The sequence below is a fragment of the Lagenorhynchus albirostris genome, chromosome 3 (assembly GCF_949774975.1).
Source record: "Lagenorhynchus albirostris chromosome 3, mLagAlb1.1, whole genome shotgun sequence".
NCBI classification, from domain to species: domain Eukaryota; kingdom Metazoa; phylum Chordata; class Mammalia; order Artiodactyla; family Delphinidae; genus Lagenorhynchus; species Lagenorhynchus albirostris.
The window spans coordinates 22,019,002-22,163,180 of record NC_083097.1 but is presented as its reverse complement, the minus strand read 5'-3'; the positions used below and the strand labels follow the sequence as shown (position 1 = coordinate 22,163,180).

The 144,179-nt window shown below is 33.1% G+C and overlaps 1 protein-coding gene across 2 annotated transcripts; it reads left to right on the top strand.

Annotated features, from left to right (window-relative positions):
* The first annotated feature begins 58,309 nt into the window (after window positions 1-58,309).
* On the top strand, window positions 58,310-137,060 carry CDH9 (cadherin 9). Of its 2 annotated transcripts, XM_060146005.1 has the most exons (11): window positions 58,310-58,537; window positions 100,346-100,640; window positions 105,527-105,646; window positions 106,495-106,662; window positions 108,807-108,994; window positions 109,921-110,174; window positions 127,001-127,137; window positions 127,636-127,757; window positions 132,059-132,176; window positions 132,259-132,510; window positions 136,573-137,060. In XM_060146005.1, exons 1-11 carry the CDS (start codon window positions 58,310-58,312, stop codon window positions 137,058-137,060), a joined length of 2,370 nt encoding a protein of 789 aa, XP_060001988.1. The 2 variants fall into 2 exon arrangements, with proteins under 2 accessions (XP_060001988.1, XP_060001990.1); XM_060146007.1 differs by lacking the exon at window positions 105,527-105,646 and having other exon boundaries at window positions 58,469-58,537.
* Window positions 137,061-144,179: the final 7,119 nt, after the last annotated feature.

Genomic DNA, 144,179 nt, shown 5'->3' with positions numbered 1-144,179 from the left:
CTTTGGTAATGTTTTCCTCCTAAATTCCTTGGGTAGACAGCAATTACATATTCCAAAAAATAGGTCTTTGTGAACTCAAAACCCTTTGTGAAACCATTTTATAAAATGTATTTTAACAATGAAATAAAAAATCACCTTTCTTTTCCTTTAGTACTTAAATGGTTACCAGATCATTCAATACCATTGTTTAAAAAATCTTGGGAAAGTTTGGGATTTCAATAAAAGTAGAAGTTCATACTCAAAGCTAAACTCGTGTTTAAATTCCACTTTGAAAATTTACTTGATCTAGAATAAGAGAAACATTTCCTAGGTTCTCTAATTCACTTTCAATTTACAGCATTATAAAGTTAAATTTCAACTATTTTTCAATTGAATTTTAATAGTCTTTACAAAGTTAGATGTATAATGCAATTGCTGACAGGCTCTTAGCATCCTGATGTTCATTATTCATTTCTGCTACAAGGAAACTCAAAGTAAAAACATTTTTTCTTTTTGATAGCTCACACTGTTCAATGCCTACTTATTTTAAAACAATGGAAAGGAATAGTCATACATAAATTGATCTGATTTAATGGTCAGTCAGATAGAATTTTGGAAAGAAATTAAGTTAATACAATATAGAAAAAAAGGCTTCCCTGTTTGCTTGGGGGCAAGAGAACCCACAGCTAGGCAGATGTGCAGATATTTCCCTTTGGTATTTTGCTATTTCAGGAACTAAGCAGAACTAATACAACCTCATCATTTCATGTCTGCTAATTTTCATTGTATTTTCGTTCTTTATCTGTATCCTAGAAGCTGTTTCTACAGAATTCTACATAGACTGTGACCTTTCAGTAAGATATTGAAAAGTAAGATACTAAATTTTATTTTTTCTAGTTTTTTAGTTTCCTAGCTTCCAAGCAGTTGATTATGTAATCTAATTTTGTGACACTTTGTACCTTAGTACAAAAATTTGTATACCTAAGGAATTGGGAAAAGCTCTTTTATTTGAACATCAAAATTAAACTGCCAACATAGATACAATGATTTCATGGTTAGTTGCTATTTGCCAATAATGTGTCCCAAACTAGAAATCAATCTGAGTGAAGAAGAGGAAAAATAGAAAGAAATAAAAGAGAGAAAGAGAAGGACAATAACACTTCTGCATGAAGAAATTTGAAACCGTGTCAATTACTTGAAAAATAAATGTAATAGTAAGTCCAGTCTCAGTGTGTTTGGTAGTTTGAGTTTAGATAATCACTTGTAAAATACATTTCTGCATTTTTGGTTTAATCAGTAGTATTATATAATGGCAGGAGAAACGTCTCAGGGTGCTGAAATCAGAAACTGTTTAATTTATTAACTATGTGATTGATAAAATCTGTTTGAAACAGAAGACCTAAGTCAATCGTCAAATCCAACATCAGCGAGCAGCCTAATTCCACTTTCATAGTAGAACAATAGAGATGTATAATTCTGTCTAAATCTGTCTCACTGTACAGTCATAATTAAATACATTGTCACAAGTGCCTTTTCTGTTTCTGAATTAGTGATTAACAAAAGAATGATTTTACTTAGATGGTATAAATTGCTATTCAAATGGAATAATTACTTTATATTTGTATATATAAACCATTCAGACTTAACTTTTAGAGAAAATTTTGATTAAAATTAAGTGTACATATTTATAAAGATTTATAAGACATCATTTGCTTGTATAGTTTACAGTTTTATAAATTTTTAGTGGTAAAAGTTAAATTAGTCACATGCTTACTACTTCAAATTATACAAACACATTTTACATACATGCTTCTTAATGCTGGGAAATTCTGAATATATTATTTACTTTTTCAGAGTGTTATGTTTCTTTCTTGAGGTTATGAGTTATATTTTAAGAAATTAGTGGTATATATTTTCTAAAATTTATATATATGTGTGTATATCTGTATATGTGTATTAAGAGATCACACTTAATTCATTTTAATGATTCTATTCTATAAATCTGGATAATAACACAGAATTAAAAGCTTTTCTCTTATTTCTTATTGCCATAATGTCATCTGCATAATTTATAATAATTTTTTCTGAAACCTCGATTCAAACGAAGAATTACATAGTTTTGGTTAGTGGAAAGAATATGGATTCTAGAGTCTTAGAAAAACAGGCTCCTGTACTAGATTCATGACTACCTATTACGGAAAATTCCTCTTCCTCAGTTGTTGTTTGTCTAATCTTAATTGGGATGTGGTTAGAATAATCAGAGATATTTTACCTAATGCACTAAATATATCATACCAGTATTGCTTAAGGAATCAAATGTATTATTACACAGTTTATTCACATGGTCATTTATTCTTTACCTAACAAGTGTTAATCACTCTCACCTCCATGTACCTGTTACAGTGGAAGAGAGAGAAATATAAATAATAGAGAAAAGTATGTTCTGTTTCAAAAGCATATAGTCTAGTATGTGATATTAAACATAAAAATGCTAATATAGTATCATGTTCAGTCATTTCTGAAAAATAAAGCAAGAAGCTCTTAATTCTACTTGAACATGGAGAAGAAGAGTTAAAAGAAAAGGTGATATTTGAACTATGTCTTGAGAACTGAGTATGTGTTCTTTAGGTAGATTGAGTTTGAAGGTAAAATGGACAGGGAGGGAGAGACTAAATTGAACTGGAAACTTTCTAGGCAGAGGGACCAACATATGGAAGTAAAAAATAAACTGCCATATTCAGCTACCTGAAAGTAAGAGAACATGGCTTAAATTCGGGCATGTGTGCAAGAGATGAGATTTTATACCATAAAGATTCACATAAGGCATCTGTGAAAAAAAAAAAGGAGATAACAGTAGCAGATGTGTGAGTTACCTCTTCCCTACTAAAGGTTAATTTAATTGAGACACCAATTTTTCTCTAGGACAATAGCCAATTCAATGCTATGATACTTGAGATAAGGAAAGCATAAGAAGTGATCTCCACATTTATCTTAGCTTTTTTCCTGGGTATGTTTTCCAAAGGTGCATAGGAAAATGGAGTACAAAAAGAAAGTAGCTATATTACTACATAGATGAAACACAGATTGGACACCAAGGTAGTCAGGGCAACTAAGTTTTGAAGAAAAGATATGAGACAGGTGAAAACTACATACAAGCATTCTCCAAAATCTATATAAAAATTTCCCTGGGTCCATGACTATAGATATTCATTGGAAAAGTTTAGGATACCTAGGATAGAACAAATGCTGGCAGACTTAGAGCCAAATGAAAATGTCAGAGTTATCACAGTGCTGAAGTATACTGGTGTATGAACCCAGCCAGAATAGAGATAACAATGAAGATTCTGAGTATTCAGTTGAGACTCTGAAAGATCAAGCAGAAGTAAATTTGCCCTAATGGGCCTAAAATCAAGTTTCAACAGGATCAAGGTGCTCCATGAGGTTTAGACTGCTTATCAGAACAACTATCAGTACCCTTCAGAAGAAGACAGCATAATCCCAATTCTCAGGACATTACCCACAATGTTCAGTACATCATAAAAATAACTTGACATGTTAGGAGATAAAACAGTCAAGTGGTATTCAGGAGGTAAAACTGGCAACAGAACCATACTTGGAAATAATGCAGATGTTGAAGAAACGCAGGCTCATGGCTCATGGTCCCAGCCGCTCTGCGGCATGTGGGATCTTCCCCGACCAGGGCATGAACCCGTGTCCCCTGCATTGGCAGGAGGACTCTCAACCACTGCGCCACCAGGGAAGCCCCTAATTTTTTAAACAGAGAAAATAGTTGACAAAATGGTTTAATAAGTTAACACCAGGCTGGTATTAGCAAACAAAAAAAAATAGGATTAGAAAACTTGAAGACTGTTCAAGGGAAAATATCGTTTCTGAAAACAGAGAAAAAAAAAAGGAAAAGAGAGTGAGTATAGGAGAAATGTAGCATATGATAAAAAACTAACAAGCATGTGATTGAGGTCCTAGAAGAAGTAGAGAGTAGGAGAATGGAACAGAAGCAATTTTTTAAAAGGAAAATGAAAAATAATTTTCCAAATATAAAAAGGATATTAAACCACATGTTCAAGAAAGTAAATAAATAAACCATACGAAGAAACACAGAGGAAACTACGCCTAGGACAAACATAACTGAACCTCAAAGAAGAAGTATAAAGAGTAAATTTAAAATTAGCCAGAGATAAAGAAATATTATCTTTCATGATCAATAATAAGAAAGAAAACCAACTTCTCAACAGAAACTCTGTCTCAGCAGAAGGCAAAGATATGTTAAGTAATGGAAGAAAATAGAATGGTTAACAAAGAATTCTATATAAAGCAAAAATACCCTTCAAAGTGAAGATGAAATAAACATAGTCTCAGAAAAACAAAGGCTAAGACATTTGTTTTCAAGTATACCTTCACTATGGGAAATGCTATATCTCAAATGGAAGCAGATAAATCTAAGAAGGAGTAAATAATATTGGAAATGGTAAATATATGACTAAATATAAAATTCTATTCACTGTGTGAAACAATATTAAACACTATGTCTCGTGTTTTAATAAAAATATGTGGAATATATAACAATAATTGTATAAAATGTAAGCACAGTAAATGAGGTTATTCCATTATCATTATATTTTCCATTGTTTTATATGCTTTAAAAATACTGATTTGTTGCCTCTGAAAATAAAAATATATATTGTTGTCTCATATGTTAAAGCTGCATTTTCAGTTTCTAAGATAACCAGTGGGAGATAGTAACAATCGGTATAACAAAACAGCTAGTAGAAAATGGAAAAGGAAATAAATGAAATTTTTAAAAAGTACCTAATATAAAGAATGGCAGGAAAGGTAGAATAAAGGAGAAAATGACAAGCAGACAACAAAGAGCAACATGGTAGATTTGAACTCAACTACATTAGCTATTATATGTGAATTATATAAACATTCACTTTAAAACATAAAGATTGCCACACAGGAGTTTTAAAAAGATAGCTCAAACTATTTTAAACACATACACACATTAAACGTAATTAATTATATATGAAGCTGACACACCCAGTAGAGTCATGCGCTACTATAAAAATATATATTACATAAAGCACAAATCTAACACTGATGACACTACTACCACAATTTTTTTTACTACTGTGCTTTTCTCCCCATTAGTCAGGAGATGTGCTCTCATGTTGCACACTGCAGAGGTTCAGTAAATATAATCTGTATTTCCTCCTTTAGCTTTTCTCTATACCCAGTAGCCAAACTGCAGAAATAGCCAGTGTCAAATAGGATGATATAAGTAGGCCACTGGGACCAGAAGAATGCTTGAACTAGACCGGGGCCTTGTCCCTGTAGGTGTACTTCTGTCTGTTTTAAAAGCAAAAATTCCAAATTTGACACCAGTCCCTTAAAACTTAGTTCCCTACAGCAATGCCATTGCCTCATTTGGCCTTCACAGAGATCCTATGATTATTTCCCCCTTGGTTGTGTGAAAACCGAGGCTGTAAGAGGTTGGATAACTTGCTTAGATTCACACAGGAAAACAGAGAATTATTATCTAAGTTATCAAACCCATTCTCTTGAAGGGTGGACTATGAAAATAAATCTGATAATGTACTCAGACCATGTAATCTGATGTTCTTGTGTATAGCGCACTAAAAATAACAAAGGTGTCAGAGTAAGACAGACCTGGGTTCAATCACAGCTGTGCCACCTGTGAGCTGTGTGATTTGGCTGTTACATTTGACCATTTCCAAGCCTAATGTTCTTTATTTGTAAGGTAAGCAAATGCATGCATGCCTTTTTTTAATATTATTGAGAAGATACAATGAGGTAAATGTAGGAGGTACCTAGTGCAATACCATCATGGCTAGTTTTCAAACTACTGTTAAAAAATAACACCAATTATATTTAAAGCAAAACAAACTGTAGGTACAGTTTTGTTCTTCTGTCTGTATTTTTCATTTTAAGACCAGAAGTTAATATATAGGTACTAAGATATTAATCTTTATACACAATAGCTGAAACTATAAAACCAAAGTTTGAAAAATATTACATTTCCTTTTAAGACGTATTCGTAATAACTTATTCTAGCTCTGCCTGTTAAAATATGCTGCTGTGTAGATAAGGTTAGCTATATTTTACAGATAATGTGATAATTGCAGATGGCTCTTTCTTTTAGAGAAAAAAATTGAGGTCTTATATATTAACCAATTAGCCAATTTCAAAATTAGGGGTCCCTTTTATGAACCTTATTATACGCCAGGCATGTAATAATGTATGTGCTGGTAAGATCACAATGTGTAAATAAGACAAGATTTTAGCCTCCAAGGAATTTACTCTCTGATGGAGGGAGATGGACCTGCCTCCCTCCAAGAGACAGAAAGAAATGTATGCCCATTAGTGATATCTGAAGAAGAGTGGTAAATCATTACCCTTGCATAAGGGACACCCTCACAGAGGAGATGGCCCTTACACTGTCTTGAAGGATTAAAAAAACAAAGTACAGAAAGCAGTAAGAGTTCCCTGGCAGAAGGAACAGTGTGTGCGAAGAATGCAAAACAAACAAACAAAAAGGATTACATTCAAGGAAGTATGAAAAATTCCATTCACCTTGAGCACTGCATATCAGGATTGGAAGCACTGGAAGCTAGAGTCTCTGGAGCCCTCCAGACATCAAATGCTTAGACCCTCTCCTGAACTTAACCACAGGGTGAATGGGCAAGCTCATTCTCAGATCAACTCCCAAGCCTGTGGTTGTTATCTGACCCATCTGCTCATTGGAATCACCAGGGAAGCCAAGGGAATTGCTAGGGTCTGGGCTTTACACACCCTAGAACAACTGAGTCAGAATCTCAGGATGAGAAACCTAGGCTCAGGTGATTCTCATCTGTCACCAGGGCCAAGAGCCACTGACCTAGTTACTCCAACCAGGGTTAGATGCTAACAGACAGTAGATAAGAGTCAAAAGTCTTTCCTTTTGGTTGGTTTAAAAAGAAAACTTCTCAAGGTCACTTTCACTTTGCAGGGTATAAATTATCCCTATGGTGTCTTAAGAGAAGAAACTCAGACTTTCTACTGTGGTGTTTCAGTGCTTCTAGCAAAGTACTGTGTGTGAAGATATTCTTTAAAGGTTTGCTTATTTATGGAGATGATGTTAAAGACACTGTTTAGCTCAGAGCTTTCAATCTTTTTTTGGCTGTGCACTTAAGATATATGAATATCGTCTTGTAATATGTTAACAATAGTTTTTGTACAATTTCTAATATATTTACTATGATTGTAAAATGTTACAATATATGCTGATATATTACACACATTGTAAAACACAATATAAAAATTTGCAAAGGTTAAATAAATAAATTTAACAATATTTAAAATTTTTTTTAATTCTAAAAAAAGAAAAGACTGACCATACAAATTATATTTCTATCTTTAAAAGACTTGGGAAAAAATCAAAAAGGACATCATCAGGTGAAAGATTTGCAAGACATTTATATTAAAGGCACCTATTAGAAATTGCTATTAAATAAATCAAAACATGACACACACATAAAGATATGTATTAGCTTACTTTTTGGGAAATGTTTTTCTTCTTTCAATTGTCTACAATTTCTGCTATTTGTATGGGTAGGCTCCTCTTTTGAAGCTTTGAGATACTGTTAATTACAAAGCTCTTTGATTTAAGAATCGACGTTTTTAGAATCTAAATTGTTAATACCAGTCTTTTTAATATCAAACTTTCTCAATTATCTTTTCTTTTCAAATTTGGTGGAGCAAATGCCATTATTTTTTGTTCTTCTGTTAATTAATAAACTAAAACCTAAACATAAAATCTGCATAACTCTGAAAATTGAACACAGATACGTAATTTCCCTCCTTCCTGATATCCAAATGAACTATATCCCAAGGAAGAAAATAGCATAAAAGGAGAATGTAGTCAGTAAGCTTCAGAAGCTTGAAAACAAGGTATTCCCTGGCAGTCCAGTGGTTAGGACTCTGAGCTTCCACTGCAGGGAGCATGTGTTCTATCCTTGGTCTGGGATATAAGATCCTGCATGCCATGCAGAGCGGCCAAAAAAAAAAAAAAAAAGCTTGAAAACAGATGACTGAATTGTTTTACCGAGAAAAGTAAATCCTAAAATTTCATTTGAAAAAGCTGATACAAACTTTAAAAAAAGAAAATGTCCATAAATATTACATAAAATAACATGTTTAGCAGCCTTTGAAACAATACATTTATCAATTGGCTTGTAGAGATGTTCACAATATATTAGATAGAAAAGCAGGATTCAGAGAAGGTAATGAAATATGCTGTTTATTTTTAATTAAAACACTAAGGGTACATATAAGCAATATAGGTAGAGAGATCAATAGATATACATAGATGACAGAGACACAGAGACATAGATGCATAGATACAAAGATACACAGATTAAAAGATGAATAGATTTTTAAATTTGATTACATAAGGTACAAAAAATTGTGTAAGAGGCTGTTAATGTCAGTACCTACACTGAAAGAAGGGGTAGTAAAAGAAAAGAGGGACAGAAAGGAGGAAAAATAAAGGAAAAAGAAGAAGTGTTAAAAGTTTTAAAGTTTCCATGATAAAAATAATATACAGGATATAATCCCATTTATTTAAAATTAATTGTGTGAGTGATTTAATTTACATGGTAAATAATAGCAATAGAAATTTTCTTATATTTGAGTGCTATTAAGTGGTTTTACTCTCTGTTTGAGTTTTAGGATAAGCATATAGTGTTTATGTACCAGCATATAATAACATCATTTTAATTAAAAAAGAAAATAAATGATACTGTTTTTATCAAATTTTCTTTTGTTTGAAACATATAAAGTGCATAAAATACCATTTACTGGCTAACTACTCTGGTTTTCTTTCATGTGCTAAAAGGATACAAAGATGAGTAAAACTCTAGGGCTTTTTAAAATATATCTTTAATGTAGGTGTCAGTGGAATTTTTGTTATATTATTTTTAGAATACTTATCTGATTAACATAATCTGGACAAGCATTTTTAAGTATTTCCAAAGATTTACTCATGAGTCAGAAAGAAAAAGCTTTAACATGTTTAATACTTACCAATCATTTATTAATTGATATGTCCTTCTAACCTAATTCCTTACTAGAACTTATTCTAAATCTAGATACACATTTCTTATGTTCTATATCATATAAAAATCTCTTTAGTAAGAATAAACATGTTAGGTATAATTCTTTACTTTATAGAAACTTTGTGGATGAGAAATCTCTCCAGGGGATACACAATATTCCAGCTACCTTTGGCCAGCAGTGCCTGGAGTTGTGATGTGCTTTGTTGCCAATAGGCAGTTGAAGAGGCTGTATAGTGCTTAACAGAATGGGCATTAAATTTAAATAGGACTGCTTTCTACTCCTGGTTCTGTCAACTGCCTAGCTAAGTAAATTTTGACAAACAACGTCACTGATCGTCAGTATCCTTATACTATTATCAAGTGAAAACAAAATCCATCTTGTAGAGACATATGTAAAATGCTTGTAGTTATTTATGCAAATATACAATAAGTTAAAGTCATTGCTATTATTATAATTAGTTGTATTATTATTACTATTGATAGCAGTAGCAGTTGCAATAATAACAGTGGTATTCAGGTGACAATTATAACTATAAGCAGAATTTTAAAAAATAACAGAGGACTTGTATAAGCCATCCATCTTCTGCATGGTTTATGAATATCCAAAGAAAGATTTCAAGGATTCTGAGAACTTCCTAAATTTTCATCATCTATATAAAGACTGGAAAATGTTGAAGTGCTTTGAACTATGATGAAAAAACAAAGAGCAACTAAGAATATTGACTCCAAAATTCTACTTCTGCTGCATTATTTTGTGTGTGGATCATTTCATGATCCCAGAGTCTGTCCATGGTTCATATTTCATTGCCACAAACATGATATAAAGCCCCTTCTCTTTTATCTTTTTTACACCATTCTTTCCAAAAGTATTGCTCTCTAGAGGAAGCAGTGTGTGTGCAGTTGTGAATCAAGAGTAGAACAAGAGAGTATGCAAAGGAGTCATTTTGATAATGGGCCCTGGGATCAAACCTGAGTGAGCCGAGAAGTTAGAATCACAGAGGCGTGACAAACACTGAAAGAAGATGTGAGGTCAATGGGGGAGACGTCCTGAAGTGGAGATAGAATTGCTGGCATAAGATCCCAGAGAGAATGACTTGAAAGGAGAAGTCAGAATAGGAAAATCAAAGCAAGGAGTCAGTGTGTTGTGTAGATCAACTAAGTGATTGCTGAATTTATTAAAAATGATGACAATTGTTGAAAAGACAGTCTTTTCTCCATTGTATGTTCTTGCCTCCTTTGTCGTGGATTAACTGACCATAGGTATGATAAAATCTATGTCAAGCATGGATAAAGGAGTGAGGAAAAATGGCCTAGCAAAGACAAGCAAGGAGATCATTTATCCTAACTCCAGGCCTGTGGTACTCCAGGCTATGGGAATAACACCATCTCTCAAGTGAGAAACATGAAATGGAAAAGAATCTTCAGACAGTAGCCAGCCTTGAGTTAAAGCAGGGAACTGAAGGGAATGTTCAAAGAGAAGGCTGAGGATACAAAGGATTTCCTAATGTTAAACAGATTTGCCAGTGGGCATATTTGGAATGAGGGAACTCTGATGAGATTTGGGGATACCTCAAGTTATAGAGTGGTAAGAATCAAGGTGATGATAGATGACTGGAGAAGCTTCAACTCTGGAGAGGGCCTGATGTAAGTAAGAATGTGAGCAATGATGGGATTACTATAGAGGAAAAAGAATAATTTATAATTTTTGCTCCATTCCTAAGTATAGTTTAATCTTCATTGCAGGAGCAAATCCTTGGTGCTGAGGTCTGGTAGGGGATATTCATGATAGTGGTATGCAAAAGCTCTTGTGCAAAGCATTTCCGTTTTAGCTGGGAAAGAGTGAGCAATTCTTTCCCACCTAGTGGTCTTAAATCCAGCTAGTGGTCTTAAATTCCAGGGTAGTCCCATGTGTGGTGTCACAGCACAGGAAGCTTTTGTCTCACAGTTGTCCCAGTGCAACATCCATGTCTTTATGGTCCTCCTTAAACACTGCAGGACAAATTGTATGCTTAAAAATTAACTTGAGTATAAAGTTTATTTTATTCATAAATTCATCTTTTTCTAAAAGAAATTTCCACTTCACTGCAAGATAAACTAGCATTGTGACTTTTTCAATGTCTTTATCAACAATTTGTAAAATAATTACTGTATAATAGAATAGTATTTTAATAATAAAATGCAAAAAATATTGGAGTCTTCTATGTGGCATGGTAAATAGGTTCTGGTACCAATTTAAATGTGTGTGGGTGGGTCCTCACACCAACAAAGAAGTCTCAGGACACCAGATGAGTGTCCTATAATTTAACTCAATTCATCAGATTCCACAAGTAAAGGGTTCAGTCCTACAAGACTGCCTTCTCAGCTTCAACATTAGGTTGCTACTGTACTTTTTTTTTTTTTTAACATTTTTATTGGAGTATAATTGCTTTACAATGGTGTGTTAGTTTCTGCTTTATAACAAAGTGAATCAGCTATACATATGCTACTGTACTTCTGCCCAACTGGCTATAAATCAGAAGTTCCCATGACCCCCACTTTGGATTTGATTAATTTGCTAGAGTGGCCCACAAAACTCACAGAGAAACATTTTACTTACTAGATCACTGGTTTACTATGAAAGGATGTAACAGGAATAACCAGATGAAAGAGATGCATAGGACATGGTATGGGGGAAAGACCTGGAGCTTCTATGCTCTACCCAAGGGCACGACTCTCCCCAAATCTCCACTGGTACACCAACTGGATGCTCTCCAAACCCTGTCTTTTTGGGTTTTTTGTGGAGGCTTCATTACATAGGTATAATTGATTAAATCATTGGCCATTGGCCATTAATTCAACCTCCAACACTCTCTCCTTCCCAAATCAGGGGAGTGGGACTGAAAGCTCCAAACCTCTAATCACCTGGTCAGTTCTAAACCTGAGCAGGACCCTGTGAGCCTCCTAAGCATGGAAGCCTTTCTGTCTCTTTCTTGACTCCAGCCTCCATGATCTTCCCTGAGTTCCAAAGGGCAGATTCAAACAGTTGCTAATCCAGGAAGGGAAGGGATGCAAAGACAAGGGAAGGGCAGCCAGGAAACAAGAGTGCAGCCTTGGGGCAGGGTCCTGGTTGACCTCAAGGGATACATATAACAATGTCTTTAAATTCTTTTAAGAGGTCAGCATTCTTCATACCAGAGAAAGACCACCTGAGGCTACATTAATGGAACCAGAGAAGCTCATCAAGAAGATTACCTGAGACCAGATTAGAGGAATGAAGGCCTTTTACACACCCTAATCTTATCAGCAACCCCACCCTTGAACCATCACCATACAACTCCTCACCAAACTCCCCTGGGTTGGAACACACAGTTTTCTAGGGCAGAAGCCCGCTCTGTCCCACTTTGTCTGACAAAGCAATAAAGCTATTCTTTTCTACTTCACCCAAAACTCTGTCTCCGAGAGATTCAATTAGGCACTGGTGTACAGAGGCTGAGCTTTCGGCATCAGTTCTCCCGGCATTCAGCCCCCATCCTTAGGTGCAGTCCAACAGTCACCTCACTAACTTAAGAAAAGATACCTTTATGGATCTTATCTCTTAGGAAATCCCAATGGTTTTAGGAGCTCTGTGCCAGAAACCGGGATGAAGAGTAAATAAATAAATATATATATATTTCTTATTATAAATCACAATATCACACAGGAATAAGTCAGCTGTTTTGAACAGTATTACACAGATGGAGTCCTCAGGTATGGGGACACATTATATTCAAAGAAAAAGAAAAGAAAAAAATTTCATGACATGTTTTTGCCATAAGGTAGTACTTTTAAAGTACCAAATGATTAAGAAAAGTTAATTCAAGCTAAAGTAACTTTGAAAAGAATAATTCAAATAATATTTTACATTTACTGTAAATTAATTTTCATGTCTAAATACATTAGAAAAGGAAATATACTCCTACTACTGTAAATAATGATGATGATTAACAGTTTTATGCATACCTGTTTGCTAAATATTTATAAACATTATTCTAGGTATCAAAAACTGTTTTATATGATGTAGAATGCTATTTACATTTGAAAACTTACAAGTAGCTATACACGATAGAAAATAATTTTCAGTAATTCCAAGGTTTAGGCCCCTTGTTTTCAAATGCTCCATAATCACTGTGACAAAGGAGAGAAAGGCAGAGGACTCCTGAGACAGTAAGACAGTAACCACTTTTTAGTTGGCAAATCCCCCTTCCCCTTTTATCTAGAAGTAGTGAAAATAACTTCAAATCAGGCAATAGAATGTTTTGTTGGATTGTGGATTTCATACAAAACAGCCTTTCCCTACAGTTGGGTTTCAGTGGGAAATGAAATGCATGCAACTTTAGGGATTCAAAGCTTTTATTTGTGAATATTTACCTTAAACTATGATAAAATATTTTGTTTGGTTCCTTTTTCCCACTTTACATGCATTACTTTATCTCAGCATTAACAGAGAGACTTCTATAATATGTTTATTTAAAGGAACAAGTAGAACTGGAAGAAATGAATATAAAGGAGAATGTGAATTTTATATTAAGTGTCTTTGCTTCAAGAAAACACTCTTAGCCTCCATGAAGAATTCACTAAGCTTTTCTTAACCACTTGGATCTAACCAGCTCTGAACAATTTGCTTTATTTCTTCTTTCTCTTCCTTCATTTGTAGATGAACAAAGTGAAGTCCCTTTTGTGTGTGTGTGTGTGGGTCCATTTCCTACACTTCAAATTCACAAGTATTTAAAAACTGTGTACTACAAGTTATATTACCATGCATTAGCTGTGTCACATTTTATTTGGGGACATGTAAAACTGTATATTCCAAGTATTTGTTTTCCCTTTTAAGAAATGAATTTCCATAATGCACATAATAATAATGCCTCAGATAAGCAGCTCTGTTATCTACACTTCATGGATAAGCTTCACCACTGGGGGTGGGGGGGCAGAAGTGCAATTTTATTTATAATTTCTATTGTCAGTTTTCCTTTGAAACATCAAATAGGATATTGATATTTTTTTTGGCACTTAAGCTATTTACTTACTGTGACTTAACGAACTGTTATAAAGTGAGCCATATTCCCACCGTGCATTTCATACAACTATTACTAGAACTTCTTTTCAGAAGGATTTATCTTCTAATCAATATTTTTCTTATTGTGCCATTTCCAGAAGTACTAAAGAGACTTCTCTTCTGTAACAGGATTTGATTCTGTTATGGTTTACCCTCTGTAATAGCTGTACAATGTAAAACATCAAATGTAACAGGTGGACCATCTAGTTCTTGTGATGTTGCTATCGTCCCAATTATATTTGTACATTTCCAAGGAAGGTGAAAATCCCTCAATTGCATTATCAAGTAAAAAGCAAAGTGTTGCAGAAATTTGAAATTATGCTTGAAATCATTCTCTTCACTGAAAAAGATCATGTTAAGACATCAATGATTAGATGTTTTTAAATTATTGTTTTTGAAAGATTATTTAGTCGATAAACTCAGAGATAAAAATTCATGATCATCGATAAATATAATCTGGATTCTTTCTTTTCCTTGAACTTGGAATTTTGATATTGAAATTGAAATAGGTAGTTGTGAATTCTTCAGAGACTATACACAAAATTCCTTTTGAGAAACAGCACTCTCCATGTGATATATATTTTCTACAGATGATTTACAGGTTACAGACAGGCTGTGACCTTTCTCTCCCAATTGCAAACATATTAAGCAGAGCTGATTAACGGAGGCGAAAAACACTGGGTTATTTTCTCTTACAGGGGTCTTTGACAAAGCCCTCTTCTCTGAGCCCTCCTACTTTATTCGCTTGCAAATCACTGTGCCTAAAGAGTCTTTCCTCCCCCAGCCCAAACCTGGAACCCTGCAGCGCCATCAGTGGCAATATCTTCCTATGTGAGGGACGTCTCTTATTAAACAGAAACGCTGAATGGAAACCAATCAGATAGAGAGTTCCTTTGGCTTCAGCTTCCTGCCTGTCTGAGTTAAAAGTGATGCTCGCTGGAAGAGGGAGGCACACTGAGATTCAGCTGTGAAGATACTATAAAAAGAGGAGAGGGAATGAGAGAGAAGCAACACCAGAATTGTCAGCGCTGAGCAGGGCTAAACTCGATTCCATTGCTAAACAAGGTAAATGTTATTTACTTTGCTTGACAATATAAGCTCTTTAATTTTTGCTTTCCTGTAATGTAGTAATACAAATATTGCTTTTCTCCTAGTTGCTATATTTTTCTCTTTCCCCCTCTCTCTCTCAACATTTAAAAGCAGGTAAGAGAACGTTTTATAGTATTTGAATAAGATATTAAAATGCTCAGTGAAAAAGCTTGCAATGTTTGCTTCTTATTTTACTTTTACAAAACTGATACCTACCAAAGCTCTTTTTATAGTGCTCAGACTTGCATATGGAGCATTATTATAAAAATAAAACTAAACTTCACATTGTGTTGATTTTGGTGGCTTTGAATTACTCACATATTGTTTGTGTATACTATTATATCAATTTTAAATGGACTCCTGGTTTTCTCATAACTTTTGTTTACATAATTTGACTCAGAACTGTCAAAAATAAAAGACACCTTTTTCATGTCTTAATAAGAAATGATTTATTTTTAATATTAAAATGAAATGATACATAAACAGTAAAAATAACACATATATAGATGGACATAGGATGTCAGGATTATGGTGATCACTTTACCTGGTGAAGGAGGTTTCTTCACATATTTGTAGTTCTCACTCAGGTCAATATTCTGAATGTGTACATCTGTTGGCTATAATTGCTCTCCATTATTGCAGGCAAATGTATCTTAATGTAATAAAGACTGTGGATGAAAACCACAGGAGGGAGAGAGTTTCAAAGGCAAAATTGTGTTTTATTTGAAGTGATATGGAAAATGTAATGACTTGATGGAGCATTTTTTTTTTTACTTTGCATACTTAAAATAACCATTCGCATCAATTGTATTTTCAAGCACGCTAATCTCTAAAAAGGCATGTCGAATTTTAACTAAAAGGTTATCAATATTCTACAGTGTTTACATTTAGATACTGTTAACAGTGTGTGTTCTCAGAATCTATTCTAAATAACAAAAGTGCATAAAAGTGATCACCTGTAGTAGATGAGTTCACATTTATTTGTATTAATAACTTTAGATGAGAATGTAATGGACTATAGATTTGAGGAGAAACTGGAGGTCTTTTCTGGAGATTTGTTGTAATTTAATATTGTGTTATATATCTATGAGATTAATAATCAAGATTTTTTCACAAGGTCTTTGAAATCTATGTAGCATGAAAAAATAAGTGATTTTTATAACAGCAAAAGGTGGTAACCTTTTCATGAAAGGAGGAAATCTTCATTTGGCTCTCTTTACTTATATGTAAAATTAGCAGTGTCGTCTATTTTCAGCCATAGCTAAGAATGAACTTGATCACTCAGTGTTCTTAACTTGGAAAAAAAGTATGATTTAAAAACCTCTAACTGATTCAAGAGAGGATAAATCCTATTTTCAGATTCAGACACTGCTTCATTACCTAGACAATGCTGTGTCAAGTGTAGAACTACAAAACCGGTTAATACAGGTTTGAATGGTAGATTTTTTTGAAAAATAAAGAAAATGAAATAACATGCTATTCCAGCACATAGCAGCAAAGAACTTGGACATAACATGAACAACATGCATTTGCGGTCTTGTCATCAAGCATATTATGGATTCAACTGAAGTTTTCACAAAGGAAGAGTACAAAATAATTGTATGCACTTAATAGATATATGCTGAGATGCTGAAATACTGTCATCTCTGTATTTGCTTTGAAAAATGAGAAAATGTAAGATAAAGCTTATGATATGAGCAAATCTAATTCTGGAAATAATGAATAGAAAAATGCTTCAGAGGAAGCAGGTAGTGTCAGTTTTTCTAACTTTAAGTCAGAAAGATTTGGTAGGACTAATAAAGCAAGTCATATAAGATAATATTATTTTCTAGGATGGAAAAATAAGTTTTCCCTTTATTACACTATTTGACAGCTTAAAAAACAATTGTGAAATGGTTCACATAATTATGTCACCATTATTGTATCCTTTGCATAATCGAAATAAAAATGTCTTGTACCACTGCCTACGTGTAAAATATCACAATATCAAAGTTGGCTTTGAAATTACATTTTTAAATGATACGTTGCTTGACTTGATCAATTGTATGTTAGATCAGAAGCTCTTCTGAATGTTAACTTGCATGAAAAGATTTCACTTGGTATTTTACTGTGCCCCTCATACATGCAAAGTTTAGCCAGTTTAATATCGATTCTTTGGTACATACACCAAATGGGAATAAAAAAAAATAATCAGAGATTTTTTTTTCTGCTGGGTTACCTCTTTTTAGTGATTTGAGGCAGACACGCATTCCATACAATATTTACACAATGTATAGGTGCAGCTAATCAGAATGCTTTGGACAGTGCTTAAAATTACATAACAAAATATGTGAGTAATATGGCAATACATTGTATGCAAGAAAGTATAAATTAAGTTGAGAGTTAATTTAAAAAATACATGTGAGTGTGTCACAAATAAACATTGGCTGTAACTTGTTCTCTGTGAAAGTGAAGAGCCTAGAATGGATCATTACTTAGTGTTAATACAAATGCTGCAATAATACAAATGCTTCATTAGTTTGCTATACTCTTTAAGACTAATTTTGTTCCCTCAAAGGTAAATTTAAAGTATAAATAAATTTAACATTTTAAAAAAAACCGAGTGTGATACTTTTAGAACGTCCAATGTGATATTTTAAATATTTATACTTCTGACTTCAAGGAGATATATATATATATAATTATATATATAATATATGACCCTATTATATGTATTATCGAATAGTAACATTAGTAGAGTAAGTTTGGTTTATGGTGAGGTATTTTATTATAAAAACTCTATTTAGGTTCTTAGGCATTTTACTTAATTTTTCTATTTAATGAAATTTTCTAGAAGAAAACATGCTAAATGGGACCAAAGGACATTGGTTTTAATTAGCTTTGTTTTTACCTGATGTAAATTTATACATATGATTATTTTTATTGTAGAACATGAGACGTTTCCTAAGGTAAAGCAATTTCTTTCTTCGTATCTTGCATATCTGTTTTCAAAAATGAGTTGTGTCTTAAAATATATCCCCAAAAGCTTTTTAATGTCTATGACATTACCTTATTTAGGTGTTAACATAAAATTCTAGAACTTTAGAAATGGGGTTTTAACCACCTCCAACTTTGATGTTGCACAGGAAAACTGAGGTTTAGAAAAATCAGATTACATAAGCAAGGCTGTCAAATTATATATGAAAAATTGTCAATGTTGTGTGAAAATATATCATCATGTGGAAACATTGTGTGAAAGTTGAGTCATGAGAATCATATTAGGAATGTATACACGCACACACGCACACAGTGATGAGTTGAAAACACTGACTACTAGATAGTTTTAAACATCCTGAAAAAGTTTTTTCTCCTATGATTCACTTCAAATTCCTCTGCCTGGAACCACCATTATCCTCATCATTAAAATATGGTAAGGAATGCACAGTGAGGAGTGTCTTTATAGCACTCTTAAATATTTTCATAGCAGTTCTAATATGTTAATGCACTTATCCCTAAATTTAGCACTACTAAGAGATGGTCTTACAGCCTCATTAAGATGCAAAGTGTCTGAATAAAAGCAGGATCTCTGGAGCCTAACCAAGACATTTTATATTAGAACTACTGAGAAACACCTCCCAAAACACAAAAGTCCTAATAATGGATCTTACTGCTTATGAAAAGAAAATGGAAACCTCACGAGGTATTGTTGTTGCTGTGGTGTGTGTGTGTGTGTGTGTGTGTGTGTGTGTGTGTGTGTGTGTAATACATATTTATTTCTAAGAGAAAAGGTGGGGAAAAGGAGAAGACCTGAATATTTTCTTTAAGTGATATTCAAGGTTTTCCTTTTTTCTCTTTTTTTTCCCTTATTCCATTACTTTGCTAAATTATAAATCAATTGCAGGGGGAATGAATGCTCTCATAGTCTCTATTTCTATTCATGAGCAAGATAATTCTTGGTCTTTCTAATTAATCAATGAAACACCACAGCATATGACTGTTTTGTAAGGTTGAATTAAAAAGCCTGCTCTACATATCACTCTTTGAGATTAATCCTACAATTGCAAAGAAAGGAGATAGCAGTGGCTAATAGTTATTATTTGATTTTTGAGTTTAAAGATGAACGTGTTCCTAAATGTACTGTAAGAAATAGATATACCCGACAGAATTTATATTGGAATATGCTAAACTCACTACAGTTTATGTATTATTAATAGAGTATCCAACGCATAATGGACTTTTCCTTCATATTTACTTGAAACAGGATGTTAGGAAAGTCATAAAAAACAAGGGACAATATTTATAGGAAGGAAGTATAATAAGGATGATAACAATGTATAGCATAACAATGTGTAATCTAAGCAAATAAACACCAACAGTTCACTTCCTATGATAAAAGATATAATTTAAATCATACTGCTTTTATAAACTAGGCCATCAATCCTAAAAGTTTTCAAAGGGGGTTTTCCCCCAGACAAGTAATTTCTTTATCATCTATTTTTTTCTACCAAACAGGTTACTTAAATAATTTAATGTAATTGCACAAAATATTTTTCAAAATATTCACATTTATGTGTTATAAATACTTCACAATGCAAAGAATATATCAGAAATCTAAGAAACTCAAATCTCTTTTTCACTGTAATGGTAATTAAGCCACAGATGAAACACTGGAGAAAACTTACAGGTCAAATTACAAAGTAACATCTACATATCTATATCTTCAGGTATTTATCTATACATCTGCATCCATATGTATTTCTGTGTATCTGTATCTACAGGTAGATCTGTATGTGTGTGTATGTACCCAAAAAATATATATGGAAAATAGAAAGGAATAACACAATCAATTATTTCAATGTATAAATTAATTATAGCCTTTAAATTGTTACAATGGTGTAACATTAGACACTAAGAATCTATTTTGTCAGGCAGTTATGGATATTATATTATGAACAAATAATAAAATGGCAATTAAAACTATTTTTAAATTTTGGAAAAATTTAAAGTTCATGTGTTATGATTGATTTGAATAATTTTTTGAATAGGGAGAATTAGACTTGCATTTTTTAAAACTGTAACTAGAAATAATCATTCTCCATTGAATGTCTAAAAGTCTTGACCTCATAAAATTATAATCTCTTTACCCACTCTTATGGTGGGTGGGAAAGTAAAGTAGGAATCAATGCTATCTCAAACCATATTAGGTAAAAATTAGATTATTATTATCAGAAAATAAGATCCTTATTATTTTTTATTTGTTATATAAAATACAGAGAGAGCACATTTCATGATGGAATTTTATTTATTTCGTCATTTTCCATAGCCGAGGGTCAGTCAATAGGCATTTTATATTTCTTGTATTATTGGGTAAGTTAATTATTTGCTTAATTCCAAATTTTCTTTATATTAAAAACATACTAAGATTAAATAGCACTGCTTTATGTCTAATAACATATATATAATAATTTAATAAAACAGTCAAGGATAAATATTTGTATTAATTCCACTCACCAGGTAAATGTTATAACTTATTAGAACATTATAAATCAACCATGCATGTACTGAGCAGGGATTGAAATAGGTTTAACTATTAGAAGAGAAACAATATTTTTTCTTCTCCCCTAATCGTGCCAGTTTAACTAGATGATGTGACATTTTATATATAGTTTCAATTCAGTTATGCTTTTTCGTACAATAGCATTAAATAAGATTCAGATTTGTATTTCTGACAATATTACTCTTCCAATGACTAAATAATTAATACACTATTATAATAATATATATGGTTTTGTATGCAAATCATATGTGTCTGTCTTTTCTGTTTAGCTTAGAATTGAGGTACCTGATACAATCATTAACAGTGAAGAAAGTTATTATCATACCGGGAATAAATATATTTTTCTTTATAATTAAAATTAACTTTGGTCAGTTTAGAATAGGAAGTTCTATTGAAATACAAATAGTGAATACCAACAATAAGCTTACAGTTTTAAATATTGCAGTTATTTTAGTTCATTACAATGAAGACTTTTTAAACAGTGCTGTCTGTATCTATATATTTATCTCTCTATATCTATTACAGATAGACAGATATATATATATATATATATATACGCATATATGTATGAGGTGTCTCGAGCTCACTACTTTGGACTTGAGACCTGTGTTAAATTTTGCTTTCAATAGATAAATAGGGAAGACTGTTTTATTTAAATAAGAAATAAACTTCCAATTTTGGAAATTTTTTTGCGATTTTAGAAAGTTAAGAGGATAATCGTTCTAATAGAATTTAAAAAAAATAAATATATATCAGGAAACTGCTTGAGTTTATAATTCCTTATACCCAAAGATGAATACTGAAACTGACGGAGACCAAATGACAGAATGGAGACTAAGAAAGTAGTGAGATTCAATTGCAGACTCAGTAGCAGAGTCACACAATAATTTAATAATAATGCTATCATGGATGTCTGGTGTCTCCCCAGATCTATGCTTCTTGTGGTTTGTTGCTGACAAATGAAGCATTGCTTTGAGATCACTGCAACCCTTTATTTAAACACAAGCATGGAGATTGCGCTCCATTTTACCCAAGACTAAACTGTGTTTATCGAAGTCTTACATTGAAATTGAGCTTTAAACATATTCAAGGAGGAATAAAATTTTATTTCAGGATAAATATGTCACTTGTATATGTCTTGCATTATATTTCAATGACCATATTTTTAAATTGCACTCTTCTAAAATTACAAGAAAATGTAGGTAAACAGCCCCTATGGAAAGAGCGTTGAGGAAACTCTACCCCAGAATGAAAATTTTATTTAGATTGTGGGTTTGGACAAACATACCCTTAAGTATTTATAAGTAACGTTTTGTTATATAAAATATGGAACTGAAAGCAGATTTTAGAAAATAATCATTATAGAATTCTATATATAGTCATACATTACAGTGGCTTTCTACAAATAAGAGATGTTTTATAAACTATCAGGGATATACATTTTATTAAAATTACAATTTTATATCATTTTTCTAAATGTAATTACTTGATGTTTTTATTACCTTTCATCCAGTATTTTTACATATGTCAACAGGAACCCATTTGAAACTAATCTTTATCTCCATGGTGAGAAAAATTTTAAAGTATTAAATAGTCAATTTGCTAAAAGTAGATTTTTAACCAATTTAATATATAAGAAAGTAAGCATACAGTAAGATTATGGAAGGAATTTTTAGTCTTTAACATGTGATTAAAAAGTTCTCAATAAAAATATACTGATAAGATATATCAAATGATATACTAGTAATATATAACTATATAATTCATTAATAAGTTACTATTTCTAATATGCTAGGTGACGTATTGTGCTGAAAGTGTTAAATGTTATTTTCTCCTTTAACTATAACTATAATCTATGAGGAAAGAAATTATCCACATCCATCTTCTTTTATCCTTTCCCTTCTGCTTGAATTCTGAATTGTTTGGTGGCTAAAATAGACTTAAGTTATACGTTGCCCACTGATGTCTTCCAAATTGAATGTAAGTCTATAGTGATTCACAGAAAGCAGATTTCTTTTTCCATGCAATGAACTGTGATAATTTACTTCTCTTGCTACTTTTAACTACTTGTGCTTTCTTACCTTCACTGCAGCTTTAGCTTTGCTGCTACTTCTGTTTCCATACTTATGGCTTTGCTTCTAACTCCGTATCAGTTTTCCCTAGCCCCACTCCTCCTCTACATCCAAGACAGAATATATTTAACTACCAGTGCTTTTCCTCCTTAATTTGGCTTGCACTTTGGGGAGATGATTCAGTGACCTGTAATAGAAAAGTAGCTTTTCTAACATGAGAAACTCCTTAGATGAGGTGCTAATAAAAACTGGTCAATATATTTGTGGGCAATTTTAGAAACTCTTCTCCTCTGTTCCACCTCTCCCAACTTTTATTTTCTAATTGACTGAAAATGGGTCTTATAGGGAGTTGAATATTACCAAGGTCACAATTCATTAAAAAAGAGGTAAGTAGAACAAGGAGACGTGGTACTACTGACAAGTGGATTTGACTGCAGGTCCAGGAATGGAGCCCTGTCACGTATACAGCTGCAGGAGGATTTTGGAGAATCGTTAAGAAAAACTGGGACTTGAAAATCTAAGGCTATCCTTGTATCCTTGTATGTTAATACTCATAAGTTGTGTGTGTGAGGCAACAAGTTGGCAGAGTGTTTTGATATTGACTGCTTGGCCTCAGGAATCCCAAAATGGATACATACAAACTTTTTACATTAAGAAGCTGATTTTGTGTTCCATTTTCATGTAGTAGAAATGACAGTCCATCTTACAGTTTGCAGGTGTTGGTAGAAGCAGTGCTTCTCATAACATCAGTAGAATAATGTAGTGTCCTAAATGTGTGCAGAAGTCTGTTCAGAATCCTATAGGCACTCTTTGTATTCTTTTCTTTTAAGCTCACTATCAGGAAAAAGATCTTCGGATTATTTGTAGTAGTTAATTAATTTATCTGTTGGCTGATTATTTCATTTTCTTACCTTTGAATTTACTCATTATTGAACACCTGCTACACGTCCTAGGCTCTATGCTGTTGTGGAACATGTGCTGAGAAGACCTTCACATGGAAACCACTCTTATTTCCAAACAGCTTCAGTTGTTAGAGATTTTCCTTTTGCCATAAGTGACAACATTTATCTGTTTGTAAATTCTCTCTTTATTTTGTCTTAGTTTTGCTTGGTACTAATCTTTATTTCACCCCTATGTAATAGTATTAAAAGAAAAGCATTCAAAGAAAACTTTGTCCAGCCTATATTTTTTCATCAGTATAAACAACACTCATTACTTCAATTTTAAAGTAAGTAACATTTTACAGACTGCTCTACCATTCTAGTTGCCCTGTGTGAATTGAACTCTTGTTTGATATTGTCCCTAAAATTGAAATCAATAATCCTAATACGTAACAGGGAGCACACAATAAGTAGGACTATAACTCCCTTTTAAAAGCTACTTTTCAAATTAATCCAAGACCGTTTTTCTATTCCTCTTCACTGCTTCCAAAACACATACAAAGAAAAAAAATGTCTTTATGATTTGTAATTGTGTCTTGTAAGACAAAATGCCAAATCCTTACATATATACACTAGTCACATCTTACATTGGTCTTTTACTATCTAGTCCTTCAACCACTCTTCTTATAAAAACCTTCATATCTCTTTGCTGTATTGTTATAATAACCGTTTAGTTGCTCACCTAGCCAACAGTACATTTAATTAATAATACATTCCACAAAGTATAATTTTATAAATTAAGAATACACTCAATAACAATTTCTCCCTTATCCCCAACCCATCACATCTAGAAATACATCAAGTACATCTCAGCCTTGGATCCAAGTTTTCAGCCATTGGTTTTTATCTTATATTTTAATGTTTTGCTGCTAAATTATGAGTCTTAAAAATATGACCACATACTTAAAGGGCCCAAAGTATACATTTCATGATCAAAACTACCCTGAAATCTTTTTTTTTTAACATCTTTATTGGAGTATAATTGCTTTACAATGGTATGTTAGTTTCTGCTTTATAACAAAGTGAATCAACTATACATATACATATATCCCCATATCTCCTCCCTCTTGCATCTCCCTCCCTCCCACCCTCCCTATCCCAACCCTCTAGGTGGTCACAAAGCGCAGAGCTGATCTCCCTGTGCTATGCGGCTGCTTCCCACTAGCTATCGGTTTTACATTTGGTAGTGTATATATGTCCATGCCACTCTCTCACTTTGTCACACCTTACCCTTCCCTCAGGTGGCTTCCATGTCCTGGCTATTGTAAACAGAGCTGCAGTGAACATTGTGGTACATGACTCTTTTTGAATTATGGTGTTCTCAGGGTATATGCCCAGTAGTGGAATTGCTGGGTCGTATGGTAGTTCTATTTTTAGTTTTTTAAGGAAGCTCCATACTGTTCCCTATAGTGGCTGTAACAATTTACATTCCCACCGAGAGTGCAAAAGGGTTCCCTTTTCTCCACACCCTTGATTGTAGATTGTCTGATGATGGCCATTCTGACTGGTGTGAGATGATATCTCATTGTAGTTCTGATTTGCATTTCTCTAATGATTAATGATGTTGAACATTCTTTCATGTGTTTGCTGACAATCTGTATATCTTATTTGGAGAAATGTCTATTTAGGTCTTCTGCCCATTTCTGGATTGGGTTGTTTGTTTTTTTTCATATTGAGCTGCATGAGCTGCTTGTAAATTTTGGAGATTAATCTTTTGTCAGTTGCGTCATTTGCAAATATTTTCTCCCATTCTGAGGGCTGTCTTTTCATCTTGTTTATGGTTTCCTTTGCTTTGCAAAAGCTTTTAAGTTTCAGTAGGTCCCATTTGTTTATTTTTGTTTTTATTTCCATTTCTCTAGGAGGTGGGTCAAAAAGGATCTTGCTGTGATTTATGTCATAGAGTGTTCTGCTTACGTTTTCCTCTAAGAGTTTGATACTGTCTGGCCTTACATTTAGGTCTTTAATCCATTTTGAGTTTATTTTTGTGTATGGTGTTAGAGAGTGTTCTAATTTCATTCTTTTACATGTAGCTGTCCAGTTTTCCCAGCACCACTTATTGAAGAGGCTGTCTTTTCTCCATTGTATATTCTTGCCTCCTTTATCAAACATAAGGTGACCATATGTGTGTGGGTTTATCTCTGGGCTTTCTATCCTGTTCCACTGATCTATATTTCTGTTTTTGTGTCAGTACCATACTGTCTTGATTACTGTAGCTTTGTAGTATAGCCTGAAGTCCGGGAGCCTGATTCCTCCAGCTCCATTTTTCTTTCTTTTTTGTTTTTTTTTGCAGTACACAGCCCTCTCACTGTTCTGGCCTCTCCCGTTGCGTAGCACAGGCTCCGGATGCACAGGCTCAGAGGCCATGGCTCACACGGGCCCAGCCGCTTCGTGGCATGTGAGATCTTCCCAGACCAGGGTACGAACCCGTGTCCCCTGCATCGGCAGGCGGACTCTCAACCCCTGTGCCACCAGGGAAGCCCTCCATTTTCCTTTCTCAAGATTGCTTTGGCTATTCGGGGTCTTTTGTGTTGCCATCAAAATTGTTAAATTTTTTTTTCTACTTCTGTGAAAAATGCCATTGGTAGTTTGATAGGTATTGCATTGAGTCTGTAGATTGCTTTGGGTAATACAGTCATTTTCACAATGTTGATTCTTCCAATCCAAGAACATGGTATATCTCTCCATCTGTTTGTATCATCTTTAATTTCTTTCATCAGTGTCTTATAGTTTTCTGCATACAGGTCCTTTGTCTCCTTAGGTAGGTTTATTCCTAGGTATTTTATTCTTTTTGTTGCAGTGGTAAATGGGAGTGTTTCCTTAATTTCACTTTCAGATTTTTTTCATCATTAGTGTATAGGAATGCCAGAGATTTCTGTGCATTAATTTTGTATGCTGCTACTTTACCGAATTCATTGATTAGCTCTAGTAGTTTTCTGGTAGCATCTTTAGGATTCTCTATGTATAGTATCATGTCATCTGCAAACAGTGACAGCTTTACTTCTTCTTTTCCAATTTGGAGTCCTTTTATTTCTTTTTCTTCTCTGACTGCTGTGGCTAAAACTTCCAAAACAATGTTGAATAATAGTGGTGAGAGGGGGCAACCTTGTCTTGTTCCTGGTCGTAGTGGAAATGGTTTCAGTTTTTCACCACTGAGGACGATGTTGGCTGTGGCTTTATCATATATGCCCATTATTATGTTGAGGTAAGTTCCCTCTATGCCTACTTTCTGGAGGGTTTTTATCATAAATGGGTGTTGAATTTTGTTGAAAGCTTTTCTGCATCTATTGAGATATCATATGGCTTTTATTCTTCAATTTGTTAATATGGTGTATCACATTGATTGATTTGCGTATATTGAAGAATCCTTGCATTCCTGGGATAGACCCCACTTGATCACGGTGTATGATCCTTTTAATGTGCTGTTGGTTTCTGTTTGCTATATTTTGTTGAGGATTTTTGCATCTATGTTCATCAGTGATATTGGCCTGTAAAAACTATCCTGAAATCTTTTTTTTTTTTTACATCTTTATTGGAGTATAATTGCTTTACAATGGTGTATTAGTTTCTGCTTTATAACAAAGTGAATAAACTATACATATACATATGTTCCCATATCTCTTCCCTCTTGCATCTCCCTCCCTCCCACCCTCCCTATCCCACCCCTCTAGGTGGTCACAAAGCACCGAGCTGATCTCCCTGTGCTATGCAGCTGCTTCCCACTAGCTATCTATTTTACGTTTGGTAGTGTATATATGTCCATGCCACTCTCACTTTGTCACAGCTTACCCTTCTCTCTCCCCGTATCCTCAAGTCCATTCTCTAGTAGGTCTGTGTCTTTATTCCTGTCTTACCTGTAGGTTCTTCATGACATTTTTTTTTCTTAGATTCCATATATATGTCTTAGCATATGGTTTTTGTCTTTCTCTTTCTGACTTACTTCACTCTGTATGACAGACTCTAGGTCCATCCACCTCACTACAAATAACTTAATTTTGTTTCTTTTTATGGCTGAGTAATATTCCATTGCATATATGTGCCACATCTTCTTTATCCATTCATACGATGATGGACACTTAGGTCGTTTCCATCTTCTGGCTATTGTAAATAGAGCTGCAATGAACATTTTGGTACATGACTCTTTTTGAATTACGGTTTTCTCAGGGTATATGCCCAGTTGTGGGATTGCTGGGTCATATGGTAGCTCTATTTGTAGTTTTTTTTTGCGGTACGTGGGCCTCTCACTGCTGTGGCCCCTCCCGTCGCGGAGCACAGGCTCCGGACGCGCAGGCTCAGCGGCCATGGCTCACGGGCCCAGCCGCTCCGCGGCATGTGGGATCCTCCCAGACCCGGGCACGATCCCGTGTCCCCTGCATCGGCAGGCGGACTCTCAACCACTGCGTCACCAGGGAAGCTCTATTTGTAGTTTTTTAAGGAACCTCCATACTGTTCTCCATAGTGGCTGTACCAATTCACATTCCCAACAGTAGTGCAAGAGTGCTGCCTTTTCTCCACACCCTCTCCTATCTTGAAATCTTTATAAAAATAGTTTAGGTATGATTTAGTAAGTTCCCTGGAAGAAAGGCCAAAGCTTTCATGATATTTATGGAGTTTTCATATCATCCTGAAAAAGTATGGACTGCTTAACAGTTTATAAGTTAAAATATTTGTACTTAACAAGTTTATCAAAATAATAGTAAAAATGCACTTGGTTGGTGGTGTCAGTAGACATAGAATGTCTTCCCAGCTGTATATACTAGTTGTCTTATTAGTAGTTTATCTTCATTTCTGGGTGCAAATTGTCTCATGTATAATAAAATGCAATGAACAGGAAGTGTAGATAGGTAATATTTTATGGTTGGAAGGTCAAGCAAAGTCCTGGAGTCAGACATTCAAAGTAGAAAAGCCAGTTTTACTATCTACTTCATGTATGAGTTTGAGAAAGTCTTTTAATGCTTCAGAGCTCTTGAAGCTTCCTGAGAAAAGATATGAACAATATCTACGGTATAGTGTATTATGAAGAGACACTTCTGATCCTATAATAACTGCTCTTATTAAGAATGTTATTGCTCAGGTTCATTATAACTAGGTAAAGTGCACTGAAACTTTTCATGTAGCGTAAGAGACACCTAGCTTAATTTGATGACTCTTTCATTGCTCTTGAAATTAGATAAGGTAAATCTGGAAGTCAGTTACAACATTATGAATATAAATATTCATACATATCATGTGGTTCCTTAAGTTGACATAGCATACAATGAAAATATTTTATATTCTGAAAAATTTTGTGGTATACATTTATACCATATTGAAATTAATATAGAATATTTACAATCATAGGTAGAATACGATAAAATTTATTGCTTTAAGTTAGAATGAGTACATTACACATGGATCTTGGAGATATGAATGAGTTATGAAAGTCTTTGAAATCAATGGTAATAAAATTTCATTGTATCTCCTATCATCACATATTTTAATGCTGGGTATTTAACTTTCTTTTTCTATCATTTTTATGGTTTTCTCCCTTTTATTTTTTGAATTACATTAATAACTAAAGTGAATGGTATTCTTGAACTTAAAGTGAATAGAGCTTATAAAGATGGTTTATTTGTACAAGAATTTTACTGTGGTTTGAAAAATGTAGTTCAAACAAAAATGATAATAATGGGGCTTCCCTGGTGGCACAGTGGTTGAGAGTCTGCCTGCTGATGCAGGGGACACGAGTTCGTGCCCCTGTCCGGGAGGATCCCGCATGCCGCAGAGCGGCTGGGCCCGTGAGCCATGGCCACTGAGCCTGCGTGTCCGGAGCCTGTGCTTTGCAACGGGAGAGGCCACAACAGTGAGAGCCCTGCGTACCACACACACACAAAAAAAAAGATAATAATGATTGCATGCTTGTAACATTCACTAAAATTAACTTGGAAGTTATATTTGTGGTGAATGATTTGATTGTTTATTCCTAATCTCTGTAAAATGAGTTAGTATTCATAAAATATAGAAACTGTTTTAAGCTATATTTAGTAAATATTTACTATGATATAGCATTTTTCTGGGTGCTGAGGTTATAGCAGTGAACATGATACCAAGTGTTTCTAATCACCAGAAGATACTTTCTTGGGGAGTAATACAAATAACAAATAAGATAAATATGGTACTGATGAATGCTGAGAAAATAGGCAGTGGAGTGGAGAGTTTCTGAAGGGGTGGGTGGACTTTATCAAGGTAGTTAGGGGGCGTTTTTTGAGACGGTGATATTTAAATTGGTTCTGAATGGAGAGAAGGAAATATCATGAAAAGCATCATTTTAGGTAGAAGAAATGGCAAGTTCAAAAGCTCTGGCATGTTAATAAATTTTGCTCTTTTTCTATATAATATTCTAATTAAAAGTAATTTAATTTGTAAAAACTAGATTGTTATATTATGCTTACTTAGATACTTATAAACTTATTAATAAAAATGTGAAGTGGACACTTTCTATTTCTCACCTTAATGTTAACAACGTGCATTCTTGCATTTTTTCTTGCTTCATGAAACAAGTGGTTCTAATATAATATTCATCTTTGTATGTATATAAAGTTAGCCTTTTATTAAATGTTACTGTTTATATAGTGGTGGGAATTTCAGACAGCTACTATAGAATATTTAGATATCAACTCTTAGTGTCCAAGATTTTTAGTTTTCTAGTTTCTCCTGGTTATAAGTTGAAGACTCACTGAAGCTAAGGCAGGAAAGCGTATCTTATTGTAACGAGGACATATATACCTGTATATATGTCTGTATATTTCTGTATCATTATCTGTAATGATAAGGGACAGTTAGTCTTACAACTCTCCAAAGGAAAAATGAAAAAGAATTCCTCCTTTATCCTGAATGTCGAGGGAGGTTCTATCCTTCTTGAAGGCACTAGGGACAGCAGGATCTGTTCTAGAATTGTCTCTAATGTCTCCAAATGTTGATTCCTTCCTATCTGTGTGATTATATTTTGAACATAATTTTCATACTTTTTTATAGTTTCCAAAAGAAGGAGTCTAATTATGTGATTGCAGTTCTTCTCTACTTCTAAGGATCTGCTGTCCTACAAGTTCCACTTTCATCATTTTGTTTGTTATGTTATGCCTACCTTTATTTTCTGGCACTTTTACGGCTTCTCTTTCTTTTTTTCTGATCTCTTTTCGATGATCTTTGGTTAAAGTTTCAGAGACATTTGTATTAGTCTAACTGTTAACTCTTTGTCCCAGGACTGTAGACAGTCTTTTTGTTGGTGTTCAGTATTTTCCTTACCATATCTGAATTAGGTGACCCTAGTCATATTCTCTTACGTCCTTATATACAATGTATTTGCTGGAAAGTGACCTTTGACCTCACAAGGACTGGTTGGATACCCTTCTTTAAAAGCACCTGTCAGCACAGTACTCAATGTACATTGATAGGACTATACAATTTGTGCAAAATAAACAATTATAATGACAATATTCTCACCCCAAATAACATGTAGACAATATGCTTCTTATCCTACCAAATTGTGTTCATTTTGGCAAAAATGTAATTTACAGTTATAAAACAAAAATGAAAATATGCCCAATTTGGAGTTTTAAGATTATATCATAAATCCTTATTGGTTATTGGATGTTTTCAATAAGGAAACACAATGGTCTATGTATTTTGGGTGAATCATGCTTTGGTAAATAATTCTTTCAGTAAGTTCTACACTGCTTAATTATAAAACTGATTCATATACCACATTGGAAGGTATGGTGTTTATAACTTTTGATCTGATGCTAACTCTATATCTCCTAACTCCCTCCTTCTTCCCTTCCCAGTGTTAAATCTGCCTGCCATTCTTTTGAGCTACAGAGAAGGGAAGAAATCATGTTTACTTAAATACTAACTGTAATGGTTAAAAGTTTGGGTTCTTGAGCCAGAAACACCAGCTTTATCTCTTGCCTCCAGTGTGGTCTCAATGAATTTATTTCATCTTCCTAAATTTCAATTTCCTCAGGTGAAAATGTGGATAATTGTAATATTAGGGTTGTTGCAAGATTGATTATGATAATACATATATCAAAGTGCTTATTATAATAGCCATTTAATAAATATTAATTTTGCCACTATTCTTATTATATTCAGAATGTACTCAAACTGTCAGTTTCTAATACTGTTTTTAGGGAATTTTACCAGTGTATTTGGGAAAAAGTAGTTATAATATTCTGTACATGTTTCAGGACTTTTCTTTGTCTAAACTTTTTTTTCTTTCTTTTTTTTAACTCATTATTTATGTATTTTTGGCTGCGTTCTGAAGTCAATTGTTGCTGCGGGTGGGCTTTCTCTAGTTGTGGCGAGCGGGGGCTACTCTTCGTTGCAGTGCACAGGCTTCTCATTGTGGTGGCTTTTCCTGTTGCAGAGCATGGGCTCTAGGTGCACAGGCTTCAGTAGTTGTGACACACAGGCTCAGTAGTTGTGGCTCACGGGCTTACTTGCTCCGCGGCATGTGGGATCCTCCTGGACCAGGGCTCAAACCCAAGTCCCCTGCATTGTCAAGCAGATTCTTAACCACTGCACCACCATGGAAGTCCCCTGTCTAAGCTTTTAAAAGAAGGCAGAAAATGAAATATAATTATACTTCCAAATAATTGACTGAAAAAGATGTTTTTGCTCAATGCTAGGATTTTACTTGATTAGGCAACATATTTTCTCCAAAGAAATCTTCACTGGCTTTTAAAAATACCATATGATCAATCATGAATGCAGAGAGTAGGAGTAACAATAAGAACATATTGGAAACATTAAAGAAATGTTGTTTAAAATTATGTAAACAATCACACTTTGAAAAAGCACAGAGCACTAAAAAAGCTCCCAATTATCAGAGTATGAAAAATATGTTTGAAAATTTATGAAAAATACATTGGTCTTGGAAAAACATTTGCCCAGTTTTCATTATTAATAAAAATAAGGCCAAGTTGTCATAATGATTTCTAATGCTATTTTTAAATGAAAAAGTTTACCTTTAAAATCTGATCTCTCTCTTGGATGGAAGATTTTAAATTAAGAAAAGGATGATTCAATGCAATCAGGGATTATTACAGCAAGAAGGAACCTAACTGACATTTCATTTAATTGACTGATTTTTTACAGGTAGGGATACCAAGACCTAGAATCTAGGTGTCCAGGAATAAGTTATGTGATTAAGAATTCCTTATCAATGTAAATCATTATATTTTTTAAAATCCGTTTTGATTCATACCTTTGCATGTAAAAAACGGCATCATAGTAAGCATGAATAGCCAGAGGCAAAAAATGACTGCCATTTAATTCACCACTGTGATTGGGCCTGGCTTTCTCTACAAGCCTTACAGAAAGAATAGAATGAACCAACTCAACTCTGAATGTAGAGAAGGAAAAATAGCTTTATGCCAATTGTCTATGCTATCTGCAAGAACGAAAGTGGAGTTAACTAATTATTTCCAAAAATTTACATGGTGGAATTACATTCCAATCTGGTTTAGTAAAGAGAACAAGGGATGGGACTAAAAAGACTAGAGACAGGGGCTTTGTATTCATTTACCACTCTAGGATTTCATTTCTTCATTTTAAAAATGATGGAGGGATATAAGCAGACATCTAAGGGCTTTTTCAGTTCTGAAGTCAATTAAGTTTGTGAAAATAGTTATATTAAACTATTGTTTCCATTGTTTCTCTAACAAGCTTCCATCTTGTGAGGAAAAAACAGAAAAATGGAAATAAAACAATTTGGAAGTATCTAAAGAGCTGGATTATGCTCTTACACCTGGTCTTTTTGAAGGCCTTTTCTGAGATGTGGATCCCTGTGTGTTGATGTCCCTCTAGTATTAGATCAACTGCATCTGTTCAATTGACCTTCTCCATATTGCCTAAATTTCCTGCATTCATATCAGAATTTCTGTGCATTAAAAAATATATGAGTTTGAATTTTATTATTGTCACAGATATTCAGAAATGTATTAATTTATCATGTTTATAGCACCAAGCATTCTGTGCTGCTTCACGCATTCTGTTGGCATATTCACGACAATTATAACCCATTTAAACATCAACCACTTAAAAGAAATAGTTTTCTAAAGAAATGATTTATCTTAAATCATTTTTTGCTCAGATAATTCATAGTGTAATCTCATTTGATTGAATTTATGTATATATATATTTCTGCAGTTATAAAACTGCTCTTTAACACTATGTGTATAAATTATTTCTATATTATAGCAAAGATTGCATGAAATGGAACTATTTTCTAATACAACTGCTCAGTCTTTGGGGAAAAAAAAGTATGTCAGTTTGCCAGTTTTAAAGACAACAACTGGATTCATTTGAAGAATGCATAATTCTAATATCAAATGAATTCCTAAAAAACACTCAATTTGTAGTAGACTATATATTTTTTTTAAAAAAAAGGAATATAGGTTAGTTATTTCTTTGAGACATTTATATATTGGTGTCTTTCAATGATTCTGTCCTTGCATATCATGTTATTGGTTTATGTCAAAAAATAATCTCTCAGGTACTTCAGGTGTTAGACCCCTCAGTTAAACCTAGAAGAAATTACTATCCCTAACCATGTTTTTTCTATAGTGTTATGAGAGTAATAAATGTATGAGTGTGTAAGATAAGTTCTCCCAGATCACAAAAGAGCAACACCCTCTGTTTCAGTGTAATGTCTTGAGGAAACATAACAATACAAGTATCTGATAGTCAATTAAACATTTTGTTTTCTCAATCTATTTACGTGAAAATTAATTATTTATAGGTAAATTATTTCCTCTCCTTTAGATTTCTTACTGGAGTTACAGATTTCCTTATGATGTTTTGAAGAAGGAAATTAAACTATTCACTAATTAAATTAATCTCATTGTAGAATAACATTTTGTAATAAGGAACTACAGATTCTATTTTTCTTTGGCAATGAACCTTTATTTATAATGGTATCTTGCCCTAGTCTATGGGGAAAATGGGTAGCAGCTGTGCTGGATAAACCACACATAATTATCACATAGGATCTCTTTGCCAATGATATCGCTGGTTATGTAAAATATACATTCTTGGTGTGTATTTTATAAATGTGTCATATTTCATATTACTTTTAATTGTATTTATGTACATGGAAACAGCCTCAATATTATTAGCCCTATTTATACAAGTGTAGAGAAAAATCATGTGATTCAAGTTACTTGAGGCTTATGTGATTCCTCTCCTTCCTTCCTTTGTAAGACTCAATTTTAAGAGATTTTACTTAATATTCCTTCTGTCTTTTCTACTTTATTTTTATAATTTTATGATGCCTGAAAAAATACTTTTCTTTTGGGGGAATATTCAGTTTTAAGACCATAAGTTAAGTATTGCCCATAATATGTCAATGTTAATAAGTCAGTATCAGACAGAGTTAAATTTACATCTTAACACGTTGTGCAATTCATATGTGAAATCGATCCATTTATGAAATCAAGCTACCTAGCACAATACTTCAGCTCCCTCTTTTGGTTGGCCCAGATTGTAATATGAAAATACAAGGAAATGCCCTAACATGCTTTCATTTCTACTGGCATTTTATGATATTTGAGACAATATTTATTTCATTATTACTGCATAAAATTAATCATCTAAATCACTTTTCTAATAAAAATAAGTCAAATCTACATCTGGACTTTTTTTACCAGTTGAATGCTAAATTATTGAACACTTCATTTTAAAGTTAAAGATGTATTTAACATCTTTAACTACATATTATTTAAAATAAAAAAACTACATATTATTTAAAATAAATCAGTATTTACTTAATTTTATAAGGATTTTCAAATATGATTTCTCCAAATAAAGTATGAGCATATATGTCACATATATCTGTTTCTCACACTCTATCAATATCTGTATCTCTAGATCTATATTCTCAACTGTAGTAGCAGATTTTTCCAGCCTAATTTTTCCAGTCTTCAAATTTGTTCTTTCCTTTCATAACCAAATATTTAATCCTAGTTCCAGTTTGCATGATAAAACACACTGAGTCCACCCCTCCAAATATTTCGTTAAAATTTCTAGGAGTGTTTCCAAAATTCTGATTTCACCTGTTACTACTTGCTTAGGATTCCTCTGCAAGTTTCTCAATTGATCTCAATGCTCAACCTTAATAGCTTCCTGCTTGTTTCCCTGAGCCCTACTAATTCTAGGACAGAATGACAATTAATAATAATAATAACATTGAACACCCTTTACAGAAGGATAAAATAAAAATGATGTTAGGGAACAGAAGACATCAGGAAGAAATTTACAATACAGTATTTCACTGCTAAATCCAAATAGTCCAGGCAGTTTCCCAGGACTTAACTCTCGGATATCTCCATCCTTTGCTCTCAGCTTTGCTGCCATGAAGCTGGACGGCTCCTCTCTAACCAACAGGTGTTATACCTTGACACTAATTGTTACTAGGGAGCCCAGAATCCTCAATTTTTCTCAGACTATAGGAAGAGATTAACAAAAAATAAAATAATTTACTCTGATAACATTATCCCAGAGATGCCAACATTTTAAAAAATTTACATTAAAGAGGAAGCTTAATATACCTGCATAACACATGAGCACTTGGATTTTTCAATTAGAAATCACAAGACCATTATTTAACCTATATCTACATGATTTATAGGGCCCCCGAGAACAGAAAGCACTTTCATGAGGACAAATCACACCTTCTAATTATAGAATCTAAAATATAATTCTATTAACTTTGTCAATAATATTTTGTCACTAATAACTACCCATGGGTCAGAAATATTTTATACTATCTTTCTCTTCTAATTTTGGGTAGATATAAAAATACTTAACTTTTTTTATCTTTAATATGTAGTTCAGTGAAGGTGATACATATCTGATAAATTTTCTATGTATAATATGTGAAAACCAAATTTCTTTTGCTCTTCCTACAAATAAACAAAAGCCCAAATCAGTCTGAATGGCTTCCCTTTTTTTTCGGTTACCCCTGTTTATGAAATATTCCACTTGTAACATAGGAATTGATTCAAATAATTTTGAGAAAGATAATGGGCTGTTTCTTTTAAAAAATGAATAAAAATTAGAATTAATGTCTTTCAGCTTATTATGAAAACCAAAGATAATATGATCTCTCTCACATGCATGTCATAATTGGAAAAGAGCATATGTGTTAAGAAATAGTGGATCCCGAGGGTGAAATGGTAGCATGGGTTAGATAATGGAATTCTGCAAAGTAAGCAAAGGAACTTGAACCTGATGTAGGTGGCAGCACCAGAGACTAGTCTAGCAAGTAAATGAGAATTTACAAGACTGCGCTCTGAAATGAGATCATATGGTTTCATATTCCAACCTAGTCATGTTCTAACTCCAGTCCTAGAGGAGTGATTTGATCCTTCTGAGCCCTAATTTATTTCTCTATAAGAGACCCATACTAATTTTTCATATATGTTCATTTGTGAGGCTCAAGGAAATATACCTAAAAAGTGTCTATTATGATAAAAGAAATATTAGGCAGAAAACTATTTTAAGAAAAGTACTTTGACATATGTATGTCAGAAATCAAAGAAAAAAGGAATAGAAAGAAGACACGAACAGTTTTGAGGTAATGAGTTCCTGTATTTATTAAGCTTGAAGCTTCTCATGTTGAAGAAGAGGAGACAAAGAAAAAAAAAATAATGAAAGAACTTGATAACACCCTGGTACTGAAACTCCAAATGATCTTAATGCAACCCTTTCAAAAACTATCAGGGATTAATTTAAATGAGTAAAAATATGTCTTTTCTCTCTGTGGATTAAAGAATGATGTGTTCTTTGTAACTTTCTGCTTCCTTAATTTTCTCTCAATTTCACCAAAAATTTCATAAATAAAAGTTATCATATCCTAAGTTTTATACTCTCAAAAGCATTTTTAACAGTCGGTTGAAGAAAACAGAATTTTATTTCATGAGTAATTTCCACATTGGACTTAATTTACTCTTGGATTTAAAACTACTACTCAGGAGAAAATTATGTGGCCAATCATGACACATAAACTTTCTCCCAAAATGGATAGAACCAAATCCTCAGATTTTTTAATGCAACCACTGAAAAATTCAAAGTTCATAAATAGCTAAACCTTAGATAAGCATTATTATAAGGTAAATAGCATATAGTTTTTAAGTCTCCTGGCCAAATGAATTCCCTTTCTGAATTGATGGCAGACTCAAAAATGCACAATGATTATACTTTTTGTATACAAATTCTCTAATTGTTTGTGTTCACATAGTGGCATTTTGTGATGAGTACTGTATTTTTTCATCGAACAACAATCTTTCTCACCTGCATCTCTCTCCTCAGCCTAGTACAGTCTATTGATTTCAGCACTGTATTGTAGAAATGACTTGTGAATGCATGGCCAAAACCCATACTTGATATTCCATCAGTGTTCTGGAAAATCCAAGATAAAGTTTGTAAATAATGGGTATTCATATGCCAGTACTGTCTGTTAGAGATATATTGAAATGTTACAGTATCAATTTCTGAGGATGGTTATAATTAAGGAAAAATTAAACTGTTCAAAACCAGTAAGATGTAGAAATGTTAAAGGATAGATTATCTCACTAATAAAAATTATATAAAATGTCAGTACACATTGCATTTGTCTTTATTCAGTCCCTCTATTTACCTACATTAGTTCTGATGATGATGATGTCTTGTTAGATCAGGATGACAAAATCATGAACTAGAAATAGTTGTTGACTAAGTTATTATTAGGAGATAATAACATACTGGATGTTCTGAGTTGCAGTGTTGACACAGGTGACCCTTATATGCTTAATGAGCAGAATCCTTTTAGAAAAGACATCTGTGTCAAGTGTTTGGCAGGGTATATGGTTATAATATTATGCAATGGAAACATGAATTAAAGAATTCTGGGAATCACTATTAATGTTCAGGAAACCAGAGCATATATTCTAGAATTTATATGTGTAATAGGTATCTTCCTAAGAAGCAAACATTTGAGGGTTTTTTGGCTTTAATATATTACATTTAGTATTTTGTATCTCTGATGCTTAATGATGCCATTTAAGCAGCAATCATCTGTTCCCTTGGCAAATATATAGAGAAAAAAATTAAAATTAACTGATCTTATCCTACTGCAGACTTAAAAGAGTTTCCTACAGAGAAGGATCCATAGCAAGAGGTGTAAGGAACCTCAATAAGGCCTGATTTTAGAAGGTTAATTATGATGCATTTTTACTTCTTAGATTTCCTCTTATAGCAAAGAAGAGATAGCCTAATGAGGATTAATAGTGAGAGCATGATAATTTAAAATGAAAATAGTAAATACGCTCCCTTTGGAATTCAGTGGGTTAATAGAGATATTTCAAACCTTTATTAATCTCATTGGCTGTGCAGTATTTCTAACTAAATTTTAAGCATTTTTAATGTTACAGTGCCTTAAAAAAGAGATCCAATTATGTGCAATATGTGTAAAGTGAAAGATACCATGTTCAAATTTTTGAAACTGTCTGCTACACTTAGGTGTTCCCATCTTTTAATGCACAGACAGTGTACTGAGTCCTTTGATCTCTTGGTCCATTAGTCCTCCTCCAAATCAGACCATAATTCTATACTAACCTCTGGGTACATGATGCAGATAATTAATTTTATTGTAAAACACTTTTGATTCACAGGTACTTATTTATTGAAATATCCTTAGGAAAACTGGGGGACCTGAGAGTGGCGGATGGGGATAAAATAAAAATAAATCAAGAAACAAGAGAAGGTCCTTGTATGACCCAACAATTATTACAGCCCATGAGCTGGGAGTATAATTGATTCAACCCTCTACACATGATGTTGGGCAGTGGGGTGGGAACTGAGTCTGTTCCTTAACAAATTTCCTTATAAATTCATAAGTGTGTGTTCACACACAGACACACACACTCACACACACACACCAATAAGTCATATCAGTGCCAATTTTACTACAGTTCTTTGACATATTGTTTAAATCATATCCCTTGTTTTGTTCAGTAAAAACTGTCTATCATGGAATTACTTTAAGAAAGGAACTAATTTATGTTAACTAATCTTATTAATTCTCAAAATTCACACTGCTTTATTCAGATTACAGCATAGTGGTTGTATTATCACTGAAAAAGCCCAATGCCCAAAAGATGACCAAGAAAAAAGTTTTAGTCAAAGGTGTATTAACTTCCTGCAACAAGGGATACTGCCCATCATGGGGAAATTGGAGATATTTTGGTTGGAGGGAGTTCAGATAGGTTTATTATAGAGTTTGGGAATATGCTGGGGCATTTGGGAAGTGCTTCTAAAAGCAGGAATCAGCACTTGATTGGGTAATATCAGGAAACTGGGGCAATTCTGTACAGGTATGTTAATTTCTATATGGAAGCTGGAAAAACAGTTTGAAGTTGTCTTTGATAAAGACATAGTAAGAGAGGAAGATATTTGGTCACTTTGGGGGTGCCTAGTGGCCATGATTTTTGCCTTGTTCACTCAGAGGGAGCTCGTCTAATGATGATATTCTGTTAAATTGTTTGTGCTCATCAGAAGAAACAATAACCTAGCTCTTAGTTGCCAGGCCAGGTACCAGCTGTCAGCTCTCAGAGCTGATTTTTATTTTCTCCCTTATCACCTAATGGATGTTTAACTTGGGCAATTTATTTAAGCACTCAAAACTTTTTTTTTTTTTGTATATAAAATGGGAACAATATAGCACTTCATCAAGAGGATGTTGACACTGTTATGTGATTTAAGGTAGATACATCAGTCCTAAAGGACTAGGGTGTTCAGGGAGCTTAAAACGAACAAAAAGTTTAATTTCCTCTCCCCCTATATATTCATTACAGGAGCCTAGTGGGGGTATCAGGGAGCTTCTTGTGGTCTTCATTTTGGGTCTTTGGGAAGACTTGATACTTGGTATGGCAAAGGGAAAAAGATAGTGGCAGGATTATTTAGCAGTTTGTAAATCTTCTTCCCCAAAAGAGCATAGATCACATCCACTCAAACTTCACTGGCTAAATAGCTATAGGGAACTTCAAGATGGCAGTGAAGCACAATCCTAGTGGGCTAGAAGAGGGATATATGGGCTGTTTGTGAGCAGAACAGATGATAACCAAAACTGCAAGGAACTTAGAACAGTGCTTGGTCTGTAAGATGTGCTTCATAAATGCTAGATATAGCAATAATAAATGACATTATTATCATCTCCATTTCCTTTCCCTCCATAAAATTTAATAATAATGACTTATCTATCATATGTGAGCTTATTTGCAGATGAACTTTCCAGATGAAATAAACACTGGATTTTTAATATCTGTTAATGAGATATGAAGCAATTTCTTTGTAACTGTGTTGTGTTTGAATAGGTGATTTGCAGAGGAAACCATGCTAATGTATTCTTACACTAGACTATTTGTAAAGTTTAGATAGAGAGTATTTGAAATTTAAAACTAAGAATAGTTCATGGTTGATGCTTTTTTCATTTTGGGGGCCAGTTTAGATTTTATTTGACTGGTAAAATTAAATAATCTGTAGATCCATTATGAAATTGCCAAATGGTATACTAGACTCACATTATGCTGTAACTGTGAACCCTAATTGAAAGCATTACCATGGTGATTGCTATAGTAACATTTAAATTGGCATCAGTGCCAAGAAATCTTTATTATTGATCTGATAGAGATTTTTTCACAATAAATTTCAAGAATACAAATGAAAATTTGCTGGTATTTCATTTGTATAGGCTGAAAAAAGGAGCAAGTATATATGTTTTAAAGTAAAAATAGATTTTTAATAAAAAATCATTAAATGCAAATGTTCATGCTTTATATACGATTTTATATTTTAATGATATCAGAGTACCTCATGCAGTTTTCTTCCATATCACATTATATTTTCAGCTTGAATTCTAAAAGAAATTAAGATACATACTATGTAATTCAATATACTAAATATTAAGTATTTAAGTCTATTAAGTTATTTAGTCCCTCAACGCATATTTCTAATCTGCTCTGTGCAAGATGATTTAATATAAAGATTAAAAAAAAAGCTTATTCTGATTTTGAATAATAGTCTGGAAAAGAGAGAGTCATAAGTAATTTAAAGATAGCTAACTTTAATTGAGCATTTTTGTAAGCCTTTTATGAGAATTAGCAAGAAGCTCATGAATATTATTATTATTGTAAGTTTTACAAATTAAGAAACTGAGAAATAGAGAGAGGTTAGTGTCTTGCCCAAAGTTATACAACTAGTAGAGAGCACAGCTTTCTGAAACATTTCCAAGTTTGTGGTCTTAAAAATGCTTCATGTTAACTCCCTGACCTAAATATTATGTAGTCAATGATGCTGAAGCATGAAAAAGAATCTCTTACTTTTACCAGGTACAGTCAAGAAAATATTACAAATTGGTAATAAATATTAATATTTAATTAGCACTGTATTAGTTTCCTAGGGCTGCTATAACAAAGTACAGTAATCTGGGTGGCTTAAAACAACTGAAATTTATTATCTTACAGTTATGGAGTCTAGCTGTCTGAAATCAAGGTGTTGGCAGGTCGCTACTCTCTCCATAGACTCTTCCAGCTTCTGGGAGGTTAATTTGTGGCAGCATAACTCCAGTCTGTACATCCACCTTCACATGGCTGTCTTCACTCTACATTTGTTTCTTTTCTTCTTATAATCCAGTAATATCAGATTAAGGCCCACACTAATTAAGAATGACTTCATCTTAACCTGATTACATCTTCCCAGACCCTATTTCCAAATGAACTCACATTCATATGTACCAGGGGTGAGGAGTTCAATATATCTTTTGGGGGACACAATTCAACACATAACAAGTACTCTCATATACTAATTAAGCAGTCATCCAAACTGTTGACTGAATATTTCTGGATTTCTTTCTTCCAAATATATCATAAGACTGTTTATCCTTCTTCCCAACATCTGAATTTAGACATAACCATGGGATGTGCTTTGCACACTGAAATATGAGTGCAAATGAGTATGTCTCTTCTGTGTGGACAGCATAAGGGCGAGCATGAGGTGCTCCATGTTCCTTCTGTCTTCTCTTGGCAATCCTGGGAGCACAGAGATGGGACTTAACTTGCCTTGGGTTCCTGGTGATAAGATTTATCACAGCCTCCCAGGAAAACCACAGTGATTATATACCCTGAGCAAGAATAAGCATTTGTTTCCAAAGCCACTGAGAATTTGAGAGTTTTATGTTACCATGGAACAATGTGACTGGTGCATAGATATCTACTAGAAGTCATATGCTGTCCTAACAACAACAACAAAATCCATAAAATTTGTAGCACTGACTTAAGGCCTGGCCATCCAGCAGTCAAGAAAGCCTTGTCAGAATCTCAAAAGATGGAAATTCATTTCATACAGGGGTGTAATATTTGGTAAAACTATCACCTGTGATAACTTGGAAGGCAGATTCTGGGACCAATGAGCTTGTAGCTGTAGGGGAAAATGTGGAAAAACAGACTATCAGTAGGGTGTACTTGTCACTATGGCTGTGTCATCAAAGTACTATAAAAAAGAGATGAATTTAGAGAGCTATTGCCAGTTTGTTAGCAGGAATATAAGGAAAAGGAGATGGCATGAATGGGGTACCAGCAGGGTGAGAGGAAGAGGCAATATTTTTGATGCTTTCTCATAAAAAAGAAATAGTATTTGGTGTGATAATGGCTGATTAAAACTTTTGTAGCAAAAAGCAAATCAAGAGAATGGCCATCACTTCTATTTTTAAACTTCTGAATGGATTATATCAGCAAGTGTTGGGCTGCACCCTGCAGGCCTACAAGGCCTGTACATGCCCAGCTTCAACACCAAAGAAAGAGCCCGGAGTCAGCAACAGAGACATCAATGGTTTAATGGATGAGGGATCTTACATGTCTGAAGCAAGGTCCTGGAGGACACCTCACCACATGTTGCAGAAGGTGGGCAGGACCTGGTGGCAGTCTTTGCTCCAGGGTGGGAAGGGGAGATTGCCAGTTACAGGGGGAATTGAGGGCAGGTTGGCTCATGGGTTACCAGGGAAACCAGCAGAGAGGGATGCCCCTCACTGCCCCTTTGATAAGCTATCATAGTAGAGATGTTATGATCTAAAGCTAGAACAATCAGTAGCTGGGGCCTGGAGCTAATATGTATGAAGTTCAGTAATGTGAGTAGAGTATAAGTGAAGCAGGCACTGGTCTAGCAAGGAATGTACAGAGAGCAAGTGAGCAGGCATCTTGTGTGGTCTGACCCTACAGCAAATAATTCAGGACCCAGTTAAGTGTTCCCAATAAATCCTTTTACTTGGACAAAATTTCTCATGTTAAAGACACTGAAGCTGTGGTTTGTCCTGTAAAGCCCAATAAGACTAAGGAACCTAAAATCAAGTTAATATAGCAAGACCTGTGGAGCAGTGGTAAGAAAATAAGTATAGAAAATCTAAGTATGTATAAGTAGAAAATATTCTATGGAGTGTCTCTTGACACATGAAACTGAAAAGAGCCAAATAGAAAAAGAGGATTTAGTTTTTAAGAGTAGTACTGCCAAAAAACCACGAGCCCAGACCAAAAAACCTGGGTCTCATTGTTAAAATGATCTTTGGGCTATCAATTTCCACAGCCAGTAAACTGGCTAAGAATTTTTTTTCAACTGTCAAGGAGTCATACGGCCTTCTTCAGCTGTGGTCAGAGAGATCAATGAATATGAAATAATTCCAGAAGGTGAAGAGCTACAAAGAACAGTGGACAAGGGAGACCCTCTCAGGAACCAGACTTGAAGAATAAGGTCTAATTATGGCCTAATTCTCCACTGCCAGGATAGTAGGATATGCAAACATGATTTCAAAATTGCCATGGATTTCAGAAGAAAAGCATTATGTTTCTATTGCCCCGTCTCAACCTATTTGTTGCATGTGTGGGGAATAGATATACTATTTTAGTTCATAGGTCTCAGGTCATGTGACGCTTCATCTGGACTTGATGTACAGACTACTGCACGCTATCCCCTTTGTACAATCCCTCAATTTGAACTTCATGACAAGTCTGCATGTGACCTGTGAGTTGTATTTTGGTATATTTTTCTCCAGGAGGAAGAATCAGCCTTATATTTGGTAGCTAGGGCTTTAATTATAATGATCATCCTTGTTACTTACCAAATATTTCTGAGTGTTTTGTAGGAAGGTACTTCACCAATACCTTTGAAGTTAGACAAAGCAACCTGATTTGGTCAATGAAAAGTTAATGGAATTGACCAAATGCCAAAGTTATTTTTTTCCTGCCTTGGCAAATGTAGAAGCAGAGATTGGAGCATGTCTCCCTCAGCCTGAAATTCTGATAAAGATGAGGTAGAACGACCTTCACTAGCTGACCTATGATAAACTTGCTGTGTGTGTGAGAAATATACATTATTGTTTTAATATAATGTTATCACTGTATTAACTAACCCATTCAAACTAGTATAGTCAGGCACTATTCCATTTAGTTTATGTGTATCAACCAGTTTAACTCAAAACACTAAAAAAAGCAACAATACAACAGGCACAGCAAGGCAACCAGGGAACCAATGATTAAATAACACGTTCAGGGTCACCTAGCTAGGACTTGAAAGAGCCAGAGGTCATGTCTCAAACAGTGACCTGTAAGAATCCGAATCTTAATATTTGAACAGTTTTCAAGGCTGACTCTACAGAAAAATGAAATCATGACAGATATTAGAACATTTGCAAATATATTCGTCACTAAGAGAGATTGTGGCATCTTCTAGGAATTAAAAGCTAGACCATTTGATTTTTTGAACATTTAGAGACCACTTGAATGGTAAAAGACAGTCTATATTTGTTCATAAAAGCACTGCAATATATTAATTACATAGTGAAGGTTATGGTTTCAATCCAATGGTCAGCTTCCAGTCCCCATAGTTTTGATCACTTGGTTTGATGTCACTACCTCCTCCTTCATACACTTTCCTCTCTGGGCTACAAGAACCCTCTCCACCTGCCACTCCTTCAGTTGCTCTGTCCTGCTTCTCCTATACTCTCTCCCTCACTTACTTCTATCAGATAGACACAACTGAAACAAACCAGGCACTCTATTGCTGTAGGACCCTTGATCTAGCTTTTACTATGACTGAAAGAACATCTCCCACATATCTAATTGGATGGCTCCCCTTTCTTCAAGTATTTACTCAACGCTTTCTCAATGAGACCAACCTGGGATTTCACTTCCCTTCCCCTGCCCAGCCCCTACATTCACATCCCACTGTATTGCTCTAAGTTTTTTTTTCAATAGCACTGAATACTTTCTACTATATGTTTTTCATATTTATTGTGTTTATTGTATAGTGTTTCTCTTTCTGCATGTTTTGTTTGTATCCCAAGCACCTAAAGTGTGCTGTATGCCTGGCAATAGTAGGCACCAGACAAATATTTGAAGAATAGGTGAATGGCTCCCTTCTAACAGACCCAATGCTAATTCGGACCATATAGATAATCTTAGGTAATTCTCTAGAATCAGTCTGAGACTTGGATTTGAGTACAGGTGATTGACTGAAAACGTGCTTCTCAGGAGGAAACTGTAAATAGGGAATGGATCAGGAGAGAGAAAGTGGAAGAAAACACCCTAGTTTAGTGGTTCTCATCAGTCCAGAAAAATTCTCAGAAGAAGGGAGAGCCTTTGGCACTTAGCAGGCAAACCTCAGAGCAGCTGGCTGGTAAGTAGATTAACATGGTAAATGAGATCAGCATGGAACACAATAGAGTCTACTACTACAGATTCCAGATTAGCATTTAGGGTAAACCACGATGTGCTTATGCCTGTAAAATGGTTAATGTAATAGTTACAACCCTCTCAAATCTCATTATAGTATTCTAGGCAAATGCATAATGTTTTATTGCACAGTAATAGAATACAATTATATAACGACCTAATCAATAGGTTACTTTGAAGGAAAGGAAGACTTTAATTATGTGTCATGGATGTACTATATTTCAAATTCTTTTTATACACATGATTTTATTTAATTATTATATCTCCTGTTAAGGTAAGCTTATGATTCCCATTCTAGATATGATGAAAATAAAGTCTAGTTAATAAACTCACCTAAGCTCATTAAAACAGTGACACACTCAGGATATTAACCCCTATCCCTCTCTCCATATTTACTGTTCATTCCACTCTTCTGCCTACATCTACAATGTCAACGTAAATACATTTTTTTTTTCAAATTTTAAGTCCCTTTTATTTTGAAACATGGAGTCCATAAATTTAAACTGAGAAACATTACATTAATATCTGTACTAATCTCTAATTGAAGTTTAACATATCCCCAAATTATGTTTATGGGTATCCATCTACAGAAGTATTACAGCTATCTGTGACTTTATCATTAGCAGAAATAAAATATACTAAATATCTTGTTTGCTCATTTTTTCTTTGCAATTTTGGAACTAATCAGATCTGCTACTAAGTCTTGTTATTTATTGCATTACTTAAGAAGCATAGGTATTATTTTATAACAACCAGTTTCTAAAAATAATTTGATAGCTATATTTTAATAAAATTGATTTCCTTTTTAATACTATATATCTTATTTCTTAATTCATGCATTAAAATATTATTCTGTCATCAGACTGACAGAAAGATTCATGAAACAAAAAAGTTAAAATTCTTGTTTAAAATCCATAATACTCTCTTGATTTTTGATAATATTAACTTGTCATCTGTACTGTGGTAATTATTATAAATGCTTGTGTATTTGTTTTGTAATTTGCCCTTTCATAGCTATTTAATTTACCCTCCTCTCCTCGGTACTGCCAAGCACATCCTACAACCCACCCACTTGTTCCCATGCTCTCCTGCTCCACCCTAAGACATAAGCTGGCCAACAGTTTGGTCTGAACTATTGCTTTCCAGAGCTAACTCAGGAAAAAAGCTATGTCAAATCAAATACAGTTTTAAATATGGACAATTTTTAGCACTATGTGCTCTCTGTTAAATGAGAAACAGTGTAGGCTGATGCATGTGGGACATTCATTAACTTGCATCTGACAGGCTCTGATGCTCATTTTTGACACTGAAAGCTGACATGAAACCACAGGTAGAAAATCCATTTACACCTTTCTCCACTGATTAAAAATTTGAAATATAAATTCTTCTTTCATTTTCCTGATAGATTAAGTATTATTCAATAAATGACTTATAATGTCAGTAACCTATTCAGGGATGTGGCATAAACACTCTCTTGTTATACATGTAGAACACATTCCTAGAATATAAACTCCTTAAAGAAACTGCTATTCTGTTCAACTAGAAAAATGTCTAGAAAAAGAGTAGGCACTTTATATATATCTGGTGAAAGAATTACTACATGGATTTTTTTGTTGACTTCATGATATGTCCTCATATTACATATAAATTGCATGATTTATTTACCTTTTTCCTAGTCTTAGACATTTAGTTCATTTTTACATTTTCCCCAGTGTTTCTGTCAGGATATTTTCAGGAAACAGATGACACACTGAATGATTGGGAAGGACTTAATGGAGAGTGTGGGCAGGGTTAAAGGGATGGTGTAGTGTTTTAGGGGTGTGTGTGTATGTGTGTGTGTGTGTGTGTGTGTGTGTTAAGCACTGCTTCACTGCTTCTGGCACTATAAGATGCTACTGCGTCATCTTGTATATTTCCTGCTCTAGTCCTAGAATCAGACATTTCTCCAAGGAGCCCTGGTTCCTTTAATTAGAAAATGGTATTAGAAACAAAGATCTGGATGCTAGGTGAGTTCACTGGTACTGGATGGTATTGCTGCTAGCCCATCTCAGCTAACAGAGCAAGGAATACATATGTGTGTAGACTACCTTGTACGTACACACATATCTATAAATATTTCAATATATAGCCATCTGTAATTATATTAAAGTACATGAGTTTTCATTGACTTCTCCAACTCTAATCCATTACCACATGGATCAGGCTGTCTTCCTCTCCTTGCTTATCTGTAAATTCTCACAACAATAGCAAGAAATGTAACTCCCAATATCTGTCATCCATTTACTTATTCAATTTCAGTATAAATGTAGAACAGCATAATTGTTAACCTATACCCTCAGAAGAAACAACTTTATTAACTAGAATGCAGTGCATACATGTAATTTCTTTCCATTTAGTCTTAGAGACTTGACTCATTTCCAGAGTTATTTAGGGCAGTACCTTTCCCTCCTCCTCCTTTCACTCAGGTTGTGTCATACAATTTTAAAGTTAGATTATCTTGTAGTAGTCTGCATTCCTTCTTGGACCTCACCTCTCCAGTCCCCAATTCCTAAATGATTTTTTCTTTTAATGTGCATATATTAAAGTTTATTCTGTGCTGTAACACTGTATGGGTTTTGGCAAATGTATAATGTCATGTAACCAGTATCATACAGAATTCACTGCTTTAAAGTTCACCTTTGTTCACCTATTCATCCCTACTATCTTCCTCTCAAACCACTGCAACCACTGATCTTTCTATTGTCTCTATACTTTTGCCTTTTCCAGATTGTCATAGTGTTTGAATCATTATCTAGCTTTATCGAACTTGAAATATGCATTTTAGTTTTTCACTTAGCACTATGCATTTTAGTTTCCTCGTTTTTGTGTGTGTGTGACTTGATAGCTCATTTCTTTTTATCACTGAATAATATTATATAGGTATACCACAATTTGTTTACCCACTGATCTACATTTTGTGCTAGTCTGAGCCTACTGATAAGCAATGTCGTGGCTAGACAAGTCCTTGTGTTTCTTATGATTGCAAAACACCCTCAGCAATAACCATCAGAAAACTCTGGGGAAAAAAACCCGAAGGTTTATTACTCACAACTCCTGGAAAGCACATGGCACACCTAGGAGCACACATGTAGGTCTTGGGGAGGAGGAGCTGGAGAGAGAGACAGAGAGAGAGAGAGAGAGAGAGAGAGAGAAGAGAGAGGGCGCGATAGCTAGTGCATGGGTCTGGGGTTCTATTTTTACTGGGGTCGAGAGTGGGGGCCTAGGGTTTCTCATTCTTTATTGGTGAATTTAAAAAGTAAGAGCAGAAATTTAAGGTGCAGGAAGAGAAAAACAAGTGGCTCACAGACTGCGAGAAGTGTTGAGACTGGGAAACTTTAACTTCTGTACTAGCTTAATTATTTTTTCCTGTGGAAAGCCTTCTCTTTATCTGATTTCCTACATCTTCATAGACTCTCTGTTGTGCTTTGTTTTTTCCCTCAGATGAAAGTGTAACTGCATGTGCTTATGCTAATAAAATGGTGTGCAGTCCCCTTAGTTTTATTATAGCCCAATTTCATGCTGCATATTATGTCATTTTGCCACACCAACTTGAAAAACTTTTTGTCCAGTTTCCAGAGTTTCAGAACACACAGACTAAAAATATCCCCATTTGTGATGATATCAAATTCCACTTGTTCCCTACATCAATAATGCCTTGATAGTCAACCTTCTTAAAGAAATTGTGAACATAGCTCTCTCCTAATAGTTTTTCCATAGCCGACCCTAAGCTGATTCACTTATAAGGCATATCTCCAAATTAAAATATGTCCAAAATAATACCCCCTAATATGTCGCATTTTTTCTTTGTCCTGTTGTATTACAGGGGGTGCCTTAATTGAATAGATATAGTAGTATCTTGGCCAACTACAAAGGGGGCATCTTTGTAATAGAGGGTCTTAGGGAAGTTTTGATCCCTTGATTCCCATTCAGGGGACTGATACCTGCTTTGCCTAACTCCTTTTGTTTGAAAGTGATATGTTTTCCATAAATCATAGAGAATCATCCACCATTATTTATTGTTTAATCTAGCTCCACTTTTCTTACAGTGTTTATTTTTCTCAGATGCTGGCAATAAGTTGTTTACATGTCTTTATATTCTATAATCTTGTATGTATATATTTATATTCTCTTATATATAATGTTATTATTGTTATTTTGGTAGGATATTGGCAAAACCTGTTGTAGAGCTTCTCTGCTGACACCGGTTTACACTCTCAGATTTCTAGAGAAGACCTTAAGCTAAATTTTTGAAGTTTAGTTTAGTGGTGGAAACTATTAAGGATGCTTATAGAAAGCTGGCAGCTCATATTTATTCCATTAATGTCTGTTTTTCTTGAAATACTTTTATCACATTTAGTTAAAGATAGAATCCCAAATTATAATGTGATAATAATTGGACATGAAATTCTTCCAAAAATATCAGTAAATTATTTTAGCAAACTTATATATAAATTAAATAAATATAACAAAAAATGATCAATTTCATATATATACACATATATTTATATAATAAATGTAAGAATTATCAATTACTATGAAAAATAGATATGTTAAAACATATCCCTAAATAGTTCCTTGATTACAGGACTTAAAAGACTTGTAATTTTGGTGTCTGTTCATATTCACAGAATTGATTCTTTGTATATGTGTCATTTAACTAGCTGAAATTTCAGACTTATTTCACCAAACAGTATAAAAAAATACAATAGTGTGTTGGAAAGATCAAACAACGTATGTATGCCTTTTGCCAAATCCACAAAATGCGTAATCACAAATAGCTTTCTTTATCTCTCCAAACCTTATATATCTCATCTGGAAAAGGATTCAGAAAATATGCCTATAGCACAGAAGTTTTTTTTTTTTGATAAATACGTTAATGTATGTGGAAGTACTTTGTTGACTACAAATCTTAAAATGATAATATACTAAAATCAATCACATACACATGTTTTGTATGTACATTTTATCTGAGAAACTTTGCCTGAAAAACATGATTGGGATAATGAAAATACTTTATCTGAGTTTAAACTATAGTGATAAGAAATAATGATATAATTCAATTTTGGATGTGGATTTTATATGCTGAACATCCTATTTAATTATAGTAATTTACATTTTTTCTTGGTTCACAAATAGCCAACAGCCATTTTTCACAAATGCAATTGAAATATAATTAAGAGAACAAGGGAATTATAATAAAATAATTTTCAGTTTTTAAAGTTAACAAGATTCAAGTGAATTCCCTGATTACAAAATCAAAATTAAACCAAACTTAAAATATTACACTTCATAATGCATCTGATGGTATTTATTTATCAACAAAAAATGTGATTAAAATGCAGAGCATTTAAGGCTGATAGAGATAATTAACCATAGAAAAATTTAGTAATCAGCTTGTTGCTATTGAATTAATAAAGGATATGAAGAATTTTTAATAAACCCTATGGGATAAGAGCTTGCTAACTTTAAAAACAAATGCAACAAAAATCCTTTATAATGTGCACTTTTGTCTAAGAGCTGAGGAATGTATAGGACTTAAATTGGCCCGGGAGGGATACACTAATTTTTCCTAAAGGTGAAAGAATTATGCCTAGAATTATGAGGAAAATGAGGTATTTAATAAAAGGGCTTCACTGTTAAAACACTGTATAATTTATATCAATCACTTTGTGAAGTTCATACTTAATCCCATGTTATGCGAACTTTTATGATTATTACTCTTACTTCACTGCAGACTGTATTTCATTTGTTAGAAAAAACACCAGAACTCTTTTAAAAGGCACATTTCCTCCCAGTTAAACTCTTTCCATATCTCTAACAGCTTGCTTTTGCAATTGAATATTGTCAATCTCATATGTGATCCCAGGCTCAAATTAGGATTATCCATTTTAGGCATGAATCAACTAACCAGTTAATTTTACAAATACATTTTTAATTACCTATGGCATGTCAATAATTGTTTCATGTAGGACACAGTGATTTACAAAATATCTCACCACCATACAAGTTACATTATAACTAAAGGAAACAGTCAACAAACATAATCCACTAAATGAAAGGTATAATTAAAATCATTGTAAATTATATGAAGGAAATAAATGGATGGTATGAAAGAAATCAGTAGAGACTGAGGTTGGGTAAGCTCTTTTTGAAAATGTTGCTATGGAAGACTTCGCAAGAAAGCAAAATATGATATAGAAACTGAAAATAATGAGGAGTTGACTATGGATGAGCCAGGTAAGATTGTTCAAGGTCAGAGTATAAGTAAGGCAAAAAACTTGATCTGGGCAAGCACGTAAAGCTCCTGAAGGAGGCTTCCAGGTGGGAATATGGAGGAATATTACTTAACAGCAGTACAATTAATATCAGGAGCACTGACATCAGTCTGACAGAATTCAAATCCTGGATGCCTTCCACTTTCCCACAGGTGCCTGCCATTCTGTGATTTTAGCAAGTTACTTCAACCCCAGTTTACCCCTCTTTCTAATATGGTCATACGTTCCTTATAATATTGTTACAAGGAGTGTTAAAGAAACAGTGTCTGAAAAAAGACTTAGCACAGTGCCTACAACACAGAAGGCAAGTTAGAATAAATGTTGGTTGCCAGCATCACAGATGTTAGTAAGCTATTTCTAGAGTAGTAGAGCCCAAGTGCAAGGGAGTGCCTAGATTTAATTTTCAATCTTTCTGTTGCTATTTATATGAACTTGTGCAGTCATTTAACCTCTCTGTGCCTCAGTTTCCTTATAATAATATGAGGGATATGAAGGATTATAAAAGGATCTATTTTAAAAGGTTGCCATAAATATATAAATTAAATTACATAAAATCAGTAGAACAGTGGATCACTGTGCTTCTTATTGTTAATTATCTGAAATGTTAGTAGTAGCAGTATAAAAATGACTTCATTTTGACCAAAAACAAGAAGAAAAATGATTCTTTATTTTTCTAATAGATTTTCTTTTCCCCTGATATAAATGACACTCAAAAATAACTCAATCAGGCTTCCCTGGTGGCACAGTGGTCGGGAGTCTGCCTGCCGATGCAGGGGACACGTGTTCGTGCCCCGGTCCAGGAAGATCCCATATGCCGTGGAGCGGCTGGGCCCGTGAGCCATGGCCGCTGGGCCTGCGCGTCCGGAGCCTGTGCTCCGCAACGGGAGAGGCCACAACAGTGAGAGGCCCGCGTACCGCAAAAAAAATAAATAAAATAAAAAATAACTCAATCATCTACCTAGTTCACAAACTAATAATCTAGGAGTTATATTTTATTTCTCCTTTATTTAATCCTTTATAATCAATACATGAGAAAGTAGTATTTCCTTTTCTGAATATTGACTATGAAGATCTTACTCTGGTCTTAGGTCTGGTTCCTCAGAAACAGACCTTGAGGCAAGGATTTGGGTGCCAGTGATAGGTTAACAGATTGCTTCTAGGTCAGGAAGTGAGGGAGAGAGTGGGAAAGCAAGACAGGAAGAAGAATCCAAGTGAGTATAATTTCAGTCAGTTCCAGCCTCAGCATGATTCTTTTTTTCTTTTTTTTTTTATAAATTTATTTACTTATTTATTTTATTTTTGGCTGCATCAAGTCTTCGTTGCTGCACGCGGGCTTTCTCTAGTTGCGGAGAGCAGGGGCTACTCTTCGTTGCCGTGCACGGGCTTCTCATTGTGGTGGCTTCTCTTGTTGAGGAGCATGGGCTTTAGGTGTGCAGGCTTCAGTATTTGTGGCACACGCCCTCAGCAGTTGTGGCTCGTGGGCTCTAGAGTGCAGGCTCAGTAGTTGTGGTACACGGGCTTAGTTGCTCTGCGGCATGTGGGATCTTCCCGGACCAGGGATCAAATCCACGTCCCCTGCATTGGCAGGCGGATTCTCAATCACTGTGCCACCAGGGAAGCCTAGCATGATTCTTTAGGGGAGCTCTGGGATGCAAATAACATGTTGGTTTTAATACTTCTGTACCTGTTAGACAATGGCTCAGGGATTCCAAGGGAGACAGTTGTAAACTTGCAGGCATTTAGGCTCTCTGTGCCTGTGAGCAAAGTGGCTCCAGTAGCCAAGGGAAGTCCTTCAAAGAGTTGCAGGTGCAGGCCATTAGAAGCAAAGCATACAAAAATTGTAGTGCATGCAGTGTGTGTGTGTGTGTGTGTGTGTGTGTGTGTGTGTGTGTTGCCCATATTAAAGAATCAAAGGAAACCTGAGTAGAATAACAGTGTCCACTTCAAACTTCTCTATGAGCCATCATCATCTCTTTCTGCCCTACAGTGATGACTTTAACTGTCTCCCCCTTAACCAAAGCCTTTCCTATCCTCTAATCTATGTTCTGATCTGTAGCCAGATTGATCTTTTCTAAACATGGCATGTTAAAGTCTTCCAACTGCTTGCACTGGAAACGAAAACAAATTTCTTACTATAGCTTATAGTGGCCTATGGGATCCTGGTCTCTGCCTAAGTCTCTGGCTCCATCTAATATACAGCTAAACTTTTCGCTTAAAGGCTTACATTCTACCCAAAGTGGACATCATAGAACAGGCCACAGGAAATGAAGAATGCTCTTCAATTTCTCTTGCAAGTGTCATCAGCAAGGACGATGGCCAAAGGAAATTTCCCAGTGGGAAGAAACCAGGTTACCCAGTGTAGTCAACTAAGGAATTTGTTGTATTTCATCAAAGTGAATTAACAGTTATTCTTGAGATTCTCTGGCTGCTCATTTTCTACTGCACCATCCCTGATCAATAAAACGCAGGCATATTCTAATCTACTGGGCATTAGATATTACTTTTCCATTACACTTTTTGTAAGCATATTGTTCTGACATTTATTTCAGAGTTTTACAGGTTGTGGTTAAATTTACCAGTTTCCAGTAGTTCACAGGATTGGTAATAGCCACATAAAGTTGACGGAAATAATCAATAAACAATCTAAAATAAGAATGTTGATGGAAAAATCAATAAACAATCTATAATAAGAATAAAAAGAGTTTTATTTGGGCCAAGCTGAGGACTTTAGCCCGAAAGACATAGATTCAAGAACTTGAATTGTGTTCCGCCAGACTATGAAATGAAGGAGGCTTACAAGGGCAAAAACCTTTATACATTAAAAAATTACATAAGCTGTTTGTCAAGAATTAGAATTGGAGCTATCAAGAACAACAATCCTTGTTAATCAAGGATTGGTTGGGGTCCAAAATGGTTGCATAATTTCAAGGAGAGACCTTGAGATCATAATGTTGCAGCTGCTAGGAGATGTTGTTTAGAGAATGCGGGTGGTGTCCTTGAGTCTGATACAGTTTAGGAAATTCAAGTTCTCAGTGACGCAGGAAAGTGTCTAAAACCATGTCCTCAATGGCCACGCATCTCCAGTTTGGATGACTGAACCACAATTACTCCATTTTGGTTTTTAAATGCACTCTTTTCTTAAATGGTTAAAGCAGATGTACAATGCATGCTCAATAAGCCATGGATACACTCTTTTAATTAGCATAAAGTTCAAGTTAAACAATGTATAAGCCAGAATGACTTCCTCATACCTCAATATGTGAAAATTTCTCCCATCAAAAATAATTATCATTGCCCAAGATTTCAGAGTAAAAGACAATAATGTGACTTTGATTTCTCTCATTCCGAATGAGAGATTTGTGGCCACATATGTGTATTTTGTTAAGAACATTTTTTTTAATAATAGGTATGGAAACTAGGGTACATATAGCTGGACAAGCTAATAGCTCTGTACCAATAGCAAGCATCCATTATTTACTCTGTTATGTTGGTGATACATTAATACATATATATGACTATATTGGAAGCAAACATGGCTGATAATGGCGATGATGATGTTGCTTATGAAAACACTAACATGTTGAGAATTTGTATGCTAGCACTATGCTAATGTACTATAAGCTACATGTATTATCTTATGTAAAAAATATTGTTTAAAGCTGTGGATCTAAAAACTAGCTCCAACACTTACTATCTGTATGATCTTTGTCAAATTACTTAAATTCCTCACACCTCAGTTTTCTCACAGGTATATGCTGCTGTAAAAATTAAATAAATCTTTGTGTTACAAATAACTATGACTTTGTGATAAAAGTTCAAGTAAAATTAATAACAATACCTTGTGAATCAGGTATTGATTATTCTCTTTTTATACAAGAAGTAGTTGAAACATAATGATGTGAGTAAATATCCAAAAGTCTCAGATAATAAGGGATAAAGCCAAGCTAGATGCTTATATTTGACCTTTATGACTTGATAACTGCAACTGAATCCACAGATATATGGTCCAGCATTGGACATCTGGCCTTAGCCATGTAAATTAGAGTCCATTTCCAGAATTTTTTAAACTCAAGACAGAAAAGACTATCAGTTGCTTTCTGGATTGGATGATGTTAAATCTGAACTTCATGTATTTGTATATTTCATCAGGTTGAGAAGGCTTAGGTCAAAGCCAGAGAAAAAAGAGAGAGAGAGAGAGAGAGAGCTCAAGTACTCAAGCCCCTAATTCTAGTTTTCATAAGCAGGAAATGCCCAGTTGCTTCTATACTCCTTTCATTCTTTCCTTTCCACAACTTGATATTATAATCCAATGAATTCTTTTTTTTTTTGCCTACACTAGTTGGAGATGTGTTTTTATTGCTTATCAAATCATTAACATCAGCAGCAATATCTCACATCTTCTAGATTAAATCCTTTACTACTTAAACAAATTTACTAATAAATAAAATTAAATTTGAAATACCCAATGAATTATTTTTACTTCAAGAAGAATCAATTTACTATCTCAATAGAAAAACATTGTTTATTTCAAAATTCTGGATCAATTATCCCATAGGTAAGACCTCATATCTAATTTTGCAATACCAATTTTGTGTGCTCTGTTATTTTTATTATTTTAGGAAATATATGTGATGTTGTTTTTAATTATAAGGTAAAATGTTCCTGAACATGAGGAGAGCATGTTCTCCTCAGTCTCAAATAAATTTGAGTGACTTACTCAACTGATTTTTGGGAAAAAATGTTATTGATTGTAAAGGATCAACGTGGTACAGTGCTAGGTAATGCTAGACACAATCCAAAGTATATTTGGTATCATTTAATTTGCCTTGAGGCAACATCGCACGTATTAGAGAAGAATAAGGAGGAGGAGAAGAAGAGGAAGAGGTGGAGAACAGCTTGCAAAAGTTGGTAGATTGTTAACAGAAAACAGTGTTCTTATTCATATATATGTATATATTAATAAATATTCTACTTTTATTAGTCTTGAGGACTTTAGGAACACTTGATATGATCTTTGTATTTTGGAACTTATCTTTTCAAAATAATGAATATTTAAATTACTAATATATTCACATTTACATGCTGTAATACAGTGGTAGTAAAGTCAGCTGTTAAATTCCTATTTAATTTATTTGTATTATATATGTCTCCCTACTTATCTGTATGATATGAGTTTTTAATGACAGTTCACTGATGTAACATGGAAAAATAATGTATTAATGATATATTATTTATAACATTTAAATAATATTCAGAAAAGTTTTATAGTTTACAAGTTATGTGAAAATGAAACACAACCTAATAAACCATTTTTCTCACGCTACTTTTCAGGGGAAACAGACAGTACACTGAATTTGATTTCCTGCTGAAGCCGCAGATAATGAGGACTTATCACTGCCTACCACTATTCATCTGGACCTATATGTTTCATACAATTGATGCTATCCCATTTCAAGAAAAAGCTAACAGTGATTTACCAAGTGAAAGGATAGTGGGTCTGACACAAGATGATGGTAAAACGCTACATCGCACCAAGCGTGGCTGGATGTGGAATCAATTCTTCTTGTTGGAAGAGTACACAGGTACAGACACACAATATGTAGGCAAGGTAAGAATTTTTATATAAGTCTAGAAGCTGAAAGTGATAGTTATTTTTTACAGCAGCTTTCCACATCACTAATGATTATTTTAAAATATTTGACAAATGGCGATGTGCAGAAGGCATCATGTAAATTCTTTCGGTAGGTTAGTGTGGGGAATGTGATTTATTCAGGTAGTTAGTTTAGGTCAGTAACCATAGTAAGCCTCAAAATAAAAAAACTAATTTGTGGACTTAATTCCTTATTAATCAGCTAGATATGATTTAATATTATGCGTGTGCACCTAAATGATTAAAAAAAACTTTCTTTGAAATTTAAAGTTATGGGTAAATAATAACTGTGTTATATAAAGCAAAGCAAAATGCAATTGCAATATACCAAAAGTTAACAAAACGTATTGGTCTCTGCTGATGAATAATTTATCAAAAAAGTTAAATTAAAATGTCATTAAGATTTCTTAACTCCAAATTTCTGATATTTTCTAGGATTGTGGAGGGAGCTGGGTCTATAGGTAGGAAGTGCTAGTAAAAAATTAAAAATTGCACGTGGATAAATCCAAGGTGGTGGGATTACATATGGCCAGAGAAAAGAAACACAAATATACATGCGTACACACACGCACACATCTACACAAATGTTAGTCTAATGGGATGAAGTCAGACCACTACTATGAAACACCCAAACATGCTGAGATGTTTTTACACACAGCATGGGATGTGAATCTGTGTTAAACTCTCTTGTACAAATTCACTGTGGGTGGAGCACAAATCTGGGATGATCAATTTGCTTTCAGTGTCAGGGTGTACCAAAGGACCAAGAGGATGAATTATCAGGATTTTTTATAAGGAAATACTGTAGAATATTTTATGTCATTTCAGATGTTTGCAATATAAGAGAGAAAAGTCAGAAGTGTTGAAATGAAGAGCAATTTTTTGTTTTCACAATAATGCAAACTGAAGTTTACTAATTCTGTTTTCTATAATAAGGGACACCTTTGGTTCTTACTCAGGAAGATTACAAAGTAATAACAATTGCCATGTAGTTTCACAGTAATTTGAACAGACACATGTGACTGAATTACTTGGGCAGAATAGTAATACTGCTCAAGAGAAGAATTAAATTTAACAAGAAGCATAGCAAAGTCTCCTACTAGTCTGTTAGAGAAACTTCATATGTAGTTGATTTTTTACACATTAGGTCTAGATCTTGAAAAATCCATAGCTATCATGGATTAATAATCGATTGCTCACAATGTCTATAATTATTGAGAACTGAGCAGATTTACGTATTTTAATATCTGGTTGTTAAAACATATTTATTACATGAAGAGATAAATTTACAGAGATAGTATTTATTAATTCTAAAGGAAACAGTATTCATACAATAATTCTGAAATATCAACTTAATTGACCAATACATTTTAGTTAAAAGATATGTATTTTTAAAAAATTATTTGGCCACTTCACGCGTCACGTGGGATCTTAGTTCCCTGACCAGGGATCAAACCCGCGCCCCCCCTGCTTTGGAAGCACAGAATCTTAACCACTGGACCACGAGGGAAGTCCCAGAGGTATGTATTTGTACTTGATTTGCTAAGTGCAATTGTCGAACTGCCTATAAATAGTCACCATCTAAATTCAATAAGGTATCTTTTTTACAGAATTAGCTCTCATTTTTTCATAGTTTTAATTCCAAAACGTTTACTATTCCATAGCTGAAATTATCCAAAGTATAATCATAGAATTCTGAACTGGAAGAGAATTCTAACATTCATGAAACTCTTGGTTACAACTGGATAGTACTGGTGTAGGTGTTAACTAAAATGATGGGAAACAGAAACACCAGTTGCCAAATCATTAGGAATCTGGTTTATATTTGATTATCAAATGGTGGGATGACTCTCTCTCTTGAACTTTCATATGTTAATGTGTGCACTAAATATGGATATTTTCCCCAAGCATATATAAAATGATGTTCTTGGATAAGCGATTTTCTCTTAGGCTTTTAGAGTATGGCAGTATGATTTGTACAGAGATAGAAATAAAATCTGAAATTTCCTGAAGGATATTTAATAAGTTTTTATAGCACATTATAGTGTTTTTCAGAATCTAAATAAATGATCTTTATAAAGGTTTTAGAATGTCATTACTTATGGTGCAGTACATGCACCAGCTGCTTCTGATTTATGGGCACACTGTACCCCAAAACGCTCTTTACAGTTTCATTGTTTAAAACTAAGAACATATGAGAAAAATATTAAGCATTAAGGCTAGGTGCTCAGGACAGTCTACAAAAGCTTATTTCATACTGAATTCTACAAAATCTACTTTTACAATAGAGTGCTATCATTTCATTCTTACTGCCAATCCCCTCGCTGCCAGTACTGTAATACCACATCTCTGCACCATTGCATCAGCACACTAAATATAGTCTTTTCACTTGACTTTATTTAGTTTTTAATTCTCAAAAATATATTATACACTGTTTCTTGAATGATATCAATCTCTTGGACAAAATGTATATAGAAAAATAACCTAAATTTACTTAGGTAGATTTCAGAGTTCAGTATCATTGTGTATTCCTGCCTATGTTCTATATTCCTATAATTAAGTAGCCTTGGCTCCTAAAACAGTGAAAGCTTTCCTTTTCCAAATACTTGACCTCTATCTGATCATGTTCACAGGCACTTTTCCACAGAGTATCTAACATCCTTTTCCATAATCTCATCTCTTCTCTGCTTTAAGTCCTACATCAAGTCTATCCTCCTACATTAAGCCCATCTTCATTCTCCCCAGCTAGAATTTCCTGTCAAAGTTATGAAATCATCTATCAAAACCTTATTTATGGCACAATTTTAATTATCTTGGTCTAGTAATTTATCTCCTAGAATCTGTGACATTTGGGATTTGAATCAGTGTTAAATTTAAGGTTTTTTTCTTATTTTCTCAAAATATTTGACATATTTACTCAAAATTAATATTCAGTTGATATCTCAATAGATCTTTACTGAGTATTTATTAATCTGGGTCCTGAGAGATCGACACTATAAAGCACAGAAAGAGCAAAATTAAAAGAAATATATTTCCTGTTCCTGACACGTTACACCAAAGTTGATTCCCTTTCTATATTTCTGTTATACTCGAGGGCCCTAATTATAACCAAGCCCCTCCCATTTTGCTCTAGGACCTCAAAACAGCACATACAGTTTAGAATCATTTCACTCCAAAATAACTACCACAAGTATTTAGAATTAAAAGTTAAATAAGTTCTGATGGAATTAGGAATTATAACTACTTCTAGGAAAATTTTCATTTAAAATATATTAGTGAGCATATTTTTTCTGGAATATAAGTAAAAAAACATTCAAAAAATATTAGAATGTGGTAGAAAATGTTTATTAGTATGATTCCCAATTATATGTGTGACGTTTCCTGATATCTTCTACCGATTTCGCTGCTTTTGAACTGTTTCTAATACTCCAACATTCTCTTCCTCTATTTCCAAACTTTCAGAGGATCAAATGCACCCTTACATTCTCATCAGTGTTAAAAAAGGAAGAAAATAAAAGAAAAAAGAAAGAAATAGAAGTAGTAGATTCTTCAGGAGGGTACAGGGAGAGCGATAGGGGAAAGTATTTAAGCACAAGCATCATTATTATTAGTAGTAGTAATTATCATTATTATCATTATAATAAAAGGAATTTGTGCTACCTACAAAAAAACAGGTCTAGAAAATTAAAAATTAATTAAAAAAATCAAAGATAACTATAAGCATACCACCAAGACAAGGTAAATTGTTTACATATTTCTACTTATTTACTAGTTGTATTTTCTAAACATTCTTGATTTTCTATTGTTTATGAATATTTTATTTTGCCTTTCTCATTCGATGTTGTTTTTGGATATTGTTAAAATGTCAATATTAGCCATGTCATATTATGTCGTATACATAATCATAATCATTTAAAAAATTTCCAAATGTTCTATTTAGACTGTCTGGTTTTATACATGCATGTGCACACGCACACACACATACACACACACACATCTCTCTGTGATAAAAATTTTGTATCTGATAATTTTTAGTGTGTTTTAAACTATCTTTAGGATGAATTGGGAGATTGGGGTTGACATATATACACTAATATGTATAAAATGGATAACTAATAAGAACCTGCTGTATAAAAAAATAAAATAGAATTCAAAAATTCAAAAAAATTATCTTTATTTAGGATAAATTATTGAAAGTGAATTTCGCAGAATCAAAGATATGAATGAGTTTAAAGTTCTGGATGTATATTAGTCAACTGCATTTCAGAAAATTTATACGACTTCTCTTTCAACAACATAGGATATTTGTATGTTGGATATTTATTTGTAAATTTATCACTGTATTTTAATATGGATGTTAACCCTGTGCATTACCGTTCAATTAGCTTGAAAAACTGAACACCTACAATGTGGGACACTACGCTGAGTCCTAAAAATAGGAGTCAATAAGATGAACTGGTCCTTATATTCGAAAGAGATAGAAATAGCTTATTGTAGATAGGAAATTCTCTATCTATAATAAGCTAAATGCTATTATTGCTGGCCTGCTAGGAGAAAGACCCAATAGAAGTCTCATTTTAGGGGAAAGATGACACATTGTTTTTCTTATCCAATGGACTGAATTCCTAATACCTAAACTTTCACCTAAACTGGAATCATTCTCTAAATTAATAATGTTTGTTTATTCATTAATTTAGGAACTGCCATATTTCCCTGTTCCAGCGAACACAGACATTTTTACCAGATAATCACAAATATTCAAACTTTCCTCGTGCAAACATTTTGTAATTTGTCCACAATAAATCCTAATAACTCACGTTAAGGGTCTTATAGCTATGATGGTGGTGTTCATGGGAAAGGTGTTAGAAAGTTATTCTAAAAATTGTCTAGCCTTCTTTACACTGATTTAAATCATAAAGTAATTGTGGTCACTCTAGATATGCTATTAAATTTATAATTAGTGGAATTTCCTCAGTAAATATTCTGTTTCTCAGCCAGAATTTCCTAGTGATGTGATTGCTATAAATCATCATAGTTAGAACTATAAACTAAAAATTAGAGGCAAAAACAAGGGTTCAAGGTTAATGAATAAGTAACTTGGCAAATCTAAGGGGAAAGAGGCCTTCTTCTCCTACAGTGGGAAGTGATAAGTTTGTTATTTTGTGAAGTTTCAACTCCCTCAGTACTTTCTAACAACAAAAGGTTTTTTTAAATTAAAATTACATTCTCCCCCAGTGTATATTCTATTTTTCCTCTATGAATACAATCAAGATTTGTTGCTATTGTGTGTTATTGGTTTTAGAAAAAAACTTCATTTTAAAAACTATTTTGGTAAATGTGTCTTAATACTTGAAAAATTTGTGCATTGCTTAGTTACAGAGTATAGTATTCTGCAATCTTAGGTAAAGATGATGACGGTATTTTTCAGTTCTCTGTCATTACAATTTGTATATCTCCTTTGTCCAATTCTTACTGTTAGAAGAATATTAAACAGTTCCATTTAAAAAGTTATCTTCTTACGTTTGTCGATTTTTTCATTTATTTCTATGCAAGTATTAGGTGTATGGCCAATTATCTTTTATGTTTCTGATTAATTGATGTTTCATTATTATGAAACATCACCTTTATCTCTGATAATACTACTTGCCTGAAGTTTACTTTGCCTGATCCAAATTTATCCACGCCAACTCACTTATGTTTGTGTTTTTGTTGTTTATCTTTTTCCATGCTTTTGTTTTCAGTCTTTCTGTGTAATTATAGTAAAAATGCAGCTCTTATAAACAGCTCAGAGTTGGTTTATGCTTTTTTATCCAGTCTGATAATATTTAACATTTAATTGGAATGTTAAGTCCATTCATATAAAATGCAATTATTGATATACTTGGATTCGAGTCTGCCATTTTCTTATTTTCTTTTGTCCCATTTCTTTTCATACCTTTGTTTCTGCTTTCCTACCATCTTTTTTGTTAATTGCATATTTTTCAATATCTGAATTTATGTCCTTTATAATTCATCCTTAACCTATTATACTGTGAAGTGAATTAATATTATATATTTTATAATTGTTTATAACATGTTTACAATTATTACAGTAATCTTTCAACAATATAATTTCTCTTGCCTGTAGGACTTCATTCTATTTTTGTCATATATTTTCCTTCTGTATATATTATAAAGTGCATCATACATTGCTAATGTTTATTATTTAGGCATTTTATTATTTATTTAAAAGCAAAAAATTTTAAAAAAATATGTTATATTACATGATTACCACTTCCAGTCATGCTTTTCATTCTTTCATGTAGATCTTAATTTCTGTATGCTATCATTTCCCTTCAAACTGAAGACTTCCTTTAGCATCACTTGTAGTGTGAATTTGCTGGAAGCAAATTTTCTTACCTCTTTTTAATCTGAAAATATCACTATTTGACTTTTAATTTTGAAAAATATTTTAATTGGTTATAGAAATATATACTGATTTGACAGTTTTTATTTACTTTTTCCTTTCAGCACTTTAAATTTTTGTTACATTGCATTGTGGATTCTAGTACTTTTAATAAGTCAGTCATTATTCTTACCATTGTTGCTCTGTATATAATTAGAATTTGTCTCTGGTTGCTTTTAAAGTTCTCAATAGTTTGTCTTAGCAAGTATCTTACTTTGATACCAAATGTGTTTTATTAATCCTGCTTGGTATTCACTGGCCTTCTTAGACCAGCAGATCTTTCTGCACCAAATTTTAAAATGTACGATCATTTTATTTTTGTGGCCAGTTCTACAAAATTAATAAACAGCATGGACATGTAGATTTAAACCACTCAAACACCAGAATGACCAAGAGTAAAATGCCAGAAAATCCCAAGTGAATGTGATATGAACAAGCTGGAACTCTCAATGAATTCTAGTTGAACTATGAATGCTAGAAACATTAAAGGAGACCAAAATGGAGAAATACAATATGCTTAGGGATTAGAAGATTAAAAAATAATCTAAAGATTAAATGCCATCATAATCAATATCCCCATGTATTTCTTTTACCTTTATTTAGAATTAATTTCAAACATTCTGAGGGGCATTCAAATTGTACAAAGAACTATACAGCATTCAGCAAGATTTACCAATTATCAACATCTCACCCATTTTGTTTTATCACTCTTTTTATTTATACAGATTTTATATTGTGGCTGAACCATTTCAGTTTTGTCATTACTTCTAGGACTTGTCTCTTTCTGAGCTCTATAGGAGTAGTTGCAAACCCACAATAACTCGGCAAGATTGAACTCTAATTTCTGTTTCCTGATGATGAAATTCACAACTCCTTAGCCTTCTTGCTGACATTTTCTACTAAGTTTCTTGGAGTTGGATATTGTGCATGTGAAGTTTAGATATCAACTTGGAGATGTTAACAGAGACCTGAGGGTTCCATTCTCTGTGACCTTCTCCTCCCTAAGATTGTGCTCTCCAGTTTCTATCTACCCTGGCAAACCCAAACTCCAATCAGTGTCTCCTCAGCCCAGTAATACTGCTTCTTCCTGCTTGGGCTCTAATTATATGTTCCTAACTGTATCAGGAAAGTACCCTTAGAGGAAAAGTCTGGTAATGATATTAGGCCACAAAAATTTAACTCAAGGTCATAGGCTTTGCAACACCACCTCTTTTGATTGGTGTTTCGTGTCATCAAGCAGTTTTGTCTGTCTGTATATCCTTTATTTGGGTCATGCTTCCATAATTATTCTCAGTGGATTTATTTGTCCAGTGAAATTACCTGTGAGGATAAAAACCTAAACGTCAAGACTGCTTTTGAGAAATCACATCATGATGTGACTATGCACATTTCATGAACCAGTAAGGCTTATTACAATATTGTAAGATTTAAAAATGTTTCAAATGTGCTAAGTCAAAATAAGCTCTATTTTTTCCCCAAAGGTATACTTATTATTTCTGTTTCATGGTTTATTATATCAGGTAGGACTTTCAGAGTGTTTTATATCATAAGTGGTAGTGAGAATTAGTTCCTTACTGTGATATGTTACTCTAAACAATACGATCCTTGGTATTTTAAGGTTCTCTGGCATGTTAAGAAACATGATGGTGCACTGTTTTCTTCCTGACAAAGAACTCAGACCTTCAAATGGAAATTTGCTGTGGCCATTTGTAAATGTTTTCTATTCACTTCTTGTCTGGACCAGCAAGCCTATTTTAGAGTCACATTTCTGCTTTTCCATTCCTATCTCAAATGCCCACTGAGAACAATGATAGATGTCCCTTCTTTCCAGGGCAGTTTTGAACACCACCACTCAATCTACCAGTACATCAGTGAGAGCATGAGGGCAGAAGTCAGGTGTCACTAGTTAGCCTGCCTCTTTTGAACTATCTACTCTTCTACTATGTATATAATAGGGTTATATAAAATAAACATAAAGAGCATTTCATAAAAATACTTGCATTATATCCATTCAGACTGGCTTATTCTTTGAAAATATAGATTATTCCCCCTAGTTCAGTGTCTGGCATTTATTAGCACTCAATTCAATGTTGAAAGTAATCTAGGTTTTTGAACACAAGAGTGTGATGTTATCATCACTATTATAATCACTGCACTGATTAAGCACAAGATAGAACTGAAAATGAACAGGCGGATGTCTTCCAAACTCATTAAACTGCTTTAATGGAGTTTTGCAAAAGGAAAGAAATATCACATATTGTGATGTTAATTTTCATAAGTACAAAAATCATTATTTTGCTCATTAAAGATGGCCTTTCTTTAACATCAAGACGATTTTAACAAAATGGAGCAGAAGAGGGAAAAATTGTCTTAAAATATATTATGCAAAATAAGTTGGTAAAATTGAGCCACATTAAATATTATAAGCAATACATGTTACCTTGTAATTTGTAATGAGATTTAAAAAGTAAAGATGCATTATAAACACTGTTTTAACCTTATATTCATTCATGATATTAAAGCAGAGAATGAAATCACAGTATAAAAATGAAAGTCCATACAAAGAAATATTTATTGACACGTTTCTGAAGATATATTACGCTAGAGAGACACACACTCAAATCAATGAAACTCCTTGCTGTTGGTTTTGTTGTTAGAATTACTTGAAAAGCCTTGGTCATGGAAGGAGTTGAAATTGGATATTGTTTTACAGTTATATGTTTGTGATGAATTTAAACTCAGTCTCAAATGTATATCAATAGTTAATATGATTTGCACTGCTAATCTTCAAGGAAACTTTGAAGTAAAGAATACAAACAAAAATAGAGGCTATAAAGGTGACTGCAAGCTAAAGTATGAAAGCAAGTGATATAATTATGTAATCAGATATCTAGCAGGACTTTCCACAGGCTACACTGAACTTAGTAACTTAGGTTTTCCAATTTCTTAGGCCATTAACTGAAGTCATAGTATAGAACTAATATGGAAAGCACATCGAGTAATTAATTTGAAAGCCCCATCTCATTATTAGGTATCACTTCAATGATAAAAATATAAACTTTTTTTAACTTAAAAAAATTTTTTTAACATCTTTATTGTAGTATAATTGCTTTACAATGTTGTGTTAGCTTCTGCTGTATAACAAAGTGAATCAGCTATATGTATACATATATCCCCATATCCCCTCCCTCTTGCATCTCCCTCTCACCCTCCCTATCCCACCCATCTGGGTGGTCACAAAGCAACGAGCTGATTGCCCTGTGCTACGTAGCTGCTTCCCACTAGCTATCTATTTTACATTTGGTAGTGTATATATGTCAAAGCTACTCTCTCACTTCATCCCAGCTTACCCTTCCCCCTCCCCGTGTCCTCAAGACCATTCTCACACGTCTGTGTCTTTATTCCTGTTCTGCCACTAGGTACATCAGAAACTTTTTTTTTTTTTTAAGATTCCATATATATGTATTAGCATACGGTATTTGTTTTTCCCTTTCTGACTTACTTCACTCTGTATGGCAGACTCTAGGTCCATCCACCAAACTACAAATAACTCAATTTCATTTCTTTTTATGGCTGAGTAATATTCCATTGTATATATGTAACACATCTTCTTTATCCATTCATCTGTTGATGGACACATAGGTTGCTTCCATGTCCTGGCTATTGTAAACAGAGCTGCAATGAACATTGTGTGACATGACTCTTTTTGAATTATGGTCTTCTCAGGGTATATGCCCAGTAGTGGGATTGCTGGGTCATATGGTAGTAATATTTTTAGTTTTTTAAGGAGTCTCCATACTGTTCTCCATGGTGGCTGTATCAACTTACATTCCCACTAACAGTGCAAGAGAGATCTCTTTTCTCCACACCCTCTCTAGCATTTATTGTTTCTAGATTTTTTGATGACGGCCATTCTGACTGGTGTGAGGTGATACCTCATTGTAGTTTTGATTTGCATTTCTCTAATGATTTGTGATGTTGAGCATCCTTTCATGTGTTTGTTGGCAATCTGTATATCTTCTTTGGAGAAACGTCTATTTAGGTCTTCGGCCCATTTTCGGATTGGGTTGTTTGTTTTTTGATATTGAGCTGCATGAGCTGCTTGTATATTTTGGAGATTAACCCTTTGTCAGTTGCTTCATTTGCAAATATTTTCTCCCATTCTGAGGGCTGTCTTTTCGTCTTTTTAATGGCTTCATTTTCTGTGCAAAAGCTTTTAAGTTTCATTAGGTCCCATTTGTTTATTTCTGTATTTATTTCCATTTCTCTAGGAGGTGGGTCATAAAGGATCTTACTGTGATTTATGACAAAGAGTGTTCTTCCTATGTTTTCCTCTAAGAGTTTTACAGTGTCCGGTCTTACATTTAGGTCTTTAATTCATTTTGAGTTTATATTTGTATACAGTGTTAGGGAGTGTTCTAGTTTCATTTTTTACATGTAACTGTCCAGTTTTCCCAGCACCACTTACTGAAGAGACTGTATTTTCTCCATTGTATATCCTTGCCTCCTTTGTCATAGATTAGTTGACAATAGGTGCATGGGTTTATCTCTGGACTTCCTATCCTGTTCCATTGATCTATATTTCTGTGTTTGTGCCAGCACCATATTGTCTTGATTACTGTAGCTTTGTACTATAGTCTGAAGTCAGGGAGTCTGATTCTTCCAGCTCTGTTTTTTTTCCCTCAATTTTGCTTTGGCTATTTGGGGTCTTTTGTGTCTCATACAAATTTTAAGACTTTTTGTCCTACCTCTGTAAAAAATGCTACTGGTAATTTGCTAGGTGTTGTATTTAACCTGTAGATTGCTTTGGATAGTATAGTCATTTTGACAGTAATGAGTCTTCCAATCCAAAAACATGGTATATCCCTCCATCTGTTGTGTTACCTTTGATTTCTTTCATCAGTGTCTTATAGTTTTCTGAGTACAGGTCTTTTACCTCCTTAGGTAGTTTTATTCCTAGGTATTTTATTCTTTTTGTTGCAGTAGTGAATGGGTTTGTTTCCTTAATTTCTCTTTCTGATATTTTGTTGTTAGTGTATAGGAATGCAAGAGATTTCTGTGCATTAATTTTGTATGCTGCAACTTTACCAATTTCATTGACGAACTCTAGTAGGTTTATGGTGGCATCTTTAGGATTATGTATGTATAGTATCATGTCATCTGCAAACAATGACAGTTTTACTTCTTTTCCAATTTGTACTCATTTCATTTTTCTTCTCTGATTGCTGTGGCTAGGATTTCCAAAACTATGTTGAAAAACAGTGGCGAGAGTGGACATCTTTGTCTTATTCCTGATCTTAGAGGAATGCTTTCAGTTTTTCACCATTGAGAATGATGTTTGCTGTTCGTTTGTCCTATATGGCCTTTATTATGTTGAGGTATGGTCCCTCTATGCCCACTTTCTGGAGAGTTTTTATCATAAATGGGTGCTAATTTTTTTCAAAGGCTTTTTCTGCATCTATTAAGATGATCATATGGCTTTTATTCTTCAATTTGTTAATATGGTGTATCACATTGATTGATTTGCATATGTTGAAGAATCCTTGCATCCCTGGGATAAATGCCACTTGATCATGGTGTATGATCCTTTTATGTTGGATTCTGTTTGTTAGTATTTTGTTCAGAATTTTTGCATCTATGTTTTTCAGTGATATTGGTCTGTAATTTTCTTTTTTTGTAATATCTATGTCTGGTTTTGGTATCAGGGTGATGGTGGCCTCTTGGAATGAGTTTGGGAGTTTTCCTTCCCCTGCAATTTTTTGGAAGAGTTTAAGAAGGATGGGTATTAGCTCTTCTCTAAATGTTTGATAGAATTCACCTGTGAAGCCATCAGGTTCTGGACTTTTGTTTGTTGGAAGATTTTTAATCACAGTTTCAATTTCATTACTTGTGATTTGTCTGTTCATATTTTCTTTCTTCCTGGTTCAGTCTTGGAAAGTTATACCTTTCTAAGAATTTGTCCATTTCTTTCAGGTTGTCCAATTTATTGGCATAGAGTTGCTTGTAGTAGTCTCTTATGATACTTTGTATTTCTGCAGTGTCCACTGTAACTTTTCATTTTTCATTTCTAATTTTATTGATTTGAGTCCTCTTCCTCTTTTTCTTGATGAGTCTGCCTAATTGTTTATCAATCTTTTTTATCTTCTCAAAGAACCAGCTTTTAGTTTTATTGATCTTTGCTATTGTTTGTTTCTATTTCAGTTATTTATGCTCTGATCTTTATGATTTCTTTCCTTCAACTAACTTTGGGTTTTGTTTGTTCTTCTTTCTCTAGTTCCTTTAGGTGTAAGGTTAGATTGTTTATTTGAGATGTTTCTTGTTTCTTGAGGTAGGATTGTATTGCTATAAACTTCCCTCTTAGAACTGCTTTTGCTGCATCCCATAGGTTTTGTATCATCATGTTTTCATTGTCCTTTGTCTCTAGGTATTTTTTGATTTCCTCTTTGATTTCTTCAGTGATGTCTTGATTATTTAGTAATATATTATTTAGCCTCCATATGTTTGTGTTTTTTACATTTTTTTCCCTGTAATTGATTTCTAATCTCATAGGACTGTGGTCAGAAAAGATGCTTGATATCATTTCAGTTTTCTTAAATTTACAGAGGCTTAATTTGTGACCCAAGATGTGATCTATCCTGGAGAATATTCCATGTGCACTTGTGAACAAAGTGTAATCTGCTGTTTTCAGATGGAATGTCCTATAAATATCAATTCAATCTATCTGGTCTATTGTGTCATTTAAAGCTTGAGTTTCTTTATTAATTTTCTGTCTGGATGATCTGTCCATTGGTGTAAGTGAGGTGTTAAAGTACCCCACTGTTATTGTGTTACTGTTGATTTTCTCTTTTATAGCTGTTAGCATTTGCCTTAGGTATTGAGGTGTTCCTATGTTGGGTGCATATATATTTATAATTGTTATATCTTCTTCTTGGATCGATCCCTTGATAATTATGTAGTGTTCTTCCTTGTCCCTTGTAACATTCTTTATTTAAAGTCTGTTTTATCTGATATGAGTATTGCTACTCCAGCTTTCTTTTGATTTCCATTTGCATGGGATATTTTTTTCCATCCCCTCACTTTCAGTCTGTGTGTGTCCCTAGGTCTGAAGTGGGTCTATTGTATACAGCATATATATGGGTCTTGGTTTTGTATCCATTTAGTAAGCCTGTGTCTTTTGGTTGGAACATTTAATCCATTCACATTTAAGGTAATTATCAATATGTATGTTCCTATTACCATTTTCTTAATTGTTTTGGATTTGTTTTTGTAGATCTTTTCCTTCTCTTGTGTATACTACCTAGAAAAGTTGCTTTAGCATTTGTTGTACAGCTCGTTTGATGGGGCTGAATTCTTTTAGCTTTTGCTTGTCTTTATAACTTTGATTTCTCCGTCAAATCTGAATGAGATTACAATTCTTTTAAAACTGTTAACAGTTGAATATTCACTATTATTCACAGCATAATCACACTATGTTTAAAGTGCCCTTTAACCCCCATCTCTTCACAGTTTATTTATCCTCTCCAATCAATTCTCTGACTATTAAATCTTGTTCAATTTAAAAGGTCTACATTTAATATCACTCTTTATGATTCATTTATCCATCTGCCAGTTAGCAGTTGCTGTTTTCTCTGTGATGTTACTGTATATTTTATAGGGTTTTGAAATGTTCTTATCACACAGTTGTATCTGTGTGTGTGTGTATGCAGTTGTATGCATGCTGTGAATAAAAACAAAGTCCTTTTCAAATTCAATGCCCCTAGTACAGTGCAGGCTATGCACACACACACATCAGAGCAATAAGAATAACTTTCTTTGTAAGGAGATTAAACTTTGCAAGCAAATATTCTAAGACAAATACTGTTGTTAAAGTACATTTCAACCATGTAGTTGATTTTAGCAACATATACAAATACTATGATGCATGATAATGATTCACTCTAAACTCCCTTCTTTTTGACTTGCAGGTTTTTATATTTAATGAATTTTGTGCATTGAGATCATAATGGATAATACTATTTAAAGTTGTTCCTACTAAACAGTTATTTCTCTAAAGTTGGAATAAAATAGAGTGATAATACATTGCCGAAGTTAGCACTCCCCAGAGTATAAAAATTGACTTTTTTAAATGATGTGTTGAAGGCTATAACCTTCATTTCTATTCTATGAGATATAATATGACTGATAAATGAATCCTAATTTTCTCTCATGTCATTTCACTCCTTGTAATATGTGCTTCATCTTGACCATTTTTATGGTGAACAATGCTGGAATCATACAGTACACATTGTCTTTTCTGACTTTTGGTCAAAGCTAGAAATAGAAGCTCCCTTTTTTAGCTTTGCATAAAGCTGAAAAGAAGCAGAGTTGGCATTTATGTTACAAGGAATTTCATAGAATAAAAGGTAGCTGAAATGTGTGAATTGTGATAAGAATGCCCTCTTCTGTGTCAGAAGCCTTTTTGAACTTTTTACTGCTAACATTCTTTTCCTCACTATGGATCAGAAAAGTTAGAGGAAATGAAAGTTTATGCTGGTATTCAATTTGAATTATATGTGAAGATCCCAGGACTGTTCTTACTGTATTCACAGTAGACATCTGAATTACTGTAGGACTTGCAACATTTATGAGAAATATCATCTTATTTATATGTATACTAGTATACAAGACAAGGTCAAATTTGCAAAGTGAGTTTGTTCTCAAATAAATAAGATGTAGTCTATGTAAATATATGGAAAAATTCAGTGAAGGCAGAGAAATGAAGATTACTAATGAAAAACCTTCAAGGTATACTCAATTATTCTGTCATACTTCTCTGGATTGTAATGACTTAGTTATTTTCTATGTTTATTTTAGCTAACTAGCCAAGTAAATATGACATAACTTGAAAAGTGAAGCTTGGTCATAAATATCCAAGCAACACAATGTTGGGAAGATTATTTATATGACATGTGGAGCCACGTACATCATGTATATGTATATATATTGATATAGTGAGTTTGTTTTTTCTCATATATTTCTAAGGTTAGGTAATTTGTTAGAAAAGCTATAAATAAATCTATAAAGATTATTATTTACAGTAAAATAATGTGCCTTATGGTCACTCACCTAGCTACTTGAAAAAGTTTAACTGATTACACAGAAGAGTAATTTAAGGTCGGTAACTATATAATTTCAATTATATGTATAAAGAAAAAGTCAATGACTATTTAATTTTGTGACATTTCCATAAAAACAAAAACTTGACATCTCTCAAAATATTAGAATTCAGGATTTACTACTATATTTTAAACATTCATTTTAATTTAAAAATTCAAAGTGTCATTAAAAATGCTCAAGAACTTAAAATTGGTTTTGTTATGAAGAAAGTTTTAGACCCATGACATACCTTGAAAAAGATATATATATATATAACTTCACATATATATATATATATATATATATATATAAATTTTTAACCCACCCATCAGTAGAAGAAAAATAAAAATATAGAATTGTTGAGGTCAGTTAGCAATAAAACAAGAAAAAGGGAATTAAAAGAAATAATAAGCATATATATCAGGCAAAGGAAATTTTGAATTTTAAAGTATTAATACAGTATAATTAAATGTTACAACTATGTATTGTTAGTTCTAGGCACTATGCTATATGACATCTAAGGTTTACAATGAATGTTTACAAAAATCTTATAGCCCAGTGTCATGGGGATCAGGAGCATACACCCAAGGGAAAAAGCTAAATTTATTTTAACAACCCACTTAATTGGAATCTCTGCTTTTGCTTACTTCCATGCTCTAATTTATCACAATGTTATTTCCAAAATTTAAAATGATAATCATCCCGCAAATCTTTTTCTGGCCAATTTACATAAGAACAGATTCTCTACTTCACTCACAATAACAAAAATAATATCCAAACAATTATTAAATGTAGTTCTTTTCCAATGAGCCTTGTAAAAATGAAAAAGTTTGAGACTTGACAAGGGATTTTGAAGTGTATTTTAGCTATAAGTATCCAAAAATGACAAAAGATAAAATAATAGTTAATAGTTGATACTGTGACTCTCCCACCAGAAGTGTACCCATTAGATACAAGCTCAGAAATATTTGAAGCTATATGTATGTGAGTATTTATTATTCAATATATCACTCTATATTATAAACAACAAAAACGATTTAAACATCCATTCACTGAAAATTGCTTAAATAAGAATGAACAATACCTTCACAGAGAAAAATGAGTATAGGAAACTACTTAAAATGATATGAGAAGCTCTCCGAGGAAAATTATTTAGTAAAAAAAAAAAGAAAAACAAAAACAAAAGTACAGGACACCAAATTTTAGGAGGACAGACAACACCAGTTAATATTGCATATTTATACCTCTGATATATTAGACTGTATTTCAGGTCAATGAGGTAAGACAGATGGGATCTTTATATACAGTTTGTAGGGTATCTTAATTCTTTATCATTGTCACATATTGCTTTCATAGTAAGGAAAAGTACTAACACTTAAATTCAACTTTGCCTGGCATGAGATCCTGTCCAGACTTGGCCCCATCATTCTCTTTAAATACTAGGTTCTTTCCCTACCAAAGGTTAGACTGCCTAATCATACCAAAATCATTATTGTCTTTAGATTGGATTATGCTTCTTATACTTCCAGCATTTTATAAATGGTTTGTTCTTTTTTAAGTGTCCTGAACCATCTCTCACCTCTTTTGTTTCCCATCAACTGGATATAACACCTATTCATCTTTCAAAATTTACCTCATATATCACCAATTCCAGAAAAGTTACCCTCAAATCTTCCCTGGATTTCCTCTTCTCTGAACATATTTCTATATATACTTTAATAACACCATTTTATATTTCCTTTGTTTGGATGTTTTGCATTCCACTAAAATGTAAATCCATTAAATTAATGTTTATGTTTTTTACCTCTGCAGATACAATGTATTGCATAGTTGCTGGTACACAGTAGGGTCTATAATTTGCATCTAATGAAAAAGTAAAAGAAGACTATAAGAAATAACAAATAGACGTTTAAACGGCTGGGTGTAATTTCAAAAAGATAGTGTGAGTACCTTTCACTGTTTCACCATTTCTCTCTATAGAATGTAAAGTCCATTCAGCAGGCATTTTCACTCATGTATTTCATTGTTATATTCCTAACGCCTAAAAAAGTGCCTGATTTTATATATATATATATATATATATATATATATATATATATATATATTCCAGTGATCTCTGGGGAACACTTCACAATGTCCAGTGAAATACTGTATTATTTTAAAAAGAATAATTACCAATCTGCACTAATGTTCATACGATATATGGTTAAGGTCAACTTGCATTTGTGCCCATCACTCTAGAATAATATCTACAATAATGAAGTAAAAGCTCCTGGGTTTTTCTATTCCAGGAACTTTTAGAAGAAGGCTAATGGTGGCTATTGATTGATTGATGATTGACTTGGTGCTCATTTCACATCTTTGTAGCAAGCTATAAAGTATCAATCTGTAATGCTCTTGTTGGGCTCAAATGTCAGCAATGAACAGTTGCTGTCACCACAAACAAGGAAAGATAGAACCGACATTTTTTGTACTTAGCCTTATTTTCTCTATATATTTTGAGGGAGTCTAAGACCTAAATGGCTTATCCAAAATAGATTTAAAAGTAGTCTAGCAGGGAGCACCCCAAAGTGGACTGGAGCCAGAAGCTCGATTAGCTGCTATCCTACAAAGGAATGTAAATTATTTGGGTACTGTTTTATGCTCTACATTTTCCTCTAGACAAAAGAAGCACTATTCCTTTAAAAGGAAAAAAGTCTAAATGCTGTAGATTGAAGATTATATAATTACCAGTAGTTCTAAATGATCAATTCTAATATGATTTAGTGAGTTCTGATCAATTATTATTTAGTACTCACATGTATCATAGTAACTATATTTGCAAATAATAGTAACATGGGTAGTTTTTTAACTTTTATATCCTCATGAAATCACTGCAGATTAACTTGTTGAAAGAGAATAGATTTTTTTTTGTAGGAAAATATAATGTCTTAGTTTTTAGGAAGGTTATTTATATTAAGAAAATAATTCTTATTTAGAAAAAAATTGTTAAACAGATTAGAGAGTGAGATCTTTAGAGCAAAATCAAACCCAACACAAAATATAGTAAAATGAGAAAGTCTAGGGCTTTTTGCTCCTATTGGTGGGTAGTACAACAGAAGAGGACAGAGGTAAGGAGACTACTTTTTGCTCCTATTGGTGGGTAGTACAACAGAAGAGGACAGAGGTAAGGAGACTACTGGCGACAGGAGGCTAACTGCTTTGATGAAAGGTCAATAAAAGTTAGTAATAACACCATGCATTTGACAGCAGAAAGGGCTCTAAGATAATGAACACATAGTGCTAAATTTCTGTATAGTGGTCAAGGTGACGCTGTGCTAGGGCTTTCATATAATAAATAAAATCTCCTACAACAAAATTAAAATTATGTATGGATCCATTAGTAGTTATGTTGGTTGGTTCATTGATTGGCTTGGATAGAAACTGTCAATTTTTTTCTCATTTTATTTACTTAAAAATATTATAAATGGGATGTTCAGCTAGATGGAGAGGACTCTGCGTTTTAGTAGGACAATAAAAGAGGTTAGTGCAGTTCTATCTAAAATTTCAAAAGGTCAGAATATGCCAAATGATACACCAGTTTACAACTGGGAGCTATAATGTATGTTTGAAAATTAGTGTCACTTAAATGACAAATGAAAATACGCAAAGCTTCAAGATCATATGAATTTTCTCCTCAATATCTACTAGTCATTAAAATCATGCTACTCTTTAGTTTGTTTCTTAATTGAACTATTGATACTTTACAGAGAATTTATTTTTTTGTGGTAACTGATTAGTCTTTTTTATGTCGACAAAATGTATGAATACCATTCTCAACAGGAAACCTCCAGTGCCATAACAATATGATTAATTGGAAAGTCTAATGTGATGTCTAAACTCTTCAGTTGTTTGATAATGGCATATGGAAGGTAAACTGTGTCCATGAATGAACTGTCTTGATTTTATGCTCACGTTTAACTAATAACTTTACTGAGTATAGAATTAATTTTCAAAATTACTTCAACATGAACATGAGTAGCATTGATCACTCCTTTGTCTTTTAATGTCCAAAGCTGTTCATAAGAATATTCCTGGGCTGGTGATCTCCTCATTGGAAGCATCTAGGATGCCTTCTCTTTATGTAGTGTTGTAAAACTTCATGATAACAGGAGAGAAAGAAATTCAAAAGTAAAAGGATCCAAATTCTTATGTTTCATCACTTTATCATTTTTTAAACTTTTATGGAAATATTACTAATATAAAATTAATTATTTTGAAGTATATAATTCAATGGAATTTCATACATTTTCAGTGTGCAACCATCACTCCTAGTTCCAAAACATTTTATCACCCCTCATATAAACCCTATATTCACTAAGCAATCATTACCCAGTCCCCCTACCTCCAGCCCTGTCAACTACTAACCTTTTTTCTATCTTTAAGTATTTATCTATTTTGGATATTTCATATAAATGGAATCTATACAATATCATCTTTTATTTCTAGCTTCTTTAACTTAGCATAATATTTCTAATGTTCATACACACTGTAGCACATATCTGTCCTTTGTTTCTTTTTATAGTTGAGTAATATTCATTATATGAATACACCACATTTTGTTTATCCATTCATCCAGTAACGGATCTCTGGTTCCACTTTTTTGCTATTGTGAATAGTGCTGCTATGAACATTCAGGTACAAGTATTTGTTTCAATACATGTTTTTAATTTTGGAGGGTATATAATTAGGAGTGAAAATGCTGGGGCATATGATAATTATATTTTTCACTTACTGATGTTACAAAAACCTTTTCATGTTTTATTGATCTTTTGTGTATATCTTTGGGAAAAAACTATTCAAGTCCTTTAACCTTTTTTTAATTGTATTGTTTTTTGGTGTTAAGTTGTAAGAATTCTTTATGTATTCTAGATACTGGACACTTATCAGATATGTGTTTTGAAAATATTTCCTCCCATTATGTAGGTTACTTTTTTACTTTCCTGATAGTGTCTTTTGATGCACAACAGTTTTTGTTCGTTTTTGTTATTTCTATGACATCCAATTTATCTAAGTCTTCTTTTGTTGCTTGTAAGTTTGGTGTCATATGTAAGAATCCACTGCCAAATCCAAGGTCATAGAGATTTACCTTTATGTTTTCTTCTAAGAGTTTTATATTTTTTAGCTCTTAAACTTAGGTCATTGATCTATCTTAATTTTTGACACCATGTTATTTTTATCCTTACTTTTGACCAGTCACTCTCATTAATACTTTTGCATAGGTTCTTATTACATAGATTCCTTCTGGATTTCTAACTGCCCTTCTTTTAGAGTGAAATATTTTACTAGGGTGAATTATGTTCTTCCTGGATATAATAAACATACAATTTAGAATTTTTTTAAAGTAAATTTGTCTTCACTGTACTGATGCACTATCTTCTGGGTGCAGTTTTTAAATTTTAATTTACTTACCTTCAAGTCACCAGTTTTCTTCAAACCAATCATAAGCATTTTTGTCTGTTCATATCTATGTCTATTATTATACCCCCTATTCCATAATTTGTAGGTGACCTTTCCCTTTGTGCATATGAGAGATCTCTACAGAATAACAGACTTTATCTCAGGAGGCACATATAGGAATCACGCAGGCAAACAAGGAGGACATTCTTTCCTTAAATAAACAAGGGAGACTAGTGTAAGAGAGATTTCTGATTTTTTAGAGAGCCTTGTTTCAATCTCTTGTTCAGATCTCCTGTTTCAATCTGAAGGTAAACTGCCTCTTTCCCCCATGTTGGTTAGGGAAAAAGGGTAATAAAACTCAATCAACCAATGATGCAATTGCTCAAACCATTCTTGGATTAACTTCTTCAATGTTCATCTTTCTTCTCATTTTCACTTTCCTTTTCTGTTAATCTCAGGATTTAGTATGTAAAAAATAAACAAAACAAACTTCTCCATTCCTCTCTAGAGTATTCTTCGTTGTTGCTCTCTAAGTTTTGTGTCTCTTTTCTCAGAATCACGTGTTAGTAAATCCTCCCACCCATTTGCTCCACTCCAGGAATTGGCTAGAATTAATTACTGTATTCATCTTTGTTCTCAACATTATTCTAAATTCATTCACTTGAGTATTTTTTTCATATTTCATTTGGCTTGTGAGAAAGAACAGAAAACTAAATGTTTCCTTAATCTGTCTTTTTAAATTAGAAGTCTCAATGACTTTGAGGTAAGCTTTAAATAGAATTCACATATAAAATAATGGTAATTTGTTTAAAATAAGAGAAGTGCCAGAATGTATTCATTAATTTAAAGAAAGCATAAAGTTGTATAGCATGGAATCTGCAGCATGCCTATTGTTGTGCATCAAATTTTCCAGCACCAAACCTGATTATAAATTTCAAAGAGATGTTTATTTAATATTTGATATGATATTAAAATCCACTAAATATAAATAATGCAATATTAAAATTCAACTAAATAAATGGATATTTTTGAAGGAACAAGTTAATGAAATATAAAAATCAGATGTAGAGAAATTATTCAATTAATCCCACTATAATATTTTAAGGAAATATTAAAAGCTAAGTACTAAGGATAGAAACGTAATTAAATGTCTTCAGATAAGTGAAAAAAGCACATGGAAGGACAACTTCATTGAATTATGCTAATGATTATGTCTAATGTTCATTGAGCACTAACCATGGTCTAGGAATTTTTCTAAGTTTTTTATATATTTTAACGAATTTATTCCTCAATTCTAACAATGACTGCTATTGTTAGGATGATTTTATGGAGATACAAAAAGGTTAAATCACTTGCTCAGGTCACATAATATCAATTTGCAGACCTAGGATTTGGATCCAGTCAGTCTGCCTCTAAGAAACATACTTTAAACCACTACATTATACTGATGCTCAGTTTAGCTTAGTGTATGGTATATAACTAGTATATCTGCTAACTGTAGAACAATTAGTGTAAGAAACTGTACCTGAAAATATATGATAAGCAGAATGATGGTCCCAAATATGCCTATATTCTAATACCCAGAATCTGTGACTTTGGTACATTATATGGCAAAAGAAAATGGAGGTTGCTAATCAGCTAATCCCTCTGATGGCCAGAGGGAGAAGGAGAGACAAAGAGAGAGAGAGAGAGATGTAACCACAAAAGAAAGTTCAGAGAGATACCATATGAAAATCATTTGACTTGCTATTGCTGGTTTTGAAGGTGGAGGAAGGGGTTTACGAGCCAAGGAATCAGGCAGTCCTTAGAAACTTAAAAAGGCAAGAAAGTGGATTCTCCCTTAGAGCTTCCAGAAAGGAAAGCACCCCTGATGAAATCTTGATTTTAGCCTAGTTAGACCTGTCAGACTTCTGACCTAGAAAACTGTAAGGACTGGAAGATAGTTAATTTGTGTCACTTTAGGCCATTAAGATTGTGGTAAATTGTTACAGCAGCAACAGAAAACGAATACAGGGTGTAACTATGGGCTTCTCAATAGTGTAACATTTAACCTGAGCCTTGAAGAACAGTCAGAAGTTAACGCTTCAGGGAAGTGGGGAGAAGACATTCCAGATAGTGGAAGCTAATGTATGTAAAGAGAGAGCCGACAGCTAAAAAGGAACAGAATAATTGTGGAATGATAGACTAGTGATGTTTGGTTTTAGTTTACAGTGACTGTTTAACAGCTTGTTATGATAATATTCTAACAGCCCATTTTAAGTTGTTATTTAAATTGAAGTTTATAATGACATACATGTCAGCATTTGATTTTATGAAGCTTTGTCAAAGTTATTATAATTTGAAAACTGTCATTTTTTTCTAAATTATCATTGTATTTTTCTACCTTCACCTCAGGAGGTGGGTTTTTAAGATGCAAAGAGCGGTGATTTAGTTTTTCAAGAATGGGAAAAATTGGGTAGTTACCAAAAAGAAAACGCTCTAAATTTCTAGAAATCTAGTTAGGTAGAGAATTAATGTTCATTGATAATTAATCAGAAATGAAGGAAGCTGTGGAAAGTGTTGTTGTTAATTGGAATTTACATATTTATAAAAAGGCATGAACAATGATGAGGAGTCAGGAAATCTTGGTTTAAATACGTTTCTGCAATAAAATGCTAGCATGACCTTGGACACAGTAATTCATTTGTCACTCTCAATTGAAGGGGTTGTGCTCAATTATATAGAGATCCATGGTGAATAAAGCAAGCTAATACGGTTATAGTTCAGTGAGCAAGGAGGAAAATAATGCCTAGATAAATTTGGAGAGGTAAAAGGAGTCAAGGCCATGTGGGTTCTTGGAAGCCATGGTAAGCTTTCGCCTTTGTGTGTGCATATATGTGTGTGTGTGTATGTGCGTGATTTAGCACAATGAAAAGATAAAAAGCCATGGATGTGTTTTAACCAAGCGACTTTTACATAAATTGATCCTATTTTGGAAAGAATCAGTCTGGTTGTTGTGTGGAACATGGTTTCTAAAAGTGACAGATTCAGGGAGACTGATTAGGAGTCCACTGATTACTTATAGGCGATCAACAGTGGTGGCTGGAACTAAGATGTTAACAGAAAAAGTGTGATGATAGGACTACTTGCAGATAGACTGGATAAAGGGGATGAGAAAAAGAGAGGAAATACTTTTGATGTGATCAGTTGAACAATGGGTAGCACTACTGGCCACAATGGAGTCTACTGGAAAAGGCAAGGTGAGGGGATGAGCAGTGGATGACTTAGAGAATTCTTTGGGGACTATATATAAAGTTTTAAATGGCTTATTTGACAAACTGATGGGTATGAAAGACAGGCATTTAAATGTTAGATTTGAAAAGACAGTGGAAAAATTAGCATGGAGATGTCACATGTGGTATCATTCACAAAAAATTTATATGTAGACATCTGAATAGGTGAACTACTTAGAGACAAAGTATAAATAGAAGACAGGGATAAGGGCTCTTCTTATTGTGTAATAATAAATTCTTTAAGGCAGTATCCATGGAAAAGTCTAGGAGAAAATGCTTTATGAGCACACTTGCAGTGCACTAGGTGCATAAGTTTTATTTTAAAAAATATTCTTGAAGTATAATAGAGAAAAATTTAATAGAATGATAGTCAAATTTTCAAATTCACTCTGTAATAATTTAATCAAAGTTATGTAATGTCTGTATATGTCAAATTACTGTCTCATTAGGTTTTTTAAGGAAGAATGATATATTACTAAGAATGAACTTTGTTTTCCAATAAAAATGAGGAAATGTGTAGCTTCTATAAACACTGAGGTTACACTGAAGTTGGTGTGAAGAATCCACCGCAGGCAGTCTGTTTTATGCTGATACCACATAGAATATTAATTATATAACATGCTTCCTAATTACATATTTATTTTAGTTTCCTTTACTGTTTTGAAAACAGCCTCACTGTTCAACTTTGACTATTTTTTCTTAAACTGTTTGTTCCTTAAGGAATGGAAACATTTTGAATTAATTCCATGAACATTAGTTTTAGCACAGCAAAATTCCTAAGGAGAATTGTTTTCTTGTGGGTTTTTTTTTTTAACTGGACCTATGTGTTGAAGATGGAAGTTTCGTAGGCACACTTGAATCAATAAAAGTGGAATCTGTGAGAACAGCATTGTGATGTCACTGATTAAGAAATGAAAAATGATTGTCCTTTCCTTCCGAGCTAAGACAAATGATAGAGAATTGTCAGATCAGACTCACATAAATCAGAGATTATTGCCCAGCAGTAAGCTTTACTAATGGTTCCAAGGACACATACAATCTATGGAAAAATAGGAAGGAGGGAGAGGTGCAGGGTATTTAGTGTGGCTTCCCAGATCCCTACTTGGTGCATCTCAAGCCCACATCTAAAGAATAGGTCTAAGTAAGAAGGGCAGTCACTTGCTTTATAAAACATGGTGTATTTAGGTTATGAAGCATCTCCATTTTATACTCATATAACTTACATGGTATTTTCCAGACAGCATGCCTCATTAATCACAGATTCTTGATTTAATTACCAAAGGCAACCCTAAACAAGGTATAGTCTACTAAAGCATTTTGAAGGTAAGTATTTTCCTCCTACTAAATACCATTAGTTTTTTTTTAGGACATCTATTTTTAGCATGTTTGCAATGAGATTAGATCATGTTCACCTGTCTTCTTTCAACCTAAGGAGTGTCTCTTCAGTAATGCAAAGAAAACATTTTATAGGTGAACTATTTCCCAGTTTATCCTCTGTCCTCAGTCAGTATTCCATACTGTATGCTTCATAGACACATTTTCATTTTCTGTCTTATATTTTGTGTTATATTTTCTACAAAGTTTAATCTTACTAACGTGATGACAATGAACTGGACTTTTTAGTCATACACTAATAAGAATTTCCTTTGCAAAACTTGTTGTACATGATGATATGTCTTCAGAGTTGTTTTAGTCTTCTTTTGTCAGTGCAATTACTCTTATTCCTTCAGTGAACAAAATCATGTGAACTTTTTATATGTGTTAATGTAAGCATTTATTGAATGTTTAATTTTCATAAGGCCAACTTTACTTCCTTTTCTGGACAGTTTTCAGAAGGCTTTCATCAAGTGGCAGCTTCAATTCAGATCATAAAATATTTTCTCATCCTGATGAATTATCATTTACAGAAGTCTGGTTTTAATTTAATTCTATAAATCAATTTTCAAAGCATTTGTTCACTGTATAGCTTTGTCAGAGAGGTTAATGTAGTAATATCCCTATGTATCATACTTTTTGACTGACTGAGATGGTAACCGAAGAACATTATACTGTGACTTCTGGGTTTCACTTGGTTTGTGAACATAACATATTCCAGTGATAATAGGAAAAGGTTTAGGACACTGGAGTCCAAGTGTTAGTGTGTTACACAGTCCATCTATATATACCCAGTAGTGATGACACAGTTTTGCTCCTCTATTTATTCAAACCCAATGAATTGAATTGTTGTAATTTTTTAATTTATGATATTCAGGCCATTAAAAAACAATGAAAAAAGCCACATTTTTTGCAATGATCCACTATTCGTTTAAGTTTAATATGGTATTTATACAATTGAACTTCCTTTGCTTGGCTAAGACACACAGTTACTGACCTTTAAAGCCATCAGGGATTATATCTGATTCCCTATGCTTGTAATGAATAAGCCCTCTGTCACCATTGTTGACAGCTCTGCTAAAGTTATTATTAAATTAATCCACATAATTAGAGCTTTGTTTTCTTGTAAGACCGATTTCCAGCCATTCTCAGTCTCCTGGAAAATAGCTTTTCTAATGCCTTTATTTGTGTAAAGACTTTTTCATCATCTTGACAACATTCTAGGAATATTATTTCAATCCTACTGAGAATCTCCAGACAAGCTCCTAACATACCCACAGTATATTTGAAACAATGGGGCTGGTGCTTATCAAGCCACCACATATGTTGTTGCCATGGAATAATGAGCAGGAGTTCAATATTCTGTGGGGATAACAAGTCCTGTGGTTTCTCCCTTTACTTGCCATTGGTCATCATTAGATATGAGGGGAATAACTAAGAGTATTACTCTCTTGTGCTGAGATGCTCATTTGGAAATTGCATAGTTGCACCCTCCCTAGTATTTAAATCCTTTTATGAGTCTCTTTTTCATTTGTTATGTCTCCCATTTCTATTTATTACTTTTTTTTCCACCCAAGAATGACTTTTCAGCTTAGCAGGCTTATGTACACATAGAGCTGGTACTAAAAGCAGCCTTATTAATACTTGACTTCTCCCACCCTTATCTCTAGGCAGATGAGGGATCTGAATAGGACAAGCCCTGCTGCTTGGTAATGGAACCACATTTTATAGGTAGGCATAATTAGGCCACAAGGATTGATATTATGACTCATCCCTAAATACCTTTAGAAATATGCACAGTAAATTTAATGACATCTAAATCAAGCCTTAGGCATTCTTTAGATATACAACATTTTTAAATGGGTCTGGCATCACTGGAGAAGGAATAATGGAAGAAAAATGTTCTTAGATGGAAAGATGGAGTGTTTCATAATTGCATTCCTCCACTCCTCAATTCCTACCTCTAGATTCTATAAACAATTCCAGGGAGGATCTCACATTACTTCCTCTCATACTCAAACTTAGGACATATTCATTTAAATGATTAAGACAAACCAGTCTTTTTAGCCACACATTTTTAATAACAAGTGTTTTTATTGTCTATTGAATAGAGCAGTTCTCTATGTGTAATAAGTGTTGTGATATGTTCAAAAAATTTGTTTCCCTGATTCTTTCAGTATGGCAATAACAATGTAAAAAAATGTGTAACTTGAATAGAAGAATTATACCCATGTAGGCCACATTGACAGAAAACTGCCGTTCTAAACCTCTCCATGTATTTTTTGATGTACATCTACTACGTGATTAGCAAAACTGAAATGAGAATTGGTGTCAGGCCTGGCTAACACATATTTGTAATCCTTAGGGCTACCAGTAGAGGTCATGTGTTATGAGCTATGTCATGTCCTAGTTCTTAGGAACTTTAGCCACAGCCATTTTCAAGCAATTCCTTTTCTGTTGATATTGAATGAACTTCTGGACACATAAGATATTTTGCAGGGTACTAGGAGAATTTGTTATCTCTCAACCCATCAGTGATTGGCTGAGCCCCAACATGTCCTTTCATTTCATTAACCCAAATAGCTAGCTCTATAAATCTAACTAGGGCACTGCCCTAGCATTCTATTGCCTTTCTGAGCTGTCATCTGTTTTTAATATTGTTCAAAGAACATCATTTTATAGTGACTATAAGTCATAATTTACATACAACAATAAACTATTCAACTATTCTTAAGAGCTTGATGATGTCATGTATGTTTGCATGTACTCACACACACACATACACATTTGTGACCACTTCTCAGAACAAGGTATAGAGTCTCCATCATTTCTGAAAGTGCCATTCTGACCTTTCCAATCGATATACTGATATTGTGATTTATTATCCTCTAAATAAGTTTTGCTTGTTTTTGACCTTTATATAAATAAAATCATACAGGATGTTCATTTGTATGTTTGATTTTTTTTAGTCACTGTACTGTATTTGAAATGCATACATGTTGCTGAATGCATCAGCATTTTTTTTTTTTTTTTTTTTTTTTTTTTTTTTGCTGTACGCAGGCCTCTCACTGTTGTGGCCTCTCCCGTTGCGGAGCACAGGCTCCGGACGCGCAGGTTCAGTGGCCATGGCTCACGTGCCCAGCCGCTCCGCGGCATGTGGGATCTTCCTGGACCGGGGCACGAACCCGTGTCCCCTGCATCGGCAGGCGGACTCTCAACCACTGCGCCACCAGGGAAGCCCCAGCATTTTGTTTTTTGATGCTGAGTAGTGTTTAACTGTATGGATATACATAATTTGTTTATCAAGTCTATTAATTGTCAGATTATTTTGCATAAAATTTATATGAAAAATTTGATACAATAAAAATTAATATGAATAATATAAAATTTTTATACAGGTGTTTAAGTGTGCATTGTCATATATGGGTGCATACTAAGGAGTGCTTATAGTTGGTCTTTGGATAAGTAGTATATAATTGAGTTTATTAAAAACTGCAAAATAGTGTATCAGATCTGTAAAGTAAGTTACCCTTCAAACTGGACAGTGTTTTGCACAGCCTATCTTTGTCAATTTAGTTTTCAATTTCAGGTATTCTGGAAGATGTGTAGTATTACCCATTGAGCTTTCAAGGTTGAAGCATTTTGATGAAGAATAGCATTGTTGAGAACGTTTTTATGTTTATTGACTATTCAAGTATCTACTTCTATGAAATGCCTGTTGTTCTTTTACCCATCTTGTATTGGTTGGATTCTTTTTCTTTGGTTTACTGATTTGTCATATTTTCATATTTATAGAGATGAGGCCTGTCCTAATATGTGTACTCTGCGAATATTTTATTCCAGTCTATGGCTTGATTTTCACTCTCTTTACACTGACTTTTTTGTGATTTTGCATTTTTTGTTTTGTTTTTAATTAACAGCCTTTATTTTTTAAAGCAGTTTTATATTTACCAAAAAATGGATCCAAAAGAAGAGTTCCCTCTCCATATAGCTTCCCCTATTATTAACAACATGCAATAATGCCATACATTCGTTAAAATTGAAGTAACAAATATTGTAACATTGTAATTAAAGTTCATAGTTTACATTAGAGTTTACTCTGTGTCATACAGTCCTATGGGTTTTGAAAAGTGGATAATGTCTTGGATCCACCATTACTGTGTCATACAGTGTAGTGGGCCCTAAAAATCCCATGTGCTCCCTCTGTTCATCTTTCCCTTACTCCCCCCAAGGCCCTGGCACCACTGATATATTTCTATCTCTTAAGTTTTGCCTTTTCCAGAATATATAATATATTTAAATCATACAGTGTATAGTCTTTTCAGACTAGCTTCTTTCACTTAGTAATATGAATTTAAATTTCTTTTATGTCTCTTTTTTTAAAGAATTATAATTTATTTGCCAAGAGTAGAGAGAAAATGTAATCTAGAAAACGTTTAATAAAACCAGAAAAGGCAGAAAAAGATTAAACAAATAAGAAAAGAAACAAAGAATCAGGGTGATGAATAAAAATAATTACAAATATGGTAGATATTAAACCAACTACATCAATAAAGCCTTTAAGTGTGAATGGTTTAAATACACCAATGATAGAGAATGGATAAATAATGCAAAACTTCACTAGATGTTGTCTAAATGGACTCACTTTAAATATAAAGATACAGGAAGATTAAAAGTGAAGAGATAAAGATATTCCAAGCTAGGAGTAGTCGTATGTTGAAGGATCTACATTAATTTCAGTCACAGCCAGTATCAGATCAAAAACACTTATCAGGAATAAATAGGTACAATACATAATGATAAAAAGGTCTATTCTCCAAAGAGGCAAAACAGCACTTAATGTGTATGCACCAAACCATATAACATCAAAATTCCTTGTCGTTTGATGAGTATATTTTAATTTTTATTAAATCAAAAATATTGTTTCATTTTCTTTATTGTTAGTGCTACTGGTTTTGTATAAGAAATATTTGCCTACCTTTGTATCATGAAGTCATTTTTTTTCCAAAATGTTTTGTTCCTGCTATCACATTTAAGTCGGTAATACATCTCAAATTAATTTTTGTGGATGATGTGAGGTATGGTTGAAGTTTCTTCATTTTTAAAATACTGATATCAAGTTGCTTCAGCAGGATTTACTAAGAATTCTTTCAAAATGAAATTGCATTGGCACTTTTTTCTAAACTCAAGTGACTGTATACCTGTGAGTTTATTTCTAGATTTTCTGTTTGTCCTTGTTTGTGTTTCTAATACCTCACTGGCTTCATTATTGTAGGCATACAATAAGTTTTGGAATATAGAATATAAGTTCTCTTACTTTGTTTTTCTTCGAGATTGTCTAGGCTACTCTAGGCCATTTGTATTTTCATGTTAATTTTAATTTTAGGTTGTCAATGTATTATTAAAAATACTTCCTGGAATTCTGATAGAGTTTGCATTGACTCCATATATGATATAAACTGTTAAATATATATTTTGGGGAAGGGAGAGGAAAGATGTAATACAGATCGTATGTAAACAGGCTGTGGGCCAGAATTTTGGTCAATCCCAGCCCAATTTAGCACAGAGCACATTGTGGTGAATGTTTCATGTGTAACTGAAAAAAATATGTGTTGTGTAGATGTTAGTTTTTGTGCTATAGAAATATTATTGGGATTGATTTGGTTAATAGCATTGTGCAAATATTTTATAACTTTACTAGTATTTGTCTTTTTGTTCTATAATTATTAAAATTAGTATATTAAAATATCCAAGCATAAATATAGAATGAACTTTATATTGATACAGCTACTTTCATATAGATATATGCATATACCTGGATTAGTATACACCCACATATAATTTCATTGTTCTATCAATGAACTGCTGAGCAGTTCTAAAAGCAGTACTCCCGTAGAAATTCCTAGTAGCAACCTAGCATCCAGATCTTGGTTTCTAATGCCATTCTTCAGTAAAAGGAACCAAGGCTTAGTATACACTCACATATAATTTCATTGTTCTATCAATGAACTGCTGAGCAGTTCTAAAAGCAATACTCCAGTAGAAATTCCTAGTAGCAACCTAGCATGCAGATCTTGGTTTCTAATGCCATTCTTCAGTAAAACGAACCAAGGCTTACTGAATAAATGGCTGATTCTAGGACTTGGAAAGGAAATACACAAGATGGTCCTGGAATATCTTGCATTGCTAGAAATTGAGAAAATGCACACACACAGAAACACACAGTGAAGATGAGGGTGTGTCAAAAGGACACAAGAACTGACTGTGAGGGTTCCCAAAGGGCAAAGATGCAAACATTGGAGCAATAAAATAAAAATCCAAAGAGACCATACTGATATTAATACATAGTCATAAATAAGTAAATGGAAGAGAATAAACAAATCTTCCACGTAGAGCAAATCCAAGTAATTTAGGAAGATACTCCTCCTTCAAGGAGGTGAAGCATAACTCCTCACTCCTTAAATGTTGGTAGAACATAGTGACTTCCTTACAAGAATATACTAAGGGAAGGGAGAAAACAGAGTAACTTTACAGTGGAGACACTGGGCAAACACTAAATCAACTAAGTTAGCATCAACCATAATACATCATGTTGAAAATAAATACCCTTGATATGATGTAATGAAATGGCACCTGACCCCTGTGGTCTTTCTTCCCCAAACACATAATCCTAGTACAATCTTGAGAAAGAAAATCAGATAAATCCTATTAGAAGGACATACTACTAAATACATGACATGCACACCTAAAAACTATGGAGGTAATAAAAAACACAGAGAGTCTGAGAAACCATCACAGTATAGAGAAGCCTAAGGAATACGAGGACTAAACGTAATGTGGAACAGATAAAAGATATTAGGCTAAAAGTAAAGGACTCCAAATAAAATACAGACTTTAGTTAATAATAATATTTGTCAATATTGGCTCATTAATTGTAGGAAATATGCTATAATAATGTAAGAGATTAATAAGAGAGAAACTGGGTGTGAGGTGTGTGGGAACTAACTGTAGTATCTTTGTATTTTTCCTGTAAATCAAAAAATATTCTAAAAACATTATTAATATGCACATACAATATTAAGTGAACCTATCTGCTTTTTGTACCTAAATTGTTAATTTGCTGTTTTAATTACATGTGGATAGTATAATGACTCACTGTGATCTATTCTAAAATCTCATAATTTCAGTTATATATCTAATGTATTAGTTTCTTATAAGAAATAAAAGCTAATCATCTCCATAATAAAATTCAACTGTGATTTGGATTTGTCTACTACTTTAGTTTTATGAAATGTGCTTCATGTATTTTAAAATTTATCATTGTTCCATCCACAATAATATCAATAATTGTTATATCTTTCTGAGATAATGCCCCTTTTATCTTTATAAAACATTCCTCTTTATAATTTCTCAAAGTTTATTTTGTCTGATATTAATATAACCCCATATGCTTCCTTACAATTATTATTTCCTATGTTTTTTATTTCTTTACTTCAGATGTATTTGTGTTCTTGGCTATATTTAAATCATGGCTCTTGTAATCTACATGTAGTTAATTATTTTTTAGTGTATTCTCAAAATCTCTTTATTACTTGAGGTTTTAGTCCATTAATATGTACTGGACTATTTACTTGTATTACATTTGTTCTACTTATTCTTTTTTTTATTTCTTGCCTTTCTTTATGGAACAGTGTTTCAATTTCCCCATCTTTCTTTCTCCCCTAATTAGTATTGCATTTTACTTTTACTATGATCTTTTCAGCTTTATCTTCTTGTAATATTTACCAGTTGTGCTAAGGATTATGGAAGGATTATAAAGATAAATATCCATCTTTAATTTACTTAAGTCCAACTGGAATATGATGCCATATTGCAAAATGTTATAACTTTGCAAAAAGTACAATCCATTTACCTTTTACACACCTGGCGATAATTGCTATATAATTTACTTTTACTGTGTTGTATAAACCTCATAATATATTGATATTATCCTAGATTTAAACAGTCAATTGTCTTTAAGACATATTTTTAACGTCTCATATTTAGCAACTGTTTTGCCCTTTCCATGGCTCCTCATTTCTTTCTTTATGTCAAGGATTCAATCTAGGAATATTTCTATGCAGCCTAAAGATATTCATTTAGTATTTTTTGAAATGAAAGTCCTATTACAGTGTATTCTCTCGCCATTCTTTTTCTCAAAATGTTATTATTTCTTCATTTTTGAAGGTTATTTTACTGAACAATTCTGGGTTTTATTACTTCTAATGTGAATTCAGCTGTCTTTATTGTTATATTTTTTCCCTGAATATATGTTTATTCCTTGGATGCTTTAAAGATCTCTTTGTTCACAATAGAATCAGATTTAAAACTGATCAAAAAATAACTAGATGGGAAGCAGCCGCATGGCACAGGGATATTGGCTCGGTGCTTTGTGACAGCCTGGAGGGGTGGGATGGGGAGGGTGGGAGGGAGGGAGACGCAACAGGGAAGACATATGGGAACATATGTTTAGGTATGACTGATTCACTTTGTTATAGAGCAGAAACTAACACACCATTGTAAAGCAATTATACCCCAATAAAGATGTTAAAAAAAAAAAACTAGAAAACATTAAAATTTTGGAAAATTAATAGTACACTTCTAGATAATCAAAGAGGAAATCACAAAAAATTAAGAAATATGAATATTTTCTCTAAATCATAGTTTTCATCGATTTGACAATGATGTGCCCAGATTTACATTTTTTCTAATTATTTTGATTGAAATTCACTGAAATTGGATATATGCCCAGCAGAATCACTAATCTCTGTATAGGCTCCACTTCCCTGCAGTAAAACTCTTCGCAGGCAGGATGCTAGGCTAGAGTGAATTTATAGTTCATCTTGTTGCTTGCCCTCTGCTGTTCAGTTCTCGAAAATATTGGCTTCATATATTTTGTCCAGATTTGTAGTTGCTTACTATGAGAGGGTAAGCCCAGTTAACCCAGGTTAGCCCAAACTGGAAATGTTTATGGTGTAAATATATTGCATATCAGTGGCCTTCTATTTAGGTTTTATTTATCATAAAACTCGATATTAATATAACAGTCATGAAGCCCATACCTAATATAAGTAAACTTAAAGATAATAAATTGTTTTATCTGAAACAAACACAAAAAATATACTGTTAAGACTGACACAGAATATATTTCCAAATATATTGGAAATGCATTTTAACATTACTAAAACATCAGAAATATATTGTAATTGTTATTAATGGTTATTTTTAGCAACTGTCAGCAACAGCTCTATGGCTTTCTTCATTAAAAATTGAGCAAGATGTTAGAAAATTCCAAATATAATTTTAAGGATGTGTATTGATTGTTCATAATAAGAGTTGGGCAATATGGCATACTTTTGCAATTAAAAACACTTTAAACAAAAATTAAAATAAGCAAAAGACCCTTATTTCTAATTTTTAAAGGAAGATTGATTGGAGATGAATTTACTTTGATTTTGCAAACTTTACTCTGAGTTCTTCAGAGAAACAGAACACATATAACATGTTGAATAGGTTATATATATGTTAACATATTTATGTACACACACACGTATATATACATGCACTGCTTAAAGTTCTGTCCACTGAGAGGATTTCTCTTCAGCACTGTCCTTCAAGGATGTCCCAGAAAGGGACTGTAGTATTGTAGTCCAGTTTTGAGTGATGCCTGAAAATCATGCAGAACTCTTTTTAAACCAGACCCAAGACTTTTCTTCTAACATCACCTGAAGAAGAAACCCCTCATGAGGCTACAGGTGCAGACTGGGGAGAGAGGGCAGTGTAGCAGGAGTGGGGACCATGGGCATTTGGGCCACTACTTCCTGTAACTTGCGTTTTCAGGGCATGTCCAGGCCTGACCACATATGTACCAGTTCCATTTGATGATGGAATGCTGTTGTGCACACTCAACTTTATGGCTTGATAGGTCAGATAACATGCAGTTCATGATGAGCATCTCAGATTGCATGGTAACTTGGTACCCACGGTTAAGCAATCAGTTTGTAGGCCAAGAGGTTTTTCTCAAAAGGAGATTAGTTATCCACAGAGGATATCAGGGCTTTGCTCCAAAATTAGGAGAGTCTGCACTGCAATTCACCTATAGGGGCCTGTCACAGGCTCCAACCAGCATCTCTATCTGCCACTGACACTTTAAGCACCTCTGGATCTGTTGGATTATACGGTCAAAGTGATAGAGTAGCTCGCATACCAGTCCAGACTTGTTGCAGAGACTTCTCAAGTTCTGAGTCCAACTTAAAGCCAGAAGCTTTTCAGGTGACTTGGTAAATGGATAGGGATGAAACACCCAAATGAGGAATATGCTGCCTCCAAAGTCCAAAGAGGCCCACTAGCCATTGTGCCTCTTTTTTGGTTGTAGGATGGGCCAGAAGTGACAATTTATTATTTACCACAGGATGGGTTTAGGGACCCTCTGAGCCCAGTATGAGATGAACCTCAGGTAAAACTCCATCCGTCACCTGACTTTCATATGCCTCTACTTGGGTAGGCAGATCACTGATATTTTAGATCTCCTGGAATCAATATTAGTTCAGAGTCAGTGTCCAGTAATACCAAAATGTCCAATTATTTTATTTTCCTCACTGCACAGTTATCCTGGTAAAAGGCATAGGTTTTTTAGGGAAGGCTGGGAAAAAGACTAAGAGTACAAATTTTTGGTGGGTACTTCAAGAAGACTTTGGCATCCTCTTTATTCAAGAGATTCTGAGTCTGTAAACTGGCTCAGGCCTGGGAACTGATTGACTCTTTTTATGATTTATGTTGGTGTTTTGCTCTCTTGACCTTGAACTTTTCTGCTTTTACGGGTTAAGTACGGATTTAGTAGCCTTCCTATCTACTTCTAGGAACACTGTAATCAATTAGCCAATGCCATACGTCTGTGCGAGTCAGACTATTCTGACTGCTGCTTTGACTCTGCTGTCCATTATGATAATCCTGCAACCTATCTTTTGGCAGGTGAGTGCTGAACTTAGCCTCCGTCACTCTGGGATCCAATTATTCCCATTGCATATAGGTTTCCCAATTCATTGATAGCAGTTCCCACTATAAGATCTGGCCTACAGAAAAGAGTGATCACAAAGCTCTTCAAGGATGCCTGGGCTCTCTCACTAATTGTTTCTCACCATAGTGGTGAAAGATGTCTTCTGGACCCTCTCAGTGTGGGTGACTAGATCTTAAACGACAAAGCTACTCTAACATTCCAATCTCCCTAAAGACTATTGGTTTTCTTTCTCTGGAAAACCCAGACTAATACAGATTTTATTTTTATAAATTGTAATATATATATATATTTATATTTATATATACATTATGTATATATATTATAAATACACACAAAATTAATTCTGTTTCTCTGGAAAAAATATATAAATACATATCCATTACATTATTATATACCAATACACATTTATATTATATTATTATATAAACATATATATGTAAAGAATTGGCTCCCATGATTATGGAGCTGGAAAGTCCTAAGATCTGCAGTTGGCAAGCTGGACACCCAGAATGCTGATGGAATAATTCAAGTCCAACTCCAAATGCTTGAGAACCGGAGACTCAGTGGTGTAACTTCCAGTCTGAATCACAGACAGCAGGCAGAAAGAGTGAATTCTCCCATTTTCAGTCTTTTTGTATTCTGGCCTTTAAAGGATTAGATGAGGCCCACCCACTTTAGGAAAGGACAATCTACTTTACACAGTCTACAGATTGAGTTGTGCATCTCTTCCAGAAGTATCCCCATAGACACATTCAGAATAACATTTAACCAAATATTTGGACATTCTGTGGCCCAGCTAAATTGACATATAAAATTAACCATCACAGTTTAAATTCTTAGCCTATTTTGCATGTACATATTTACTTTTTCAAAATTTCTAAAAACAAAAAAATTGTAGCAGAGCAAAACTAAAAATGTAATGTTGGAAAATAATAGTTAGCATTTAAAATATTTATCCATGATTTATTTTGCTTTCAGTGTATTTATTCAAGTTCAGAAGAGGCAACTAAGTTATGACCAGGAAACGAAGACTATTTGGTTTATTGATGTCTGAAGAAAATAATTACTTTTTGGTACTCTTATTTCTTAAGGGATTTTATGTGGGCTTTGCTCTATAATAGATAAACAATATTTTCAAGATTTCTATTTTCTTATGATACTACAAAATGTTGAATTTTGGGTTTATTTTTTAAGAATTTTGTTTATATTTAAGTTATTGTATAATAGGTTTTACTATCAATTCTAAATGTATAATTCAAAATTAATAATGTACATAATAGAGAAATTCAGTATTTTAAGCTAGTAGTTTTCATTTTTGTTATATTGCACCAGGAAATAACTATTGGGAGCTTTTGTTCTTAAAATGAAATTGTGAATTAAAGACAATGCTTTAAAATGTGTTTGACTTTGTGTAAAATAGTACTTTTAAAATGGCATTTTAAATTAACAGAATAAGGAATATATATGAAATATTGGGACAGGGTTTAAAACAGGTAGAAGTAGAATAATAAATCTAAATTACAATGATTTCAATATATGAATGACTAAAATAATATTACTGTTGCAAAGATTTAGTAACTAAAATTTAATATATTCAGACAACATACTTATTCTGAAAGTCTTGTAATTCCATAAATATTTTAATTTCCCTTTGGACATAATCCTCAGTCCAAGCACCATATTATAATACTGAATTTTCCTTGAAATTTTAAATATTGAATATAAAACCATTCAGAGGAAAGTATAATTACTAGGATTATTATTATGTTTGACTAAATACTTTTGTAGACTTCAACATATTTTGAATGAGTAGAAAATCTCTGAGAAGTAAATTGTTCCCACAGGTGTTTGAATCCAACATGTAGAATCATATATAATTTAGTGTGATAGACACAGATTCAGTTTCCTGCACATTTTAATCATCACAATAGAATGTTAAATCTTTATTAAATGCAGAAAATAAAGATATAACAATATTTATTATAGTGTTATGTTAAATATATGGAAAGATAGTGGGGAGGGATATAGAAAATTTTAAACTAATTTTCATTTGTGTATACATATGCAAATTTCCACAGAAATTCTGTAACAGTATAAATGTGTTCCTGCCTTTTATTTTGGCTACTTATTAATAATTTCCATAATATAAGCATGGGATAGGGACTCCTGACAATACACAATCTTTGCCCCACCGCACTTAATATTCCACAATTTTCAGTAAATTGCAGCATTATCCCTGGATTATCTTTGTTTCAGTCTGACAATATATTTGACAATATTGATAACTGACTAATCTCTCATATGTTTCTTTTTCTGTGTATAAATGTGAGAACACTAGACTACACGTTGTGGGAGACATCATGTAGTTTATTTCCTATATCTCTCCAGACTAGTTTTATTTAGTTTTCCTTTATTTTATGGAGAAATTAATACAAATTTATTCATAAAAATGTATAAAACATGTACAACTTAAAAACAAAGGGAAACATTTTAAAACTATACAACTGCTTGCAATATTATGTATACGTTAAGAGTATTTTTATGAAAAATAAAGGTATAAAAAGTTGAAATTATACTCTAGACATTGTATTTTAACATAATATCTCATTTAAATGATTTACATCCAACAGTATATATGTAGACCATAATTTTAATGACTATAATAGCATTGTACACATTCTAACATTAATAAGGTGAATATTTTAGTTGTCTCAACATTTTTTGCCAAATTAAAGCTTCTAAAACATATAAATTATCTATCTATACATCTATCTTTTTCATATTTTCCTAATTATTTCCTTCCATTAAAAGTATCTTCTTTTTCTCCTCTTAGAATAAAAGTACTAGCAATACAAAGATAAATGTACAAAAATATTTATTATAAAGTAGCTTGAAAAAACTATTTGAAAAATGCAATCGTTAAAATAATTTTATTTACATACAGAGATTTCTAAGATGTAATTTTAGTAAAAAAAGGCAAGTTTTATGTTATTTATAATCTGATTTTTCTAATAATCACTGACAACTAAACCTGCTTTATACATGTAAAAACATATTGTTAAAAAAAGAAAATATTTGGTTTTTAAGAAATATCTGTTGAGGCCATAGAAATTTTATATATATATATCAATCTTTCTCTTTTGGATTTTACAGTTTAGTGGGCACAACAAACAATTTTACCAAATGGGGTATCATGATAGGAAAGTGAATGTGCTTTATAATTACAGAGCAGGAATATTTATTCTAGTCGAGAGGGTTAGGGAAAGCATCCTTAAGAAAAAAATTTTTTAATGAGATTTGATAAATATTTAGTTAGGGGAAAATACAGAGAAGAGAAAGGGTGTTAAAGGGTGAGAGAAACATCTGCAAACATCAGGTATGAAAGCTAGAACAGGCCTTCTGAGAAATGAAAAAAACAAAACAAGCAAAACAAAACAATTGGTATGTACAGAGTGTATAGCAAAGTGGATAAAGGTGACAGAAAACACATCTGGAGATGAGAACAAGATTATGGATAATGCATAAATAAGGCTATAGAGTCCAAGGAAATAGAATAACAATAAAAGTAACGATTCTTTTAAAAAAGAATATTATCCCCTTTTAATAGAAGTGGCTTAGATTAAACACACACACACACACACACACACAATTTGCCCAATATAACAGAAATTTGCATGAGACCAAGCCTGGTTTATAAGACTTTAGATTCATGGTTCTTATGCACTGTACCTGGTTGAAGATTTTTAAGCTAAGAAGTAATATGACTTGATTTGTGATATAGAAAAATCAGCTTCTTTAGTATGGAAAATTGTTTGGAGTAGAACAAGAGGGAGGTAGGCATCAATTAGAAGATTGTTGCAGTGGTACAGATAAGATATGATGAACAAAACCTGGGTGGTAGCCATAGAGATGGAGACAGATGGATGGGTGGGGGAGATATTTCAGAGAAGAAAAGGCTGCATATGGTTATTTTAACATTGGGTAAAGGAGGAGTAAAGTATGAATCTCAAGTCTGTAATTTTGGCTACCATAAAAAATAGATTCAAATAGTCAAATTGTTCAAAGATGGAATGGGACACTAAAGAAATAGATGGAGTAAGAATGTATTGGGAATTGTGAAGTATATGATGGAAGAAAACAGAGCCGGCATAGGCTAGTAAAGATTCAAGTTTCAGAACAGTGTTAGGTTTGCAAAAACATTAGGATTTTTTCCAACTCAAAATTTCTGTAAATACACAATCCGTTTGTCTGTTTTAAATACTCAGTGAAAAATCTTCTATACTAAGAGGTTTACTTTTAAGATGGGAATGAATAGAAGGAAGATAATTTATGAAAAAAATCCTAATATTTTCATCAAATTATTTATATGACCAATGGGAAAGCCCTGTGTGTTTTATATCACTTGAAATTTCAAATGTCTATAAAATACATCAACTTCCAAAAGTGAGAACATCCTGGTTGAAAGAGTACTCTCCCAAAGTCATGTAGAGAATAATCTATGAGATTAATATTCTGTCTCTGGTTGGTCTCTGATGACAGAGCCTGTGCATCTGCAAGTGATATTATACTGAAGGGAGGTAAAATCATTTAAAATTATGGTATATATCCTAAACTTATCATCATAATAAGGTCAGAAATTTCTCACATCACCTCTTTGAGTTTAGTGATTTTTGACGTAATCGAGTATATTAATATTTTACACTTAAGATTTATTAGACCAATGGATTTTTTTTGTTAATGTACTAGACATTTAAATCTTGGTAGCATTCTATTCAAAAATGTCTTGGAAATACTGTGTTTTGAAAAATATATATATATATACTTTTTATTTTATTTCAAATGTAGTCTCATATAAATAAGTGTTTAAAAATTTTGAGAATGATCAAACTAAAATGTTTAATCTCTCCACAGTGAAAATTAAGATAACCATTGCAATCATTGTTTCAGTGATGTCATGTAGAGATAAATTAATATTTGCCAAAATTATTTTTTCTGTAATAACAATTCATATATTTATAGAACTCTTCTTTTCTACCTCTCTGAAGCTTCACACTGACCAAGATAAAGGAGATGGAAATTTAAAATACATATTAACAGGAGATGGGGCTGGCAGTCTGTTCGTAATAGATGAAAACACAGGAGATATTCATGCGGCAAAGAAATTAGACAGAGAAGAAAAGTCCCTGTACGTTCTTCGTGCCAAGGCTATAGACAGAAAGACTGGGCGGCAGGTGGAGCCTGAATCTGAATTTATAATTAAAATCCACGATATCAATGACAATGAACCAAAATTCACAAAAGACTTGTACACTGCCAGTGTTCCTGAAATGTCTGGAGTCGGTAGGTATATGTTAATCCATGTAAACTAAGTTTTTTATTTTATTTTATTTTTTGCTAAGGTAGTTATTATGGACATACAGTTAGATGTGATCTCTTTCAAGATAAGAACTATAACTGAAACTACTATTTAGTGTTAGCTATCTCACTTCTAATTATTTTCGGTTGTATGTTTCTTAATGTTTCCTGCTATTTTGTAGCTGACATCTAAAATGATTACTGAGAACAACTGTTCCATTGCATTTCAACAAACGTCTTTACCTTTACTCAAATGCTATTCAAATGGCAGTCAAGTTTAATGTATTTTGGCCTGAAATGAAAGGAATATCAAATAGTGTCAGCAGTTTTAGACAGTTTTGTTTGCATTATTTTGCATAAAAACAATTAATGCTTGTATTTGATAAATTTCTTTTGATCATCTCATTTGATCATTGAAACAACTTGATGTGGTAGGCATGAGAAATAGAACTTTAAATCCCCATTCTGTTAATTAGGAACCCTGGATTCAGAAAGATTAAGGAACTGAATTAAGATCAAATAACCTGGTAGCATAACAACAATATCCCAAGTCTTTTTAATATTATTTTAGATATGTTCCATCCAGCAATGGTTTATCCTGAAAACTGAAAATAATCATTTCATTTTTTAAGCCTGCCCATAATTTTAAATGCCATTTGTTATTATGCAATGTTTTTATCTGTATATGTAACTACATTTAGCTATAATTATATGAAAGGTTTAGATTTGTTAATAAGAGCTGACTCTTAAATCATATTTCTAAAAAAATAAGTGATGTAAACTTACTATAATATCCCAAACATGTAACTGATTTTGAAAAATTGACATTTAGTTGAATATTATTTCAAAATCAGTTATAAGTATATAACTTTGACATTATTGTAATTAATACATGGGTAAGTCAAATAATTTCTTAAAGAAGAAAAACAAACATATCCATCTTTACTGAGTGATTGATATTAAATATGTATACACATAAAATATATGTCTAAATAAAAAGTATATGTATTTATATCCTGAAATGTATTGTTCTTTTGTAACTCTCCTACCTGATTTAAAGGAAAATAAACGTATTATAGTTTTATAGATGTGATTTTCTCTGCTTTTACCTATACACATAACCATTTACAGAGAAATGTAAAGGGTGATACTTAGGAACTTTGTCAGGCTATGTGTAACCCATATATTAACAGCTAAAGCCTGTGCATAATCACATAATAAAGAATGCCTCCTCTCTAAATGAAGTAATGTACAATTATTGAATTCTAACCTTATTTTCATTATATTAGTGATTTTAATTTAAATCAAACACTTGAAAAACTACTATTATTAACTTTGAGGGTAAATGAAGTCTAATGGAATAAAATATAAAAATTCTTTATTCCCATTTTATCCTTCTTTCCAACATTGTAGTCCAATGTTCTCCTTTATACTGTCCCCCCACTACGTGATTATTTTTGTCTTAATATATTTGTCTTTTCTTTTTCTGTCTCACCAAATCCTCTCCTTGCTTTTTCCCTCTGCCTCTGCTTCTTTCTATCAAATACGCCATACTTCATTTTGGTTCAGACATATTCCTCCCCATCCCTTTTATTGGTAGTTAAAATCAAATGACTCCAGTGAACTCTTTAAATCTGAAACACATTAGCATATTCTGATCAGAACACTTAATCTGGATAATACATGAGGATATATAGTGAAAGAAAATGAGATACACTTTGAATTAGGTATTTGTTAGCAGATTCCTACATTTTATGTTTTCCATTTTTTGTGGTCATTATACTTTGATTAAAGATTATCTATTATTTTTCTATATTTGCATGCATTCATCTCCCTCAAGGCAAATTCCTATTGTGCAATTTTGGAGGTTTCTCATTGACTGGGTAGGTCTCTCAAAAACTGATCCAGTTCCCCTCCCACACTGTCTGCCCAACAAGGAATCTATCTGTAGTTTTTCACAGATCACACAAGTAACTCACCATTGAATGCTTCATGTCCTAAACTAGGCCCTTTCTTAGAGGTACACTGCCTGTAGATTCAAATATGTGTCTAATCATATGTCTAGACAGGCCATTTAATACAGTATTTAGAATGAAGCTTCTTCATACTGGCTAGATCGAATCCCATCCTATCACCTACTAGCTGTGTAATCATGAGCAACCTCTATATGCTCCAAGGCCTGCATCCCATGTTTATCATGAGGATAAAATAATAATACAAATCAACTGCTGAGAACTCTGCCTAGTCTACGTTAAGCAATTTGTAAATGTTAGATATTGTTATGACTTTGAACTAGAAACTCTACTGGGCTTTAGAGATAAAATGTTGAACAAAAGCAGACATAGCCCTTTCCTTTGGAGAGTTTACATCACACAAAACCTACATATAACAAATGACATAAATTTGTCATTCAGGCTTCACTATATTTTACTTAATATTTGTTTAATAAAAAAGTAAATACTGGGTTTCACTGGTGGCGCAGTGGTTGAGAGTCCGCCTGCCGATGCAGGGGACATGGGTTCGTGCCCCAGTCCGGGAAGATCCCACATGCTGCGGAGCAGCTAGGCCCATGAGCCATGGCCGCTGAGCCTGCGCTCACGGGCCTGTGCTCCGCCACGGGACAGGCCACAACAGTGAGAGACCCGCGTACCGCCAAAAAAAAAAAAAAAAAAAAGTAAATACTTCTTTTAAATTATTTGAGAATAAATGAAGCATATATAGCTCAGAAAATTTAGAGGGATATAAAAATCAAAGTGGTGTATTTCCTTTTATTCTGTCTTTATAAGCAAATATTTATAAAATTAGTACAAAACATATAAACCATTTTCTATCTAATTTTATTACTAAATAGTATGAACTGTAAAATGTCCTTATATTTAAGGAAAAATCTAGCCATTCCCTAGTGTTCAACACACTACATATTTTTCTTTTTCTCATTTTGCTATTATAAATAACGTATCAGTGATATGCTACCAGTGTTTATTAGTGTTTAACAACATTCTAATTATTACCATGATTCTGAGAGGGGGAACAGTATTTTATATGGGTATTTGTAGCATTTTAGCCACATTATAGGATTGATTTCCATTCTTTATTATTTTTAGGCCAAGTATTTTCAGGTAGGTTTGAAGATCATATACCCATGATAAAGAGCAAATGATCAAAACAAATTTAACAACAAACATATTATTAAAAGTGTCAAAAAAGGATAAAGGTGTGTTTTTACCTGTGCCCATTATGAAATGATAGCCACAGCCAAAGAAAAATGAGTCTGGTAGCAAAAGAAATGTCATGAAATCAATGAATTAACTACTTGCATTTAGCATCTTGGTTATGCTTAATAATTCATATTTCAAATAACCTTCAAGTATGAAAGCAATTATTAATCTATGTTCACATAAGGTTATATAAAAATAAATATAAATCTGAAAACCACTCTAGTTGAACATTTGAACATTATTGTGGGATGGAAATCTCTTTATGATTTCTGCTTTGGTCTAACTGGGACACGAGTGGATGTTTTTAAATGATAAAACAGTACACCTGGGACTGACTGAGTAAATTGTACTGTGTCCTCTCACAGGACATATCAATTCCATTGCAGCTGAGGAAACAGAGGCTTCAAGAGGAAGAGCTCAAGTTCTCATCTTACACTAATTAATTTTGAGAAAACATAAAAATACTTCCTAAATTCATATATTCAAATATACTGATGGAAAATAAAGCTGTTAGTTTAATCTTAATGTTCAATATATTAATTTCTAGAATCTGCATAAGCAAATATATGCAAATTTTGAGAAACATTCACTACAACTCAATTAGACAAGCTATGCGTGTGTAATGTATGCTGGATATTAAAGTAGGTTATAGAGCCAACGTGAAACTCACTTTTTCTAAAGAATTTTTAAATCTATGTAAGTATCAGAGTCAACATTTTGAAAAATATACTAGAAAATGTCCTACAAACTCATTTTGCTCAAGGAATACATGGTAGGCTTTAGTTAATGGTAATTTTAGAATCATGCCTTGAATCTTTATAGAGTTCTAGAAAATATAAGAAAGGTCCATCAATATATTACATTACTTTTAGTTCCTAAAACTAGCTCCTTTAAAGCTCTTTTATCTTTTAAAACATAATTATATGTGACAAAGTTAAGAGAAAATAATTTAATTTTTATAAAATAAAATTAAACTGAGAGTATTGGTAAATTACGTATTGCATGTGAGACAATTATACACTTTCTTAACTCTGGAGGGGTCTATCTGCTGATCTACATATGTGTAGCAAATAATACACAGCATATCAATAGGTATAATTATATATGACTATGTTAACTACATTACAATGAGAGGCACAGATACAATAATCATATATATCTTGCATACGAAAAATTTTGGCAATTTTACCTTTTGTGTCTTGATAAAAACAGGGCCTCTTTATTTTCAATTTACATTATTTAGTTAATTTATCAGAATAAAAAGCAGCAGGAGTGCTTTCAATGTTGGATTTATCTTTGAATTCACATTTCCAGTTAGCAATAAATGTATTAATTGAAAATTGTATGTGCACTGTATTCAGTGAAAAATTGTTTTCTGTCACAGTATTTTCAACCAATTAGTGCATATTCATCTTTATGATAAATTTTGCTTTTGACTTTTTTAGATAGCTCAATAATAGTAACAATATTATTAAGGAATATTTAAATTTAAAAAAATGAAAGGTAAGTGATTTTTAGCAGCATAATTTAAACAAATTTCTTGAAACATGTACCATGGTTTAACACACCACATTCCCAGTAATATGGTTTCATAAAGATAGCTTCAAATTTCTAAGTACTTAAGTGTCTGTGTTTGGGTGGGGATTCATGTAGGTACATCTGTTATACAAGTTACTGCAACAGATGCAGATGACGCCAACTATGGAAATAGTGCCAAAGTGGTCTACAGCATATTGCAAGGACAGCCATATTTTTCAGTGGACCCAGAATCAGGTAACAACATCTAATACTTGGTCTCTTTCTCATTATGCAATACATCTGGATGCACATTTATAGATTTTCTATATTTAAAAAGCTATTAAGTATCATGTTTTTATTTATTCCTTATATTGATAGTTATTCCATGGATACAGAAGCAGAATTCCTATTATTTAAAAAGATTTGAATCCTTAGCCCTTTAGACTAGTATTTATTTAAATCACCTAGAGTTTTTTGGGTTTTTTTTTTTTGTTTTTTTTTTTACCGTACACGGGCCTCTCACTGTCGTGGCCTCTCCCATTGCGGAGCACAGGCTCCGGACGCACAGGCTCAGCGGCCATGGCTCACTGGCTCAGCCGCTCCGCGGCATGTGGGATCTTCCTGGACCGGGGCACGAACCCGTGTCCCCTGCATCGGCAGGCGGACTCTCAACCACTGCGCCACCAGGGAAGCCCTAGACTAGTATTTATTGAGTTTAAATTTATTACATTAAATACAAAATTTCACAGGGATTCAACACATTACATGTCTTAGGAAATACTCAAAACCAAAAACAATGTGACAATCATCAAAATTAAGCTTATTCATCTAAAGACTTCTGACTAAAGTTAGTTTTTCTAGTCAAAAGGATAATTAAATTGATCTAGCAAAAATTTTTTCCTGAACAACAGCCCATGGAAGAATTTTTTTCTGTTCCGTGAATTATGTTAAATTGGTTACGTATGGATTGAAAGACTTATCTAGGTACACTGACATCTTATCATCTGTTTGTTCTGATTAATGTCTGTAAAATGGATCTTGCATGGCTTAATTTTAAAACACAATGATTGAACTGCAAAATATCTGTCTATTTTTTCCAAAAGGCATAATAAAAACTGCATTACCAGACATGAGCAGAGAAAATAGAGAGCAGTACCAAGTGGTTATACAAGCCAAAGACATGGGTGGCCAGATGGGAGGCCTTTCTGGAACCACCACAGTGAACATCACTCTGACAGACGTCAACAACAATCCTCCTCGATTTCCCCAGAGTAAGAGAGGTTTCAGTGATACCATGTGGAAAGTTTCTCAAACACACTATGAACAGTTTAATACTTTTACTAGTAGTTTCACTACTAGTTTATGGATAAAGATGAATCCACAACCCCTCCTCCCACAGAATATCACAATTTCCCACAAATTTATTAACAGTGACTAGGATCATTTCATCATTGAGTAGGTAATGGAGAAAACAAGGAAATGAGGTTCTTTTTGGCAACTTTAATTATCTTCTTCTACCTTTTGAAGAGTTATAAAATTTTCCGGACTACCTTTCCCAACATTTCCTATGATCATCTAGTTCTTTTTCTCATCTATTTCCTGGTTATGAGTGTGGACTCTCAAGTTTGACCACCAGGCTGCAAATCCCATGTCTATCACTTGTCTTGCCTCAGTTCTCTTGTTTGTATGTAAGAATTATAATCCCTTATTTAATCAATTCTAAAACACAGGTTTGTTGATGTTTTAACATCTCTGAAATCAGATACTATATTAAAATCAATGCAAGTTAGTTTAATTAGCCACATTTTTCTTTCTTATTGGCCCATAATCTCATGAAATAACTTGGTTGTGATGGCATCTGAGATATGTTAGAGTTTTCTGGTATCAGTTACCTACCTACCTGTGATGATTAAATCAGTTAATAGCCTTTCAGTTGTCACGATTTCTATGTTAAACCATGGATTCTTTGCAAGCCATGAGGTCCTACAAAAACAGACTAATTCTCTGCTGAAAATATTTCTATGTTGCAGCAAATAAAATTATAAGAAGTCCTATCTTGAAATGTTCTGTTAAGGGCCCTGAAATTTCAATTTATAACATTGATTCCAATACAGTAAAGCATTTTTTTCAAGCTAATCAAATTTGAAATACTTGATGATACAGCTCTAGATGGTGGACATGTACAAATGACAAATATTAAAAAATAAACTTTGCTGAGAATATAAATAATAAGACTAATTAACATAAATCTAAACTTTGTATTCAGGTTCCTTAAACATAAACTGAAAAAGTATGATGTGATGAATTCTCAAATGACTTGCCACTCTATAATTTTATGATCTATTATAATCTCAGCAGAAGGTTTGGAACTCTAATAGTAATAGTAAAAATGTTCTTGAACTAAGAACTGGGCTAAGCATGTTAAAGACGTCATTTCATGGAATCTTCATAACAAACCTATGAGTTAATAGATATCATCATCTCTATTTTATAGATGTGTAAATTAAGGGTTAGAGAATTTAACTAACTTGCCTAGTGATGAAAATTCAAATCCAGGGCAGTTGGATTTAGAAGTCCCTCTTCTTAACCATCAAGCAAATTGGAAAGAGAACAGACTTTGAAGTCAGGGAGACTTAGTTTTGCCTTCTGCTTTTCCCAGCTTTAAAGGATGATTTCCTTGAGCCTTATCTGAGGATAATAACACCTGCCTTCATTCTATAAGGACTAATGTTAGAATTAAATAAACTAACATAGAGGGCCTTTGGCCTTATATAGATTTCAACATACATTAAAATGTTTAAAAACATTTCTAACTTTCATTAACATTTTTTGTGATATTTTCCTATTATCTCTTAAATAAATCCTCACAAACTAAAATGTTTTCATGAACAGGACAATGTAATGGCTGAAACTGCAGGAGACAGAAACATTCATATCCCACTTAAAGACATTAACAAGCAAAAAAAGAAAGAAAGAAAGAACTTGCTGTGTGTGGATTTCTTTTTTTCTATCCCTGAGTTAGAATATAAGAATAATGCATGTTCTAAATCATTTAGTATAAGTAAAGATGTGTAATGACAATTTTGAATGCTTCAGATAAGCAGTAAATAATTGTTGTCCTTGCCCTCTTAAGTCAAAAGTTCTGGATTCTAATATCAGGACTACCATCTATTATCTAAATAACCTTGAGACATTCACTTAATCTTTCTGGAACATATATTTCTCATTTACAAAATGAGAGTACTCTGCCTTTATAAATTGTTTTTCTAACTTAATAAATCTATAATTTTTGATGGCTTACAATTCAATATGATGAAAAACTCTAATTTGAAATTAATTTATTTAAGTAAAAAAGGCAGAGGAAATGAAAGATTTTTGTTATCTAAAGATGAAACAGCTTTGATTTAATTTTCAGGTACGTATCAATTTTATTCTTCTGAGTCTGTACCTCTTGGAACTCATCTTGGAAGGATAAAAGCCAATGACCCTGATGTGGGGGAAAATGCTGAGATGGAATACAGCATTGCTGAAGGAGACGGAGCAGACGTGTTTGATGTCATCACTGACAAGGATACACAGGAAGGGATTATAACTGTCAAACAGGTTTCTTCTTGCTGTCTTCATTTCCTCATTGAGTGCTTTATAGTTTATTTTTGTTTTCAAGGAAGAAAAGCCTAGAATTTATTTTTCCCATCCTTTACATGCTTCTATCCTTCATATAAGTGGGAATAGTTGCGATTTCACTTCAAATAAGTTAAGCATCTTTATCATTGACACTTAAAAACTGATATAAAACCTCAACAGCTTGTGCTTATAGTAGACAACAGTCAAACAAGTTTTAGATACTCTCAAAAGTCTTTGTTTTATATTTCTCCATGGTATTATTTCATTCACTGTTTAAAATATTTAAATTGTTAAGTGTGATGGTTTATTAAAATAGATGAAGCCTGAAGATGCTTGATTTTTAAAGCAGTGGAGGAGAACATTATAAAGTGTTACACAGAATAATCAAGCTAAATACTGATTACTTTATATCACCCTAATTTCCCTGCTTTCATTCACATCTTTTTTTCCAGTGGTCAGATTAATAATTTTTTTTTCTTTTTAAAACAGTTTTAGAACTGTAGGACTTAAGGAAGCAACTTATGTGAATGGTTTGTTAAATCTCAATTTTATGTTTCTGCTGATTTTAAATTTTTATAACTTTAATAATAATAATATAGTAATAAATAGCCTATGTATTTACTAGATAATACTTCATTTACCTATGACTACCAAAATGTAAAATGCATTACTAAGTGTGAATCAATCTTAATGTGTATACTATTATATTGAACTACTCCTTATAAATGTGTAAGGCAAAAAAAATTTCCTAATTTATTTCTTATACCCATGAAGCAATAATTGGGAAAGTTATTTAACCAGAATTACTGGGACTATTAAGAGAGGTGGTTATTAAATTTTAAAATTGTCTTCCATTTTTATGTCTGCTATATTATACTAATTTTTCTTATTTTATTTAACTTCAGAATTTAGATTATGAAAACAAAATGCTGTACACTTTAAAAGTGGATGCAAGTAACACTCACCCTGATCCACGATTCCTGTACCTGGGACCTTTCAAAGACACAGCTGTGGTCAAAATATCTGTGGAAGATACGGATGAGCCTCCTGTGTTCAGTAAAATTTTTTACTTGATAGAAGTAGATGAAGATGTAAAGGAAGGCAGCATCATTGGACAGGTTACAGCATATGACCCAGATGCCATGAACAATTTAATAAAGTAAGTATTTTGAGAAAACTTAAGTTTGAAGAAAAATGATAACCTCACTATTTATAAGCTGTGTGAAAAAAAAATGTACCATGTATGATCAAGTACAGTAATACAACCAAACACTTCCATAGCACAGACTTTTAGCTGGGCAGTCTTCTAAGTGCTCTGGATATATTATTTCATATGACTCTTATCACATATTACAAGGTAGCTCCTGTTATTATATCTTTTGTAAATGATAAGACTAAGGTACTGAACATTTAAATAACTTGCCAAATAATTAGTCACTGGCAAAGCTGGGTTTGAGGTTCAGGCTGTCTGGCTCCAGTGTCCATGATTCTAATCCCTTAGTTATTGATGTAATTCTTGTCTCATTGCCCTTCTTTGATAAATCATAGTTCAAATAATAAGATATCTAAACAAATACATTTGAAAAGAAGTTCTTCTAGAAAAGCTTAAGAGATACCTTGAAAACTGATGAAAAATGTCTTTTGAAAATAGTCCCTAGGCACATTTTACATCAAAATTCTTGAGAAGCAAAATATCAATTATATTCCATTAATAAAACAGAATTGGTAAAATGAGTGATATTTGAGAACAGTAAAACTATTAAAAATTGGTATAGTATACTGCAGAATAGTGTAATACTTTCCCAAAATTTGAATATTGTATTAACCATTTAAAAGTTTTCAAATATGCCAGAAACTATGCTTAAGGAGAATATAAATATAGTTGTGACATAAATGGATGAATAGGATGGGTGGATGAAGATGGGTAGGTATGTTGATGAAGACAAAAGAGACAGACAAATAATATATTGTCTGTTAATGTGTAGCTAGTAAAATACCTAAAATTATGCTTTGTTTAAAATTTAATTTTTTATCCAACAAGGACCGACTGTATAGCATATGGAACTGTACTAAATATCTTGTAATAACCTGTAATGGAAGGGAATGTAAAAAAATATATATATATATTTATATGTACATATAACTGAATCATTTTGCTGTATACCTAAAACTAACACAATATTGTAGTAAATAAACTATATTTCAATAAATTTTTTGATCAAATTTAATTTTTAATTAAGGAAAATAAATGGTTAAATATTTATTGGGAATGCCCAGATTTCCTGGAATTCATGTCATACCATCACATAGAAAATCAGTGAGCACAATACTGAGTTTATAAGTATTAAATTTAGTTTAAGATGTAATAACTATTCATGTTAATTTACAAAGCAACGTTTGTTGAACTAAATATGCCCTAATTTATATTTAATTTGTTGGTCAATTAATATATTTTTAAAATAAAGGAAGTTTGTGAAATTTTAATCTGTAGTTAGTACTCAGAGTTTAGCTTGAAATATTTGGTTAGTTTTAGGTTAATTAGAATAGAATTGACTTAACTTTCTCTTTTAAATAAATGTTCAGGTTTAAATTATATATTTTGTGTATTGTTATTAATTTAAAAACATGACATAATGATACCAATGCATAAAAGATTATTTTACTGACACTTTTGTATCAGCATACATGAAATGGATTAATTTAAAATTTTCATATTATATAAAACAAAACTCCTAAAATGAAATGAATAAGTAATCTAGTTTTCCAGTGGTCTACACATATGTTCCAGCACTTTTATATCCAAAATGTTTATTTTTTACTGAAATTGAGTGTGGCTGATTGGTTTTGGCAACTCTTATATGTGCATTTTTTGTGTGTGTTCTTTGCAATATTGCAGTAGAAATAAATCACCACTTATATTAAAAATGGATAAGGGAATGTCCATACCAATAGCTATAAATGCTCAGTAAGTATCTGTTCTTGATAGATTTTGCAATTTTCAAAAAATAGTAGTCAATGTCTTTTCTACTTCAATTGTGGCACCAGATTCATGACATGAGACAAATATTTTGCCTATCCTTTCCTCTATAAAATAATTGTTATCATTTATTGAGCCCTTGCTATGAGCTGGAGACTATCCAAAGAGCTTTACATTTATTAGATCATTTAAACCTCATCACAACATTATAAGGGGAGTATAACTGTTATCACCTACATTTTTTAAAAGTTTTATTTTATATTGGAGCAAAGTTGATTAACAATGTGTTACTTTCAGTTGCACAGCAAAGTGATTCAGTTAGACATATTTATGTATCTATTATTTTTTCAAATTCTTTTCCCATTTTGGTTATTACAGAACACTCAGCCAAGTTTCCTGTGCTGTACAGTAGGTCCTTATTGATTATCTAATTTTAAATACAGTAGTCAGGCTCACAGCCTTAGAGAACGAACTTATGGTTAAACAGGGGGGAAGGGGGAGGAGGAGGGATAGATTGGCAGTTTGGAATTGACAAGTACACCTACATTTTAAAAACCATAAATTGAGATGCAAAGAGTTTAAGGAACTTTACTAAGGACACTGAACAAATAATTAGCAGACTGAGGTTTAAACTACTGATGATCTGAATGCACAGCCAATATATCTTTAGCAGATATATTTTGCTTTCTTACTGACCAAATTATTAATTAGAGATAATTAATATTGTTTCACATTCATAAACTGCTTTGACCGACCTCAGAGGTACGAAGCAAAGCCTCAAGGACAAAATTATACAAAAAGCAAAATATGGCTTTTGTCCCTGAGAATTTGGTCTAGTTTTTCATCATTTTTTCCATTTCCCACAATAGGCAATTTCTTTTTTTTCCTTCCAGCTTTATTGAGATATAATTGACATATAGCACTGTAAAAGTTTAAGGTGTACAGCATAACGATTTGATGTGCATACATCATGAAATGATTAACGCAATAAGTTTAGTGAGCATCTATCATCTCATATAGATACAAAGTTAAAGAAACAGAATTTTTTTTCCTTCTGAAGAGAACACTTAGGATTTACTCTTTAACAACACCTATATATAACATACAGCAGTGTTAATTATATTTATCATGTTGTGTATTATATCAATATCACTAGTACTTACATATAACTGAAAATTTGTACCTTTTGGCTGCCTTCATCCAATTCTCCCTCCACCTAGCCCCACCTCTGGTAACCACAAATATGATCTTTATGAGTTTGTTTTTGAAGTATAATTTTCTTACAACACGATGTTTTTTCCTGTTGAGCAACATAGTAATTCAAAATGTCTATACATTTCAAAATGATCACCACGATAAGTCTAGCTACCATCTGCCACCTTACAAAGGTATTACATAGTTATTAACTATATTCCCCACACTATACATTTCATACCTATGGCTCATTTATTTGCTAAGTAGAAGTTTGTACCTCTTAATCTCCCTCACCTACTTCTTTCCTCCCCTATACCTTCCTCTCTGGAAATTATCTGTTCTCTGTATCTATAACTGTTTCTGTTTTGTTATGTTTGATCATTTGTTTTGCTTTTTACATTTCACATACAAGCAAAATCATACAGTATGTGTCTTTCTCTGACTTATTTTATTTACTCTAGATCCATCCATGCTGTCACAAATGGCATAATTTCATTCTTTTGATGGCTAAGTAATATTCCATTGTGTATATATGCATATATACCACATCTTCTTTATCCATTCATTTACCACTGGGAACTTAGGTTGCTTCCATATCTTGGATATTGTAAACAATGCTGCAATAAACGTAGGGGTGCATATATCTTTTCTAATGAGTGTTTTCTTTTTCTTTGGATAAATATCCAGGTGGAACTGCTGGATCATATGGTAGTTTGGTTTTAATAGTTTTGATGAATCTCCACACTGTTTCCCACATTGGCTGCACCAATTTATATTCCCACCAACAGTGCATGAGAGTTCCCTTTTGTACACATCCTGTCAACCTTTGTTGTTTGTTGTTTTTTGATAATAGCATTATGACAGTTGCGAGGTGATATCTCACTGTGGTTTTGATTTGCATTTCCCTGATGATGAGTGATGTTGAGCATCTTTTCATGTGCCTGTTCACCATCTACATGTCTTTGAAAACACGTCTATTCAGAACCTCTGCCCATCTTTTAAACAGGTTGTTCGGTTTTTGTATATTTTCGCTATTAACCACTTATTGGATCTATTTTGGCTATTAACCACTTACTGGATCTATCATTTGCAGATATCTTCTTCCATTCAGTAGGCAGCCATTTCATTTTGTTGATTGTTTCTTTCACTGGTCAAAAACTTTTTAGTTTGATTAAGTCCCATTTATTTATTTTTGCTTTTGTTTCCCTTGCTTGAGTAGATATATCCAAAAAATATTACTAAGACCAATGTCAAAGAGCTTATTGCCCATGTTTTCTTTTAGAACTTTTATGGTTGCAGTTCTTACATTTAAGTCTTTAATCCATTTTGAATTTATTTTTATGCATGGTGTGTAAAAGTAGTCCAGTTTGATTCTTCTAAATGTATCCATCCAGTTTTCCCACAACCACTCATTGAAGAGACTATCTTTTCTCCATTGTATATTTTTGCCTCCTTTGTGGTAGATTGCCCATGTAAGTGCAGGTTCTGTTTCAATGATTTATGTGCCTGTTTTTGTACGAGTACCATACTGTTTTGATTGCTGTAGCTTTGTAGTATAGTTTGAAATCAGAGCTCATGATACCTCCAGCTTTGTTCTTCTTTCTCAAGATTGTTTTGGCTATTCAGGGTCTTTCATGTTTCATACAAATTTTAGAATATTTCTTCTAGCTCTGTGAGAAATCACTTTGGTATTTTGATAGAGATTGTATTGATTCTGTAGGTTGCCTTAGGGAATATGGATATTTTATATACATTATACACAGAACTGATTCTTATAATCCATGAACATGGTATATCTTTCCATCTGTTTGTGTATTCTTCAATTTCTTTCATCAGTGTTGCATAGTTTAGCAAGTACAGGTCCTTAACCTCTTTAGATTTATTCCTACGTATTTTATTCTTTTTGATGTGATTGTAAATGGTATTGTCTTCTTAATTTCTCTTTCTGATAGTTCATTTTTAGTGTCTAGAAATACAACAGATTTCTGTATATTATCAATAATTTTGTATCTTCCAACTTTACCAAATTATTGATGAGTTCTAGTATTTTTTTGGTGGCATCTTTAGGATTTTCTAAGTGTAGTATCATGTCATCTGCAAACAGTGACAGTTTTTATTCTTCCTTTCTAATCTGGATGACTTTTATTTCTTTTTCTTGTCTGACTGCTGTGGCTAGGACTTCCAAAACTATGTTGAATAAAAGTGGTGAAAGTGTGTATCCAGGTCTTGTTACTGATTTTAGAGAAACTCTTTCAGCTTTTCAACACTGAGTATGATTTTAGCTGTGGGCTTGTAATATATGGCCTTCTTTATGTTGAGGTATAGTCCATCTACACCCACTTTGTGGAGAGTTTTTTTCTTATATAAATGAATGTTGAATTTTGTCAAAAGCTTTTTCTGCATCTATTGAAAGATCATATGATTTTTATTCTTCAATTTGTTAATGTGGTATATCACATTGATTTGCAAATACTGAACCATCCTTTCTTCCCTGGGATAAACCCCATTTGATCATGGGGTATGAACCTTTTAATGTATTGTTGAATTCATTTTGCTAACATTTTGTTATGGATTCTTGCATCTTTGTTCATCAGTGGTATAGGCTTGTAATTTTTTTGTGTTATCTTCATCTGGTTTTGGTATCAGGATGATGCTGACCTCTTATCCTTTTTAATTTTTTGGAATATAGTTTGAGAGATTGGTGTTAACTCTTCTATAAATGTTTGGTAGCATTCATCTGAGAAAATATCTGGTCCTGGATTTTTGTTTGTTGGGATTTTTTTTTAAATTACTGATTCAATTTTATTACTGGTAATAAAATAATAATTTTCTATTTCTTCCTGGTTCAATCTTGGGAGGTTGCACATTTCTAAGAATTTGTCCATTTCTTCTAGGTTGTCCATTTTCTTGGTGTATAATTGTTCACAATAATCTCTCATGATCCTTTGTATTTCTGTGATGTAGGTTGTAACTTCTCCTTTTTCATTTCTGATTTTGTTAATTTGGGCCCTCTCTCTTTCTTCTTAAAGTGTCTGGCTAAAAGTTTATCAGTTTTGTTTATCTTTACCAAGAACCAGCTCCTAGTTTTATTGATCTTTCCTATTGTGGTTTTTTTTTTTTTTTGGTCTCTATTTCATTTATTTCTGCTCTTATCTTTATAACTGCTTTCCTTCTACTAACTTTGGATTTTATTTTTTCTTTTTTTCCTAGTTCCTTTAGATGTAAAGTTAGGTTGTTTCTTTGAGGTTTTTCTTGTTTCCTGAGATAGGCTTTTCTTGCTATAAACCTCCCTCTTAGACCTGTTTTTGCTGTATCCCAAAGGTTTTGGGTCATTATGTTTTTTTCACTTAGTCCATTTACATTTAAAGTAATTGCTGAGAGGTAAGTAACTACTGCCATTTTGTTAATTGTTTAGGGGTGGTTTTATAGTTCTTTTTTGTTCCTATCTTCTTCGTTTTCTCTTCTCCCTTTTGATTTGATGGCTGCCTTTAGTGTTTTGCTTGGATTCCTTTCCATTTGCATGTATGTATCTGCTATAGATGCTTGAGTGGTATCAGGATGATGCTGGCCTCTTGGTATGAGTTCGCAATTATTCATTCTTCTTTAAATTTTTGGAATAATTTGAGAAGGATAGGTAATAACTCTTCTATAAATGTTTGGTAGAATTCATCTGTGAAGACATCTGGTCCTGAACTTTTGTTTGTTGAGAGTTACCGTGAGGTTGTTACCATGAGGTTTATATATAGCCATCCATATATATATGATTATTTTAAGTTTCAGATCTCTTAAACTCAAACTTTAACAACCCTGCATTTTTTACTCCCCAGCCCCACTCCACATTTACTGTTTTGACATATTTTACATCTTTTTGTTTTGTGTATCCCTTAGTTATTTATTATATATATATAGATGATTTTACCACTTTGGTCTTTTAACCTTCCTACTAGCTTCATACATCGTTGATTTACTACCTTTACTGTATACTTATCTTTACAAAAGAGATTTTTCCTTTTGTAATTTTCTATTTCTAGTTCTGCTTTTCTTTTCTACTCAGAGAAATCCTTTTTCTTTAAATTTGGTTTGGTGGTGCGGAACTCTTTAGATTTGGCTTGTCTGTAAAACTTTTGATATCTCCATCAAATCTGAATGAAACCTTGCCCGGGAGAGTATTATTGCTTGTAGGTTTTTCCCTTTTCATCACTTTAAATATACTGTGTCACTCCCTTCTGGCCTGTATAGTAACTGCTGAAAAGCTGACTGATAGCCTTATGGGAATTCCCTTGTACATAATTTGTGGCTTTTTCCTTGCTGCTTTTAATATTCTCTCTTTATCTTTAATTTTTGTAATTTAGTTATAATATATCTTGGTGTGGTCCTCTTTGGGTTGATCCTGTTTTGGACTCTGCTTCTTGGCCTGAATGCCTGTTCCCTTTCTCAGGTTAGGGAAGTTTTCTGCTATAATGTCTTCAAATATGTTCTCTGCCCCTTTCTCTCTCTTCTCCTTCTGGACCTCAAAATGTGAATCTTATTATGCTTAATGTTGTACTAGAGGTCTCTTAAGTTGTCCTCCTTTATTTTTATTATTTTTTTTCTTTTTGTTGTTCAGCTTCAGTGATTTCCACTACTCTGTCTTCTTCCAGCTTGCTGATGTGTTCTACTGTATCATCTAATCTGTTGATTCATTCTGGTCTATTTTTTATTTCAGTTATTGTATTCCTCATGTATTTTGGTTCTTCTTTATATTTTCTTAACTCTTTGTTAAAATCTTCTAACTTGTCACTTTGTTCATCCAATCTTCTCCCAAGTTCTTTGAACATTTTTATGATCATTACCTTGAACTCTTTATTGTGTTGATTGCTTCTCTCCACTTCACTTACTCCTTCTTGTGGGGTATTATCTTGTTCCTTCATTTGGAACATATTGCTCTGTCACCTCATTTTGCCTAATCTGCTGTTTTTATTTCTATGTATTTGGTAGGTTGGTTACATTTCCTGACCCTGGAAGTGACCTTTTGTAGTAGATATCCCATGTGCTCCAGCAGTGCACTCCCCTCTAGTCACCAGAGCTATATCCTCTAGGGGTGCCCTCATGTGGCCTGCATGGTTCTTCCGTTGAGGCAGATTGAGTATTGCAGATGGTCTGGTAGGAGTGGCTGGCCCCAGGTCTAGTTGGTTACCAGGCTCTGCCTTGTGTGGAGGCTGCAGGCTGCTGGGTCTCAAGGGGCAGGGTGACATGGTAGCTGGCTCTGGGGCCCCAGATATCCCGGGGCTATTACTGGCCCACAGGTGGGCAGAGCTGGTGACTGGGGTGATTGTGGGGCCAGGGATCCTGAATTTCATGTCAGCCTGTTGTTGGACAGGGTGAGGTCCCAGGGGATCCCTGGACTGGTGTCTGCCCACAAGTGGGTGATGTTGGGTACTGTGGCTAGTTCTGGGCACTAGTGGCAGAGCTGGGTCTTGGAGTCTCTGGTTTCAGGGACCAGGGGCCCCAGAGTTGGTGCCAGCCTTCTGTGGGGTAGGGATGGGGCCCAGGGGATCCTGGGGCTTGTGCCTGCCCACTGGCTGATGAGGCTGGTCCCAGGGCAAGTACCAGCCCACTGGTGGGTGAAGCATGTTAGTACACCTATTAAAATATCCCCAAAATCGTCCCCCAAAGTTTCCTAATTCCCCTTTGTAATACTTCCCTCCCAAACATCCTGGAACCAAACCCTGTTCCCAGGCAAACAATGAACTACTTTATGGCAATACAGATTAAATTTGATTGGATTTTCTTGACTTTATACAAATGAAATCATACAGTATTTATTCTCTTCTGTCCAACTTCTTTCATTTAGCATAACTATCTTGAGATTTTCCATATTGTTGTGTACATTAATAGTTTAATTTTCTAATTGCTGAATAGTATTCCAAAGTGTGGAAATACCACAATTTGCTTATCTGTTCATTGCTTATCTGTACTTATTTATTGATATTTTGAGTTGTTTCAAATACTTGGATATTATAATACATTTACACACATTTGTATATAAGTACACATACAAATACTTGTGTATCAGTATTTGTATAGTTACATGCATTCACTTTTCTAGAGTAAATATCTAGGAGGGTTATGATTGGAACATGTGGTGGTTATATATCTAACTTTTAAAATGGTTATACAATTTTAAATTCCTATCAGCATGTGTGATGGTTCCAATTTCTCTACATCCTCACCAACCCTTGGTACTGTCAACTATTTTAATTTTAGCCATTCTAATAGATGTATAATAATATCTCCATTACCTTTATGGCTAATGATGTTGAGAATTTTTTTCATATGTTTATATGTCACCAATATATGTTTTTTGATGAAGTGTCTATTCAAAATTTGCCTAAATTTTACTGGGTTATGTCTTTGTTATTGATTTGAAGACACACACACACACACACACACACACAAACACACACAAACACACACACAAACACACACAAACACACACACACTGGATACAAGTCCTTTATCAGATATATGATTTGCAAATATATTCTCCCCAAGTCAGTGGATTGTATATCCATTTCCTTAAAGTGACTTTCAAAAAGCAAAAATTCTCAATTTTAGTAAAATCCAGTTTATTAACTTTTAAATTTATGGATGAAGCTTTTAGTGTCTTATATAGGAAGCATCTGCCTAATCTCAAAATTCTCATTGTTTTTTTTCATGTAGGAGATTTATTGCTTTTAGTCATATTTATATCTATGATTCATTTTAAGTTAATTTTTATATGGTGTGAGTTATGGATCAAAGGTTTTTTTTCTTTTTTGTATATGGTTAGTTTCCTATATGTTTCCTGCACCATTGGTTGAAAAGACTATACTTTTCACTGAATAAACTTTGTACATTTGTCAAAACTCAATTGTTTATATAAGTATGAAACTAACTCTGGACTGTCTCTTCTATTCCAATTATATATTTATCTATGTTTACAAAAATGGCATACTGTTGTATAGCTTTATAAAAAAAGTCTGTAAATTAGGTAGTATTCATCATTTAACTTTTTTTTTTTTCTACCTGAAGTTGCTTGGTAATTCTAGGCCCTTTACATTTTCATATATCAAGTGCTATAAAAGAGTCTCCTGAAATTTTCATTGGGATTGTGTTGAGTCCATTGATCAATGTAGGTAGAATTGATAATAACTTAATGATATTGAATATATTAATCCATATACAATGTGCATTTCTCCACTCATGGAGGGTTTTTTCAGCCATGTTTTGTGGGTTTATGTCTATATATCAAGAACATATTTTGTATTTTTTGTTGCTTTATTGCACTGGCAAGAATGTCCAGGACAATGCTAAATAGAAGTGATAAGAAGAGAAGTCCTTTCCTTCCTCCTTGCCTTATGAAGAAATTAGTTTTTCATTATTAAGTATGATGCTATTAGTCAGTTTCTGCTTTTGTATTTAAAATATGTTCCTTATAGAATCATATAGCTGTGTTTTGCTTTATTGCACAATGTAACATTCTGTTCCTTTTAATTGTGATGTTTAGACCATGAATATTTAATGTGACTATTGATACTATTAGGTCTAATTTATCATCTTGCTATTTGTTTTCTTATTGCTCAATCTTTGTTTCATCTTTCTTATTTTCTGCTTTCTTTGGATTAATACTGTATTTTATTTTGCATTCCTTTTTATTTCCTTTTTTTATGTTATCACTCTTTCATTTCTTTGTTTTTTTTTTTTTTTTGCTGGGTATAGAATTTTAGATTGAGGGTAGTTTTTTTTTTTTTTTTTACCTAGCTCTATAGTAAAGATTTTTCACTGCCTTTATGTTTATTTTTTCTCTTTGTAACTTAGTTGTTCCTTAGGATGCATTTAAATTTTGTCACTGGTTTTAAGCAATTTGATTACGATGTGATTTTCTATAACATGCTTCATATATTTTGTACTTGAAGTTTATTAAGCTTCTTGGATCTGTGAGTTTATGAGTTTTCTCAAACTTGGAAAACTTTTCAACCACTCTTTCTTCAATAATTTTACCCTACCCTCCTCTCTTTTAGATCATTTAATTATGTTAGGTGTCTTGAAAGTGCAACACAGCTCACTGGTGCTCTAATTTTTAATCCCCCCACCTTAATTATTTAAAATATTTCCCATTCACCTTCAAGTTTACTATTTTTTTTTCCTGCAATATCTAACCTGCTTTAATTCCATCAGAGTATAATTTTCAACTCACAGACTGTAGTTTCTCCTCTAGAAGTTCTATGGAAGATATATATCTATATCTATCTATTTATCTACCTATATTATTTCCTTAACCTTTCCTCTAGTTAAATATAGAGAATGCATTTTAAATAACTTTTTAAATACCACTGTCAGCTAATTCTGTCAACCGTGTCATTTCTGGGTTAGTTTCAATTGACAGATTTTTCTTTGCAGTCACATTTCCCATTTTTGCTTACCTGTGATTTTTGATTGCCTGACAAGTATTGTGTTTATGCTGTGTTAACTGTGTGATAGCTTTTCATTTCTATAAATACTATTGATCTGTGTTCAGATGTGTGGCTAAGTTACTTGAAACAGCTTAAACCTTTTGGCCCTTGCTTTAGCAGCCCTTTGTCTAGATCTAATTTTGCCCCATAAATCAAGTAAGACAGTTCTGAAATTCTACCAAAGCCCCATGAGTTATGAGTTTTCTACTTTGGCTGATGGGAATTATTTCCAGACACATGCCAGTTCAATTGTGCTCCCTCTGGCCCTTATAATTGGTTACATCTATGGCTTCATTTTATCTGCTCTCATGCATGCTCTGATTAGCACTCAGCTGAAGAGTTGAGCAGGATCCTCTTAATATTCCTGTGGCTCTCTCTCTGTGAAGCTCTATCCTATGAAGTCCTCTGCCCAGCAAATTCTACCCACCTTGGTCTCCCTGGACTCTCAGCATTATCTCCTGAATTCAAGGGATTGACAGGCTCCATCTGGGCTCCCACTTCCTGCATTATTGTTTAGAAACCCTCCCAGGCAGCAGCCAGTTTTGAGGATCACCTTATTTCTTCCTCTTTTCTCAGGAATTACCCTCTCTGTCTCCTGGTATCCAATGCTTCAAAAATAATTGTTTCATATATATTTTTTATTTGGATTTTAGTGGGTTTTGGCAGGGTGTGTGTGTGTGTGTGGTAAATCCAGCCCCTGTCATTTTATATTTGAAGAGGACATTCAAAATATCATTTTGAACATGTTTTTGATAATATAATTGTAGCCATTCATTTTAGAAAAAATGGACTGCATAGGTAATTTTGTAGCAAATAAGACATCTATAATTCTCCCCTCAGTAGATACTCCAGTGCTATTTATTCTACTTCCATCAAGTACTTCATCTTTTAAATAGTTTATCAATCTCCTATTTTTTTAATTAGAGCTTATATAATATATATGGGTTTATGTATTTTACTACTTGTGAATATTTGCTAATGTCATTACAGTTCTTGATAAACTTCTATTGTATAGATAACATACTATCATGTAGGTAATGCATCACTGATGAAAATTTAGATTGTCTGGAGATATACATCTGACAATTTCCTCATGATACAATTTTAGGAGAAAAATTTCTTGAGCAGAGACTGATAGTAAAACTTGCAACCTTGTTTTATGGTATATAAAAGTGGCTAATACCTTTTTAAGTCCATAGCTCTTCCAAAAATATTTACTTTTTATAGGGTACTCAAGTCTTGAAAAAACAATGAGCAGTAGTTTTACCTGTAAAATCTCAAGAATTATGACAAAGGGAAGAAAAATATTTGGAGAACAAATGAATCTGAAATTATGTTCCTAAAATTATACTGTCAAGTCTGACAAAATATAAGGCCATGCCTGAAAATATAACATTAGACTGACTCCTGTTAGCATAAAAATGTATGCAAAAAAAAAGCTTTAGATATTCAATTATAGTGTGAAAAAACAGCAATAATTCAACAAGGAGATAACATTATAATATTTAACTCTTTCATTTGCTCTGATAGCATTTAGAAGGATGACTGATCCCCAGAGCAGAAATAGGCTATGATAAACATCATGGAACATTTTCCAGGGACAGTTTGGGAAGTAATTCTCACCCACCAGTAAATCTGTTCAACAAACATATTTTCTGAAATACATCTGCCACTTGCAACGTAAGATTATGGTTACAATTAGCAGCTGTTGTCAGCTCCACTTCACCTCATTAGTAATCATGGATTTCCTAAGTTATAGGGTTGATTATAGCTTTACAGGTTCTGAAAGAACATGTTGTCTCATTTCACACCAATTTTATGCTCAACATATTTAAAGGTTCAACGAATTTTAGAAGAAATCAGTTCTACCACAGTCAAATAGAGAAGTAAATACAAAACAAACTTGCTGGTGAGAAATTTAGTTATGTCACCATAAAATGTACATGATTCCACCATAAACTGGAATAAGTGCCTTCATATATACCAGTACTTCTTTAATATTTGCTTGATTTTATTAGAGTAAAATAATAGTAATTTTAAAATCATGTCAATAATATTTGGAAAAAAATAAAGGTTTGAACTATTTGTTGAAGCAGTATAGCCATTCTCAAGGAAGGTTTCATAGTTTGTAGCTAGAAAACACATTTCTGGAAAGCAGTACCTGGAAAGGAATGAGCAAACTCATAGCCTAATTATATTGACTTAGTGGAAGATGTACCTGGAATTCAGGAAAGGAAAAGGAATACTATCTTTGATGTATTCCTACATATTACTGATTTGTTCTGGTGTAATTTAATTTACATGTTTTTTTGTAGTAGGTGAAAATATAGGGATCTGCTATGTGTTTAATTCTTAATTGTAGAGCTTAAAAAACAAACAAACTAGAACCAGAGTTCAGCTTCCACAGTGTCAGCTCACTTGTGATCTTTTTACCTTGTTATTTTTGCTGCCTATGTGATTGGCTCCTGTTTCTGCAAAACATATTCATTCAAAAAATTATGCCAATGATCTTTTTTAAAACTTATTGCTATAAATTCAATATAATGAGATCAATAAAGTATTGTTTTAATAAGCCATCTGCTGGGATATAGAGACAGTTTTGTCTCGCGTTATGTGTTTAACAGGTTCTTTTTGGTCATTTGTTGTAATCCAGTGTACTTATTATTAATAGGTAAACCAGAACATCCTATTCTGTGTTGAAAATAGAGCACTGGCTGATAAATAAATGAAAATTATCTCTGGGCTTTGAAAAACTGCAAGACATCATTTGCAGTGGGGCAAATTTATAAATACAGATCTGGAAGTTTGCAGTGTTAATGTTAAAGTGAACTATTTAAAAATCATCAAAGTGCCTCTCCTTCATGAATTATTAACTTGAAAACAGTGCTTTTCAAGGTTGAACCTAAGAGTAGGGCAGCCAGAAACACAGACCTATTTTGATCCCACATAAGCTCAAAGTGAGCCAAAGCTAGATTTGTATAATGTTAGAATTGTTAACTATTCCTCAATCATAGAAATCTCCATGCTAATCTCTAGGGCATGTAGCAATGGGTAAAAAGCGATTTTTAATTTACTTCTGATCTTTGATGCAAGTGATAGGAAGGAATCCAAGATCTATTCAGCGATAAGCAGATAATGGTTAACGACTGACCTTTCCAATAATGGAGATAAATATATACAGGTGAATATTATGAATTGAAATTCATTCAACACATAGATGTGGTTATGTGGTTATGCTCTTTTATTTGCTTTCTTTGTGTTCCTTTTAGGATTGTTTGTATTCATAAGCAGAATTTGGTGTAAGTACTTCAGGAAAAAAAACCCATTTTTTAAATGTTCCAATGTTTAATGTTTAAATGTTCCAATGTTTCTCAGGCCACATTAGGAACTAAATTGTAGGAGGATTGAAACGTAGACATAGGAAACACTCTATTATCTTTTGTCTTAGCACTATTTAAGCAATAAAAATTAAAAAGAAAATTTCATATGACTTTTATTCTTGATCTTAGTACATCAATGAGTATTTTAAAAAATAAGAACTTTCTCAGATCCTTGTCTGACAATGAATGCTTAGTAAAAACTCAACATAACTTTTGCTTCTAGGAAATATATACACTACTATGCATTTTTATATAATTATTTTTATATTTAGGTTTAAAATTTTTCTCTATTTACTTAGGATTTCCCACCCCAGAAGGATAGTTAATCTTGGGCAGCGACCATATGTCACATGAGTTTTTTTTTTCTAAATCCCCAAATTCTTTTTATAGCAACCATGTAGAAAAATTACAATCATAATTATTGCAAAAATAAGGGAATACTACCATTTCCACGTAGCTCTATTGTACACTGCACAACACTTCCAAAGGATAACAAGGTGAATGTCCTGGTTTCTTATTTTGGGAGTGAGGTACAGGAAGAAATCTGAGACCAACTATGCTAAGATTTTAGCTATTTTATCTTTGAGATGAAATCTAATATATATATACATGTAATATGTATATTTTCCACATGCCCAAATACTCACTTTGAAGCAGTATTTTTGAGTTTGAAACAATAATTTTACAAAATTTAGCAGAAAGTAAATTAGGTAAGCACCATCATATACTATATTACGTTGTTAAAATTTTTGAAATCTGAGTTTACTAACGGATCCCTTAAGTTAAGCACAGTCCTTATAATAATGGACTAAGTCACATGTTCTTTATTAAAATAACCCAAAGAAATCATCGAATTTAGATAAATGTACTTTTATCCAATATTTTAAAAATTGCCAATGTTTCACAATGTTTAGAAACCTAAATGTCTATTTTTTGTCAAAGTCAGTGCCTGACAGTGGATATATTATGGATTTATAACGGGAGTTGTTAATTCCCTAATTCACCAGATTAAAAGGGAGTTCATTTGCCAAGTGTCTTTAATAGAAACCTAGAAAAATGAGGATGCCACCAGATGCTGATTAGTGTGTTAGTTCTCTTGTCATTGTTGCTCCTTTGGCTGTCCTTATTCTAACCAGTTTATCTCATGGTCTTAACCTTGCTATACAAAGCCTTATCTATGGACTTCACAACATGGGATTCACCTAAGAGTTTTTAGGAATGCAGAATAACAGTTCCCACACTAGACTTACTGAATCAGAATCTGTTTTTACCAAGATCCCCATGTGACTCATATGAACATTAATGTTTGAGACACAATTAGATTCCTACATGGCTCAATTAAACACTCAGCAGCAGAAATCTCAAACATGCAAAAATGGTAGCTAGTACATCTGTGGTTCTTTGTCATTTCAGTTTTTATTTGGAAAAGGCTAAAGGGAGAGATTGGAGGAAGACCTTTGATTCAGCTGAAATGATCTTTGAATAGAGAACCATTCAAGAGCCATGTATTTTACAACAGCCTCTGCATATTCACTTATTAAGGACTCTGTGGACATATGTTTTTATGTGTTATTTTCAACATAATTTCAATTTATCCAATGCAATTGACTCTATCAACTTTAATATGACTTTAATATGTCTCAAGCACTGCAATAGGTCTATGATAGGATAAATTAATCAAGTGACAATTAAAAACTCACTTAAAAGCTGCCACAAGGATTCATGAGTATAACTAAGGACTCTGAAGTACACATATCATAGAATAGTAATAATGAAAACAGCCAACTACATCAAATTATCTAAATGACAATTACATTAAATAAAAATTCAAGAAAATTATCGGTATTTTACTTGTCATATTTATCAGACCATCATGTGAACTGCCTATAATTTTAAGAAATGGTAGATGAATTAATAATTTTAAAACAATGCCTGGAATTATGAGTCTCTTTTCTGCTAGATACTCTGTTGATCGGCATTCGGATATGGACCGGATTTTCAGTATTCACTCAGAAAATGGTTCTATTTTCACTTTGAAGCCTCTTGACCGGGAGTCAACCCCTTGGCATAACATCACCATTACAGCCACAGAGATAAGTAAGTTGGAAATACATCCACCTGAACACATTATTTTTCACCAAAATAGTAAAATAATAGCATTAAGTAGACTCTTTTACTTGAGTGGAATGAATTTCCACTCTTGCTGAATTAATTCTCTCAGCAAGAGCTGAGAGAAATGATTTAGAATGTGTTGGATTTTTAAATTATTTTAATGATTATCAAATATTCATTTTATTTTAAACTTGATTTTCTTTTACATCTCACTGTAGGATAAAAATATAATCTAACCTTATAAAAATAATTAATCAGTCTAAGAAAATTATCTCTTACAAATAATATTCACTCTCAATTATATTCTCCTCTTTCTGTCATGCTCTTCATCTGAACCGTGTAAGAAAGCTGAGATATCCATCAGCAATCCAATCAAGAAGTGAACACCCCAGAAATGATCTGTTGCTAAGTTACAAACGGGGCAAGCAATATCACTACTACTCTGTAAATGAGACTGAAATCTTACACATGTTCTCATTGCAGATAACTCAAAACAAAGTAGCCGCATTCCTGTTTTCATCAGAATTCTGGATATAAATGACCATGCTCCAGAGCTTGCCATGTACTATGAAACATTTGTCTGTGAAAATGCAAAACCTGGGCAGGTAAGTTATTATAAACTTAAAAAAAAATTTTCTCTTCACAAAGGCAGATGACACTACATTAATTTACTTGCACATTTTTTTTCATGCAAACTATTGTCAGTCTTCCTCGTCACTTGTTTATCTCTCCTTACCAAAAAAATCACAATAATCTTAAAAAGATGATTTTTTAAATATTTTATAATCTATGATATAATAGGAAAAATTATAATATATGCTTTAATTTATAGACTAGGTACATAATGAATATCACATATATAAAAATTTCCTACCTGGATTCATAATCATACTGATACTGAGCTATAATCATAAATAGAATGAACATACATTATTAAATAAAACATGAAGTATGAAAATAAAATTGTGTTAATATAAAGGAAATCATAATAATTGTCTTGTTGATTACATTTTGCTACTTTGAGTTGCTCAATCAGGACATTTTGGTTTGAGACAAGTTATATTTTGTTTCTGATTTTTTGACTTTAATATTAGTGAGATAAAAAAGTGTACAAGAGTTAAAAAGTCCTCATATAAAGTAATATTTCAGGTATCTCTAAAGTAATTTTAAGAAAATGCAGAATATGTTCATTTTTTACACTACTACAGTATTTTACAAATACAAATACTGTATTTTACAAATACAAACTACATAAATGTTATTGAAAGAAATTTTAACGAGTTATTTAGATATTTCCTTGAGGAAAAAGTAGGTAGATGGTAAGAATCATATATAATTCTATCATGTTCTTTTAATATAGAAAATAAAGTGAAATATAGTCTTTCTTCTATTCCAGTAGAGATTATAATGAACTGAATATTTCTGCCCCCTCAGAATTCATATGTTGAAGCCCTATCCCCCAGTGTGGCTGTATCATCTGAAGATGGGGGTCTATAAGGAAGGAATTAAGGTTAAATGAGGTCATAAAGTGGGGCTCTGATCTGACAGTATTAGTGTCCGTTAAAGAAGAGATCACCCTCTATTGTCATACACACGATCAAAGGAAAGGCTATGTGAAGATGTAGCAAGAAGGAAGCTGTCTGAAAGCCAGGAAGAGACCTCTCACTAGAAGCCCACTATGCTGATACACTGATCTCGGTCTTCCAACCTCCAGAATTGTGAGAAAATAAATTTCTGCTATTTAAGCCATTCAGTATATGGTGTTTTGTTATGGCAGCTCAAGCAGACTAAGAAAGAGGTACATACCACATTCCACTTACATACACAGAAATACAAATGAAGTTTTTATTTTCTTTACACCAGCAAAGAATCATTACACAGTTATTTGGATTAAAAATTGTTTTCCTGGGCTTCCCTGGTGGCGCAGTGGTTGAGAGTCCGCCTGCCAATGCAGGGGACAAGGATTCCTGCCCCGGTCCGGGAAGATCCCACATGCCGCGGAGCGGCTAGGCCCGTGAGCCATGGCCGCTGAGCCTACGCATCCGGAACCTGTGCTCCGCAACGGGAGAGGCCACAGCAGTGAGAGGCCTGCATACCGCAAAAAAAAAAAAAAAAAAAATTGTTTTCCTTTTTTCACTTCGTAACAAGTAATGGGCATATTCTCAGTTCGATTATTTTTAATTTGCTGCTTACTTTTCAGAGCATAGCTACACATTAGTTAGCTTATTCAAATACCCATTTATTAATGGAAATTTGGTTTACCAACAAAATGTTACTCTAGCAGACAGCACTACAGTGAGCATTATAATACATGTATAGTTGTATACTACCTGGAATCATTTTTCTTTGATGAAATCCTCAAAGAAGAAATAAATTTTATCTATAAATACTCATCAATGCTTCCAAATAGTGCTCAGAATATGTTATATACCTAGTAATAACTTCCACCAAATGTGTATAATTGCTCATTTATTGGGCAACACTAAATTTTAAATACTATCTACCAATATGTAAAATCTCATAATTTTTTTTTTTTTTTGGCGGTACGTGGGCTTCTCACTGTTGTGGCCTCTCCCGTTGTGGAGCACAGGCTCCGGACGCGCAGGCTCAGCGGCCATGGCTCACGGGCCCAGCCGCTCGGCATTATGTGGGATCCTCCCGGACTGGGGCACGAACCCGTGTCCCCTGCATCGGCAGACAGACTCTCAACCACTGCGCCACCAGGGAAGCCCTCATTAATAATTTTAACATGAATTCCTCCAAAATTATTGAGGCTAAACATTTTATAGCTATGTTAGTTTCCCAAGGCTACCATGACAAATTTACACAAACTAGATAGCTTGAAACAACAGAAATGTATTCTTTGACACGGTTCTGGAGGCTAGAAGTCCAGAATCAATGTGTCAGCAGGTTCATGCTCTCTCAGAAGGCTTTAGGGGAGGATCCTTCCTTGCCACTTCCTAGCCTCTGTGTTTGCTGGTGATTCTTAGCGTTCCTTGGTTTGTGGACCCAAATTACTCCAATCTCTGTCTCCATTGTTATATGATATTATTTCTGTATCTCTATTTGTGTCCATATTTCCCTCTTTTTGTGAGAACTCCATTCACTGGATTAGGGTCCACCTTAATTCGGTATGACCTCATCTTAACTTGATTACACCTGCAAAGAGCTTATTCCAAATAAAGTCACAACACAGGTACTGGGGATTAGGTCTTAAACATATAATTTGAAGGAACACAAAGTCAACTGATAATAGCCTGTAGATATTCTTTACTTATTTATCTATTAGCATGCTTTTTTATTGTTTCATGTGAGTTATTTATATATTACGAAATTAATATTTGATAATGATAAAGTATAATTGATATTAACTAATTAAAATTCTTTTAATATATACTACTGCTATTAACATGTCTATGTCATTGTTCATATAATCGGAAAACAATTTTCCTGTTAAATTTAACAAGGTTAAAAATAAAACATAATATAGATGTCAAGCTACTGATATATATTCTCTCTTAAAATATGTTTAAACAATGGCTCATCTAATCATTTCAAGAACTCAGAGTCATACAATGAAAGGATCAATGATGTTTATGATTAAAATATTACTAAATATTTGTTACATTATTGCTATTCTGGAACAGAAGTTTGAGCAAGAATATTAGATCTTATATAAATTTTTCTATGTCATGTGCCAATCTTGTAAGGAGAAAAATCATATCAAGTTTATATTAATAATTATGCACTTTCAGAAGTATTGTATAAAGAAACATAAGGTTACATGTGTCTCTGTCAATAAAATGAACAAAATTATAGTTAATATCAAAGAGGAAAAAGTATTAACTAGTGAGTATGCAGGTTGGTATGGCCATAAAAGATACACAATAACCAAAACAATGGATACATTAAACTACTGTGAAATTCTAATAATTCTTCATCACAGAATGTTAGACTATTATACCTGGAAGTGGCGCCACTATTTGTTTTTGTAGAAGAGAAGTTTGAAAGTAATGGTAATTAAATGACTGTAATTATAAATCACACAGACGGCAGACCCAGGACTGGAAAACAGGCACCCTGATGTGTAGCTCTGTGTTTTATCCACAATAAAATGCTCAATGGAATTTTTCTGCCCAACCTGTCATTTGCTGCTCCATCTTCACACTATGGTACACCTCTGACCTACAGGGAGCACAGCGGAGAGGTGCTATAATTTCTCAAATTCAACAATGATTTTACAAAACTTTAGAAGAATTTATTTGTATATTCTTCTAAATTTTGCAAATACCATTAAAAAGAAGAGCAAACAATTTGAATAAAGTATGCAATATGATTGTAATTATGGTGCCCCACAGCTTTAAAATCTTCTCCTTTCTCATATTATATGGCATATTGCTCATATTCCCAAAACTATATTTATAGTTTCCTTAATCTCCAGGAGTGGTTGTGCTAAGCACTTTTGTTTTTTTTAAAAAAAACACCTCTGTTATGTCCTTTGCCTTTGAAACAATCATTATCTCGTGGAGGCAAAATATTGGTAACCAATTCATAATAAAATGGGCTGGTAGTATATATTAACAATGTTAAAAGACAAAAGACTGGCGTGATCAAATTTTTCTTTTCTTTTCTTGGATACTATAGTGGCCAGGAATCAGATAATGATCCATAGAGGTGCTCTGCAAACTGATACTTGATGGGCATTTTTCATTCTTCGTTAAATAAGTTACATTAGACAGAACTACAAAAAAAATCTTGGCAAAATTTTCTGAAAATGGAATTTTTTGTTTAATTTCAGTATTTAATTTCAGTGATATATTTAAAGCTCAAACATTGATTTAAAATATCTCGTAATAACAAGAGTTGCTTTGTGTGCTCTATTTAATTAATTTTTCTTTGGTTTTAGTTGATTCAGACTGTCAGTGTCATGGACAAAGATGATCCTCCCCGAGGCCACAAATTCTTCTTTGAACCAGTGCCAGAATTTCCCCTCAATCCAAACTTCACCATTGTAGATAATAAAGGTACAGAACATTTTTGAAGACAAATATTATGAAACCTTAAGAGGCAAAATTTTAAAACTGGTCTGACTTTTTGTTTTTTCAGATAATACAGCAGGAATCATGACTCGAAAAGATGGGTATAGCCGCAACAAAATGAGCACGTATCTGCTGCCAATTTTAATCTTTGACAATGATTATCCAATCCAAAGCAGCACTGGCACACTCACCATTCGTGTGTGTGCCTGTGATAATCAAGGTAACATGCAGTCCTGCAATGCCGAGGCCTTGGTCCTCTCTGCTGGCCTGAGCACAGGAGCTCTCATCGCTATCCTTCTCTGTGTCGTCATACTACTTGGTAAACTATGCCCCTGAAAGATATGCCCCTGAGATATGCTCATTCAACTCAAGGAATTCTCTCCCTCATTACCCAGTGATTGCACACTGAAAAGCACTCTTCTTTAGAGCTAAAGGCTGAAAATTTTAACTTGTTATTAAAATTGTTCTTCCAATTGAAAAACAATTGAGTTTTTGACTGTGGATAGTTCTAGCTTTAAAGAGACCGAAAACAAGGATATAATAGCTAGTGATATATACGTATATTTTAAAATATGTTTTATATTTATAGTGTTTAGTGTTAACTAAGATCGTCCCATTTCTAAGGACATTTCATTTAATAATTGATTTAATTTTCATATCAACTCTATAAGGTAAATGCTTTTATTCTTCTACAGAAAGGTTAGATAACTTACACAAAGTCACTCATTCAGAAAGTGTTTTAACTAGCATTAAAACCCAGATTATTCTATTTCAGAATCCACCTTTCTATGCATTATCCTCAAAACAAAAGACTACTTTACAAATAATATTCCTAACAAATACTAAGTTATGTATATCATAAATGGAATTGGCCAGTGCATTTAACTTGTCACAGTAAGATAAACTTTTTTTTTCATAAAATTTGTTAAATGTAGGCACAACACACCAAATTAAATTTTAAGCTCATTTCTTAAAATATCACTATGGCATTGTGGTCATACCTACTCCAGCAATATTTTCTAAATAAAGTCATGCTTCCAAGTGCAAATGCTTTCTTTGAGCATGCCCTAACAGGACAATGATTTAATTCAATTAAACAGTTGTTCCACTGTAACACATTCCCCCAAAACTTGTTTCCATCAAATATTCATCCAAAATGAATGCTTAGGGCAGGAGAGCTAGCCAAATTTATGTCCCAATGCTCATATGTGCTGGCTCCTTTTCACTGCAAATCCTCTCAGGCTATCTGGATAAAATCCCTTTGGCCAGATATTCTTGCAGGACTTCAGTGGGGAACTGATGAAAGTGAGGGGAAAACATTTGTCTCAGTTATGATGATCCAACTATTTAGAAAAACATTTTCGTAGGATGGTTTAGAACTTAACACACTACTACCATCAGCAGCAGCAGCAGTCCACATCTCCACCTGCTGCTAGAAAGTTCAACTCCTCCATAAAATATTTTTGTATCCTCATGGAGATTAAATGTTGGCTTACGCTTTTAGCTAAGTGCTACTGATATCATATTGCTTTATTTGCTCAAATAGTTCTACTTTCCTAATTTAGGACAATATGGAAATACGTATATTTCAAATTTGATTTTTTAATTTCAATATTAAGATAACACATACTAACACATAAAGACATGCATGCATACATGAGGGAACATAATCCACCCAAAAAGATAGGTTTAGATATTATAACATTATCCAACTAAATTGGATAATATTTTTCTCTACGCAGAAATCCTAGAAGGCTTCTTTTATTCTGAGAAGTCTGCCATCTTTCTGCCCCAGGAAATATAGAAGGCACACAATTCCTGTATTTTACCTTCTCAATTTATTGCCTAAATGTGGAATGATTTTCTATTATTTTAGTTAAAATGGGTTCTAACTCATAAGGTTTCATTATAGAAGTTCTTTAAGCATCCTTGCTGTTATTTCACATCTTTATACTAATGGCTGGACATAGTTTCTATATCTCTGAAGTTAGAAGAGTCTGCTTTTTGCAAAATGGTGATATAGCATGGACAATAATATTTTAGACCTATCCTGCTATACAGTTTGAAGAAATGTAATTCATAGTTTATATCTATGTTACAAGGCAAAGTAGCGGGTTAAAACCTAGGGCAGGGCTTTTTAATCTTTTTGGTTCCTTGGACACCTTTCATAGTGAAGATGAAGCTATGGACCTATTTAGAATAATAATTTAAATTTATAAAAATAAGACGTGTAACACAAAAGGAAATACATTTATCCAAATTAAACAAAATACATAAAAGCAAAACGTGTTTAATTATTGTCGTATGTGCTTTGTTCTAGAACAAGTCTAATGATTATTTGTAATATATCCTAACTATAATACAATATAAAGTATCTGTGATTTCTATTGGTTTAAAAGTCACACATACTGTTACTATCACTACAGTTTATGCTGATATCCGTAATAGAAAAAAATGTTAAATTCAAGTTATAGTGAAAATATAACTTTCTATATTACAGAATATAGCATTTTTTTCTACTCCTTACCTTAGTCTCTTTGAATTTCGTTCACATACACCAGATTAAAAACCTCAGTCAAGGGAAAAGAAGCAGATAATTCTGGCCTGACAAAGCAGAAAACCCTCAGAGCAGATTCTGAGGACCATTTGTGAAAGTTCGTAAACATTATATTAGTTAAGAAACCCTTAAAACTATTTAACTATATGGTTGTTCTTCTATGCATAGAGAATTTATAAATTAATTCATTCAGTATTAAACTTAGAAAGAACCCTGTTTTTCTACTGCATGATTCACTAGATTTGTGGATTTCAGGTCTATGTTGGACTTAATTTATGATCATCCTTTAACAGAAGACAGTATAGATATGTCTCATTATTAATGAGAAGTTTTTTAAAATGTCTTCAACATGATTCTGAATATAGCTCGGCACCCAAAGCCTGATCTGCAGAGGTTAGTGAAGATACTTCTAATGAATCTTTTGTTTTCTTATTACCAGTTAGTAAGAGCTGAGGAAAATGTATTGGCCAATATGACAATAGCATTGTATGGGCCTTAAGTGTAGTTACAGAGGCCTCAAGGGCCATGGTGAAGTGCAGTCTCAATGGAAATGAGTTTGTGTAATCTCAAAACAAAGACTGAGAAAATGAATGGTAGGTTTCTGAGGCAACATGTTCTTATTTTTCAGTGAGACTTCAGTAGTACTGACAAAACATTTAACTTCCATAAAGTAAGGAAAACCTGGTTTTTATTTCTCCCCAGAAATGTATAAGTATGCTTTTGGAAAATATTCTTTAATTCTTAACTTTCTTATGTATAAAATTATGTACTTGGTTCATTTTCTATGGAAACGTATTTTGTTGGAAATCATGTGATCTTTCTTATGTTTTAAAATGTAATTTTTAATTTCAAAATATATTTATATTTCAAATGTTCATTGTCAAATACATGCATAATAATTTAAATTCCAGTAGTATAACAAGAAATAAGGAAGTATGTCATATGTGGGGAAGTTCATAGTTAACTTGATAACATAAGCATGTAAATAATAATACAGCATTTACAGGGAGCACAATTAACATTTCAGCCCCAAAGTTTGAATGCAACTATGTATCAAGGAAGTCCTCAGAAATAGGGTAATATCTGTAAGATGAGAACAAGGTAAGGATGAGTTTGAGTTTTTAATTTTATATTGTAGCTTACAGAGTTATATTTCAGATTTTAAGCAGGCTTTCAAAACCAGGTCAATAAAAGAAATTAAACAGATGTGACATATGGGAATAGATGAGATTAGTAGCATATATATGTGTGTGTGTGTGTGTGTGTGTGTGTGTACATATGTATGATATATATTCACATAACGTATTATACATATATATACACATGACATATGCATATATGTGAGCAATACTTTGCCTGTATTCCCTTGAGTCCTTAAGATAATATTAAATTGGTACTGAATTTCTCTTGGGATAATAATGATTGTAGCTTTAGAATTTTAGTATTTTGAAACAAACATGCATTGGGGAAGAATGAGGTATTACATACTTATAGTTGGCTAAATGCATTCGCCATAATTGAAGATTTTCAGTGCCAGAGCCCCATAGGAGATTGAGTCTTGAAAGTAAATAAATGGCATTGCAGTATCTGTTTCTTTATCAATATAGTACATCCAGTCACTGGCCCAAATCATCCTGTATTTGTGTAGGATAGTTACTCTTTATATCCAAATGAACTTAACACTTCTTACACCACACCAAGGTCACAAATACAAAAGTGCGCTATATTAATTTAAACCCGAATCATGGAATCTCACAATTTTCTCTTTGGTTTTTTCTTCTTGTTGTTGTTGTATTTTTTTTGTTTGTTTGTTTTTGTTAATAGTTTTAGTTGTGCTGTTTGCTGCATTGAAGAGGCAAAGAAAAAAGGAACCTTTGATAATTTCAAAAGACGATGTCCGGGACAACATTGTGACCTACAATGATGAAGGCGGCGGGGAAGAAGATACCCAAGCTTTTGACATTGGCACATTAAGGAATCCAGAAGCAAGAGAAGATAGTAAATTTAGAAGGGATGTAATGCCTGAAACAATTTTTCAGATAAGGAGGACTGCACCTCTGTGGGAAAATATTGATGTGCAAGATTTTATCCATCGAAGATTAAAAGAAAATGACTCAGACCCAAGTGCACCTCCTTATGATTCACTGGCAACGTACGCCTATGAAGGGAATGATTCCATAGCAGATTCACTCAGTTCTTTGGAATCTCCCACAGTAGATTGTAACCAAGATTATGGTTACCTCAGCGACTGGGGGCCTCGTTTTAAAAAACTTGCTGATATGTATGGGGGTGATGATAGTGACCGAGATTAAGAGTATGGTATGACTTCATGGACATCAGTGGAAGTACTCTCTTTGTTACTAGATGGAGTGGCCTGCATTCTCTTCCTTGGAGGAAAATTTTTTAAAAATCAAAATTACAAACAATACTTAGGTGTTGTCTTAGTAAAAGTTTGCTTAATCAGTAAGTTTCTGTGAATGAACACGAATGACATAGATTTTAAAAAGTAATAATAACCAGTTCACCCTCTTTGACTAACAATCTCTGAAGGAAAGTATATCACATCAATAACCGATAAAAAGTACATAAAAGGCTTTTTGTGCCTTGGCTTAGATATAAGAACTTTATAAATAATGTTTTCTTAACTGACTGACAGTCACCTTTACTATTAAATGAAACTTTGTGCAACTGCTTTGTAAATTAATATGAAAAAATATATCTCTAAAGAAATAGGAATGACTATTACTGCCATATTTATTTAGTTGAAGAATGTCTTTCTGTTAATTCATTCATATTTTTATAAATGTATATTTATATTTTTATATTTTTGTGAAATAAAATAGTATTTATAAAAATAAATTTCACTTTATTTAATTCCTAGAAGCAGTTCTAATCTCACTTATAACATTTTTTAAACATCTTTAAAGGTAAAACATGATTTACTCAGGGGAAAAAGCAGCTAAATTATTGCATGTAATTTGGAAATAGAATGTGGTAGGACTATAGTGAGCTTTGGTACAAGTTGTGATCTTCTCCTGCAACCACCTGAATATGGACAAGTGTTTATTCAATCACTGATGTCTACCCATCAATAAGGATGTGAGACACATTTACAATACAAAAATATTATAAATATACTTGTGAACAATTTAATTTTTTTGTACAATTCTTTCCTATGGGATCAACCAGTAAAATTTATTGAGAGTAAATGAACTATGTGTCAGTGATGTGTAGATGAGGAAAAAAATCTAAACCACTCTTCCTTCATCAATAGTATAGTTTCAGAATGAGAAATGATAGTTCCAACTTTTCTCTTTATGATTAGATAATTGATGAAATATAATTTGGGTAACATTTAAAATGTGCATTAACAAATTAGTGGAGTTTTTTTTTATTGATAATTTTGTTGAGGATGTTGGAAGCCATTGTATTTGAAGAAATCTTGAAAAAACTAGTGACAGGTAGACTGGAGATAAGGAATGTAAAGTTTTATTAATGATTGGGACTGTCCAGAAAACAGAATATGGACAACCTAAGACATAGGAAATAAGAATAGAGAGGGATAATTGTGCATAGTAATCATTTGCAAATTTTGAAAGACTGCAATGTAGAAAACTTGCTCTGGATTAGTCTGGAGAATAAAACCTAAACTGAAAGACAGAAACTTCACAAGGAGATTACATGATATCCATTTTCTATGTCATGAATTATCCTCTTTTTCTCCTGTATTATTGTTCCTTTGAGGAACAAATATCTTGCCCAGGGTAATTTCTAGGTGGAATTTATATAGAAATTTGGCTTTGACTAGTCTGTTAGCAAGCCTTTTAAAATAGCAACGACTTATTAACTTATAAATAGGTACTTATGTATTCTGTTACTATGTTGTAAAATATTTAAAGACCAAGACTATTTCAATAATTTTACCACCAGTAGCTAACACATATTAAAGGTTTAATTTAATGCTAAGAAAACAAAAACATACTGGGTATTTAAAAAATAATCGAAAATTTCTTATCATTGGAATTGCCCAGAAAACAGAAAATTTTTAGTTTTAGTTAAGAAAGTATTAGTTTTTAACCTTAATAAGTAATTAGTTTCTCCATTGCTAGAAATCTTCCTGCATAAATCAGACAAATATTTGAGGAGGGTTATATAGAGTGGCTTAAGGTAGTAAGAAAAAATGAGTTAGATGCCTATTAATGCCCCTTATAATCATTTATTCTATAATCACCAGGGGGATAAGTGACAATAAGTAAACACATTCTAAGAAGGCCTATAATTACCATATGAGTAACAACTATTTATAAAAGAAGAGATTATGTCAAATCAGAAATGGGGGAATTGGTAGTTGCATCGCCTGCCTGAGTTCACCATGCCATAAATACTAAGAGCACCACAACAAACCAAGCTTCAGTTGTAGACCTATAATTGCTATGAGAAAATCATATTGATACCAGATAAGGCATATTAAGTTTTTAAGCTCGATTATGAAGAATTGTTAATTTAACTACCATTTATTGGCAATTAAATATTGAATTTAATTTCAGAGTTATCCCTTTCCTTCATCTGGAAATCAATGATGTACTACTGGAGTGTTCATAAGGGCAGAGTTAACAGATTTCATACTTAATAGGTACAGATTGTTTCTGCCATAAACTGGAGGGTCAGATTTGATCAAATAAATTACCAGATCTGTGTAATACTGATACTTCCCATAATTTTCCAGTAATGCTTGAAATTCCTTCAGTGGAAAAATGTATTTAGGAGTCAGATGAGATTTTATTATTTCCTTACTGGCAAGTAAAAAAATTACCTAACTTCTCCAGAAAAATAGACTTGAAAATATTTACCCTATTGGGTTTGGTTAATTTTATTTCACTAAATGCACACAATACACTCAATAATATTAGTTTCAATCACTTGATTCTCTTTGACTGTGGAGTTGGTAATATCTGAGGAAAATTAATACTTAATGTGTGCTTACTTTTCAAACAAAATAACTTAATTAGCTTTGACTGCTTACACTTGAGATAGAATTAAATTAAAGCCATTTGAGTAACCACTGTTCCAAATATAATTAAAACAATCATTGTTTTATTTTGCATGTTCAATAATTTTCAGAAAATATAATATCTGTCTATATTCATATCTGAATATTTTTCATTGAGAGGAAGCTACCTACATTATTAGAACTTTAACACACAACCTGAATGTTATTACATTCAATCCTGCTCTCAGACATATGAAATAGATTCCAATGGCTTAAAAATCAAACTTAGTAAAGAAAACTAAAGAGCATTAACAACAAAAACAAGCCAACAAATACAACAAAAAAAGTAACAACATCTTACCTTAGCCAGTGGTTGAACTGACCTCAGTTGATTATTCCTTTTATCCTGGCAAAAGCACAAGTGGCTTCCAGGATTCTTCATTCTTCTGTTTTTTCTTTTATTTTACTCAGTTTTCTTTACTGGTTCCTCTTCTTCTTCCTAACTCCGTATTTTGGAGTAATCCAGGCTCTAATCTGTTTTTTTCTCTATTTAAATCCTGGCCCTTGATGATCTTACTTATTCTTTCAGTTACTATACATATCTATATCTGTATCTTGATAATAGATATAGCAATAATTACAGACATAAACTGAAAATTTTGAAATTTAGACCTCCCATCTGTACCCCTTTCTTAAAATCCAAACATATATACAACTATTCTAAATTTCCACTTGCATGTCTAATTAAGTGGGATATGTCCAGATTTTAACTTTTAATTTTCACCCAAAATTTATCCTATTCTCCACCTGTTTTATGTAGGTTGATGACAAATCGATCTTTTACTTGCCCAGGCCAAAAACCTTACAGTCATCCTTCATTCCTCTCATTCATATCCAATATTTTCGAAAATCGTGTTGACTGTACCTTCAAATTTATCTGATATACAATGACTTTTCATCACGTCTCCTGCTACAATCCTGGCCTAAAAGTATTACCTGGATAACTGCAATATGCTTCTAAGTGTTCTTTCTTACTGGCCTTTGCCCCTACGATCTATTTGAACACCAAATACAGAGCGGGTTGCATTTCTTTTTTCTTTTGTTTATTTTAATTAGATAAGGGTGAGCATCTCATTTCTTGACTCAAAACTTATCAACTGTTCTTCAAAATTAGAGTCAGTCCTCCCAAATGATCTACTAGATCTCGATCATATTATCTCTTTGATCTTATTTGCCTCTATATCCTTAACTCATGTCACTTCAGTTATTCTGGGTTTCTTGTTCCTTAAAGATGCTAACATTTTTCCCTTTGAACTGACTGATCACTCTCTTTGGAACAATCTTTCCCCAGATATCCATGAAATTAACTGTGTAACTTTCTGTAAGTCTTGGGTCAGATGCCACTTTCTAGATGAGGACTATATTAAACAATCTTAACTTTCTAGATGAGGACTATATTAAACAATCTATTTAAAACTGCAATCCTCCAAACTCATTTCTCTTTTCCACATTTATTTTAAAATAAATATTTTCTCAGCAAATATCACCATCCAACATTATACATAATTTGTTGGTCACCTAATTGTTGTCTGCCCACTTCTACTAGAATTCTTTTTGGTTCTTAAACTGGACCCTGTACACATAGGACAAGGAGAGAAGAGGCAGGCTACTCCAGATTAATATGTGGCAGTTTTAATAACCAAGGAATCTTACATGTGAGACCTGCCTTTGTGGCCTTAAGACAAGTAGATCTCTGCAATCTCCCACCAAAATCTTAAAGGTTTATATAGAAGCCTTACCTGGGTCCAGTCACGTATTCAATCCAGATGGTCTCAACATACCTTACTCTCTCAAGGCTGTGTCTTTAAAACAACTCCTTGGTGTGGGAATGGTGGGCAGAAGGTGCTTCCCAAGGGCGGAGAGTGGGTGTGGAGCCTCCAATTGCCCGGGTCCAGTGTGCAGGTTAACCAGCAGTCACATCCTCTTGATAACTTCCTCCAGCAATGACTGGTACCTCTGGTTGACAATTTTCAGATATTATAATCTTTTCATATGCTATATTAACTAAAATATCCCATGTGTCTAGGTTAGTGCCTCATACCTTGTTGAAAAGCAGCAAATATTTTACAAATGGGGAATGGAATGTGCAATATTTAGATATAATAATTAATTTGGTAAAATATTATGAATACATAGGAGATTAAAAAACAAATGTAAACAAAAATAATTATACTCAAATTTATAAGTGTGCATGCCTTCAATATGATATTGATTATAGCCTAGATTTTAAATCAAAATATTGTTTACTGAATTTTGGTTAATCATCAAGTTACTATTTGAAAAGGCCTTTTCAAAATTACAAAAAAAGCATGAATAATTTTTCCAGTTTTTTTTTTAAGCTTCACACTGAGCTAAAATTACACTCAATGATCTTTGCTTCTCAAAGAATATAGTAGTGAGAGTTACTAGATTTCAGGTCATCAGTTCCAAATGTGAGAATCAAAACAGAAGCCAACACAAAGGAGGAATAAAATAAGTATCTTTTGCTTCTGCTGTTTTAATTATTTTTACAATTATCTAATCATTAAACTGTTCTCAGCCCACAATTTTCCAGTACTTGGATAGTAGAGTAAGGGTGAAGGTAACTGACCAAATCTAAGAAAACATTTTCTTACTTAAATATGTTTAAATAAATTTCAGTAATAATATGTGCTTATTTTTAAAGAATATTATTTGATGATAATTTATATGAAATAGAAACACCCATTATTTAAATCTATACATTCAAAATAGCAATGCACCAACATTATCTGATTTGCAGTCTTTGTTGCTATTGTTTGATGGGATATTGTTAGCTAACTTAGGGTTAATAACATGCATAAAAATCACCATATTATTGTCAGCATTTAAAATTCAAGATATTTTACTTATAAATTATTTCCTCTAGATTTTCTTGAAGAATTTACTAGTGAAATTAAGCATTTTTTTCTTATGTGTATGCGTCACTCAGTTAATTTCACAAATTGCCAATTCATGTCTGGAATAGTTTTCTTTCAGATATTTTTATTTTCTTATTGTTTCTAAACACATAATTATATAATTTTGATAGCAATAATTTTTAAGTGATGTATATTACAAGTATCTTTCACAAATATGTGGCTTGTGTTTTCACTATAATTTATTTCAATATAACCAAAATGATATATGCTATGGTTTATGGTTTCCCTGCTATTTCTGGCTTGGTTTTCTGTGTGTCCTTATTGCTAGTTTAACTCCAAACTCTGTGTCAATTGTCTAAATTTTCTCTCTAGAAATTTAGAAGCCCAAAAATGTAGGAACCAATTTCACTCCTTGAAGAAATCTTTCCTTCAGTCACTAAACCACTCAACTGAGACATTAATTACCCTGTACGCCAACTGTATCCAGGTACCTCCTCCCCTGATCAACCTGGGCTTTCCCTGGATCTCTCCTTCAGAGTTACGTCCTGATTCCCACATGTCATGTCAGCTTGCTTTCCCTGATCCTTCTCCCCATCGCATTGAAAATAATTTGGTCTACATATCTACCTAGTGATGGCACTGCTTATTTGTGTCTAATATTGTAGTCCATTATATTTTTCTTCCAATTTTATTGAGATATAATTGATATATAGCACTATATGAGTTTAACATGTATAGAATAATGATGTGACTTACATACATCATGAAATGATTACCAGAATAAGTTTAGTGAACATCTGTCGTCTCATATACAGAATTAAAGAAATAGAAAATTTTTTTTCCTTGTGATGAGGACTCAAAATTTACTCTCTTAACTTTCATGAATAATGTACAGCAGTGTTAATTATATTTATCATGTTGTACATCACGAGTACTTTTTTATCTTATAACTGGAAGTGTGCACCTTTTGACTACCTTCATCCTATTCCCCATCCCCCTACCTCCCACCTCTGGTAACTACAATCTGATCTCTTTTTCTATGAGTTTATTTGTTGGTTTGGTTTTGAAGTATAAATTGACCTGCAACACTATGTTAGTTCCTATAACACAACATAGTGATTAATATTTCAGAATGATCACCTTGATAAGTCTAGCTACCATCTATCCCCGTACAAAGATATTACATAACTATTGACTATACTCCCCACACTGTAGATTTCATACTCATGACTCATTTATTTTGCAACTGGAAATTTGTACCTCAATCTCCCTCAACTATGTCTTTCCTCCCCACCCCAAACCCCTCCCCTCCGGCAATGACCTCTTTGTTCTCTGTATCTGTGATCTGTTTCTGTTAAGTTATATTTATTCATTTGTTTTCTTAGATTCCAGATAAAAGTGAAATTATACAGTATTTGTCTTTCTCTGTCTGACCTTTCACTTAGCCCGTGGGTCCCCAACCCACGGGCCGTGGACTGGTACCAGTCTGCGGCCTGTTAGGA

Coding starts and splice junctions, on each gene's coding strand:
- CDH9 (XM_060146005.1), top strand. CDS start 58,310: ATGAGGACTTATCACTGCCTACCACTATTCATCTGGACCTATATGTTT. Junction 58,538..100,345: donor ACACACAATATGTAGGCAAG/GTAAGAATTTTT, acceptor ACCTCTCTGAAG/CTTCACACTGACCAAGATAA. Junction 132,177..132,258: donor CACCATTGTAGATAATAAAG/GTACAGAACATT, acceptor TTGTTTTTTCAG/ATAATACAGCAGGAATCATG.